The sequence below is a fragment of the Bos taurus genome, chromosome 26 (genome assembly GCF_002263795.3).
Source record: "Bos taurus isolate L1 Dominette 01449 registration number 42190680 breed Hereford chromosome 26, ARS-UCD2.0, whole genome shotgun sequence".
Taxonomy (NCBI): domain Eukaryota; kingdom Metazoa; phylum Chordata; class Mammalia; order Artiodactyla; family Bovidae; genus Bos; species Bos taurus.
Genome location: NC_037353.1, coordinates 38,899,760 through 39,043,938, shown reverse-complemented (window position 1 = coordinate 39,043,938; position 144,179 = coordinate 38,899,760). Strand labels below are relative to the sequence as shown.

General features: G+C 42.8%; 1 protein-coding gene across 2 annotated transcripts; it reads left to right on the top strand.

The window, feature by feature from the left end:
* The first annotated feature begins 26,759 nt into the window (after positions 1-26,759).
* On the top strand, positions 26,760-99,233 carry CACUL1 (CDK2 associated cullin domain 1). Of its 2 annotated transcripts, XM_024986065.2 has the most exons (9): positions 26,760-27,375; positions 49,218-49,344; positions 50,448-50,550; positions 73,416-73,511; positions 75,440-75,542; positions 77,995-78,084; positions 81,571-81,709; positions 89,860-89,903; positions 90,336-99,233. In XM_024986065.2, the coding sequence occupies exons 1-9, from the start codon at positions 27,018-27,020 to the stop codon at positions 90,374-90,376; spliced, it is 1,101 nt and encodes a 366-aa protein (XP_024841833.1). In that variant the 5' UTR covers positions 26,760-27,017; the 3' UTR covers positions 90,377-99,233. The 2 variants fall into 2 exon arrangements, with proteins under 2 accessions (XP_024841833.1, XP_024841832.1); XM_024986064.2 differs by lacking the exon at positions 89,860-89,903.
* The last annotated feature ends 44,946 nt before the right edge of the window (positions 99,234-144,179 follow it).

Sequence of the window (144,179 nt, the reverse complement as noted above, 5' to 3'; positions counted from 1 at the left end):
ATCCATTACAATAGTGGGAAGGATGCGTGCGTCAGGTTGAATGGTGACCCTCAGAACCTGCAAATGTGATCTTATTTGGAAATGGGGTCTTTGCAGATGTGATTAAGGGCTTTGAGAGGAGGAGATCACCCCGAACCATCTATCTGGGTAGGCCCCACGTGTGTGCTTGCTCAGTTGCTCAGTCATGTCCAACTCTTTGCCACCCCATGGACTGTAGCACTCCAGACTCCTCTGTCCATGGGACTTTCTCAGCAAGAAAACTGGAGTGGGTTGCCATTTCCTTCTCCAGAGGATCTTCCTAACTCAGGGATCAAATTTACATCTACTGCGGCAGGTAGATTCTTTCTTTACCAATGAGCCACCTGGGAAGCCCCGGGTAGGCCCTACATCCAATGACAAATGTCATTTGTCATTGTAAAAGGACATTTACCAGGGAAGATAAGCACACGAAGGAAACGGTAATGTGAAGACACTGCAGAGTGATGCAAGCTGAGGAATGCTGACAACGCTAGAAGCTGGAGGAGTCAAGGAAGGATTCTCCTGGAGCCTCCAGAGGGATCAGGGCCCTGCCCGCACCCTGGGTTCAGATTCCAAGCCTCTAGAATTATGAGAGAATACGTTTCTCTGGCTTTAAGCCCCCAGGTTTGGGTATAAGGCATTGTTTCAAATCTTAGTATTATGTGTAAAACTTCAAATTTGTCTTTATAAAGCAAATCAGTGGTCTCCAAGTTGGGTACTCAATACAAGTGGGTTGTGGGGAAAAAGTAAAACTTTGGAGTCCCCCAAAGCCCCACAGTTATACTTTCCTAATCTCTTGAGGTTCAGATCAGCACTAGTAGCTTCCTTCAGTGGATATGTCAGGGCGTCTGACGTCACCCATAACATAGTTAGGCCCTTCAGGAGCTCTACAGTGAGGGGGCGATGGGGGTAACCTCACCTATGAATTACTTCCCAGGAGGATTTGGGATATTACGGTTGACATGTGCTTGGATAAGTGATTTACAAATTACACAATCTAGTTTTAGCTAAACTAATCCCTACAAAATGGAGAAATGATTTGAACGAATTACTGTAGAGAGACTGAGAATTAAAGACAATACTAATAAAATAATACAAGACTCAGTAAAAAACAAAAACATTAGCTGATGTGGCTGGTATGAGCTCTGTATTGGCACATGGTGAGGTGAAAACAAGATCAGACAAGAAGTCATTCCCCTTGCCCCCCAAATTAAAAATTATGAAGGAGATTACTTGAAAGATGGATTTACACCCACTGTTGTTGATGATGAAATTCACCCTTAGTATATATTGTGCCTTGGAATATTAGTTATTAATAGTATAGAGTCATCAAAATTAACACTTCAAGTATTACTTTTCACCTTTAACTCATCTGCCTAAATTTCCTATTTAAAAGAATGTGTATACAATGTGTACATAAGCATGCATATATTGGAGAGGCGAAATTTAAAAAATTAGGTATCGCTATGGACTGAATGGTGCCCCCAAATCATATGTTGATGCCCTAACCCCATGGTGACTGAATTTGAAATTAGGCCTTTTAGAAGATGATCAAAGGTTAAATGGGGCTTCCAAGGTGGCTCAGTGGTAAAGAATCTGCCTGTCAATACAAGAGATGCAGGAGATACGGGTTCAATCCCTGGATCAGGAAGATCTCCTGGAGAAAGGAATGGGAACCCACTCCAGTATTCTTGCCTGAGAAATTCCATGGACAGAGGAACCTGGTGGACCACAGTCCATGGGGTTGCAAAGCGTGAAACATGACTGAGCAACTGAGCACGCAAAGTTAAATGAGGTCATGAGGATGGAGTCCTAAACGAATAGGACTGGTGACCTTATAATGGCAGGAGGAGAGCAATCTCTCTGTTTCTTTCCATACACACACACGGAGGAAAGGCCACATGAGCCCACCACATCCAGAAGGTGGTCATCAGCAAGCCAGGACAGGAGTTCTCAGCAGAAACCATTGTGATGGTACCCTGATCTCAGACTTCCAGCCTCCAGAAGGGTGAGCAGTACATTTCTGTCCTTTATGCAGCCCAGTCTGTGGTATTCTGTTATGGCAGCCCCTGAGGGATATGTGATCAAAATACAGGGATATGTGATCAAATACAGAGATATGTGATCAAAAACATTTGTGAATCACTGAAGTACGTAGTGTGTGGTTCCCTTACATTTCTTCTCTGATTCCTATCATCAGGTTCTTTCTCCTCTGGAAGGTGGAAATGGCTTATTGTGTTTGACTGTAGCAGTGACAGCCCCATTTGTTCCCACTTCCCTTGTTCCACGCCTTTGGGTGGTCCCCTCCCGTACAGACTCTGGCCCTGACCATGTGACTTGTTTTGGCCAGGGGAGCGAAGCTAATGTGTCACAGGCAGAGGCTGAGAAAGTGCTGGTGAGTTGGAGCTTGCCTCCTCTCTTACCATGGGGCCCTCTGGCAGCTAGTGAACTAGCCCACCAGCAGCCTCCTGGAGGCTCCGAGACCAAGAGAAATGTAGCTGCCGACCCCCCAGCTGAGGCCTGGGACCTGTGCGTGGGGCCGACCCTGCCCACCCAGGTCTGACCAGGCTGGCCCAGACCAGAAGAACTGCCCAGAGAATCCACAGAGTCACGAGAAAGTAGAAACACTTATTGCTGGAAGTCACTGAGCTTTGGAGCAGTTTGTTACCTGGGGTGGGTGGATCCTAGGGCCTTTTACTCAGTTTAGATGCTCTGCAGTCCAAAAGTGGATGGTCCCAGATGAGATGCCTTTCAACTGTCCTTCCAGCTTTGTTATCTCTCTTTGCATTTCCTGAGCCTAGAACAGAGCCTCACGCATCTTAGATGCTCAGAAACGTTTGTGGAATAAAGAAAATGGGTCAAAACAAACACATGTGGAAGATTTCCTAAAAGTGTTTACATGGATTGTTTTGGTTACTTCTTCCCCTCCAGGGATTACCATGCCCATTTTAAGATGCGGCAACCAAAGTGTAGGGAGGTTAAGTACCTTGCCCAAGATCAGACACCTGGAAACAGCTGAGGAGGACTTGATCTCTCCGTTAGGTCTGCCTTCATAGTACCTGCTTAGGTTCCAAGCAGTCCCTCCAGTTTTGGACTGCCTATCTTTCTGTATTGCATGAAATTCGAAAGCCAGAAAGGGAATTTTCAGAATTCTTCTGTTGCTTCAGTGATCCTCACTGCACACATCTGGCCCCTTCAGAGAACCAGGTTTCTCATGATGATGACAGCCACGGGCCTGGTGGGGTCCCAAGTAATGGAACAGAGGTCACGACGGAGGTCGTTAGCAGTAAACGACACGCAGCTTGGGAGCTGGCGGTTTCTGACGCCGCTACCTGGGAGGGAAGCCAGGGTGCCGCTCCAGCTTGGGCTTGATGAGAACTAATTGATGCCAGTTGCCATCCCTGGGACCCAGGTGGTGCCCATTAGACACGGGGACAAAGCCAGTTCATTGGTGGGTCTGTGCCAGGCAGGGTCTACAGCCAACAGCTTTTCTGCTGGCAGTCTGTGTGAGGCCCTCTGTCTGTCCAGCCCTTCCATCCTTGGATGGACAGAAACAGCACAGATCAGATTACCCTGATAGAGCTGTGCACAAGCTGCAGAGGATGGGGGACTGTCCTTGGGCTTTGTTCATGCCCTGTGTGAGGAGACTGAAAGGTCTAGGCGAGGACTAGAGTAGTAGCTATTGCATGTGTTCAGCGCTTTACATGAAGTGTGTCTTTTAGCCCTCATCGTGGAGGATTTCCTAGCTCCCAGGGCTCCTACACTCTGCTGTTCTGTTACAGTAAACTGTTTACTGTGATTATTTTGTTTGCTTGTTTATTTGCTTTATCATCTCTCCCTCACTGGACTTGTTTATTTCTCCCCTTGTTTATTGTCTGTGGTATCTCCAGTTTAATGTCATGCAGATAGTGGATGTTCAATAAAAATTTGTCAGATGAACTCTTCAAGACAGACTTTATTATTCTTGTTTAATAAAACAGAAGGGACTTCCCTGGTGGTCCAGTGGTTAAGAACCGCCTTCCAACACGGAGGACTCCAGTTCGATTCCTGATCAGGGAATTAAGATCCCACATTCCCCCAGGAAACTAAGCTTGCATGCCACAAATGGAGAGCCCACACCCTGCAACGAAAGATCCTGTGTGCTGCAACTAAGACCCAATGCAGCCAAAAATAAGTAAGTAAAATATATATTTTTAAAAACCCTCTAATAAAACAGAAAACTAAAACTCAGAAATGTTGAGTAAATTGCTCAAGGTTACTACACAGCTGAAGAAATCATAGAAACCAAATTCTAACTTGGGTTTTACCGACTTTGTAACCTGTGAGATTTTCCTAAAGCGTGAGGCAGGCACCACCTGTGGCAGGAGAGAGAACTAAAGTAGCAATATGTTTAAAGAATATCAAGTCATGAGGCAGATTTCCTTTCCATTTGTCTTGCAATCCTGCAAGCAAATAATTTTTCCAATAAAGTGAGGCCTCAAGCTTAGAGCCAGACTATTAGCACGAGTTTAGGCTGTAAGAGGAAGTTTGAAATAGATTGGTTTAACATAGTAAGATATGCTTCTCCCATGTACATAGACCCAAAAGCCTAGGGATGGAAAGGCAACTCCATGATCGTGGGGTCCCCAGACTCCTCCTGCTCTGCTGCTCTGGCACCTTTATCATGTAGTGTCTCCTTTATAGCCCACGATAGTTGTGGTAGCTCCAGCCATCACGTCCATCAGGTCCACCTTCTAGCCATCAGGAAATAGGGAAGATCCTGCCCTTTCCTTTAAGAGCCACTTTCTAGAAGTCAGTTTATATTCCTTCAGCCACTGGAGAATTGAAGAAGGAAGGAAGGGGAGGGAGGAACCAAAATTTGTATTCCTATGGCTCTGTTAGGATCCTGACTTTTACAAGTTTCATGAATTCATTGCGCTTGGCACAGCCTCCAAATCTGGAAGCTTTGATCAGAAGATCAAGAAGTGCTTGACTGTTGGACAGGCTGTGAGCTGGGACTTGTCCCGTGGCTCTTGGCCCAAGACTGATGAGGACAAGGAGTCGCCTGATGGGGCTGTGTGAGGAGGGGCTCACCAGGGGCAGTTTCCTTTCCTCCCCAAGGTGTGCGTGGAGGAGGGGAGCTGCTCCTTTGTGTTTTTACCCTCATTGTGTAACTAAGGGTTGCAAAGTATCCCTTGTGGGCCCTGGGAGCCCCTCTATCCCAATCAGATAGTGCTTAGCCCTGAACATGCTGTTCTCTAGATGAGCCTCACCATGCAGGGGAGAAGAGGGCTGAAGAGAAGCCGTAGGGTAGGGCTGGCACCTATCTAACCATGTGTGCCCTGAACACCCACATGTGTGAGTTTCTCAGACGTCCAGGGGACACAGTGGGAGGTGGCTGCCTGCAGGCAAAAGGACCCCAGTAGCAAGAGGCCGTGGGTGTAACTGCCAGTTTAGGCAGCTTAGGTGTGTGGTGGAGTGGAACAGGATCACTCACTCAGAGAACATCCGGAGGAACCCCACCTGCACCCTACAAGGCATTGGCGTTGAGAAGCTCCCCCAGGAAGAGTCAGGCAGGCCAGCAGCTCTGCTAACCTGGAGAGGATTGCAAAACACTGGCTACATCGGGAGACTTCCCGTTCCTTTCCCACGAGTTGCTGACTCCCAGCCCCCAACCTCTGACAACCTGAGGAAAGAGAGGGTTATCTCAAAGTCACACCAAGTTCCCTTCAGTCCCAGTGGTGGGTGGAGGGAGGTGGGGGGAAGAGGTGGAAAGCAGACTGTCTGTCCCCTTTCAAGTCCCCAGAGCCCCACATCCACTCATGATAGAGAAGGGGTGACCTTGGAATCAGATAAGAGATTAAGTTCTAAACCAAACTGGGCTGAGTTTTAATAAGGAAGGGGACCTGAAAGCTTTGAAATCTGCCCCACATCTTGCTAAGGGATGGGAAAGGGAGATTCAGTAGAGGCTGGTTCATTCTCTTCTTCACGGTATGTGCTAGGCACTGCCACAGGCCTCAAGGGTGGGGAGAGATGGATGATGAGCAGTAAACACACACTCCAGATTGGGTAGTGAAAACTGCTAGGAAGGATGAGGAAAGAGATGGAGGGAGACAGTCACCCCTCTGAGGAGAGGATTTTGACCAGGGTTTGAATGAGGGAGGGAGGAACTCTAGCGACTGCAGGGGGATGACCGCTTTAGGCCGTGATTGGCATTTTCTCCCTATTTCCTACTGAAAGTGGCCTTACCAGCCTGATAGAGTCTCCCTAGGGTGCTGAACCTGGCTGATTATTAGAATCTCAGATTCCTAAGCCCAACCCTGGGATTCTGATCCAGTTGCATGAGGGACGGGAAAGGAGCCTTTCCCAAAGCTCCCTATCTGATTCTGCTCATCTGAAGGTCTGAGGACCAGACCGATAGATGATCACATCTGTTGCTCCCCAAGCACCAGCAAGACTGAGGAGGGAGATGGAACAGTAAAAATTGAGAGCAGTCGCTATGTATCAGGAAACCTACTAAGGAACCCTACTAAGCAATACGCTTGCTTTACCTTATATATACATACATATATATATATATATATATATACAATATTTGCAAGAACTCTAAGGTGGGTTGTATTATTCTACCCATTTTACAGATGAAAAATTAAGGCTCTGAGGTATTCAGTCATTTGCCTGCAATCATAAAATAATGTGTGGGGGCGCCAGGTTCTGGCCCAGGCATGAAACTCTGGCACCCTATTCTCCCTGCAGAGATGAGATAAACAATCACTAGAGAAGAACCAGCCACACAAGGCAGGAATTCTAGGTGACAGATGGGAGTGGGCCCTGGGCCACTTAAGATTTCAGAGGCAAAAATGAAACCAGTGAGGTCTGGATATTCAGGATAAAGGGCTGGACTGCCTCCAGTGGGAAATCAGGCCTGCCTGGGAGAGAAGAAGCAAGCAGGAGACTGCCGTCTGTGAAGCAGAGCCAGGCACAGTTGCCCAGAGGGAAGCAGAGACCAGAGACCACCTGGGCCCTGGGTGGGGAAGTTGAGATGGTACTTTCCTCGGCTCCTAATGGCCATCTGGACCCTCATCCTAGCACAGAGGAAGATCAATGGAGCCTGGGGGCTAGGGTTTGCCTGGAAATGAGTATCAAATATACAGCTGGACTAGAGGCTTCATGGTCAGCATATTTAAAAACAGTAACTCAGTGGAAAAGACCCTGACGCTGGGAAAGATTGAAGGCAGAAGGAAAAGAGGGCAGTCGAGGGTAAGATGGTTGGATGGTATCACCAATTCAATGGACATGAACCTGGGCAAACTCCAGGAGATGGTGAGGGACAAGGAAGTCTGGTCCCCTACTGCAGTCCATGGGCTTGCAAAAAGTCAGACACAATTTGGTGACTCAGCTCAACTTAGTGCAAAACTGAAATTGAAAACGTTCTCTACCTACATTTTTGTGACAACCCTGTGACTGGCACTCAGGGGCCCATTTTCCTTTAGCTGTCTTTGCTTGCTGTGCTTCTGATTGCTTGCATGAGATTTGGGTGTACTTTTTTTCCTGTCTCCAAAGTCCCTGACATCTCAGTAGCCTTATCTCCTCCTCCTAAGTCACTTCAGTCGTGTCCGACTCTGTGCGACCCCATGGATGGCAGCCCACCAGGCTCCCCCGTCCCTGGGATTCTCCAGGCAAGAACACTGGAGTGGGTTGCCACCTCCTCCTCCAAAGCAGGAAAGTGAAAAGTGAAAGTGAAGTCGCTCAGTCATGTCCAACTCTTAGCGACCCCATGGACTGCAGCCTACCAGGCTCCTCCTTCCATGGGATTTTCCAGGCAAGAGTACTGGAGTGGGGTGCCATTGCCTTCTCCGCAGTAGCCTTATAGTAAACTCTTATTTTGCTTCTCTTGGTTTAAGGGGGAAAGTTATGACCAACCTAGATAGCATATTCAAAAGCAGAGACATTACTTTGCCAACAAAGGTCCATCTAGTCAAGGCTATGGTTTTTCCTGTGGTCATGAATGGATGTGAGAGTTGGACTGTGAAGAAGGCTGAGTGCTGAAGAATTGATGCTTTTGAACTGTGGTGTTGGAGAAGACTCTTGAGAGTCCCTTGGACTGCAAGGAGATCCAACCAGTCCATTCTGAAGGAGATCAGCCCTGGGATTTCTTTGGAAGGAATGATGCTAAAGCTGAAACTCCAGTACTTTGGCCACCTCATGTGAAGAGTTGACTCATTGGAAAAGACTCTGATGCTGGGAGGGATTGGGGGCAGGAGGAAAAGGGGATGATAGAGGATGAGATGGCTGGATGGCATCACTGACTCGATGGACGTGAGTCTGGGTGAACTCCGGGAGTTGGTGATGGACAGGGAGGCCTGGCGTGCTGCGATTCATGGGGTCGCAAAGAGTTGGACACGACTGAGCGACTGATCTGATCTGATCTGATCCCTGTAATTGACATATCCCTGCCTAGAGCAGATATGATGAATCCCAGGGACGGGGGAGCCTGGTGGGCTGCTGTCTATGGGGTCGCACAGAGTCGGACACGACTGAAGTGACTTAGCAGCAGCAGTTGAGATTTGAGGGTGGATTATACAGGTTGGACTCTACTAGGAAGCTGGAAATTAAGAGATGGAGCTTGAGTGAGGTATAAGTTAATGCCAGCTGCAGGGACACCCAAACCCCAAAATCTTAGTAGTTTAAAACAACAGATGTTTATTTCTTGTTTATACCATGATGTGCGTGTGTTCCTGGTCAGGCAGCCTTCATCAAGGATTGAGGTTCCTCCATCTTGTGGTTCCTTCCTCCCGTACAACTTGGAGTCCACTGAGGGGGCTGAGACAGAGGAGAGGTACTCTTGCCCAGATGTGATGAAGGTCCCTTCCACCCACTTGTCATTGTAGAGAATTTGTCACGTGATCCACAATAGCCGAAAGGTGGAAATGGCCCAAATGCCCATCAACGACAATGACAACGTGTTAGTCACTCAGTTGTGCCTGACTGATGTGACCCTATGGACTGGGGCCCGCCAGGCTCCTCTGTCCATGGCAAGAATACTGGAGCGGGTTGCCATTTTCTTTTCCAGGAATGCCCATCAACAGATGCATGGATAAGCAATCTGTATTAGAAATAAGCACGAATATAGAAAACAAACTTATGGTTACCAGGGGATAAGTGCGGGGAGGGATAAATTGGGAGATCAGGACTGACATGTACATACTACCATATATATATTTAAAAATATATATATATAATACATAACGAATAAGAACCTGCGAACCTCCTGTATATAGCATGGTGAACTCTACTCAGTACTCTGTATTGGCCTATATGAGAAAAGAATCTAAAGAAAAAGAGTGGATATGTGTATATGTATAACTGATTCACTTTGATGTATACCTGAAATGAACACAACATTGTAAATTGACTATACTGCCATAAAAATTAAAAAAACAACTAAAACAAACAAATGAATAACCCAACTTGTGGTAAATCCATACAATAAAGCATTATTCAGCCACAAACAGGAATGAAGCACTGACATAGGCTACAACATGGATGAACCTGGAAAACACCATGCAAAGTGAAGCAGAAAAGGCCACATGCTGAATGTTTCCTCTTATGAGAAATGTCCAGAATGTCCTAGTACAGTCCAACCTGTGGGACCCCATAGACGGTAAATCTGTAGAGACAGAAGGGCTTCCCTGATGGCCCAGCAGTAAGGAATCTACCTGCAGTCCAGGAGCCACAGGAGAAGTGGGTTCGACCCCTGGGTTGGGAAGATCCCCTGGAGGAGGGCATGGCAACCCACTCCAGTATTCTTGCCTGGAGAATCTCATGGACAGAGGAGCCTGGCAGGCTACAGTCCATGAGATCTTAAAGAGTCGAACCTAACAGAAGCAACTTAGCCCGCATGCACATAGAGACAGAAAGCAGAGTGGTGGTTGCCAGGAGCCAGAAAAAGGGAGGAATAGGGTGTAATTGCTCCTTTTGAGGTGATGAAAATGTTTTGGAACTTGATATAGGGGTTGGCTGCACAACATTGTGAATGGACTAGCTCCTGTTGAATGGTCCATTTTAAAACAGTTAATTGCATGCCATGCGAATTTCACCCCAATTGAAAAAAAAATGCATGCAAGGGGCTGGCAAACATTATCCCTGGCAGGGCAGCTGCTGCTCCCCAGTGACAACTCCCCAGTCCAGAAGGAGGTCACATAGCCTTGGTGACCAGCTAAACATCTGGGCACACTTTTCTTCTTCCTTCCCTAAGAATATACTGGATAGCCCTTGAGTTTGAATGTGGCTTCTCTCGCATTAACAACATATAAACTAAAAGTGCAAGTTATCTCAATTCCCTCAGCTCACACCCTATACATGGAAGTAGAGGCAGACACAACATGACTGCAGTACCAGCCTGTATTCACAAAGGGAAGGCTGGCAGACAGAGCAGCCCCTGGCCCCCAGCCATGATGAGCTCTGCCAGGCACACACTGAGGAGGTGGGCTCTTGAATGGACTGCTGCTGCTGCTGCTAAGTTGCTTCAGTCGTGTCCGACTCTGTGAGACCCCATAGACGGCAGCCCACCAGGCTCCCCTGTCCCTGGGATTCTCCAGACAAGAACACTGGAGTGGGTTGCCATTTCCTTCTCCAATGCATGAAAGTGAAAAAATAAAGTGAAGTCGCTCAGTCGTGTCTGACTCCTAGCAACCCCATGGACCGCAGCCCACCAGGCTCCTCCGTCCATGGGATTTTCCAGGCGAGAGTATTGGAGTGGGGTGCCATCGCCTTCTCCGTTGAATGGACTAGTCCCTTCATTACAGCCTATTCTGATTTCTGAGAGGAGCTCCCTGGTCCATTGTTCTCTATGGCTGACTCCACCCTTTGGGAGATTTCTCCCTGATCACTATCTCCTGGGCCACATTTGAAGTGAATGTCGGGGAGTTTGCTCTACTTAGAGGCTGTCCAGCTTGCATAAGACAACTTCCTGCCTGGGCAATCTTGGGGCCCAGAGGGTGGCTCAATGCTTCAACACTCAAAATCTTTGCTAGTTGGGGCTTGTCATTTCTTTGGCAATAAAACACCCTAAAAATTGTCGTAGGTGTCTTACTAGACAGAAAATTACGTGTCGTCTGATTTCAGTTATATCATGTTCAAGAACAGGCAAAATGAATCAAAGACAGCACTGTGTTTGATTGGAGGAATGTGACAAACAAGGAGACTCAGAGGGTCTCAGGGGCTGACCTAAAGTCACACAGCCAGTTTGAGCAGAGGCAGGATTAGAACCTAGGTCTCCAGATTTACAGCTCAGGGAGCTCTTTCCACACTTGGTTCTCATAGGGAATGAAGAGACACAGCAGTTTCAAAACACAGTGTTTTCTTTTGGTGCTTTTAATTAGCATCTATGAAATACACTGCCAATCTAATTTAATTATAATTAGGTACCTAGAAGGCTGATTATGTTGTAAATTTAGATTAAAGAGCTGTTGTTTTCAATTAGATTTGATTGTAAAGTGCTTTGACACTTTTCCGGCCTATGGAAAGTTTATTATATAATTTCCCACTTGTTCATTTGCATTTTTACCCACAGGTCTGGGGTGCTGGTGATGGGACTAAAATTTCCAGGGCACCCCGAGTTTGGCGCAGATTTGGACATAGTACCCCATCAATGGCAAGGGCCACCAGATGCTAATGGGCTGTTGTATCAGGATGATTTCACCCACATGTGATAGTGGAGCCAACCAAAAAACAGCTAGAATTTCAAAGGGACTTAAAATCGCTCGTGATAGGAACTGTGGAGGTGAGGCAGCTCCAGGCTTAGTTAATTTACTTTTGGAACACTCAGGCTCATTCCATCTTCCTGCTCTTCTAATCAGCGTGTTGGCTTCTGACCTCAGACCTGTAGTTGTGTATCTGGTGCTGTATCTCCAAGCTTTCCCACGTCCCTAGAAAAGGACATGCCTTCCTGGCATCTCGAGCCTCCAGTAGATTAATCATGACTCCTTGGCCAGGATTGCAGCCCAGGGCCATTCCTAAGTCAACCACTGTTCCTAAGGAACCACTATAACGGGCTTGAGCAAATCAAAACTCATTCTGTAGTACCCTGGGTTACCTGTTGCCTGCCAGCCACCTAGTAGACTTGTGGGGACAGGGAGTGACTGTTGGTTAGGCTACCAACTGTCCTTGCCTGAAACCAGCGTGGCCACACTCTAGCAGATTTGGCTGAGCCCAGCTGGGTCTGCAAAACTATGATCAAAGGACTCTAGCTGCAAACCATTGCTTTGTGACTTTCCACTAGATGTCTGCCATCTCTGCATTCCTGAGGACTAAGCTTTAGCTTTGCTTGTAGGTGGGGTTGGCAAGATAAGGCGCAGTGAGGCAGGGAAAAGGGATGGAAATGAGAGGTTAGAGAGAGGACTGTTTAGAGGAGGAGGCAAGCTGACTAGGGGATGAGAGAGAGGTGCATACGGCTATAAGTGGGGCCAAGCTGCCCCAGTTCTTCTGGGGAATATTAAAGCTCTGCCTTGGAAAGAGGGTATCAGAGAGAATGGGACTGGTCCTCAGAACCTCAGGAAATGCTCCCTCTAAGGCAGGATTGGGAGAAGGAAATGGCAACCCACTCCAGTATTCTTGCCTAGAGAATTCCGTGGACAAAGGACCCTGATGGGCTGCTGTCTATGGGGTCAGGCGGACACGACTAAAGTGACTTGGCATGCATGCATGCAATGGAGAAGGAAATGGCAACCCATTCCAGTGTTCTTCCCTGAAGAATCCCAGGGACAGGGGAGCCTGGTGGGCTGCTGTCTATGGGGTTGCACAGAGTCGGACACAACTGAAGAGATGCAGCAGCAGCAGCAGCAGCAGCAAGGTGGATTATCTCTCTGACCCAAACTCTCCTTTCTGTTGGACCAGGCTGCCAGTCTCTCCTGTCAAGCCTCCTGTGTGATGCCTAAGGATCGGAGAGAGGTTTCCGTTTTGAATCTCTGCTGACGGCACAGGCAGCCTCCACTTCCCTACAAAAAAATTCCTCAAGATGTTGGGACAACTGTATATGTGAAGTTGAACAATGGATCCATGTGGTAATAAACGGCTGTTCTATCCTCACAAAGCTGAAAAATATTTAAAATCCTCAATCACAGCTGTCCTTTTAAACCTTCCTTGCTGATGTTTTGTTGCCTTTTGAATTTCATTTTGTTCTTTTATTTTGCAATTAGACATGTGAGTCACTGGCTGAAGTCCAGTGACCGGCCAGTAGAGATTAGACTTCCTGTGGTGCTCCTAATGGTTTCCATCTGTGTCTAAAATGGGGTTAACTTTACAGCTTTCTAAAAATCACTGGTATCAGTCCATCTGACTTCCCAGGTGGGGCAATGGTAAAGAATCCATCTGCTAATGCAGGAGATGCCAGAGATGCGGGTTCCATCCCTGGGTCGGGAAGATTCCCTGGAGGTGGGCATGGCAACCCACTCCAGTATTCTTGCCTGAAAAATACCATGGACATAGGGGCCTGGAGGGCTACAGATCAGTGTCGAAAAAGTTGCACATGACTGAGCGCGCGTGTGCGCACACACACACACCAGTCCATCCAGTATTCCATTTTCTACTCATTTTTATAAAACAATATGGCAAAACCCCTGCAGTTTTCATAAACACATACTGTTGACCAGATATGAGAGGGAGCTGCCCAAACTGACCAGTTGGCTGACAGGAGACACCACTGTGCCAAAGCTGGAAATGTTTGGGTTGAGAGTATGAAAGGCAATTTGGGGTATGATGTATGGAAGTGCTGATTGTGTGCAAAACAGATGGAGCCGAGGCCTGTGGTTGTCTGTCGCTCCTTAAATATGACAAGATGGATGTCAGCTTCTACCAGATGATCAGTGTGGCCTATAAAGGGCTCTGAGCCCCTGCCCAATGCTAATCCACTGAGTGCTGGCCCCAAGATCGTGAAGCATCTTGGTCCAACCGCCTGGAATGATGATGACAATTGCTTGGACTGATTGGCCATGAGGAACCAGGTGTTTTGTGCTCACCACTGCCAACCATGTTTATGCCTGTGGCACCTGCCAGTGCTGGCTGATGGTGGCAGGAGGGGGAGGAGAGGGGGTGGGGGAGTCCTGAATTTCAATCCCAGGAAGACCCTTACTTCCAGGCCACAGCTGAATAATGTTGGGCCCAGGTGTCCCCTTCCTCTGAGAACTCCATTGGGATTGGATGCACTAGACCTTTCAATGCCATTTCCCCCCCATAAGTGTAGGCGATATCGTTTAATAAACTTCTAATTCTCATCTCCAAAGTTCTCTGTAATCTTCTCCCCTGACACAATCTTTCACCCTTTTCCTCCTTCATAATTCCTTTCACTGTGCCTTCTAGAACGTTTGCTCCACGATCAGCAGATTTTCTCATGTATTTTTTCTTCAAATATTCCCTCCACGTCTCAGCTTTAACCCAGACTTAGCCCTCCTCCGAGAGCAGTCTCCCTGTGACTTCCCAAAGGGACACATTTCCCGTCACTTGGATTCCTTGATGGGCAAGTGGTGTTGGTGTCCTTCTCGTCCCATCCATTCCTTCCCCTGCCCCTTGTGAGCTCCACTGAGGCTCACATCATTGGAGTTTCCTACCTGCCCTCCTCATATTGACCACCTCCTGGATATTACCGCCCCCATCACTTTCCTTTCCAGATTCCCCTTATCTCCACATCAGCCCTGCCATCACTCCCATGTGGGAAACACCAACATCTGTGCAGAGAGCCCTTCAAGCCCTCTAGCCTCAACCATTGCTGGCCTCCTCATTAGACCCAATTCTTTTTTATTTTTAAAAAATATTTATTGGGTCACGTTGAGTCTTAGTTGCAGCACTCAGGGTCTTAGATCTTTGTTGCAGCATGTGGGATCTTTAGTTGAGGCATCTGGGATCTAGTTTCCTGACCAGGGATCAAACCCAGGTGCCCTGCATTGGGAGTGTGGAGTCTCAGCCACTGGACCTCCAGGGAAATCCCACCAGGCCTAATTATAATATTTGCTGCAAGAATACAAATGGAGGCTCATCTATATGTCTCTATGTCCAAATATTGACATGTTATTCACCCAGCTAACAGAATGCTAAATAACACATATACTATCCCCTTTTCTTGAAAAATATATCTTTATATGACAGCAACATTACAAAGTGTGTAAAGTTGTGGTAAAATTTCAAGATGATGGATTTATTCATAACTGTTTTTGGTCTTGGCTGGGTGTTCTTTCCATGAGCTTATTATTTGGATAAGTAATAAAATGAACTCATAAAAAATTCATAAATTATATTTACTCTATAAAAGTTAATTTTCTTGCCTCGTTTAAGTAAATTACTAATTATGTTGTTATAATCAAGACTTTCACATAATTTGTGTTCTATCAAGAGTAATGATGAATTAGATAAACTTCTGGGGACATTTCAAAATGAAGAAACTACGTTTGGTTGAGGTTGCAGCAACTGGAATTGTCAATTAAATTCTTAAAACAATACTTAGATTGGAAATGAATCATAAGTCTAACATCATGTGCATATGATCATGATATATTATGAGTTTCATATGTAATATTTTAATGGGGTTAGGCTATATATAATTAGTTACTGTTACAGAAAATAGTACAAAATATTTCAATTTATGAAAATTTCTTTTGCCAATATCTTGAATTTCACTCTCTCTTATAAGAAAGATCAAGATTTATACATTATTTTAAAGGATTTTCCTTTCAAATTCCTCAATGCTGAGATAGAATAAGAAGACTGACAACCACAGTATATTATTTCATTTGTTAAAATCTTTCTTCAGAGTCCATTTTGATCTCTAATGGACAAAAAATCTCCATAGAAACCATTTTTGGGGTAGTTTTGTACAAGGCTTTTTGTAGTCATGCAAACTTTGTTTCCTTTAACATTTTCTTTAAAAATTAAAATATCAATGCTCTAAAAAGTGAAAAACAAACAACTGTGTATGGTTGTGTTTTGTAAGCAACAGTTCACACCAAGTATCTGTGGACAGTGCAAATACAAATACAAAAAAAAAGTAGCTATTTTCTACTGAAGACTGCAATTCACTTCTATTGTTTCACTTTTCAAGTGAACCCCATCTATCTTGTCTAAATTAACACAGCAAGTAGCTCCAAGCCTATGCATTAGAACATGAAAATGGACACCTGGCACAACTGGGCAATGTTACTGTTATGCAAGAATCGATCACATTAACGCCAAGGGGAAAGGGTTTCAGAAGTTAATTAATTTGTCTTCTCTTTCAGTTAAGTGCTGCTGTTGCTCAGCTCCTCCTTGCACTCTGATACGTCACTGTCCACCATTGGTGGTGTCACCACCAACGCACAGAAACCTTCATGGCATTCAGAACTGTTGCTTGTCGTTTTGAGGATGTGGGGTTTGGAGAAGCAATTGTTGTTGTTAGATTACCAAGTTGTGTCCAACTCTTCGTGATGCCAGGGTTCCCTGTCTCTCACCATCTCCCGGAGTTTGCCCAAGTTCATGTCCATTGAATTGGTGATGTCCATTGAATCAGTGAGAAGCAATACTGAATTGCTAATTCAAACACTCTACCTTTTGGTTATCATCTATCCTGCAGGTTTCCTGATTAAGGACAGACCTCCTTGCAGCATGGAGAAGGCAATGGCACCCCACTCCAGTACTCTTGCCTGGAAAATCCCATGGCGGAGGAGCCTGGTAGGCTGAAGTCCATGGGGTCGCTAAGAGTCGGACACGACTGAGCGACTTCACTTTCACTTCCTTGCAGCAACTCTTCAACCTCATGGAGACCTCTCGTCCATAAACAACTCTCCTGGCTCTCTAGCCACCTGCCCCATCTGTCTTTATTTTCTTATGCAGCTTGAAGTTTATGACTGATTCATCTTTTTCATCACTGATCCAACTCTCCTTCCATTGCATGCATCTGACAAAACCCCAGCTTTAGAAGAATATGATCATTTACATCAATCAGTGGCATCATTCTTGAAACCTTTCTTTCCCTCACCTTCAAGCTTTAACCCAAGTCCTGTCCATTCAAGTACCAAAAGAGTCCTGCAGTCTACTACATTTTTCTTCAGCCATTACCATCCCCAAAGTCTAAGTCATCGTTACCTCTTTAAAAAAAATATTTATTATTTGGCTGCATTGGGTCTTAGTTTTGGCACTTGGGATCTTACAGACTCTCTAGTTCTGGCCCAAGGCTCTGGGCTCTGGAGTGTGAGGGCTTAGTACTCGCAGCTCAGAGGCTTAGTTTCTCTGTGGCATGTGGCATCTTAGTTCCCAGATCAGGGATGAAACCCATGTTCCCTGGATTGCAAGGCGGATTCTTAACTGCTGGACCACCAGAGAAGTCCCCCACCATCTTCTCTTGCCTGAAGTATTGCCATAACTCCCTAATTGGTCTCTTTTCCCACTCTTTCCTTCCCTATAAGCCACTTCCCTCAAGGTAGTGAGATGGCCCTATACAATGTAAATTACATCTTACAGCACTTCCTTATGTCTTTTCCATTCACACAGAAATATAGACTCCTCAACAGAGGTACAGAGCACACATGTGGCCATTTCCTTTTGTTGGTGTTGTTTTGTCGCTAAGTCATATCTGACTCTTTTGCGACCCCGGGGACTGTAGCCTGCCATGCTCCTCTGTCCATGGGATTTTCCAGGCAAGAATACTGGCATATTTTCTTGCCTGGAAATTTCCAGGCAAGAGAATATACCAATAGTATATTGGTATTCCAATTCATATATTGGAATACCAATATACTAATACTGGAATATTGGTATTCCTTTTCTAATATTCAAGGAAATGGGTTGCCATTTCCTTCTCTAAGGGAATCTTCCTGACCCAGGTATTGAGCTCCCATCTCCTGCACTGGCAGGCTTTGGTAGGCAGATTCATTACCACTGAGCCACCAGGGAAGCCCTTTCTACCTCTCCTTCATATGCCACGATCCTTCCATTCCTCTTCCCTCCACTAGAGTCTCAGTTTCTTTCTTTTAGTTCCTAGATGATGTCAAACAACTTCTGCCTGGAAAGTTGTCTCCTTAACTTGTTGACTGGCTCACTTCTACCCATCCTTTTGTCTTGGCAGAAATACCCTTTTTCAGGTCGAGTCTCTTTGGTCACCCCAAGTAAAATAACTTTCTCTGTGATGCCCTCTTACAGTGTCTGATGTTTTCCTTTATCCTGCTTGTCAGGCTTTGGTTTCTGTGGTTCATTGTTTAAATCTTGACACTTCAGAGGAAACTCCATGAGGGACAGAAACCCTTCCTGTCTGTTTACACCTGTAGCCCCAGCACAGCGCCTGAGCACAGAGATATTTGTGAATGAGGGAGTAAAAGAAATAGGCTGACAACAGGGAGCTGGTAGGGTAAGCTTTTTTCCTATAGTCTCCTTCAGCCTGGAATCCTTTCCTTCAGCCCCTTAATTCATCAGCTTTACAGAAAGAATCTGCATCATTATTTTTGTTCCCCTGCTAGGATGGAATCCAGCTGAATGCAGATGCTAAAATGTAAAAGGAACAAAATCCAACATGGAAAGAAATATCGAATAGAGAATACTCCCCCGAGTGGCTACACATTTCCACTGTAAGCAGTAATCTCATTGCACAGCTATTGAGGCTTGAGTTATTTACATGCCTTTAATCCTCTTACCTTCTAATCAAGATCATTCCAATAGCTTTGCCTTTAGACTTCCAATTGCATTATGCATTCACAAGTCACTTCTTTGTCAAACGCTGTATTGGTACCATTATAATCTCCTAGGGAGATTACAAGAAAAGTATTCATTCTTCTTTATCCTAATATAGTTTATCTCTATCAAAGTTGTGTTTTCAATTTTTCCATGCTAATGCCTTCATGAAATTAATAGTGAATTTAAAATGAAATAGAAATTAAAAACAATCATCTATAGGTCCATGTGTTATCTATCACAAGCCTATCTAATTCAATTGGTTCTGACTTGACTACTTAGAAGCATGTACAGTTTGGGAGTTTTTTTCATATAAATTTTCATCTCTTCTTTTCTCTTCTTGCTCACCTCTGAGCAATTTTATCTCTTTCTAGAGGCTTCCCTGATGGCTCAGTCAGTAGAGAATCTGCCCGCAGTGCAGGAGACCCAGGTTTGATCTCTGGGTAGGGAAGATTCCCTGGAGATGGCAATCCACTCCAGTATTCTTGCCTGGGAAATCCCATCAACAGAGGAGTCCATGGGGTTGCAAAAGTCAGAGATGACTTAGCAACTAAACCACTCTACCACCAACAATGCAAGAATTAGGAGGGTTAAATAGATGGAAAGATATTAAAAAAATGGTAATAATAAGCTTTGTTTTCTTTTAGGGAAGAATGTTATCTCATCATATGGATGGTATTTTAAGAGTTTATTAAAATGAAAAAGGGCTACCAATCTAAAAATAAGATTTCAAGTAGATTTAAGGTAGTGATGTGTTTATTCATTCAAAAATATTGAACAATCGTAATGAAATACTCTATAGGAAAGGTGACATGATGGTATCAAAGCTGCTGCTGCTGCTGCTGCTAAGTCATTTCAGTCGTGTCTGACTCTGTGCAACCCCATAGACGGCAGCCCACCAGGCTCCCCCGTCCGTGGGATTCTCCAGGCAAGAACACTGGAGTGGGTTGCCATTTCCTTCTCCAATGCATGAAAGTGAAAAGTGAAAGTGAAGTCGCTTAGTCGTGTCCGACTCTTAGCGACCCCATGGATTGCAGCCTAACAGGCTCCTCCGTCCATGGGATTTTCCAAGCAAGAGTACTGGAGTGGGTTGCCATTTCCTTCTCCAGGTATCAAAGCTATGTAAGACTAATTCTTAGTGACAAAACCTCTACACTCCCCTATTTTAACTATTTTAGATAATTAGCTACATATTTATTTTGTAGTTGTCTGTCTTGATTCAAATCAATGCATACTCAATTTTGCGTGTGTGTGCATGCTAAGTCACTTCAGTCACGTCTGACTCTTTGTGACCCTGTGTACTATAGCTCCAGGCTCCTCTGTCCATGGGATTCTCCAGGCAAGAATACTGGAGTGGGTTGCTATGTCCTCCTCCAGGGGATCTTCCCAACCCAGGGGATCAAACCTGCATCTCTCATGTCTTCTGCATTGGCAGGCAGGTTCTTTACCATTAGGATCACCTCGGAAGCCCACTCAATTTTGCCTACATATATTTTTAGGGATGTGTTTACGAGGGGGAGGGAGTGGAGAGGTCGGGATGAAGTTATGTAGTAGATAGGCTCTGGGGATTAGATATCTGGGCCTGTAATGGGTATTGAATCCATTTAAACTTCCCTACTTGACCTCAGATTTTATTCTTGTATCCCACTCTGAGTACCAGGGATGGGCCTCATTTTCCAAGAATAAATCCATACCCTTGCAATAAATGACTCTGGGATTTGGTTTAAATGCTGTGTAGATTGGTTCAAGAATGAGCCAATGGGACATGGAGAAGAAGTATGCTCAGGGCTTCTGGGAAAGAACTTGCTTGCTTACAATCAATGCCTACCAGGAGCCAAAGACCCTCTTCTGGACACTGTTGGTCAAGTATCTGAGGTCTAGGGCTGTGGCAGCCAGTTTGTTGGCAGCCTAAGGATGAAGTTTGCAAATGAGAAAATCAGGTCAAAACTCAAGGCAGATAACAGAGCTGGAGACCTGACTGAAACACACCTCACCTTTGTCCCTCCTAGACTTTCATCAGTATGTTAGTCAATGAACAGCCTTGATTTTTGAGCAATTTTTACTTGAGATTTCTGTTTCTGGAAGCCAAAATAAATGTTTTAACATACAGGATCCCAACTTACACTTTCTTAACGTTGTTTTTATTTTTTAAACTTTGAGGTTAGGAATACTTTTCTGATTATAAAAATAGCATTGATATGTGCTCACTGTAGAGAATATAGGGAAGATTGGAAGATAACAGAGAAGTAGATAAAAACCATCTGTAATCCCATTAGCCCTCAGATCAGATCAGTTGCTCAGTCATGTCCGACTCTTTGCGACCCCATGAATCACAGCACGCCAGGCCTCCCTGTCCGTCACCAACTCCCGGAGTTCACCCAGACTCACGTCCATTGAGTCAGTGATGCCATCCAGCCATCTCATCCTCTGTCGTCCCCTTCTCCTCCTGCCCCCAATCCCTCCCAGCATCAGAGTCTTTTCCAATGAGTCAACTCTTCGCATGAGGTGGCCAAAGTACTGGAGTTTCAGCTTTAGCATCATTCCTTCCAAAGAAATCCCAGGGCTGATCTCCTTCAGAATGGACTGGTTGGATCTCCCTGCAGTCCAAGGGACTCTCGAGAGTCTTCTCCAACACCACAGTTCAAAAGCATCAATTCTTCGGCGCTCAGCCTTCTTCACAGTCCAACTCTCACATCCATACATGACCACAGGAAAAACCATAGCCTTGACTAGATGAACCTTTGTTGGCAAAGTGATGTCTCTGCTTTTGAATATGCTATCTAGGTCAGTCATAACCTTCCTTCCAAGGAGTAAGCGTCTTTTAATTTCATGGCTGCAGTCACCATCTGTAGTGATTTTGGAGCCCAGAAAAATAAAGTCTGACACTGTTTCCACTGTTTCCCCATCTATTTCCCATGAAGTGGTGGGACCAGATGCCATGATCTTAGCTCTCTGAATGCTGAGCTTTAAGCCAACTTTTTCACTCTCCACTTTCACTTTCATCAAGAGGCCTTTGAGTTCCTCTTCACTTTCTGCCATAAGGGTGGTGTCATCTGCATATCTGAGGTTATTGATATTTCTCCCAGCAATCTTTATTCCAGTTTGTGCTTCTTCCAGTCCAGCATTTCTCATGATGTACTCTGCATATAAGTTAAATAAACAGGGTGACAATATACAGCCTTGATGACTCCTTTTCCTATTTGGAACCAGTCTGTTGTTCCGTGTCCAGTTCTAACTGTTGCTTCCTGACCTGCATAGAAATTTCTCAAGAGGCAGATCAGGTGGTCTGGTATTCCCATCTCTTTCAGAATTTTCCACAGTTTATTGTGATCCACACAGTCAAAGGCTTTGGCATAGTCAATAAAGCAGAAATAGATGTTTTTCTGGAACTCTCTTGCTTTTTCCATGATCCAGCGGATGTTGGCGATTTGATCTCTGGTTCCTCTGCCTTTTCTAAAACCAGCTTGAACATCAGGAAGTTCACGGTTCACATATTGCTGAAGCCTGGCTTGGAGAATTTTGAGTATTACTTTCCTAGCGTGTGAGATGAGTGCAATTGTGCGGTAGTTTGAGCATTCTTTGGCATTGCCTTTCTTTGGGACTGGAATGAAAACTGACCTTTTCCAGTCCTGTGGCCACTGCTGAGTTTTCCAAATTTGTGGCATATTGAGTGTAGCACTTTCACAGCATCATCTTTCAGGATTTGGACTAGTTCAACTGGAATTCCATCACCTCCACTAGCTTTGTTCATAGTGATGCTTTCTAAGGCCCACTTGACTTCACATTCCAGGATGTCTGGCTCTAGGTCAGTGATCACACCATAATGATTATCTTGGTGGTGAAGATCTTTTTTGTACTGTTCTTCTGTGTATTCTTACCACCTCTTCTTAATATCTTCTGCTTCTCTTAGGTCCATACCATTTCTGTCCTTTATCGAGCTCATCTTTACATGAAATGTTCCCTTGGTATCTCTAATTTTCTTGAAGAGATCTCTAGTCTTTCCAATTCTGTTGTTTTCCTCTATTTCTTTGCATTGATTGCTGAGGAAGACTTTCTTATCTCTCCTTGCTATTCTTTGGAACTCTGCATTCAGATGCTTATATCTTTCCTTTTCTCCTTTGCTTTTCGCTTCTCTTCTTTTTACAGCTATTTGTAAGGCCTCCCCAGACAGCCATTTTGCTTTTTTGCGTTTCTTTTCCATGGGGATGGTCTTAATCCCTGTCTCCTGTACAATGTCACGAACCTCATTCCATAGTTCATCAGGTACTCTATCAGCTCTAGTCCCTTAAATCTATTTCTCACTTCCACTGTATAATCATAAGGGATTTGATTTAGGTCATACCTGAATGTTCTAGTGGTTTTCCCTACTTTCTTCAATTTAAGTCTGAATTTGGCACTAAGGAGTTCATGATCTGAGCCACAGTCAGCTCCTGGTCTTGTTTTTGCTGACTGTATAGAGCTTCTCCATCTTTGCCTGCAAAGAATATATAATCAATCTGATTTCGCTGTTGACCATCTGGTGATGTCCATGTGTAGAGTCTTCTCTTGTGTTGTTGGAAGAGGGTGTTTGCTATGACCAGTGCATTCTCTTGGCAAAACTGTATTAGCCTTTGCCCCGCTTCATTCCATATTCCAAGGCCAAATTTGCCTGTTACCCCAAAAAATAAAAGACAAATCAAAAATCCAAGAAAATAGATTAATGTCTGAGACTATGGCATGTTGTAGTAATTATTAATTAACCTGTGTTCTATCTGTACAGTGTTGGGTCAATGGTTGCTAGTAATGTTATTCCCCATCTCCACATCCCAGAACAAATCACCAAAGATTTTAAGTTAATACCTATTAAAATATATCAAGCTTTTAGTGAAAGTGTTAGTCACTAAGTTCTGTCCGATACTTTGCCACCCCATGGACTGTAGCCCACAAGTCTCCCCTGTCCATGCAATTCTTCAGACAAGCCTACTGGAGCAGGTAGCCACTCCCTTCTCTAGTGGATTTTCCCGACCTAAGGATTGAATCCAGGGTCTCCTACATTGCAGGCAGATTCTTTATTGTCTCAGCCACCAGGGAAGCCCCAAGTGTAATATAATAATGTCTCATGTCCATAAAATCAATGTTATCAATATGTTCATTTGTTTCCCTTCAGTAGGTGATGCTTCTTATTTGTGGCAAATTGCACCCTGTCAGTAACTGCTTTGGTTCAATCATGGTTAGATTTTCCCCTAATGGTATGTTTAACCAATTACAGCTAAGATGAATGTCTCATATTGATTATTATGGCAAAAGGGTTCTATGTTCACAAGTATGCTCAGTAAGCCTCTCTGTAGTAAGCCTTACTATTAATAGATGAAAGTTATATGCTGTGACAGTTACCATTCCCTTCAGGTCTAAATGTCTTCTTTTCATCATGATTTTCTGACCCATAAGTTGATTGGAAGACTAGAAATATGGGGGTTTACTAGCTGTCTGTTGGTAATTGATTTCTAACTGAACTATACAGTGGTCAGAGAATGTGGCTGCTATGATACCAATCCTGAGACATGTAGAGAGACTTGCTTTATGACCCAGCATGTTCAATTTTCGTAAAGTTTCACATATTCTTAAAATGAGTGTATATTCTGCAGTTGTTATCTGTGTATATTTTAAACCAAAACTTGGTAACTGTTTTCTTCAAATCCTCTAGTCCCTTAAAGATGTTTTGGTCCATTTGATCTATATGTTAGTTCTTGTGGCTGCTGTAACAAATTAGCAGAAATAGGGGCCTTTAAACAACAGAAAGATATTCTTTCACAGTGCTGGAAGCTAGAAGTCTGAAATCATGGTTTTGGCAGGGCTGTCTTCTCTCTGGAGACTCTAGGGGAGAATTCATTCTTTGCTTCCTCCAGCTTTGGGTAGCTGTTGGCATTTGGTGTGAGAGTGTGACTGCATCACTCCAGCCTCTGCCTCTGAGGTCACACTGCCTCCTCCTCGTCTGTTTCTGTCTCAGATCTCTCTCCTTGCTCTAACTATGACACTTGCCTCTGGTTTTATGTTCCACCTGGATAATCCTAGGGCTTCCCTGGTAGCTCAGACTGTAAAGAATCTGCCTGCAAAGCAGGAGATCTGGGTTCAATCCCTGTGTTGGGAAGATCCCCTGGAGAAAGGAATGGCAACCCACTTCCTGGATAATCCAGGAAGCTCTCATCTCAAGATCTTTAATTACCTATGCAAAGAACTTGTTTCCAAATAAAGTAACATTTACAGGTTCAGAGATATCTTTTGGGGGAGCTACTATTCAACCCATTGCAAACTGTTAAATCACCTATTCCGATGGCAGATTTCTCTTTTTTCTTGCACTTCTGTCAACTTTTGCTTTATGTATTTTGTGCCCATATTATTAGACACATATTTATGATTCTCTTATCTTGTGTACTGAGCGTTTTTTTACCTAGCCACACACACCACCTCAAAAGTCTAGTAATGACAAACTATCCTTTGTTGCCTGAAAAAACTATAATTTCTCTTTCCTCTTACATTCTTTTCTTGCTGGGCTTATAATTCTAAGGTTACAATTCCCCCCCCCCACCTGCCCCCCGCCAAGCATTTCACTGTGAAAATTGTCTTTTTTTCTTTTCCATATTCCCCAAATGTCCCAGGGCCAGGGAATCAAAATCCTGTGCTGATTCAAAAAATATATGCCCTTAATGAATATGAGCCAGCATTTTCTGAAATTAAACCATTCTAAGTGCTCACTGGGCCTCCCTGGTGGTACAGTGGTAAAGAACCTGCTTGCCAATGCAGGAGACATGAGTTCAGTCCTTGGGTCAAGAAGATCCCATGGAGAAGGAAATGGCAACCCACTTCAGTAGTCTTGCCTGGGAAATCCCATGGACAGAGGAATCTGATCGGCTACAGTCCATGGGGTTGCCAAAGGGTCAGACATGACTTAATGACTAAAAAAACAACAAGTGGTCAAAATGCTTCATTAAGTATAGTGCAGAATACGCTGGGAAAATACGTGTAGAGAAGCTGAAATAAATGTGGACACAAGTTTATCAGAGACAACTTCTCAGTGGCTGAAGTGATTTACGTAACTTCAAACTAATTACATATCTGTGGAAATAAAGATTCATTATTTGCTAGCTTAAAGTAATTAAGGGTTTTTCTAGACAACTTTTCACCAGCAGCGAGAATGAGCGCCACAATAAACAACTGTAACCACATTCTCACACAATATACTGCTATTACTATAATCTGAAAATGCAGAGGAATCGAAGAAATTATAAGAGTTACATAATGTTTCTTCTTTGTCCCTCAAAACTCTCATAATCTCAAATTTGTAGTTAAGATTTGTGAAACAGCATACGGAAAGTGTCATTTTTAAGTTTAAAGTTTCTGGCCTCAGTGTATGGAGGAATTAGGAACTTAAAAAATCCTTGATTAGCTCAAATACACTTAGTATTTTTAGTCACTGCTGCTTCGCCTGTTATTCACCAGGTTGAGGGTTTGGGACGGGTCTGCTGAGGGTCATGAGCGATTCGGCCAAGGGCCGCCCTTGGGTGGTCCTAACCCGTTTATAATGTTCGACCTGGACCCTCTACTGCCCACCAAGGTTACGTGATCAAGAAAAAGTCGGAAATCCAAGGCCCTCTGTGGTCCGAAGACCCGATAAATCGGGGGAGCGGAAAAAAAACACGGCCGAAAGGGGAAGCCCGGGTCACATCGACCGCCAGGCCAGGCTCTGGACACATCTTCAGTCACAAACTCAGCTGCCCGTCGTCCTGGTAACCAACCTGAGAAAGCGCATGCGCAACTCCTCTCCCTTATCACGTGAGTCCGGGCACGGGGCGGGGCCGGAGCCGGCTACCCGGGAACTGGGTCGCCCAGCGCCTGCCTCTCTGCGCGCGACCAGTCGAGGCGGGGCGAACCTGTTTTCCCGCCTGGTGGTGGCTCACAGCTCCCGCCCCTTTTCGCTCCGCTTTCCGGAGGCTTGGTTCCTCGCACCACGTGCCCTCCTGGCCGCTCCTCCCCCGCTGCCCGCCCTTTCCCCAACTGCCTGTTGGAAGCTGCTGTAAAATGTCGTGAGGGGCGCCCCCGCTTTACGGCTGCCTCTCCCCAGAGTGGAACCCGGGAGCGCCCACCGCCGTCAGCCCTGTCTGCAAACAGGCGTCCCGGCGGAGACTGAGAGACCCGAGGCGCGCCGCTGCCCCTCCCTTCCGCGCCCGCTCCGGCCCTCGGCGATGTGAGGCTCGAGGAGGCTGCGGTGCCCGCCCCCTACCCCGGCCCGGCCCGGCCCGGGGTTGAGACGGGCAGCAGGTGCCTGTGAAGGCGGGCGGGTGCTGGGGGCCTACAGGATGGAGGAAAGCATGGAAGAGGAGGAGGGGGGCAGCTACGAGGCGATGATGGACGACCAGAACCACAACAACTGGGAGGCCGCCGTGGAGGGCTTCCGGCAGCCCCCGCCACCCCCGCCTTCTATCCCAGCCCCTGCCCGAGAGACTCCCGGCGGTCAGCTGCTGGCGATGCCTGCGGTCTCCGTGGACAGGAAAGGCCCCAAGGAGGGGCTTCCAATGGGGCCACCGCCGCCGCCGCCGGAGGCCAATGGGGTGATCATGATGTTGAAGAGCGGCGACGCGGCCTCCGTGGCCAAGGCGGCCCCCGCCCCCACCCCCGGCTCCACCATCAACATCAACACCTCCACCTCCAAGTTCTGTGAGTCCAGCCTTTCACCAGAAGCCTTGGCTTTTCCTCCTCCCCACGCGGACGCCGAATCCGTCCCTCTCGGCCAGCCCTTCTTCCTTTGTTTCAGGCCCGGGTCTCCTCTTCCCCACCTCCTCGCGTCCCTCGCTCCCTCCCTTCCCGGTTTGGTGTCGGTGGGCCGGCGCCGGAGCGGCCCTGGCTTCTTGTATTACCTGGCCTATAAAAGAGCAGCCGGGGTTAAACGCACGCAGCCCCGAGTTCTTCTGCAGACGCGATCCATATCACGACTGGCTCGCTCTCAACGTTAGGAAGCTCTTTTCTTCTCCGTTCCCCCTTAAGTTTTACCCTCAAACGTGAAGGAAAAGTATAAGGTTGCCCGGGTTTCGTTAGGGAGAGGCCTTCAGTCTTTTTTTTTTTTGCAGCCAGAGGAAAAAAAATCTGGCCACTGTGTTTCTGCGCTTTTAGCCAGCCTGCTTTAAGCAAGTCAGGAATTAGAAAGTTGACCTGTATCTGCGCTTCGTTCTTTCCCGTCTCCAGTGCACGCCTTCTGCATCCTCATAGGGAAAATGTATGAGTTGCTTCTTGAGTTAACACCAGTACAGTGGGAGCTACGACATCCGTTTTGAAGCTAATACTGTATAAAATTATTTTTCAAAGCCTACACTCATAAGAATAAGCCATTCGGTATGTGTCCAGGTCCAAGGTTGTGTTGAATGTTGAACTTTATGTTAGTGATCCCCCTTAACGCTCAATTGCAGGGAGAAAGATTTAAAATCAGAATCTTTTCTGTACCTGAAACTGTACCCAGCCAGGGATGTATGCTTCCACAGCTAGAAAAAAAAAAGTGCTTCTGCTTTAAGCGAGTTTTTTGGGGGGCTGGTGGTGGTGGAAATCGATCGCCACAGCCAGATTTTTTCCCCTCCTATTAATAACTACAAGTTTTGAATGGCATCTGGTAAAGCAACTGGAGATTTCATTTCTAGTTGCTAATTTTATCAAGCTGTACGAGTAATTGTCCAAGTAGCTGTGCAGAGAAAGTGCCTTGGTTCAGGTACCTAGTGGTAGCCTTACATATTTTGGGGGAACAAGCACATTACCTTATTTATTTGCCTTCAACATAGAGACATTCATATGTAGTTAGGGTTCATAAGATTTGTCTAGTTTTATTTTTATTGTGAATAGGAGAGAAAAATGTTTATAGTGTATAGTTTCTGTGTTGAAGTCTATGTAGTGAAACCAGATCTGAGACAGAGTGGCAGGGTGACTTATCTAAATGTTGAAGGAAGCTTGCCTTAGTGCTTTTACCAAGTTCATTTCAAGAGTTCAAAAAAAAAAAAAACAAAACAGCCTACAGTTAAGAGCAGAAATCAGTGAAATTAGGAAGGAAAGAAAGATTGGCCAAACTGAAAGAAGATGTTTTGAAGGTAAATAAGCTAAACAGACCTCTGATTTTAAAAAGATGCTGATAAAATAGGTGATAAATGGGAAACGGCTACAAACGTGAGATGTTTAAAAAATAATTTTTAATTTATAATTTATAAATTTGAAAGCCTGGAGGAAATGTATAAATTCTTAGAAAACTATAAGCTATGAAGGTTGGTATCAGAAGAAATAGATAGCTTGAGCTGACTAATAAATATTTAATAAACAATGGCAAAACCTCCCCTTTCAGGAAAACCCTGTATGAAGATAATCTTACCGAGTTGCAATGAATTTTTAAATGAAAATTTCTTTTTAAAGGTTTTTCTGGAATAGGGGGGAAAAAAAAAAGATGCCAAGCTCATTTTATAAAGTTAGTAAAGTCTTGATTTCAAAACTAGTTGAGGTCAATGTGAGAAAGTTATACATATGAGAATACATATACAATATGAGAAAGTGTAAACAAAAAATCCTGCATAGAATACTGGCTCATCAAATCCAACAATGTGTTGAAAGAATCTTGATCCATAGAGTTTGTTTTAAGAATGTAAATATGGTTCAACATCTGTTTAGCTGTTAATGTAATTTGTCTCATTAATAGACTGAAGGAGAAAAGTCATCAATTATTTCTATACTATAAAATCATTTGATAAGATCCAGCACCGATATATGATAAAAAATCTTAACAAGCTTTGAATACAAGATAACTAGATAATGGTCGTTACCAAAAACCTACAGCAAATAATAATAAAGAAATTTCAGATACCCTTACTTTAAGATCAGTAACAAGGTAAGGATGCCGTTGTATCACTGTTGGTATTTAACATAAGGAGGTCTTGACTGACACTACAGAAGGAAAAACAAAAAGTATAAGAACAAGAAGGAAAGCAAGAAAACTCATTATTTGCAGATAATATTACTTATCTAGAATAACCATTAGAATCAAGAGAGAAACTGTTGAAACTAGTAAGAGTTTAGCAGGGTTACTGCTTTTAAAATCAACCTACAGAAATTAGTAGTATTTAGTACACTAGCAATAAGCAATCAGTAAGGTAATCAAAGATAAATATTGTATACAATAATGGGAACAAACTAGTCTCTAGGAATGAACCTAAGAACACATAAGATCTTTAAGGAGAGAACTTGACTAAGGAGCCAGAAATGTGTTCTCAGTTGCACAGTCGAGTTTAACTATTTGCAACCCCATGGACTGTAATGTAGCCTACTGGGCTCCTCTGTCCATGGAATTTCCCAGGCAAGAATACTGGAGTGGGTTGCCATTTCCTACTCTAGAGGATATTATTCCCCACTCAGGGATCAAATCCACATCTCTTACATCTCCTTCATTGTCAGGCAGATTCCCATTTTAATGTGTAAGTTTGATTAAACTGCCGTCAAAATTCCAGTCGTTTTTTCTGACAAACTCCATAACCTAGATCTAAAATTTATATGACAGGTGGGATAAAGTCTGAATAGCTAAATCAGTCTTGAAGATTTGCTTTGGTCGGGGCTTGACTTATCAGAAGTTAAGATTCTGTTTCAAAACTATAGTAATAAAAACTAGTAGGAATGTGAGAACATAGACTGAGGGGGACAAATTAGAGAGCAGAAAGTTAACCTATAAATGTTTAGGAACTTAAGGGTGTTATCATAAATCATCGGAGAAAGTCATGTAGCTCAGAAGAGTGACTCAACTGTATGGGGAAAAAAAACAATATAACACCACAGATGGGATGAATTATAGATAATTAGAGATTTAAGTGTGAAAGGAAAAGTTAGAAAATTAATGGAAGACAATGTTGAAGACACTCTTTCCCTCAGGACAGGGAAGGGCATCTTAAAGCTGCTAAGACTTAAACAGAGGTGAAAAAATGATAACTTTGTAGAAAAAAATGAAAGATTTTTCTTTCAGTGACAGAGAGATGAAAGAATTAGAGAAGATATTTGCAGTGCCTAATATTGCCAAGGGATCTACCTTGGAATTTATTCACCTTTTGCTTGTTCACGGAAGTATTTTTTTACCTTCATTTTCTAAGGATATTTTTGCTGGAGATACAATTCTAGATTGATGGTCTTGTATTGCCTTGTTTTTCCTTTCAGTACTTTAAATATGTCTTTCCTTTGTCTTTCATCCTCCATTATTTCTCATAATAAATCTGTGAATATTCTACTTCCCTCTCTATGTAATGTGTCCTTTTTTTTTTTCTGGCTCTCTTTAAGATTTTCATTTTATCTTTCACTATATCAAATTGAGTTTGATTGTGTGTTCCTTGGGGGTAGAGTTTTCTTTAGGTTTATTCTTTTTAGTGTTCTTTGAGCTTAGGGTTCTGGAATTTGTCCAGTTTGGAACATTATCGTTCAGAATGACTGCGCAGTGCCCCTCAGTCGCACATGTTAGGTACACTAAATCACTGAGTTTCTGTTCATTATCTTTTTCAGCTTTTTCACCCCACTTTGTGCTTCACTTCAGATAGTTTCTATTGCTGTGTTGTCTTTGCTGTTTAATTTGTTGTTAGTTCAAGTCTGCTCTTGATCAGCAGGAGTTCCAACTGTTTTTAACATGGGCTGTCATTGGATCCAGGTTTCAGTCAGTTAACTGAGCGAATTGTTGTAATTATGTCTAGTTTCTTGAGATATTACAATGAATCTTCAGTTAGTGTATTCCTTTTGATAACTTAAGTCTCATCTAAAGTTATATTTCAGTCTTTAGAATTCTTAAAAAGTCTTCCGAAAGTCTACGTAGGCCTATGTAGAGGTATTATGGGTTATGTACCAAACCATTGCAATAAAGTGAACGACGTGAATATTTTAGTTTCCCCATTGCCTATAAAAGTTATATTTACAGTATAGTATAGTCTGTTAAGTGTGCAATAGCATTATGTCTAAGAAACAACAAACATAACAATTAAAAATACTTTATTGCTAAAAAAATGTTAAATATCATCTGAGCCTTTAACAAGTCATAATCTTTTTGCTGGTAGAGAGTTTGCAATATTTTGAGAATTACCACAATGCGACAGAGACGCAAAGTGAGCAAATACTGTTGGAAAAACGGCACCAGTAGACTTGGCTGACTTTTAGAGTTGCCACAAAACTTGAGCTTGTAAGACGTCCAGTATCTGCAAAGTGCAGTAAAACAAAGCACAATAAGATGAGTTACGTTTTAACTACTGTGCGTCTAGTTTTTTTGGAGTGAAAAAAAAACTGGCTCCTGTTTGTTTGGATTTGGTGCTTGTTCCCCTGGGGAAATGTAATTTAGTTGGAGGTGTATTTCCAGGTAGTATTGTGGAAGGGGCTTCTGCCAAGTGAAGATCAGCCTCATGTTGGGGAGAAGGGGTCCTCCTCTCTGTGAGTGCTTTGAGGTCAGAATTCTCAGGTTGATAAAACACCAAACTGACCCCATTTCAGGTCTCAGAGTCCTACCATTTCACAATCAGTGTCCTAACTTTTACTTAAGAGATCTGTCTAGAATTTGAATTTTTATTTGGTAATTCTGTAATTTGCAGAATCATTCTGTTTCTCATTTTTAGCTCTATCAATCCTGTGCCTTTAAGCATTAAAGGGCATTTTTTTTTTTTTGCAATCGTGGATGTTCTTTGGCCCTCGGTTTACTAAGCTAAGTATTTTTTTAAAGCATTCACCTGTCATCAGAGTCAGCCCACTCCAGTTCTCGTCTTTCTTGTTTCCATCCTGACAGCCGCAGCAGCCTGCCATGTGTTTTCTTCAAGAAGACCTTTATCCCAGGTAGCTGCAGGTGATAGGTTTTTCTTTGCCGCTCCATGTCATCTAGTGTTAGCGTTATGTTATCTAATGGTGGCAATGCCCATCATTGCCTTTAAATCCAATTAGATTGGCAAACCAAAGTCAGCTTCCTAACTTGAGTCTGTGTCCTGTAACTCCTCTGGTACCAAATACTTCATCAACCACAGTTCAGTCCAAGAAAACAGTAGGTATCTAAAGCAACAGGAGATTTAATAGCAAAAACCAGGTCCTTTGCAAATTGTCGGATAGGTTGGAGACATGCAGTCAGTGAGGCTCTCCACTGGCCGCACTCCCCAGGGCAGGCTGCTGTTGCTGCCACCACCGGCGTTCTTGAATCATCACAGTTGCCTCCCTCGTCCTTGAAGTTGGTGACCAGATGCTGAAACTCAGAGTTTGGCTGCCACAAACTCTGACATCTCTAACCTTGTTTGCCAGAGCCACCAGCCACAATAATCTGTCCTTTGCCTCACTTTCCCCTTCCAAATCTCATTCGGATGTGTCTGACTGATGGAATGTAATTTGGGAAGTGAAATTATTTACTTCAGTTTTTCATTGCACGTTAGTCAGCTTTCTATAACACTAACCCCCGAATTTTAGAAGCTTGTGGAACAGTAAAGATTTATTTCTTGGTCATGTTATGTTCCTGGCTGACAGCTGGCTGTCACTGTTCACACGTCATCTCATTCTGAGGCACACCTCTCTTCTGGGTCTTGTCACTCTTGGCCGAGGCAAAGGGAAGAGAGTGGACGGCAGTACCCAATGGCTTTGAAAGCCTCTGCTCAGATGTAGCATATGTCACATCTGTTTATATTCCAAATGTACTAAATAGGCTAGAATGGTTCCCTGTCTGAATGGTTTGGGGCTGCGGGCAGGTGGAACTGAGTGTGAGGATAAAAGGCAGTGAAGGGGTAGATGGAAGGAGGTGGCTGGGAGGGATTTTGCATTGACTGATGATCTTGTGTCATGATCTCAGGAGAACTATGAGCACAGTACACCAGAAGCTTCTCCATATAGATGAAATCTTCACAGTATTTTTAATTGAACTTAATGAGATCACTTTTTAAAATTAGTGATTCAGAAGTCTGTTAAAATTGACTTCTGAATTTAGTGAAAGTGTTAACCGATTTTAGTAAATCCTGAGTAAAGTTGCTCTTTATCTGATCAAGTCCTATCTGCCAGTTTCCAGGTTGATTCTTTTCCAAGTGGATCAGCTAATGTATTCAGGCCCTACAGTATGCACTGTTTGTGGCATCGGTGGTGGTGGTTTGGTGTCTTCTCACTGTCTGTCTTAGTGCAGTTGGTGGTGGTTTAGTTGTTCAGTCGTGTCTGACTCTTGCGACCCCCATGAACTATAGCTTGCCAGGCTCCTCTGTCCATGGGATTCTGCAGGCAAGAATACTGGAGTGGGTTGCCATTTCCTTCTCCAGAGCAGCAAACATCACTGTGATATCAACCGATTGTCCACATTTCAGGATCTCATTGGGGATCTTGTCTTGCCTTTATTTATTTATTTGTAGATGCGCAGGGTTCCCATTGCTGCGTGTGGGCGTTCTCTAGTCGCGGTGACCCGGGCTACTCTTCATTGCGGGGTGTGGGTTTCTCACTGTGGCGACTTCTCCTGCTGTGGAGCACGGGCTCTAGGCATGAGAGTTTCAATAGTTGCTGCCCGTGGGCTCAGTAGTTGTGGCTTGTGAATTCGCGAGCACAGGCTCAGTAGTTGTGGCCTGTAGGCTTAGTTTCTCCCGGGCATGTGGGATCCTCCCGTACCAGGGATTGAACCCATGTCTCCTGCATTGGCAGATGGATTCTTAACCACTGGGCCACCAGGGAGGTCCCTTGTCTTGCTATTTTTTGGTGTAAATTGCACAAGTGACATTGATGAAACTGTAAGAGAAATCCATTAATATTTATGTAAGGCTCAGTCCCAAATCCTTCAAGAAAATGAGTATTGTTTAGTTCCTCTTTAAAAACAGTAACTCTGTAAGCTGCAGACCATATATTGATATAATCACATTGTAAACTTAAAAGCTATATAAAAAGTTATTTTGGGTATTCTTTGGTAATATGTCTTGGCAGAGCAAACTGGCCTTTCGTATTTTTTTCATCGTTTGTAGTTATTTGGCTGTTAACCTCCACAGATAGAGGAGGAGTAATTTGTAGTTGCAGGTGTGCTGACTAGGATGGCATTTTATCTAACAGATATTTTTTGTCTTCTGTATGCCAAGGTAATATTTTAGCCTCTCTTGATGAATGAGACAGAATTTAGCATGGAGGTTGATGGACAGATGATTGTGATATGTTATAATTAAATGCTGTAGTAAAGTTATGTATGTCCATGGTAGCACAGAGGGAAAAAGAATCTTTGAAAATGAACATTTTGTTGGGAGGACTGAGGTGGCAGGGTTGGGCTTGAAAAGACTTCCTTTGCAGAGACAGAAGCCTGTGTGGAAGACTCAGTTGAAATTATTGTAGGAAGGCAATGGCACCCCACTCCAGTACTCTTGCTTGGAAAATCCCATGGACAGAGGAGCCTGTTAGGCTGCAATCCATGGGGTCGCTAAGAGTCAGACACGACTGAGCGACTTCACTTTCACTTTTCACTTTCATGCATTGGAGAAGGAATTGGCAACCCACTCCAGTGTTCTTGCCTGGAGAATCCCAGGGACGGGGGAGCCTGGTGGGCTGCCGTCTGTGGGATTGCACAGAGTCGGACATGACTGAAGCGACTTAGCAGCAGCAGCAGCAGCAGCAGCAGCAGGGTGTGAGGAGGGAGTGGCACAAGTTAAACCTAGATAGAAAGGTCTAGATGCAAAGGGCATGCCAGGTTAGGGGTGGAATTCTCTTCTGTGGGAACAGGAGCCACAGGGAGTCACCTTGGTAAAATTTGTCTTAGCATGTTCGATTAGAAAAGAGAGTAAATGGAAACAGAGATTGGTTAGGGGCTTGTAATGACAAGAGATGTGACAGCCTGAGCAAATTAAGGATTGGAACAGAGGCGATTTCAGATTTTGGAAATATCTAGGGACTTGTTCAGTCTCAAAAGTTGTGTCCGACTCTTTGCGACTCTATGAACTGCAGCATGCCAAGCTTCCCTGTCCTTCACTATCTCCCTGAGTTTGCTCAAATTCATGTCCATTGAGTCAGTGATGCTGTCTAACCATCTCATCCTCTGTCATCCCCTTCTCCTTTTGCCTTCAATCTTCCCCAGCATCAGGGTCTTTTTAATGAGTTGGCTCTTCACATCAGGTGGCCAAAGTATTAGAGCTAAAGCAACCGTCCTTCCAGTGAATATTCAGGGTTGATTTTCTTTACGGTGGACTGGTTTGATCTCCTTGCTGTCCAAGGGATTCTTAAGAGTCTTCTCCAGCCCCACAGTTTGAAAGCATTTGGGGACTATCAGATCAGATCAGTTGCTCAGTCATGTCCGACTCTTTGTGACCCCATGAATCGCAGCACGCCAGGCCTCCCTGTCCATCACCAACTCCCGGAGTTCACCCAGACTCATGTCCATCGAGTCAGTGATGCCATCCAGCCATCTCATCCTCTGTCGTCCCCTTCTCCTCCTGCCCCCAATCCCTCCCAGCATCAGAGTCTTTTCCAGTGAGTCAACTCTTCGAATGAGGTGGCCAAAGTACTGGAGTTTCAGCTTTAGCATCATTCCTTCCAAAGAAATCCCAGGGCTGATCTCCTTCAGAATGGAGTGGTCGGATCTCCTTACAATCCAAGGGACTCTCGAGAGTCTTCTCCAACACCTCAGTTCAAAAGCATCAATTCTTTGGCGCTCAGCCTTCTTCACAGTCTAACTCTCACATCCCTACATGACCATAGGAAAAACCATAGCCTTGACTAGACAGACCTTTGTTGGCAAAGTAATGTCTCTGCTTTTCAATATGCTATTTAGGTTGGTCATAACCTTCCTTCCAAGGAGTAAGTGTCTTTTAATTTCATGGCTGCAGTCACCATCTGTAGTGATTTTGGAGCCCAGAAAAATAAAGTCTGACACTGTTTCCACTGTTTCCCCATCTATTTCCCATGAAGTGGTGGGACCGGATGCCATGATCTTCGTTTTCTGAATGTTGAGCTTTAAGCCAACTTTTTCACTCTCCTCTTTCACTTTTCATCAAGAGGCTTTTTAGTTCCTTTTCACTTTCTGCCATAAGGGTGGTGTCATCTGCATATCTGTGGTTATTGATATTTCTCCCAGCAATCTTGATTCCAGCCTGTGCTTCTTCCAGTCCAGCGTTTCTCATGATGTACTCTGCATAGAAGTTAAATAAGCAGGGTGACAATATATAGCCTTAATGTACTCCTTTTCCTATTTGGAACCAGTCTGTTGTTCCATGTCCAGTTCTAACTGTTGCTTCCTGACCTGCATACAGATTTCTCAAGAGGCAGATCAGGTGGTCTGGTATTCTCATCTCTTTCAGAATTTTCCACAGTTTATTGTGACCCACACAGTCAAAGGCTTTGGCATAGTCAATAAAGCAGAAATAGATGTTTTTCTGGAACTCTCTTGCTTTTTCCATGATCCAGCGGATGTTGGCGATTTGATCTCTGGTTCCTCTGCCTTTTCTAAAACCAGCTTGAACATCAGGAAGTTCATGGTTCACATATTGCTGAAGCCTGGCTTGGAGAATTTTGAGCATTACTTTACTAGCGTGTGAGATGAGTGCAGTTGTGCGGTAGTTTGAAAGCATTTGGGGACTATAGTCTATAAAATTTGGGGGTGAAGAAGGGAGGATATGGATAAGGAAGGAGTATAGGTAGGGGTGTATGTGTATGTGTGTCTCTTTTAAGTTATCTGTGGGACATTTGGGTGGAGAGATCCGTTGGCAGTGGGTTAGCTGAGCTTTCTCATTTCTTGTGCTTTAGAATATTGGAAGTACTGAAACAAAAGTTTAATTTCTGTTCAGTTTGGGTGGTTTCTATTGTCATCTTCCCGGATTACCAATCCGTTACTCTGTTTTACCTAATCTACTGTCGATTGCCTCTAGTGCATTTTTAATTTCAGTTACTGTATTCTTAGGGTCTGTTTGATTCTCAGTATTTTCTAACTATTTTAAAACCTTTGGATCAGTCGCTCAGTTGTGTCTGACTCCTCGTGACCCCATGGACTGCAGCACGCCAGGTTTCCCTGTCCATCACCAACTCCCGGAGCTTGCTCAAACTCATGTCCATGAGTTGGTGATGCCATCCAACCATCTCATCCTCTGTCATCCCTTTTTCCTCCTGCCTTCAGTCTTTCCCAGCATCAGGGTCTTTTCAAATGAGTCAGTTCTTTGCATCCGGTGGCCCAAGTATTGGAGCTTCAGGTTCAGCATCAGTCCTTCCAGTGAATATTCAGGACTGATTTCCTTTAGGATGGACTGGTTGGATCTCCTTGCAGTCCAAGGGACTCTCAAGAGTCTTCTTCAACACCACAGTTCTTTTGCCTTCAGCTTTCTTTATGGTCCAACTCTCACATCCATATATGACTACTGGAAAAATCATAGCTTTGATTAGATGGACCTTTGTTGGCCAAGTAATGTTTCTGCTTTTTAATATGCTGTCTAGGTGGTCATAGCTTTTCTTCCAAGGAGTAAGCATCTTTTAAATTTTTGGCACAATCACCGTCTGCAGTGATTTTGGAGCCTAAGAAAATAAAGCCTCTCATTGTTTCCATTGTTTCCCCATCTATTTGCCATGAAGTGATGGGACCAGATGCCATGATATTTGTTTTTTGAACGTTGAGTTTTATTTAAGCCAACTATTTCACTCTCCTCTTTCACTTTCATCAAGAGGCTCTTTAGTTCCTCTTCACTATCTGCCATAAGGGTGGTGTCATCTGCATATCTGAGGTTATTGATATTTCTCCCAGCAATCTGGTGGCCCAGATGGGGAAGTGTCTGCCTACAATGCAGGAGACCCAGGTTCGATCCCTGGGTTGGGAAGATCCTCTGGAGAAGGAAATGGCAACCCATTCCAGTACTCTCGCCCGGAAAATCCCATGGACGGAGGAGCATGGTAGGCTACAGTCCATAGGGTCGTAAAGAGTCGGACACCACTGAGCGACTTCACTTTCACTTTCTTTCCTGGCAGTCTTGATTCCAGCTTGTGCTTCCTCCAGCCCAGCGTTTCTCATGATGTACTCTGCCTGCATAGAAGTTAAATAAGCAGGGTGACAGCATACAGCCTTGAAATCCTCCTTTCCCAGTTTGGAATTTAAAATCTTACCATGTTTATCCATTCTTCTGAGTTAGGAAGCGTCCTTATGATCATTACCCTGAACTCTGTTGAGTAGACTGTGTACCTCCACTTCATCTAGTTCTTTTTCTGAGGTTTTGTCTTGTGTCTTTGGCGCATGTTCCTCTGCTCATTTGTCCAGTTCACCGTGTTAGGTGGGTTGGTTGCATTTCCCTGTCTTGGAGCGATGGCCTCATGTGGGAGACATCCTGTGGGTCCCAGCAGCACACACTTGCTGGTCGCCGAGTCACATGTTCTGGGGCGCCCCTGTAGGTTGCCTGCGCCCTTCTCTTATGGTGGGGCTTCTGTGGTTGGTGCGCTGGTGGGTAGCACTGGCCCCCAGCCTGGCTGTGAAGCCTGCTGGAGGGTGAAGTAGGCTTCTCTGCCTGGCCTTGGGCCTGGGGCTTGCCTGCTGGTGGGCGGGTAAGCCTCAAGCAATGATAAGCTAGGGGAGAATTCCGAAGTGTCACTTGCCAGGGCTGTGTTACCTTGGTAGAAGGGGTGCCCTCAAATGGCTGCTGCCAGCATCTCCAACCCCAGGGGGAGTCCGGTTTGCCTCCTGCCTCTCCAGGGGGCTCTCCAGGATCAGCAAGTGGGTAGGCTCTCCTGGACACAAGCCCTGCTGCTTTTCAAAGCCAGAGGTTCTGGGGCTCGTCTTCCTGGTGCAGGAGCCCTGGGTAGGAGAGCCTGAGGTGGGCTCAGGAGCCTCACTCCTTGGAGAGAACGTCTGTGATTGTGATATTCCTCGCATTTGTGAATCCCTGACCTGGAATTGTGAGTCCTGAGTGTACCGTGTCTCCTCTTACTTGGGTCATTGTGATTCCTTCTTTAGGTATGTAGCTGTGGAGTAGCTTTTCTGCTAGTTTTTGGGCCGTTCTCCTAGATAGCTTCTCTGTAAGGAGCTGTAATTTTGGTGTTTCCATGGCAGAAGGGATGAATTCAGGATTTTTCTACTCTGCTGTCTTGGCCACCCCACTTCATGTCTCCCTTTTTACCGGTATATTCCTGTGTGTGTGTGTGTGTGTGTGTGTGTGTGTGTGTGTAAAACATATTTTCTAGCAAACTTGTGAGAAAAATGTGTATGGCTAATAGTTTCAGGTGTTGAATATATAAAAATGCTCCTTCATATTCAATTAACACTTTGGGTTGAGAATTCTTACGTAAATCATTTTTAAACTGTTGCTTCCTTTACTTATAAGTTTGCACTGTTACAGTGGAGAATTTAGGTACAATTTTTATTCTTGTTATTTTGCATGTGGCTTTTCTCCCTTGAGAAAGTTATCGGGATGCTTTTTTAGGTTAGTGAGTCAGTGTTTTTCTCCCTTTACTGTTCTCTGTTCTCTGGAATTATTTGTAGTCAAATGTTGAATTTCCTGCCTTGATCTTCTAAGTCTGTTAACTATTTTTCAGTATATTCTATTTCTCTTAAACTATTCCTCTATTTCTCTAAACTCAGGGAGAATTTCTTGATGCTTTCTGTTGGATTTTTAACAGTGGCTGTATTTTTAATCTTGAGAGTGTTTGGATTGCTTCCTTTTCATCACCATTTAAAAATTTTGTCTTCTCTGAGCATAGTAATTATAAAGTTTTTTTTTTAAGTTTTATTTTATTCTCTTAATTATCTTTGCTTTTATGTTTTTGCAATTTTTGTTTTTTTGGTCTCTCGTGTCTGAAGTGAAGTGAAGTCTCTCAGTTGTGCCCGACTCTGCGACCCCATGGATGGTAGCCTGCCCCAAGCTCCTCCGTCCATGGGATTTTCAAGGCAAGAGTACTGGAGTGGGTTGCCATTTCCTTCTCCAGTCTCGCGTTTGAAACCTTGCAAATTTTGGTGATCCTTTGCCAGCTATTCATATTTAAAAGTGAAAAGGTAATTGGTAGCTCTTTGTTTGCAAGGGACTTTGCCTCTGTAAGTGTTGGTCTTCGCTGTAGGCTGATTGGATGCAGAACTGCTGTTTTCTTGGGTGAACTGCCAAATAGGAAGTAAAAACATTACTCCTTGCCAGTGGCGGTCTAGAATTAAAGAAAAGGGGCAAGGTTGGATGTTTGAGCATTTCTTGTTTTGACTTTTGACTTCAGTTCAACTCACCAGCCCTGAGCTTCCCACCTACGCACCCACCTACCGTGTATCTCGTCCTGGAGTCCCAAGCTCTTACCTTTCAGTCTCTGTGCAGAATAACCCTTCTCTTTCTCATTGTTTAGTCTACAGATTTGTAACCAGCCTTCACCCTTCCCACTCCACCCACTAATTCTCTGTCTCTAACCTTGCTCAGTGTCCTCCTGTGAACTTCTCAGGGTTCTGCAGGGCAAGATTAGCTCACCTGTTGGTGTTTGCGCCTCAGCGCGTCCTGCCTTCTGCTCTTACTGCAGTTACTTTCCTGGTGTCAGTGCCATGGAGAGTTGACTTTAAATCTTGCAAGAAGTAACGGAATTTTAAAACTGTGGCAGACCTACAGTTAAGTTGGCATGGTTCACACCTGTGGAACCTCAATTGAGCAGATGCTTTCTATTTGAGCATGGGGAGATTTGGGATTAGTTGGAGTTGGAGCCATAAAGGATATATTGATAGCACTTGACCGTTTTCGTATATGTGCTTTCATAAATAACATGTTCATTGTGGAAACTCTCTTACAGGCTCAAGTGTGATATTGTGGAATAATGCGCAGGAATTATTCTAAAGTAATGTCAGTTTCAATCTTGCTGATAGGCCTCAGCGCCTATTTTCTGTTTGTAACATAGTAATGATGAAGGAATTTTCTGCTGTTCTATTTTGCTGTGTGCTCAGTTCTCAGTCATGTCCGACTCCCTGCGATCCCATGGACTGTAGCCCTCCAGGTTCCTCTGTCCATGGGATTCTCCAGGCAAGAATACTGGAGTGGGTTGCCATGCCCTCCTCCAGGGGATCTTCCCAACCCAGGGATCAAACCCATGTCTCCTGCATTGCAGGGAGATTCTTTACTGTCTGAGCCACCAGGGAAGCCCAAGAATACTGGAGTGGGTAGCCTATCCCTTTTCCAGGGGAACTTCACGACCCAGGTATTGAACCACAGTCTCATGCATTGCAGGCGGATTCTTTACCAGCTGAGCTACCAGGGAAGCCCCAACCCTTCTATTACATTTTCTCAAATTAAGTAATAGTGGAATGTATTTCTGTGTAAGTTTTATGGTGTTTGGGAAAAGAAACGTCACTTGAAGCAAGGCAAAGCAGGTTCTATAGTTCCATATGGTTGGTGTTCAGTCACTCAGCCATGTCTGACTCTTTGTGACTCCGTGGACTGCAGCACACCTGGCTTCCCTGTTCTTCACTAACTCCAGGAGTTTGCTCAAACTCGTGTCCATTGAGTGGGTAATGCCATCCAACCATGTCATCCTCTGTCATCACTTCTCCTGCCCTCAGTCTTCCCAGCATCAGGGTCTTTTCCAAAGAGTTGGCTGTTCTCATCATGTGACCAGAGTATTCTGCGTCAGCATCAGTCCTTCCAGTGAATATTCATGGTTGATTTCCTTTAGAATGGACTGGTTGGATCTCCTTGCTGTCCATAGGACTCTGAAGAGTATTTTCCAGCACCACAGTTTGAAAGCATCAGTTCTTCGGTGCTCAACCTTCTTTATGGTCCAACTCTCACATCCATACATGACTACTGGAAAAACCATAGCTTTGACTAGACGGACCTTTGTGGGCAAAGTGATGTCTCTACTTTCTAATACGCATGTCTCTACTTTTTAATATGCATGGTTTCTACTTTTTAATGCTCTAAGTTTGTCATAGCTTTTCTCCAAGGCTCCAGTGTCTTTATCTTATAATTCTTTTCTGGACCAAAATGTTAATCTAGTTATTTGTTTACATAAATGTAACTCAGTGTTTACATGGATATAACAACATTACAAAGAATGACTTCTTAATGATCACAATAGATATTTTATATTGTTCATAGTGTTTAAATTAAGTTATATAAACCATATGCCCTAAAACTTAGAAACTTCCCAGACACATGGAACTTAGAACTTAAAACTTATAAACTCCCCATAGAGCATGTAGCTCTTAAAAAGTTTTAGCTTATTTTAGAAACAATTCCTTTATTAACATTTAACATTAGCTATCATCTTTTAATGGTGAATCAAAATATACCTGAGTAGCTGGTACAGGTTTTGTTTTTTTCCTTCTAATATGGAAAAATATATTTAAAGGATTTGGTAACTTCCTTTACTGTTTTTTCCCGCAACTGGGCAGTTCTCTTGGGAGCAGCTAAACTACTGTTTTCTTTGCTTGGATCAAATTATTTTCCTATTGAGAGAAATAAGTAACAGGGATTTTTTTTTTTTTTTTTTTTTAAGAAAGAGGAAAACTCCATTTATTTGCTAAACTGCACAACCTTATTCTGATTCTAATTCTCTTCCACTGTGACTGTTCTTTTTTTTTTCCAAAGGCTTCTCCCCATTCTACAGGATTTGTTCTCTCGCTCCATTGCTTGAAAGATTTCAGACTTCCCCTTATGTTGGAGGGAGAAGAATATTCTACCAGGGGGTGAAGTTTTAGACCACACAGATTTACAAGATGGTTATTGATAGATGGGCACACTGTGACCACAAGAAATCATACTTTTTCTCTTAAATCATGTACCCTAGCCAGATCTTTTTTCTCCTAGTTGACTTGTCAGATTATCTCATTGTAATTAGTTGTAATTAATCTAAAAAGTCATTATGCTTGAGACATAATTTAGCCTGTTTAATTTGGCTTAATCATTTATTTCATAATTGCCAATACTATATTCTCCTTTAGGAGCCAATTCTTAATGAAGGTGGCTTTTTTGGTGGGGAGAAGGGAATGGAAGACTAGAACTTGAAGGCTCTTTTGACTAGCTGCCCTTTAAATTGTTTTCTTTGTTACACGTGCACCTTTATTTGTTCTGCGGTTGAAGTTGTTCAGACCCAACAACCACATGCTAGCAAGTTGAGAACAGGAGCGCCTGTGACCCCCGGCTGTTCTGAGCGTAGTAGGAGCAGTGGGCAGTGCTTCTCTAAGAGGCAGGCAGAAGAATCATCTGAAGGGCTCAAAGGGATTTCTGCATCATGTGTTACACCCTCCCTCCTTTTCTGACCCCACAGGTCTGGGTTGGGGCCTGGCTGTGTTTTGCATTTACATCAAATGAACAAGTTTCCAGGTGGTGGTGATGCTGCTCCTAGTATCACATTTTCGGAGCCACTGATCGAAGGGAGTGACCAGTCTTTGCAGTAGATCTAGAATGAATTAATAATGCCTGCTATAATTTCTGAATATATCCTCCCCTTACAAACAAATAACAAGAAAAAAAAATACTCAAAAGGAATATCTGGTAGGGTTTGCTTTAGTCTGTGAAACCAAATGCACTTTAATTCCAAAGCTACTGATAAGTAGTATGCCTTGCCTTGAACTGTTTTTATATTAAACATTTATTTTGTCTTCCATTAAATTAATTTACTTCACATGCATTATTGAATACCTATCGTGTGCTAGTTTAGACTTGGGAATCTAGCACTGAATGAATTCCTTCTCCAAAGGGCTTGTGTCTGGTTTGAGGAAGATTGATAATTAACACATAATATGTCAAGTTACTTGGATAACAAAGTATGAAAGTTGAACATAATTATTCTTGCCTGGTATGAATTACATATCCCCAGTAGTTTCTCGTTTATTGGCAAACTGACTGACAGTACTTTCTGAACCTCCGATTCCAGCTATTCCATGTGTTTCAGATTGTATTTCACTTTATTTTAGTAAAGATCAGTTGTGGTACTTTCTCAGTAGGCTATGTGAGCTTGTTAACCTTATGAGGTTCAAAGTTTAAGCCTTGTGGCATGATGTTTTGAGGCTGTAGGGTTTTTAAATTGTTTGAACATGAATGTCTCTTAGAGGGCATTTGCGTTCTCCACTTCATTGAAATGCTCACAGGTCTTTTATTCTTGTGCCAGGTCTGTGTTACTCATCTATGTTACTGGCCTGGGCCTTGTAGGCATTTGAGTTTAGAGTATCTTCTTTAGGCACTTTGAAAAATAGTGCATTTTTTTCAAGCTGGGGAATCTAACCTAGATAAAATTCAGTTAGGTTTTGTTTAGGTTCCGTATTTTATATTTCTTTTGATTAGTCTGAACTTTTTTGTGGGCAGAGTTGAAAGGGATTGCTTACCTTTCTCTAACAAGAGGATCTGTTTTTAGAATTCAAGGCTGTGTGGGTTCAGGCACACACAGTGTTTGAGGCTGTGTGTATCAAGTATTAGATAAACCAAACACATGGCTAATATTATTTGGTTTGTTTTAAATCAGAGATTGGGTTGAGATTAGCAAGGAATTAAGTATTTTAAAAGTTGTCGGGATTGTTGTTTTAAGTGTTGACCGCAGAGTGATATGAAAACCCTTCTTGATCTTTGGCTGAAGGTATGAACACCAGCCGGTGCTCACCCTTCAAACTCCCTGTAGCTGGCAGATGCTGATCTGTGTTCTGCCTTCCTTTCTACTGTGGTGAAGATTGGGTGGCTCCTGAGAAACCACATGCTAGCTAGTGTTCCTGCTGCTGGGCCAGACTGTTGTAGACAGGGTGGCTTATTTATCGCTCCCATTTCTGGAGATGAGAAGTCCAGGATCAAGGCCCTGGCAGACTGGGAGTCTGGTGAGGGAGCCTGCTTCCTGGTTCATAGAAGGCCACCTTCTCCCTGGGTCCTCATATTGTGGAGAGGGTGAGGGGGCTCTCTAGAGTCACTCAGTTCATTCATGAGGATCCACCCCCATGATCTGAAAACCTCCCAAAGGCTCCACCTCCTAATACCATCACCCTGGGGGTTAGGATTTCAACACATGAGTCTTGAGGGGATGTGAACATTCACTCCATAATAGGTAGCAAGTAAGTGAATTGGTTTTCTGTGGTTTTTCAAGCAAAATATATGTGGAAATAGCTATAACTTCTTTTTAGATGTGGAAATAGTAGTTAAAATTTTCTGCTGTGACTTGTGCCTTTTTCATTTTGGTTTGAAAGTCTGTTCTCAAAGATATTTAAAAGCAGAGCTTTTTTTTTTTTTTTCTTTAGTGCCACATGAAAGATATCCGAGAGGCATCAGAAATCTTTGCTTCTGTACTGGGACTTCATCCTGTCCTTACACCTGCGGGACTTCACATCTTAGGTTCTTTTTCCTCCATCAGATCTTTGCCTTGGAGGTTTGTAGAAGTGTGGGACCCGTGCTTGGAAAGCAGGCAGCTCCAGTGCCGGCTCCAGTGCCGGATGGAGTTCATTGAACTGAGCTGTCCAGGAGCCTGTGGGTTGGCCTGTTCGTTCTTGGCTTTTGGAACTTGAAGTTTTCTTTCTGATCTGAACATGTTAGCGTCTTCAGCTCCCAGCTTTGGGCATGGAGCAGGTGTATGGTGTGGTTTAGATGATGAACACTGAGGTTGTATTGTTCTGTCGCTAAGTTGTGTTCAACTCTTTGTGACCCCATGGACTGCAGCATGCCAGGCTCCTCTGTCCTGCAGTCTCCCACACACTGATAGGTTCCGTAACCTAGAATCACAGAGTGAGTTCTTTGGTTTTCAGTTATTTTCTTCAAACTTTAAACTTTTTGTTTTGTATTGGGGTATAGCCGATTAACAACGTTGTTAGACAGCGAAGGGACTTGGCATAAGGGGAGGTGGTATTTTGGAGATAGCGTGTAATCCTTTGCAATATCTGCTGATTCCCTTTTATCGCTGGGAAAGCAAGCTTCACTCAATCTTTCAAGGCAGTAGGACCTCACTAGAATTTAACAACTGTATTTATGTTTATGGGGCATATTGCCAATATGGTACTACTTTTCTGTTTTTGATGGGTTTTGTTTGTTTGTTTTGTTTGAAGAACGGGTAGTTTTATGCCCAAGGGGGTGATTCTAGGAAGCACCTGTCAGAGTGTGGAGATGAGAGACCGAGATGGTAAGGAAGCCAGTAAAGAAGTCAGCACCGTGGCAACTGGAGTGTGTTCCCAGTGGGGGCTTGGGAGTCGGCGCAGCATTCACCCAGAGTAAAGGGAGATGCTGGGGATGTGTGCCCGAGGACTCATTAATCATTACTTGATGGTGGCTCCTGGGGCTGTTAATTCTCTTGAACTTCCAACCTGCCCCTCCCTCAGGCAGAGGAGTGGCAGCCAGATGGCACTTTGGCAAACAGTGGTAGGTGCCCCGCCCCCCCCCCCCCCCTCCATGGCCTTTGTGGGCAGAGTAGGTGGGCGGGGTACCAGCGGTTTCAACTCCTGAACATGTGGCTTCTCCTGCGTCCTCCACATCTTAGTCAATGGCACCCCCATCCTTTGATGCTCAGGCTAAAAACTTTAGAGTCATCCTTGACCCTTCTCTCACATCCCACATCCAAACCATCAGCAAATCCTGTTGGCTTTCCCTTAAAATACATGCGGAATCTGACCTTTCCTCTTGTCCTCACTGCTCTCACATAGTCCAGCCCCCCACCATCTCACAGCTTTCTTACATAAGGCTGCTGGAATGATACATAGAAAATCAAAGATTACATAACTTGACTGCTCAAAACCCTCCTCCTCTTAACTCAGAGTGAAAGGCAGAATCTTTCGACCGCTCATAAGGCCCTCCAGGATCTGACCACCTTCTGCCTTTTGTGTGTGTGCCTATGTGTGCACACACACGTCCAGTTCTTTTTGTCTTTAGCCTTGTATAGAGTCAGAACACTACTTTTGTCTCCATTTCCCCCCGACCGCCCCCCCCCCCTCGCCCGCCAGCCCTTTTTTTTTAGTGGCAGCTATGTGATTCATTTGTAAATTAGATTTATTTGTCACTGTTTACATTCCATCTTTACTACTACATCCTGGTTGAATTTTTTTTTCCCATACAGTGAATCTACTTTTTATAGTGATTAGTTCTCTTGGTTTTGAGAAATGCACGGAGTGGTGTATCCGCCACCACATATCCATACAAAAGAGTCCATTGTCTTAAACATTTCCTCCTGCTTCCCCTTTGTAGACAGTCCCTCTTTCAACCTTCCAGTCTCTGGCAGCTACTGATCCGTTTTCCTCCCTACAGTTTTGCCTTTATAAATAAGAGAGTCTTACCATATATATATAGCTTTTTTGATCTGATTCTTTCACTTAGCAGAACACATTTAAGATTATTCCATGTTGTGTAAATCACTTGTTAAATCCTCAAGTGTCCTTTAAGTATATTAAAGCCCCCCCCCAAAAGTCAATTGATTTAAAGAAAATATTGAACAAACACAATAGATGTGACACAGAGATATGAGAAATAACTTGAACCTTAGTGAACCTAAAATTGGGAAATGGACTGGTGGCTCAGGCGATAAAGAATCTGCCTGCAATGCAGGAGACCCGGGTTTGACCCCTGGATCCGGAAGATCCCCTGGAGGAGGGGATGGCAACCCACTCCAGTATTCTTGCCTGGAGAATTCCACGGACAGAGGATGCTGGTGGGCTACAGTCCATGGGGTCACAGAGTCCGACATGACTGAGCGACTAACACTAATGTGATAGAAAGATGTCAGATCAAGACTTTGCTTTTCCTGGTACCACTGCCAGGGATTAGCTGTGTCCTCTTGGGGAAATCACCCTTCTGCTCCCAAGTTTCTGATAAACTCAATAGTAAAATGGCTGACCTAGTAGTTGTTCGCTCCTATAGAGACTCTACGATGCAAGTTACTTTAGGTGCTTCGGGTAGCCCTTCTCACTATTAGCGTTTCATTGCTGCGAAGTCCCCATCGCCCCTGGATTTCACAGTTAGAACAGGCTGTTATACAAACGCTTTGTTAAACCCATCCTGCAGGAATAAGAGCCAGCCAGCCGTTAGGAATGAGGTAAGCCTTCAATACACGGCTGGAGTTCCTCAACACTTTTCTGTTGGGCTTATCTGAAGGGTGGGATCGCGTGAGCCTGCATCACAGCCATTGTCATGTCCAGGAGCTCCTGGTGGTGCCATAAAATCTTGGCAAGTTTCTAGCACTCTAGCATTTGGAATTTAATCTCCACAGTCATTTCCTTAGGTAGATTTTCCCAGGGGTTTCTGTAAAGATTGATTAGAAGTTAAGTTTCCTAGAACTTTATTGCGATTCCTGAATAGGCCATCTTGTCGCATCATGGACAATGTGTATTTGAAGGTCAGTGCATGTTAGGAATGCTTCAGTCATCACAGAAAACTGCAAAGGGAACCAGAGAGAATTGCTTGTTTTGTTATTTTTAATGATAGGTAGATTTATGGTAATTTTTTTTCTCTTTTGTATAGTAATTTTTAAAATCATAATTAATGGCTGCTTAAATTCCCTGATCAGACTGGGCTTTTTGAAATTGGAAGTGAAATAATAATTGAGTTGTATTTAGGTGATAGATTGTCAATGTAAAATTAGAGGAATTTGAAAAACTGCTATGGTTTGTGTTTATTTTATATGTGGCACATAGTAATATTCATCTTACTTTTTACTTTTAGTAATGAATGTTATAACTATTGAAGATTATAAGAGCACATACTGGCCAAAATTGGATGGTGCCATAGATCAGCTTTTAACTCAGAGTCCTGGTGACTATATCCCCATATCCTATGAACAGATATACAGGTAAGTCAAGATTTTATTTGCTTGGATTTTAGAGGGTATATTGAGGTTCACAGCAAGTTGAATTATGGCAGTATGTATGCATTAATGTATGATACATACAGTGAGGCTCTATAAATTATTTATATTACACACTTGTGGATTGGGGGTTTTATTTGTACTTCTTACTTCAGAATTGGTTTTCAAATCAAGGTATTGTTAACCCTACCTCAGCCTGCCACCCCCACCAACACAATGCAGAAATTATACAGGTCAGTGAAAAAGGCAAAAAAAAAAAAAAAAAATTGTCCTTTCAGTGTCATGAGGAGGTGCTAGCTTGTTCTGTTGATGTTTATGATACACAAGTTTACCTATCTTTGGTGATTTTGTTTCCCAGCTCCTGGTAGGTGAAAGTAGCCACATTAGTGAGGACTGGGGTGGGATGTCAGATCAGCCCAGTCACAAGAGGAGGCAGTGACAGCTGTGCTGTTCTACACAAGTGAATCACAAAGACATTACATTGCAAACATTTTGTGAGTTAGAAACTTCGGCTGTGCATCACTCTCTCTCTTCCTTATTTTAACATTCATTAATGGGACTTCCCTATTAGCTCAGACAGTAAAGCGTCTGGCTACAATTTGGGAGACCCGGGTTAGATCCTTGGATCGGGAAGATCTGCTGGAGAAGGAAATGGCAACCCACTCCAGTATTCATGCCTGGAAGATCCCATGGACCGAGGAGCCTTGTAGGCTGCAGTCCATGGGGTCGCAAAGAGTCGGACACGACTGAGCAACTTCACTTTCACTTTCAGTTTTCAGTGTCAAAGAGAGAAGCTGACTTTTAAGTAGTTCCCATAGTCAAATTCAGATTATTACCCAGTATTAGGTTATCTAGTTCTGATAAAATAGTTAATAGGATCCTCAGAAAGATTCTTTGTAGCTGGCAGTGCTGGCTCTTCCGTCTGAACACTGATTGGGGCAGGGTACATTTTTGTTTAAGAGTTGCAGTTGGTTACTTTGTTAGGCCCGAATTAATTCACCAGTGGTTATATATTGAGGGTATGCCTTTACCTTGGGCTGAGTTAAGTGCGTCATTGTTGATTTTTCTGTCTGCCCTCCTCCCCACAGTTGTGTGTATAAATGCGTGTGCCAGCAGCACTCGGAGCAGATGTACAGTGATCTGATTAAAAAGATAACTAACCACTTAGAACGAGTCTCAAAGGAGCTGCAGGTAAAGAACTGATTGTATCGATTTTTGCTTCTTCAAATTGTCTCGTCTTGGGAATAGATTAATTTGGAAATTTAACATAAACTGTGGACATTTTTAGATTATGTGTATTTCCGACCTTAATTCCATTTATTAACCATGTCAGCATTTCTTTTCTTTAAAACCTTATTTGTTCTGTTAACCTCAGTCTTTGGTGACTTTTGTATTATGAACCTGTGTATTTTAATTTTTTCTGAACTTTGTTTTTATTGTTATCTTTGAAGCGTTATTTGCCTACCAGTTTCTAATATTTGCTAATATTAACAACTGAAGTTAGCATTTTATTGGTCAGCTCTACAGACGAACATCATCCCAGCTGTGAAATCTGGGGCAAGTTGCAGAAATATTTTGTTTAAGGAGGCACTTGGCTTCTTGATGGCTTGCTGGCCCTCCCCGCCTCAGTGAAGTTTCCAGTGCTTGAAGGTCACGTACTATCTTTATTCCAGGGCCAGCTCACATTTTAGTTGCAGTGTAGAAATTGCAGGATGTGTAGAAGAGTCACGCAGCAGTAGATCACCGAGGTCCCCCCTCAGTCAGGATGTGCTTCAGCAATTCTGAAATACCCAGTTTCCAGCAAGTGCTGGGTTGCTATTTGGATACGGTTCCTCGCTTCCCTTGTGGTCTGAGGTGTCTTAGTTTTTGTTTACCCCAAACAGTTGTTGTACTAAGTAAAAGTAGCTTCCAAAAAAAAATTATAGTCAAAGTTGTATTTATCATAGCCAGATATATATTTTTCCTTTTGTCGGTATAAATTGTTTTTGTCATCTTTTTTGCCATTAAATACAAAATCTGTCTTTTTTGTCTTTTTAAACTTTTTATTTTGTATTGGGATATAGTTGATTAGCAAACAGTGTTGTGATAATTTCGGTTGAACAGCGAAGGGCCTCAGCCATACATACACGTGTAAATACAAAATTTTTATCCATTTAACAAATATATTTAGTACTGGGCATTGTATATGAATTACAGGTAAAACTTAAGACCTGTGCATTGTGGCTTTGAATGGTTTGCTTAATAATTCTTGACTCTACCCTCTCTGAATCCCCACGTCCAGTTTATTGCCAAATCCCATTTATGTTCTACTTCTGTCTTGGCTCCTGTCCACTTTCCATCATCCAGTCCAGGCTACGTCTTTTTAGGTGTGTTCTAAAATGCTCCTCTCAGTTGGTGCTTTGCCTCTACTTTTAACACTTCTAACTAGAATCTTGCACTTTAGAGTGACTGTTTCTAAAATACAGCTCTGATAATCATATTCCTGTTAGAATAACATCTAAGCTTCTTAACGGGATTTAGAAAGCCTTTCATTGTCTTGAATCCTGCTTGTTTCTGTAGCCTAATGGCTTTTAGGATGAGATGGTTGGATAGCATCACTGACTCAATGGACATGAGTTTGAGCAAACTCCAGGAGATTGTGAAAGACAGGGAAGCCTGACATGCTGCTGTCCACGGGGTCGCAAAGAGTCATACACGACTTAGCGACTGAACAGCAATAATGGCTTTTCTGTTCCTGAACTTATTTCAGTTCCTTGAACACTTTAGGTACTCTCTCACATCTTGGCTTTTCCCATGTTAAGTTGACTGCCTGAAACATTCTTCCTTTTCCTCTTCCCTCTTATATTTTCAGTCATTGTGAACTTAAGGTTCAAGCTGCAGCTCAGACATCGTTTGTTTTGGAAAACATTCTCTGATACCTTGTTCCCCAAGTCTGGGTTTGGGAACCCCTTATCTGTGCTTCTCTAGCACTGAGTATGTCATGGTAGTTCACTGTGTATTGTAATTTCTAGTTTGGCTGTTCCCTCTCCCCACACCCCCTGCCCCAGTAGTGTGTCCTGAGAGAGCAGAGGTGCATGTCTGTCTTCATTATTGTGCGTTAGTACCTTACCCAGTGTCTGATACGCACTAGCCATCACTTACTGAATAAAATGTATAGTGAATGAATGTTTATGAATATTTATTATCTCTTGGGTAATGAAAATTTTTCTAGTAGAAATCTGAGTTTGATCTTGTTTTTAACCTGAAATCTAGGTGATCTTCTGGGTGTAGGATATACCAGAGATTTCATTAGATCAGCAAAAAACTCATCTCAAAAAGGATCGTGTTATTAATACTCTTTTGCTATTATTGAAATAATATTAAATAGTCTTCTAAACAGAAAGCAAACCTTTCAGTTCAACTTATAAGGATAAAATGTATTACTTGTCTTATAAAAGTCATCTTTGAAATGTGAATTGGAAATTTTATAATACATTTTACACTTATGCTCTGACTTCGCGTGTGTCATTAATTTGACTGATAGAGTTCTGATTTGCCAAAGCTATTTGTCGTATTGCAGTTTCTGCTTGAGTAGATTTTTCTGGTACTTAATTTTGTAAGCACTGTAAGACTTTTCATTCTTACAATTAGAATATTACTGTAAAATATTTTTAAAGGTAGAGGGCCTTGTAGTGTAGTATCATCAAGCTCTATCTAACCGATAGTTTTGGAAGACCACTTGCTACAATCTCTGGCATAAATTTGCTTGATCAGTTATCGGTATCCCAAAGGTAACCTGTTACTTGCCCAGGATGGACTGTACAGGGACCTAATACCTGGGAGTCACTGAGGTTTGGAGAGTGAGTTTCTGTGGTTTTGGAGAGTGATCTCTGACTGTGTGTAGAGCTCCTTTATTCTTTATCACAAATGCACCATAGTTCATTGTCCCTTGCTTTATGGATGTACCTCAGTTTATTTAACCATTTTTTAACCGGTGAATATTTAGGTTGCTTCCAGTCTTTGGCTATTACTAACAGTGGTACAGTGAATAATCGCTCTTGTAAGTTTCATTGTGCTTTGATTTATTGCAGTTAACAGGTGCTACATTTTTTACAAATTGAAGGTGTGTGGCAACCATGAACTGAAGCAAGTCTACTGACGTCATTTTTCCAAGGACATCTGTTTGCGTAGTGTCTCTGTGTCACACTTTGGCAATTGTTGCAGTATTTCAAGCTTTCTGATTATTATTATATTTGTTATGGTGATTTGTGATGAGTGATATTACTTTAGGTTGCTGAAGGTTCAGATGATTAGAATTTTTTAGCAATAAAGCATTTTTTTTAACTAAAGTATGTACATTGATTGGTTTTTTTAAACTAAAGTATGTACATGGATTGGGTTTTTTTAGACATAATGCTATTATACACTTAATAGACTATAGCACTAGAAAACTAAAAATACGTGTGACTCTATTTATTGATAACTGCTTTATTGTGGTGGTCTGCAGTGGAACCTATAGTATCTCTGAGGTCTGCCTGCCATCTCATGTACTTTGTGCATATTTTGTGATTCACAAAAGTTGTGCCAAGTTATGTGCTCCCACTGGTTCGGTGTGTATCAGAATGCCTGTTTTCTCTACCATTACTAATATGGCATGTTAGGTAACTAAAGAATTTTTGCTTTGTATTAATATAGGCATAATTCTTATAAAAATTAAAATGTAGTCAAGGGTGATAGCTCTTGTGAGCTAGTATTAGGTGATAGCTAAAATTTTAAAAGCTATATTGATAAATATGCAGATAGTATACTATGTAAAACCAGGGAACTTAGTTTATTTTTAGAATCAATACATATCCTACTTTGAGTTCAGCGGCATGGGACTATGAAAAATCTTGTTTCGAAATGATCTCTGTTGTAAAATTGTTAAGTCAAACCATTATTAATAGCAGGATGAAGTGGATAAAAATATGGGGACCTGGGCTCTGGTCTCAACTCTTGCCCCTCAGCAGCTATTTGCCTCTTGATTAAGCATGCTGATATCATCTTGCAAATTTTCTCATTCTTAAAATGAAGTGGCTTTACCGAAATATCTGGTTCCTTTACTCTCAGGTCTAAGATATTTTTTCTTTGCTTGCTTCTCGGCCAGTGCTGCTTCATTCTTTTCTCAGGCTTAAACTCATTAGTGTCCACCTGTGTAAAATCTTCCTCACACCCTCGCATTTCCCTCAGACAAACAGAACGCCAGTGGAACTTTTTCTTCTGTGTACCCATAGCATCTTGGCAATAACAACTCTGTATTGTTCCTGCGTCCACGTCTGGACACCTGACAGCTCCTTCCTCCTTAGAAGGCAGGGACTCTGTCTTGTTTGTCTTTTTATCCGTAGTGCCTGGCACAGTTACAGCTCACCAAATGTTTGTCAAGTAAATGTTCGGCATCAGATTTGACCAGTGGGAAGAGTAGCATAATTAGTGACCACTAATCTTTATGTCTCTGGATGCCTGTTGTTGGTCAGTCTCTTAAGTCGTGTCCAGCTCTTTGTGACCTCATGGACTATAGCCTACCAGGCTCCTCTGTCCATGAGCTTTCCCAGGCAAGAACACTGGAGTGGGTTGCCTTTTACTTCTCCAGGGGATCTTCCCAGACCAGAGATCAAACCCACGTCTCCTGCGTTGGCAGGTGGATTCTCTACCACTGAGCCATCTGGAAAGTCCTAACTAGTTGTGTAGGCATTTTATTAATTCAGTTTTCACTTAATCCAGTATATCAATTTATTCAGTGTTGCAGGTGTGTGGCATAATCGTGATGCAATCTCTACTTTATAGAGACCTTAAGGACAGTTTTCATTTGGGACAGAACATGAGTGTATGCTCAGGTCCCTTGAGCCAGAAGAGTTCCGTTTGGGTGGAATGTTTTGTTTGCAGCTGTGAGTGTAGTAATGAAATGCTGTTATGAGCTAAAACAGGAGTGTGATATGAGGTGCATTTGGCAGATAATCAGAAATTTGGTGTTTGGATTAATATAATCAGTGAGTTGGACCTTTAGGGCATCAACCTCTTATCTTTCAAGAGCATCTTAAAATAACTACTGGTGTGTGTATGTTTACACTGTCAGAATGATTTATTTATTTCTATCAAAAGCCATATTGTATTGAAGGGATTGAAGAGTATATGAAATAATGTTTCATGTTCCCCAGTTATTGACTTAAAAACTATAGAATATTGGTTTTAGATATTTTAAAAGATTCTTTTAATTTGTCAAACCTAAATGTTTTAATCACAGCATAATCTGACTTGCTTGTTCTTGAAAAAATGTATTTTTGAACAATGACTTGACCACTTTGGTAAGTTAAAAACTTTTTTGTTGTTAAATTTATTAAATCACTTTCATAGCTAAACCGACTTAGTGTTCTACTTACTATTGTATTTTTCTTATGTATGTATCTATACTTTTTTTTTTTTTTTTACTTAAACTACCAGATTGTTTGAACTGTGACCTATTTTGCATGTTTTTTTTTTTTAAAGTCGTTCTCCCGGACTTGTGCTTCACTCCTCTGTTCTTTAAATATGGGGATGAACATCTCTATTCTGTTTTTTTCCCCTATGTCTCCAAAGCCTCAAAATGTGAATTTACAGTTCTGATTTTTTGATATACCAAAATTGGTTTATTAGTTTAGTAAATGATATTCTTTCTGGTTAGTTTTAGAAAATTCTATTGAAACTTGTGGCAATCATTATACTTTACGTGATGGCTCAAACCAGCTTTTCCAAATGCCCATTAGACATTTTAACTTGTATTTCTCCTTTTGGATACTCCATATTCATGTATAAATTGAAATTCCTCTTCTCTCAAATCAGTTTTACTCTCAGGCTTGTTATTTCATATTCACCTTTGACTCCTTTTTTCTCCCTTACCTCTTATTTCCAGGTGCTAGTCAAGGTTGATAGAATACAATACTTTGATTTGTTTCTGTCCCCTTTTATTCCCACTGCTGTCATCTTTTTCCTTGTCATTGCTGGCTAGTGCCTACTGTAGTGCAGGACTCTCCTAACTGGTCTTCCTTTGTTCAGTCAGTTTTTTTTTTTTTGGACTGACTAATCTTGATACTGAAGCTGAAGCTCCAATACTTTGGCCATCTGATGCAAAGAACTGACTTATTGGAAAAGATGCTGATGCTGGTAAAGATTGAAGGCAGGAGCAGAAGGGGACGACAGAGGATGAGATGGTTGGATAGCATCACCGACTTGATGGACATGAGTTTGAGCAATCTCCAGGAGTTGGTGATGGACAGGGAAACCTGGCATGCTGCAGTCCATGGGGTCACAAAGAGTCGGACACGACTGAGCATCTGAACTGAACTGAATCTTCTAAAAATGCTAATTTTTGATGGGCATACTTTCTTATTCAAAAACATCAAAGATTCCCATTTGCTTTTCTTAATCACTGTTGATTTCTTAGCCAGTATAAAGTAACTGAGCTGGTCGGTGGGTTGTAGGGATCCCTAGTGGGGAACCTACTAGAGCTTGCTCTTTCCTATGCTAGTGTGCAGGGTGCTCTGGCAGGTGCAGCCATAGACGTATGATTGATAAGGCTGAGTCATTTAGACCAACTCTTCAGCTGAGAGCAGGGATGGGGACTTCCCTGGTGTCCAGTGGTTATGACTCCACCCTTCCACTGCAGGGGCACGAGTTCGATCCCTGGTCAGGGAACTAAGATCCCACATGCTTTGTGGCATGGCCAAAAAACAAAAATGTTAAAAAAAAAAAAAAAGTCCAAGGAGCTAATTAAAAAGTGAAGAATTATAGGACCAAGATCTGGGAAAAGAAGGAAATCTGGAGACGGGAGACTAGCATTTGAGCCATTTCTCTGCTAGAGGCGCCTGTTTATTTGGGAAGAGTAGTGTCATATGCTATGCTAAGTCACTTCAGTCGTGTCCGACTCTGTGCGACCCCATAGACAGCAGCCCACCAGGCTCCCCCGTCCCTGGGATTCTCCAGGCAAGAACACTGGAGTGGGTTGCCATTTCCTTCTCCAATGCATGAAAGTGAAGTTGCTCAGTTGTGTCTGACTCTTCTCGACCCCATGGATTGCAGCCTACCAGGCTCCTCCATCCATGGGATTTGCAGGCTGAGAAATTTTATAAAACTTTGATGGGTTTATGAGGGTAGGGTGATAAAAATTGGGGTTCAGGTCCCACCAAACCTAAAGGATCACATCCCAGGTATACTAAGAATGGTCAGTTAGAGCTGTCATGGTAGCTGGCATTTGATTCCTGATGGAATGAAGATGGTGTGGATTTGCTAGCTCCTCTAGTGGCTTACCAGAAGCAAAAGTAAATTCTGTCTGTAGCAAGATAATTATCCTAGGCATCAAATTGTTTGCATAATTTTTCATAAGCAGTGTCTGATGTTCAGTCAGAAATACCTGGTTATATTAGGAGATGTGATCATGAAACGGAGAGAACCGATGGAATACATTTTTAGCCAAGAATTGGGAGAATTCATCACCAGTAGTTTCTCCTTTTGAGGAAATACTGGAGTGTTCTTCAGATAGAAGGAAAATATCCCTAGATGAAAACTTGGAGAGTCAGTAGGAGTGAAGGAAAACTGAGATATGAATTACATATCTCTGAATATATATAGGTCCCCAGTCCCTTGTCTGTAATTCCAAAATACAAAAAAAAAACTTTGAAAATTGATTTTTTCCCCCCTCTTAAATTTGGTGCCAAAACTCATTTGCAGTAAAACTTGGTTAAAACTCATGTAAGGAAGGAACTTAGTGGGAACCTACATATGTTTTCTCCCAGAAATATCAATAGGTTGATATTCCCATTCTCTACCGGATATTTTACAGAGTATATGGTTTATGTACCATCAGTTCAGTTCAGTTCAGTTCAGTTGCTCAGTCGTGTCCAACTCTTTGCGACCCCATGAATCACAGCACTCCAGGCCTCCCTGTCCATCACCAACTCCCGGAGTTCACCCAGACTCATGTCCAATGAGTCAATGATGCGATCCAGCCATCTCATCCTCTGTCGTCCCCTTCTCCCCCTGCCCCCAATCCCTCCCAGCATCAGAGTCTTTTCCAATGAGTCAACTCTTCGCATGAGGTGGCCAAAGTACTGGAGTTTCAGTTTTAACATCATTCCTTCCAAAGAAATCCCAGGGCTGGTCTCCTTCAGAATGGACTGGTTGGATCTCTTTGCAGTCCAAGGGACTCTCGAGAGTCTTCTCCAACACCACAGTTCAAAAGCATCAATTCTTAGGTGCTCAGCCTTCTTCACAGTCCAACTCTCACATCCATACATGACCACAGGAAAAACCATAGCCTTGACTAGACAGACCTTTGTTGGCAAAGTAATGTCTCTGCTTTTGAATATGCTATCTAGGTTGGTCATAACTTTCCTTCCAAGGAGTAAGTGTCTTTTAATTTCATGGCTGCAGTCACCATCTGCAGTAATTTTGGAGCCCAAAAAAATAAAGTCTGACACTGTTTCCACTGTTTCCCCATCTATTTGCCATGAAGTGATGGGACCAGATGCCATGATCTTCATTTTCTGAATGTTGAGCTTTAAGCCAACTTTTTCGCTCTCCACTTTCACTTTCATCAAGAGGCTTTTTCTAAATCTGAAAAGCTCTAAATTGTAGCACACTTCTAGTCCCAGGAATCTTGGGTGAAAAATTGTGAACCTGTTGTCAATCAAAAGGGAGAAAGAGATGTCTGGGGCACATTGCACAGATGAAAGAGGCAGGACAAATAAGACAGTAAGTTGGAAGAGTTGTAGGATGAGAGCATTTGAAGGTCATTTTGGCTTCAGGGGAATTGTTAGAAGTGGGAGTGGGAGGGAAGATGAGAGTGGTTTTTGAATATTTAGCTCAGCTAACATTTAGTGTCCATATGCCAGGCATTGTGCTGGATGTAAAGGATACAGTGATGAGTAAGATGGGTTTATTCTTTGTGATGGTCATTTTAATATACTGGAGTGTGGTGAATAGCATGATAGAGATTTGAAATGAGTCACAAGTCTTACTGATTTTCCTCCCTTGTAAATTGTCTCAGATTTATTCCCTGCCACGTCCCTAGTTTATTTAGGTCTTCATTCATACTTGCTCAAACAATAGAAAAAGATTTCTGGTTCATATCTTGACCTTGCACCCTCCCTCTATCCATTTTGTTTATTTTTTAGACTTAGCATGTCATTCATTTTCTTAACCTTTTGCTTCTTCGTTTGCCCAAAGAACAAACACCATCCTGCTTAAAAAGAATTTCAAGGCTCCTTGCACCTGAACTTAGCAAGATAGTGTAAGAGTATTTTGCCTTTAAAATTTAGATGGTGGTGGTGGTGGGGTCAGGGGTTGTCTTTTTATCTTTGTGTGTTTTCTTAATTCCTTTGGCCGCTGTTTCTTTCCTCCTTCCCTTTCTGCAGAGGGGGCATTCTCCTTGTCCCCTTGTTAGGGTTTGCCGCCCTAGCACTTTGTGTTGCTGCTAGAGTCCTTAGTTTAGCACTTGGCATATATTTAGTTACCAGCAGGAAGTCACCTTTGCAATACTGAGAGCTTCTTAAGGGCAAGGATCCTAACTTACTTTGTTTTCCTTGGCCTGTTGTGGTCTTGAACTAAGTACTCATTAGGTAGGGTTTTCTTGGTGGCTCAGTGGTAAAGAATCTGTCTGTCAATGCAGGAGATGTGGGTTCAGTCCCTGGTCTGGAAGATCCCCTGGAGAAGGAAATGGCAACCCACTCCAGTGTTCTTGCCTGGAAAATTCCATGTAGAGAAGAGCCTGGCGGGCTACAGTCTGTGGGGTCGCACAAGAGTCAGATACAATTTACTGACTAAATAAACAGCAACAACAATTCATTAGGTAAATATGCTGGTCTTGATTCTGTTAACCAAATGTTCCCAATCAAGAGTATACTTCTCAATCCTGTTGAAGTTAGACTTGGCTAAGTGCATTGGCTTGTGAATTGTAAGAGAAAGTGTGTTCAGTGAGGCGTGCACCCGCCAAAGATCTGAAGCCTTTAAGATTGGCAGTGTAATTTTCCATGTTTCCCTTCTCTGCCCAGTGCTCTAGATGGTAAAGCCTCCTGTAACCTGGATCCTTAAGTGAGTATAGTGTGGAGCTATACTCAAGATGGGCATGAAACAAGGGAGAAATAAAAGTATGCTGTATGTACTTTTTTCCTCTTTTAAACACAATAAAAGATTATTATATTTTTATTGAGATACAATTCACATACCCCGACATTCACCTTTTTGAAAGTTATAACTCAGTGGGTTTTCGTGTGGACGCAAAGTTGTGCAACATCACCACTAATGTCAGGACATTTTATTCACCCCAGAAAGAAGCTGGCGCTTATTAGTAGCCAGTCCGGCATCTCCACTCCTCTCAGCCACTGGCAGTAACTAATCTACTTTCTGTCTCTGTGGATTTGCCTATTCTTTATAGAAATGGAATTAGTCAATATGAGGCCTTCGGTATCTGTCTTAAATAACTATGTAGCATGTTTTCAAGGTTTATTTATGATTATAGCATGATGCTTCATTCTTCTTTTTGGCTGGATAGCATTCCATTGTATGGTTATATCACAGTTTGTTTATCTAAGCTCTGTTCTGTTGAGTTACTGAGGTTTGGGGAGTTGTGTTTTGACTGATAAAATCAGCACTTGAATTGATGATATCTAGAAGATTCTGTTTTCTGTTTTGCCCTGCTACCATTTGGATAACTGAACTGCATGGGTTTGACATCCTTTACTCTTAAAACTGCTAACAAATGGAACCTGATTGTCTTTGTGTTTAAAAATCAGAGCAAGAATTGCTTTGCCATTTGTGTTTTGTCCAGTGGATGGCAGCATAATTCAACTAGTTGTCATGAGTGTCGTCCTGTGAAATTTTGTGTATTTTTTGGAGGCTATAATTTCTATAGCTGTTGAACTACAAAGTGTATACATATATTCTACAACTATGCAGAAAGGTTAACAGATTTTTAGATAATAAGAACAATGTCTGTTACCCTTTCTGCATAGATTTCAAGTAAGGTAGCTGTTACTGCCAACTGGTAAGTAACTCTTCCCAAGAAGTCTTTCCGAATAAGTTATTTGGAGATCTATTTTTAAGTACAAATTAGAACTTAAAGTAGTTGTTATAGCAAAGTTTTTCTTATCTCAGGGAATTTGCCAGTGAGACGCCTTAACCCTTGTTCAGTCTATAGGCTTGCGTTCAGACCATAGTTCTAATATGCTTACCACCATCCTTTGAAGGCAAGTCTGTGTTTTCTTTTCATTTGTCCTAATAGGACCACCAGGCCCCAAAGAGATCCAGTAAAAGCGCTTACTAAGTTGATAAAGATAAAAAAAAATGTGCTTGCCTTATAGCTGAGATTTCTAGAACCGTCTGTTACAGTTAAAAGAGTTAACTTGGAAAATGGATTTGTGATGAGCAGGAGAGTCAAATCACTTAATAATTATTTGCAGTTGTTTATTATCAGAGTGTACAGAGTACCTTGATGAGTTATACTCTTTTTAAAGTAAACTTTTTGTTTTAAGACAGAGTTATGTACTTAAATTGGAAAAGATAAGAAAAAAGGTTTACTTCAAAAAATAAGCAAATATGTAGAAGTGATCAGATCATTTTTGTTCATCGTTCAAAGAGATGAGGGATATAGGACATTGAAAAGTCATCCGAGTCCATCTGACTTCTTTGGATATTTTCACTATTATGTAATCCTTGAACCTTTTGTAACTGTTTTTTGTTGTTCCCTGGTAGCTCAGTTGGTAAAAAATCCAGCTGCAACACAGGAGACCGGGGTTTGATCCCTGGCTTTGGAAGATACCCTGGAGAAGGAAAGAGCAACCCACTCCAGTATTCTGGCCTGGGAAGTCCCATGGACAGAGTAGCCTGGTGGGCTACAGTCCATGGGGTCTCAAGAGTCAGACACGACTTATTGACTAAACCACCACCTGTCAGTTAAAAAACTGAGATTAGAACCTAGGTTTATCTCACTGTTGTGTGGGTAAGCTAAAGGAATCCAGGAATACAGAGGCTTGATTTTAATTCTGTTTAGTGTTCAGATCCAAATAGTATTTGAAAAATAAAGACAGTCTTTTTTTTTTTTTTAGAAATAAGTGAGAAAGAAATTTCCATATAATGGTAACAGTAGTAATAGTAGCAGTTGACTTTGAAAGTTAAGAGGCCTAAACAAGAAATGTCTTCCACCGTCTGTTAGACTCAGTTTATTTTTTACTGTTGTTTTTAATTAGAAAATCATCCTTACAATTTGTATTAGGAGCATCTAATATATACATTATAATTCTTAATAGCTCCTGAGACTCATTTACCTTGTACATATCTTACAATTTTTTGCATATTTTACTGTGGAAGCAATATCTGCACGTTGGAAATGGGAATGGATGAGAATATAATACTAGACGGATGTATTGTGTCTGTTTGGAAAGAACTTCCGTTTGTATGTAGCATCTGTCGGTCTCAGGTGTAGCCTTGCTTCTGGGTCCTTGAGAAATCCGGCTGTCGGCAGCATGGAAGTGCTCTGCAAAGTCACGGATTAAGCTAGTTAGACCAAGTATATTACATGCTCTTCTTTTTTGCTAAAGTTATTCATAGAGAGGCAGATTGAAAAGAGAAAAAGGAATTTTTGATTCAGAAAATATTAAGACAGCATTCAGGGCCCTTTGTATGGCATCCAAAATGCTGAAGTCCTGCTTGGTAATAGAAGGGATAAATGTTAAAAGATGAAGGAACTACTTGAAAATTTTTAGCATTTGTTTGACTTTAAAAACCCCATCTTTTTATGCGTGTTGCCAACCTTTTCTTCTAGATCGTCACGTGTATTAATCATAGTTACTTTAAAGTGCGTAAGATAGTTTCAGCTTGTGTGCATCTCTGTGTCTGGGCCTATTGGCCATTTAACTCTTGACAGTGGGTGTGTTTTCTTGCTTTTTTGGGGTGTTTCTAATTGAATGCTGGACAGTGTGTATGGAAACAATAGTAGAGACTGGCATAAATGATTTTATGCTTATTACTAGTGGGCCTGCCGCTCTTCTGTTGGGCTCTTAGTGTGAGGAGTTGAGTCAGTCATGTTAGTAGTTGAGTTGGATTTGAGTTTTATTGTTTCAGTAGATAAGGCCTCAGACTCTCAAACAGTGCACTGTGACTGTTCTTAGTGTGAATCAGGAGGGGTTGGACATTGTAGTTGTAAAACATGGTGACGTCAGGTCTCTGAGCTCAGAAAATTGATTTTGTAGGTTGACCAGCTTTTTCTTATCAGGGCAGGACTGATGTTCTCTGGTGGCTTTTTGCATTCTAAGTGGAGTTAGAGCTTCACTGCTAGACTTTAATAACTTCATAATCACTGAATTCGATAATCAAGAAGCTCTTAAATTAAAAAAAACAATTCACCTATAGTCTTAATGCTAATGTTAAAATGTTAGTGTACCATATTTTTACTGATTTTGGTATAGTTTGCAGCTGCAGTGTCCCTGTGTCATGCAGTAAATGCCTTGTGTCAGTGAGTGCTTACTGTTCCACCCTCCCTTGGATCCCTTAGACTTCCTTCCTGTAGAGCACCTCTCTTTCCTTTGAAGTGGTCGAAGATAGAGTTTTCTAAGTGCTTAACCGCTGCTGGGCCAGCTGTCTAAAGAATCCCCTGAAGTTCTCATTAAAAATACACACTCCTGAAGAGTTTCTGAGTCTGGACTTTGGATTGGAGTGTGGCAAAGGAATCTGCATCATTAATAAACCTTTCAGGTGCTTAGGAGAGCGGTGGCCTGGGGAAATGTGTCGTGATTCCCAAACCTGGACTCTCTTCAAGCTAGGAGTGGTGTGTCTTTTGGTTTAAATGTAAGATTGTATTGTTGCTGAAGACACACAACACATTTGCACCACTGCAGTGCCAGTCTGGAGTAGGAGTACTGTGCATACCTGGATAATACAAATAGCAGAGCTTGGTTTAAGTGTCTAGTGAAGAGGGACTGATGAAGTAGACACTGCTAGGGCCAGATAGTCATTATAATTACATTGTAGAAATGTATTTGATCTGGGAGGTGTTAATGAGTATATATAGCACAGTGATAATACTAGATTACAAAATTCATTCCATAAAAACACATACACACAGAAGAACAGAAGAAAATGTTGATGGTAGTTATCTACCATTCTTGGTAGTGGTTATTTTTCTATAATTGCATTTTTGATTTTTAAAAATTTCAATGAATATGTATTACTTCCAACAAACATTATGTGTTAGTGGCCTTGTTAGGTTTATTACATTCTTCCTTTCCTTCCTTTCTACCTCCCTATTTCATTATAACATATGAAAGCTATTTATTTGAAGACAACTATGTTGTTTATGAACATAAAAGCAGGTACTCTTAGATTTTATTTGTGTGTATCTTTCATTTTGGTGGGATGGGAACAGGGTGTGGATAGAAGAGGAGGGATATAATTATTAAGTTCTGGAACTTGTATTTTACATTTGTAGTATCCAGTTTGGTTGCCACTAGTCACATGTAACTTACTAAATTCATTTCAAGTGCTTAGTAGTCACACGTGGCCAGTGGCTGCCATACTGGACATGACCGATACGGGACATTTCCATCATCAGGAGATTCTTCGGGGCAGTACTGACCTAGATTGTAGTATATTTGTCTGTTGGCGTCTAGTGCTAGTGTTCCCGACTCTGTGTGACCCTTTGGACTGAGGCCTGCCAGGCTTCTCCGTCCATGGCATTCTCCAGGCAGGCACACTGGAGTGGATTGCCATTTTCTCCTCCATGGTATCTTCCCAACCCAGGGATTGAACCCAAGTCTGGTCGCCTGCATTGTAGGGCAGACTCTTTACCTGTTGATCCATAGGGGAAGCCCTCTATTGGCTAGTAAAATTATGAAACAAGTCATGCTGTTCTAAAAATTAATATACATCTAATTAGAGTAACTGACCAGACTTTCCTATCTAGCTTTCAAAATTAAGTTAACTGAGGAATATACTTAGTAAATATATGTGTTTATGTATATTGATATTTAGCAGCTTTGTTCTATAAAACAAAGTGTCAAAATTATTTTGTTTTTTATGATGATATTTGATTATCTAATTCTACCTTTTTTTTAAACTTAATTTTTCTTAAGACTACTCTGCAGAATAGCATCTGTATGAAGTAATTCATTTCAACATTGTGTGGTGATAAAAGATAAACAATAAGCTATCAGTGGGGACTGTTTAAATGAATAGTACATTCAAACACCATATTTACAAGAATAGATTTCTTTAAACAGTGGTTTGAGGACCTCTGAGGGGCGCTGAAATCTTTTCAGGGGGTCTGTAAAATCACCAGTTTTTCTAATTATGCTAAGATCTCATCTTCCCTTTTCACTATGTTATTTGGTCTGGTAGTGCAGAAGCAATGGTGGGTAAAACTGCTGGAGTCTTAGCTTGAATCTTCATTTCTTGACACTCACAGCAGAAGACAAAAGCATTTCACTTAATGTCCAGGATGAAACAGTGATAAGTCTTAATTTTACTAAACTGTGACTTTGAATATACTTAAAGGAATGTTCTTTGTGCAGAAATGGGAAGCTGTGTACACTAAAGTAGCAAAGATTGTTTTGAGAAATAGTACTTGTGGTACTTACATGAGTTTTGAGCTAAACCAGCTGTTTAGGTAGTGTTTTCCCCTTTAAAAGATTATTTGAAAAAATGACAAACTGTGGTTATTTAGTGAAAGTGAAGTAAAGTGTTTGACCCTCAGTCATGTCCAACTCTTTGTGACTCCATGGACCCTAGCCCACCAGGCTTCTCTGTCCATGGAATTCTCCAGGCAATAATACTGCAGTGGGTAGCCATTCCCTTCTCCAGGGGATCTTCTTGCCCCAGGAACTGAACCCTGGTCTCCCACTTTGCAGGCAGATTCTTTACTGTCTGAGCCACCAGGAACGCCTCATGGTTATTTAGACTGCTGTTTAATAGACATTTTCTGAAAAAGGAAAGATGCATGTCATTTAAAGAAAAACAACTGATGCTATTTATTTGCCAATGGTAAAATTCGAGTGTTGAAGTGAAAATCAGAATTTTGGAAAACCTGTATCTGTCACGATGACTTTGATAATATCCCAATCCTTAAAAAGACTTTTCTGATGAGATAGGTGGTGATATTAATTTATTTGATGTTATGTAGTAATACCACTCTTCTTACTAATTTTTTGGGGGAAAATATAGTTATTTACGTATTAGTTTATAAAGTATTCAGCTGTATTTTAACATTAAAATTGTTAAAATGCAATTTTTATTATTATTATGAAAAGTTATGACCAACCTAGATAGCATATTGAGAAGCAGAGACATTACTTTGCCAACAAAGGTCCGTCTAGTCAAGGCTGTGGTTTTTCCAGTGGTCATGTATGGATGTGAGAGTTGGACTGTGAAGAAAGCTGAGTGCTGAAGAATTGATGCTTTTGAACTGTGGCATTGGAGAAGACTCTTGAGAGTCCCTTGGACTGCAATACATCCAACCAGTCCATCCTAAAGGAAATCAGTCCTGGGTGTTCATTGGAAGGACTGATGCTAAAGCTGAAACTCCAATACTTTGGCCACCTCATGCGAAGAGTTGACTCATTGGAAAAGACCCTGATGCTGGGAGGGATTGGGGGCAGGAGAAGGGGACGAAAGAGGATGAGATGGCTGGATGGCATCACCGACTTGATGGACATGAGTTTGGGTAAACTCCAGGACTTGGTGATGGACAGGGATGTCTGGTGTGCTGCAGTTCATGGGGTCACAGAGAGTTGGACACGACTGAGTGACTGAACTGCACTGAATAACCTACATTATAAATACTTTTAGAATATTCAATTACTTTTTAAGAGTATAAAGGATTCCTGACATAATCCAAATGTTTGAGAACCACTAGAAGGAAACAGTCTCCAAGATACATTGTTAAGAAAAGTACAGATCCAGTATGATTGTAAGTTAGCATTTATGTGAAAAAGAATATAAGTGGGATTTTTTAAAATTTATTTTTAATTGGAAGATAAGTGCTTTACAGTGTTGTGTTGGTTTCTGTCTTACATCAGTATGAATCAGTCATAGGTACACACATGTCCCCTCCCTCTTGAACTTCCCTCCCACCCCTCTCACCCCTCTAGGTTGTCACAGAGCACCGGGTTGAGCTCCCTGTGTTATACACTAAGTTCCCACTGGCTAGAAATAGGGCTCTTATTTACTTGTATGTAAGTAAAATTCTTCTGGAAGGTTATAAAGGAATTAAGTGTTGGTTTGTTCAGTAAGGAAGGAATAAAAGGTGAATTCCCTTTAAAACTTTTGAACTTCCTTGAGTTTAAAACCAGTTGAATGCATTACTCAGTTAAAAAAGAAGAAATTAAAATATTCCTACCAGCTATATTACAAATTTCAGGGAATATATAAGTCTGTTACGATAGTTGGAACAAGTTTGGAATAATGGTTATTTTTCTGGCGACTTGCTTTTTCTTATTTTATTAGTGAAGAAAATGAAGCTTGCTTATATTTTAGAGGTAAAAAATTTCACATACTGTCCAATTCAAATACACTTAATGGTGAAATTATATAAATCAAATAGGTAGCAGTTTCCCCAGTGGGGCCCAAAGTATACTGAACTTAAGTTTTAAGGAGAAAAAAATCTGATTAGTTTTTTTACTGGCAGGTATTTTCTAGGTTTCTCATAGAGACTGGATTTATTTTAGAAGACTATTACAATTTGTAGTCTGTTATTTAAGAGGTTTTGAAAAAAGTACTACATGAAATTTGGAAGTATAAAAGCTAAGTGACTGTTTTGACATTTGATTCAGTACAAAAAGTACTTTCTAACACTTATAACCTTTGAGGCTTTGGGAATTCTTTAAAAGAATAGCTAAGGAATTCAATTTTATTTATTCTGTCTGCTGTTAAGCATGACTTTTGATCAGTGTTCATACTTTTAACTTTTGGATAGATTAAATATCCTTTTATGAAAAGAGAAAATTATTTTAATGCAAAAACTCTTCAGATTTTCTTTTTTCATATAATACTTATACATTTTATTTCTTTGAATGCTGAAATATTTCTGGAGTTCTTTGATGCAGTTTGGGGAAAGATATTACATGTGATTCTGTTGATTAGTTATAGTGAAAAGTTTGCCCATAATGTGGAACCGTTTTCCCCAATTTCTTTAGTTGACAGAGAATGCCTTTAATAATGTTAATAAGTTTTTCTGAGGTATTAGACAGTTAATTCAGAAAGGGGTTTACTATTTGCATGTACATGTGTAATAATTGACATTTTTCAGAGCACTTACACATTATTTTCTTTGATTCTCAACACATCTTGGAAGTGGCACATTAGTATTTTTCTTGTTTTTTTTTTTTGTATGTATGGAAATCAAAATTCAAAAGGCTAAATAAGTAAATTGTCATATAACCTTGTTAAATGATAAAATAGCAATTTAGATTTAAACAAGGCTAGATTAGAGTTTTCTTTTTTTTTTTTTTTTTAATTTTTTTATTCCTTTACGACCCAGAGGGATGGTATGGGGAGGGAGGAGGGAGGAGGGTTCAGGATGGGGAACACATGAGAAATAAAGATTAGAGTTTTCTAGAGGAAGAAATGGCAACCTGCTCCCGTATTCTTGCCTGGAATATTCCATTGACAGAGGAGCCTGGTGGGCTACAGTCCGTTGGGTCACAAAGCCTAACATGACCAAGTGAGCGCATAGCACAGATTAGTTTTAAACAAGTTTAGATATAAGCAAGACTGTTCTAAATGCAAAAATAACCACACCAAAAACATTTATCTTTACCTATGATGTTCAGGTTCTGTGGTCTGCAACTGGAGATGTAAAGACAAGACACAGATCTTGCCCTCTAGGGTCTGAAAGTTTAGTGACAGAGACCACCCAGTGGAGAAGGAAGTAAGTGTGGTGGTGCCCAGTTGAAGGGCCATATATCTCAGTTAGTTTTGAGGAAGTGACACAGATCCTGAAGAATGAGTAGGAGGAGTTAGCCATGGTGAGTCTTAGGGCGTGGTGGAAGAGGTAGAACGTGTAGGCAGTTAGGCCTAAGCAGCACATGGATGTTGTTGGGGAGCTGTTAGTAGCTGCATGGGAGGATGTGAAAGCAGGATGTGAAAGGATAGAGGTAAGATAGTGCTTTAAATTGGAATTTTGAATTTTTTTCTCTAAGTTTCGAAGTGCTAAAAATTGATTGTATTAGGTTGGTGCAAGCATAATTGCAGTTTTGGACTGTGAATCTTAAATCATTGTCAGTTCAGTTCAGTCACTCAGTCTTTGTGACCCCATGGGCTGCAGCTCGTCAGGCTTCCTGCCCACCACCAACTCTTGGAGCTTGCTCAAACTCATGTCCATTGAGTCGGTGATGCCATCCCACCATCTGACCCTCTGTCGTCCCCTTCTCCTCCTGCCCTCAGTCTTTCCCATCATCAGGGTCTTTTCCAGTGAGTCAGCTCTTCGCATCAGATGGCCAGAGTATTGGAACTTTAGCTTCAGCATCAGTCCTTCCAATGAATATTCAGGTTGATTTCCTTTAGGATGGATTGGTTGGATCTCCTTGCTGTCCAAGGGACTCTCAAGGGTCTTCTCCAACACCACAGTTCAAAAGCATCAATTCTTCGGCATTCAGCTTTCTTTGTGGTCCAACTCTCACATCCATAGGTGACTACTGGAAAAACCATAGCCTTGACTGCATGGACCTCTGTCGCAAAGTCATGTCTCTGTTTTCTAATATGCTGTCTAGGTTGGTCATAGCTTTTTTTCCAAGGAGCAAGTGTCTTTTAATTTCATGGGTGCAGTCACCATCTGCAGTGATTTTGGAGCCCAAGAAATATAGCTAGGCTCAGACACATCTTTATTCATCAAAATAGGAACCATTACAATCAACACACTTTTGCTAATGAGAAGTAAATTTGTTTATTCCTGTAATATAAAAACCCATGCCTTGGTATTCAGTGAACTCTGGAAAAGCATTTTCTGTGTCCTGCTGGTTGTGGAAGCGTTTTCCATGTTGTCAAGATGTTTGTCAAGAGTTGTCAAGATGTTTGAGGAAGTGGTAGTTGGTTGATGAGAGGTCAAGTGAATACGGAGGAGGAGACAAAGTTTCCTAGCCCAGTTCGTTCAACTTCTGAAGCGTGGGTTGTGTGAAGGGCGTTGTGGTGGTGAAGAGTTGGGCTCTTTTGACCAGTGCTGGCTATAGGTGTTGTAGTTTTCGATGCATCTCATCGATTTGCTGAGCATGCTTCTCAGATGTAATGGTTTTGCTGGGATTCAGAAAGCTGTAGTGGATCAGACCAACAGCAGAGCACCAAACAGTGACCGTGACCTTTTTTTGGTGCAGGTTTGGCTTTGGGAAGTGCTTTGAAGCTTCTCTTCAGTCCAGCCACTGAGCTGGTTGTTGCCTATTGTATAGAACCCACTTTTCATCGCATATCACAATCAGACTGAGAAATGGTTTGTTGTTGCATAGAAGAGAAGATGACACTTCAAAATGACAATTTTTTTGGTTTCAGTCAGCTTATGAGGCATCCACTTATTTAGCTTTTTTACCTTTCCAATTTACTTCAAATGCTGAATGACCGGAGAATAGTCAACGATGAGTTCTTTGGGAACTTCTTGTGTAGTTATAAGAGGATCAGCTTTGATGATGTTCTCAGTTGGTCATTGCCAACTTCCCATGGCTGGCCACTAACACTTCATCTTCAAGGCTCTCATCTCCTTTGCAAAACTTCCTGAACCACCGGTGCACTGTACGTTCTTTAGCAGTTCCTAGACCAAATGCGTTTGTTGTTGATGTTGAGAGTTGTCTCTGCTACTTTACAACCCAGTTTGAACTCTAATAAGAAAATCACTTGAGTTTGCTTTTCGTCTAACATCATTTCCTAGTCTGAAATAAATATGAAATACACACCAAGTAGTAAGTCATTAGCCAAAAAAATCGAGATATGCGCATTAAAATGATGTATAACATAACCACATTTATTTAAGAATGTATTCCAGTATGAAACGGCAAAGTTCAACAATGCTAAACCACAGTTACTTTTGTACCTACCTAATAAATAGATGTAGGACTAAGTTTGAACAGTGTTTGAGTCTTAATTCTTGGGCTTATTAGCAGTAGAACTACAGTCAAATGATTGTTTCTGAGCCTCAGTTACGTCAGAAGTTAAATAGAAAAATGTTGGATGTATTGCAGTAGACTAAGAAAAATAAATGTTAAAACAGTGTGCACCAAACCTCTATGTAAGAACTCAGTAATGGGAGATGACTTAGAAGTAAGTACGGCTCAGATGGTAAAGCGCCTGCCTGCATTGCAGGAGACCCGGGTTCGATCCCTGGGTCAGGAAGATCCCCTGGAGAAGGAAATGGCAACCCACTCCACTACTCTTGCCTGAAAAATTCCATGGATGGAGGAGCCTCGTGGGCTACAGTCCATGGGGCCGCAGAGTCAGACACGACCGAGCGACTTCACTTTCTTTCTTTCTAAGCAGAACTAAAAAAAAGAGTTAAATTTTATTTTAAAATATTATTGGACTGTTTGGAAATTTTCTAAAGCAGCTTAGCTGAAATGGTTTTATAATCTCAGTATTTAATATTTAGGAGTCTTTCAGTGTGGTGTTTCTCTGTAGCCTTGTTTGAAAGCCAGACTTTCTGTGTATGATAATGGTTATCAGCTTATCAGACGGGTACGAGTCAGCCCTTTTGTGGAATCAGCTTTGTGTGATGTTGTGTGCCATGCCTGTTATCCCAGCTCCTTGCCCAAGACTCAATTCAGAACTGGAAGACCCAGATATGTCATCTCCTAACACACTCATTTTTGGCAAATCCTTGCCCATTTGTGTGTTTCTTCAATGTTAAAATGGTACCTAATTAATTTCGCTTCGGAGAACAAAGTGAAATAGAACCTGGGTACACTTGTGTAAAACACAGTCTGTTTGGTCTGCCATGACACAGTACTGCAGACTGAGTGGTTTAAGCAGTGGAGACTGACTTCTCACCATTTTGGAGACTGGGAAGTCCAAGGTTAAGGTGCCAGCTGATTTGATTTCTGGTGAGAGCTCTTTTCCTGGCTTGTAGGCAGCCATCCTCTTGCAGTGCGCTCCTGTGGACTTTCCTCTGAGTATGCTTAGCGGGAGGGAAGGGAGAGGAAGGGTAAGAGAATGAACCCCTTGGTGCCTTTTCTTATAAGGACACTAATTCTTTAGGAGCAGGGCTCTTGTGGCCTCGTTTAGCCTCTGCTTGCAGCTTCACTGGCTAGGACTTGCGTGTGGGTTCACACATAGCTTGCAGGCATGCAGGCAGGCACACTCGACAACACGCACAGAAATTGGAAGTGTTCTCTTTTGATGGGTTTACAACATGATATTTGATAACAGTTAAGTGCCAGTCGTGTATTATATTTATTTTAACTGCTCTCCAGAGCTGCAGATGTATATGGACCCTCTGAGTCCTGCTTTCTGCTTGATGAGGTTTATAGTTGGTTAGCTACGCGAGTGGTTTACAACCTAGTTAGTATAGAACTCAGAATATTACTGTGTCAAAGATAATTACAAAATACCAACAGCCTTTCTTATAGTATATTAAATATACAGTATATAGTACATAAGTATATAATATACTCTAAGTATACTATAAGTATACAAGTATACTATAAGTATATAGTATACCATTTCCTTGAATCCCCCCCCTCCTCTTTTCCAAGCCCAGATATAGTTTGGTTCCCATAGTAAATGTCTATAGTTTAGTGGTAATTTAAAAAATTGTATCATTTATCTTAATTATGAATTTACATTTTTATTTATTAACAGAGCAAATCTTTTAAGGTGGTACAGTTACACAAATTTTAAAGACAACTAAATCAAACCTTAGTTTTATATAACAGATACTGGAATAGAGATAAAACTTTTAACTAAACTTCAGGATATAAGCCTCCTCTTTTCCTAATTTGTGAATCTCAATATGAATTTTGATTGAGTTCTGTTTGCATTTTAGATTGTGCTGGAAGATCTTTATACCTGGTTTCCCAAAATGATCCCATGTATGTGGTTTTTCACAGGCCAGCCCTCCAGACCTCTATATTGAAAGATTTAATATAGCTCTTGGACAATATATGGGAGCATTGCAGAGCATTGTGCCTCTTTTCATATATATGGTAAGTTGGAGCTATTTTCCCTCTCCACATACCTTGGTTTATTGGCCTAAGTGCAAACAGATGCAGAAAATTAAGTATAGTCTATTTTTCTTTTACTATTATGTTAGAAATGCAAATTAATCTCTTTCAGCAATATTTGATAGTGTTGACATAGAAAACTTATTTAGCCTTGTGTACACTGTTTTAAAATTTCATAAATACCATTGCTGAAATAGACAATTAGGCATTACTTAATCTCAGTCACCCAATTAGCATTTATTTTATTTCTACCATATGAAAAATACTGTGCTTAGAAAATAAAGGTAAAGAAATAAAGGTAAGAAAATAAAATCTTTCCTATATACAAATATTTGTTATCTTCAGAAAGTACAGTTAAGACATGTATCTAAAAACATGATGTATAATAAATGCCAAGGAGGTAACTCCATAAAAAGTGGAATAATAAAATTTTCTTTCATTCTAATGATCTCTTTCATTTGGAGGATTATGCCATGGGTATAATTTGTAGTCTCTTGATTTTGCTGACGTGTTCTCCACTCCCACCCCACCCCACCCCACGTTTTAAATATATAAAGTTATAGGATCTTAATGTTTGTGTTCGTACTGAATGGAATAGCCTTTAGAAACCATTGTCCCACTTTCTCGTTAATATTAGGTTGAGTTGTTAGATTGATTCTACATTCTATTGCTTAGAGGTCGCTATGTGTGTGATACCAAACTTCAAAATGATTTGTTGTCCATAAGATATGCTTTACTGGGGAGAAAAAAACCAGGTCATTGGGAGAAATCTGTGTTGTCAGTGGGAGACTACTGTTTAAATAATGGATGAAGGATGTTTACAGTGAAAACTATACAGTCAAAAATAATGACATGTCCCTATGTTATTTTTGAGAGAAATCTTTTCAAGCTACAACATTAGGTGAAAAAGCAAGATGTAAAGCAGTGTGTTGTATTTCTTCATTAGCAAGTGTTTTCTTCTTTATTTTAGGGGAAATAAAACATATCAGAGAGGAAAGAAAACATGTTAAAATTTGAGTGAATCAGTGAGCAACTTGTTAATATTCCTCTTTGTATATTCCACTCCTGTACATGGAGTTAGCATTTTTAAACACGAATGAGTTTAGTCTTTTTGGCTTTCCAGTCATTCTAATTAGGATGCTTTTGGCTGTAAGAAACAGAAAACTTGATTCAAAGTGATGTAGATAAATAAAGAAAAGTATTATCTCTTGCTATAAAATTCTAGAAATGAAGTCGTTTCCAGGGTTGGTTAAATCTGTAGTTGCAGCAGTGTTACCAAAGGCTTAGCTTGTTTTTGTCTCTTTGCTTTACATATCTGTTTCATCTTGTTTTCCACATGGTTGTAAGATGACTGTAAGGTACTCTTCACTCAAGCCTCAGTTTCCCTTGGTCTGCTTGGGTTACCTTGGGTCACTTGTCTGCCTTTGAACCAAAGACTACCCATCCGGGAGGAATGCTGTAAACTGAATGATTCGGACTAATCGTTAAAGTGGAATGTAGGGGAGTCAACCGGTGCATGCCCACTGCCTGCTTTAAGCCTGGATCTTTAAATAGCATACCTATCACTCGTGTTTCCTGGTGTTGCCTTTGGATGATGATGTAGTCATATAAAAGGGCATATTAAGTGCTGGTCATACAGTATGGTCCATTACATCCCTGTCTAGTTAATGTTGAGTATCTTCCATGTTCTTTTATATGATTTATAGCATTTTATCTTTATGTGCTTTAAACTCCCATGTTAGGAAGACTGTAATAGTGGCAGAGCTTTTGTTTTCTGATGTTGGTTTTTTATGTTTTAATTGATGCTTTTATGAATTGTTTCCTAAAATTATTTTTTAGTGCCTGAGTTCATTAGACTAATTATTTCCCTCTAATTGATGCCCTGAAAAATAACTTGTTTTCCATTTCAGAATAAGTTTTACATCGAAACCAAGCTTAACAGAGACTTAAAAGATGACCTTATAAAGCTGTTTACCGAACATGTTGCAGAAAAGCACATTTACAGCCTAATGCGTAAGTGTTCCGTCTTGGAGGGATGACATGACACTAGCAGGTTTTCCTTTTTGACTCAGAGAGCATTGGCATCTGAACCCCAATGTTGACATCTTGCGAATCATATCTCAAGAAGTCTTAAAGCCTCATTCTATAGCGGGACACTGAGGAATTGAAATGTGACTTGAAGGTCACCCAGTGAGCTGGGAGAAGCCAGGCTCTGAACAGTGCCTGCATAGCTGGAGTGATACTTGCCTCTTTTGTTTTCCTCTGACATTGGGGGAAATGATATTAATGTTAAGGAGTTCATTTGCATGTAATTTTGTTACCGGTAATTCTAGAAGGATAATGTTAGTATTTTGAAATAGCACAGTATCCTCTCAGTTTCCTTATTTTTATTAAAAAAGTTAAAGATTATGAGAATTGAACATACATTTGTCCCTTCTCTCATGTATGGCTCCCTCAAATTCCCATTTTGTTTTACTTAAAAGGGGAGTTCAACTAGAAAATTTTAATTAAAGACTTTCTATAAACAATTTTAAGTGGAGAGGATTTTATTGAAATGTTATATCTTTTTGTAACTGAATGTGATTATTTTCAATTAATTTATCCTAAATTTGTATTCATTTTATGTTTAATCTGTGAATTTATCATTTCCTTATGTGGCTATCAAGTTTGACATAGGTGGTTATAGTTATGTAGAGATTATTTGCAAATGTATGTATTTGATGACATAATGACTATATGATTGAACCTGTAGAGTTAGTTGGGAATAACACGATAGCTCAGTTGGTAAAGAATGCACCTTCAATGCAGGAGCTGCTGCTGCTAAGTCACTTTAGTCGTGTCCGACTCTGTGTGACCCCATAGGTGGCAGCACACCAGGCTCTCGCATCCCTGGGATTCTCCAGGCAAAAACACTGGAGTGGGTTGCCACTTCCTTCTCCAATGCATGAAAGTGAAAGGTGAAAGTGAAGTTGCTCAGTCGTGTCCGACTCTTCGTGACCCCGTGGACTGCAGCCTACGATGCAGGAGACCCTGGTATCTTCCTGGGTCGGGAAGATACCTTGGAGAAAGGCTAGGCTACCCACTCCATTATTCTTGGGCTTCCCTTGTGACTCAGCTGGTAAAGAATCTGCCTGCAATGCGGGAGACCTGGGTTTGATCCCTGGATTGGAAGGTCCCTTGGAGAAGGGAAAAGCTACCCACTCCAGTGTTCTGGCCTGGAGAATTCCATGGACTGTATAGTCCATGGGGTCGCAAAGAATCGGACACGACTAAGCGACTTTCACTTTCAAGACTTACTGCAAGCCAGATGATTGGTCCAAAAGTAGGAAGATGAATTAACAGAGACAGAGTCTGGGTTTGGGGTCATGTTGAAATTAGTAGAGTAGAAGAGACTCCAAGAAACTAAAATTTAGAATTTCAGTTTTTAAACATTCCTTTTTAAGACGTGATTTTTCTGCAATGCCTAGCATTTGTTAGCCTTTAAATTTATATATGCCATTCAAAATTATAACTATCTACTGATGATAAAATCAGGAGGAAAAACTTGAACCAGTGACCCTGTGGCCTTTAGTACATGAATTCAAATGTAACACACATTGCATGTTTGAAACTACAGAAATGTTGAACGAGTGAGATGGCATTTCCATTTTTAAAAAGGTGTGAATAGAAAAAACAATAATTTGACAAGCCTGGCTTAGACTAAAATTACCCCAAGTTTCATGAGTATTTGTTAGTTAATATATGGTGATTTGGGGGAAAGGGAAATGATTGAAGGAGTTAGAGATGAGGGAGTTAGAGAACTTTCATTCCCCAAATGTAAGTGTTTTAAATCATGAACTTAATGTGAAGTATTTAAAGCTCACTCAATTAAGTACCTGGAGAAGGCAATGGCAACCCACTCCAGTATTCTTGCCTGGAAAACGCCATGGATGGAGGAGCCTGGTAGGTTGCAGTCCATGGGGTCACTAAGAGTCAGACACGACTGAGCGACTTCACTTTCACTTTTCACTTTCATGCATTGGAGAAGGAAATGGCAACCCACTCCAGTATTCTTGCCTGGAGAATCCCAGGGACAGAGAGGAACCTAGTGGGCTGCTGTCTATGGGGTCGCACAGAGTCGGACACGACTGAAGCGACTTAGCAGCAGCAGCAGCACTTAAGTACCGTGAGTACTGTTGCTTTAATAAAGCTTTGCTTATTTTCAGAACCTCCATCAATCGAATCATTTCCATCAGTGTTTCAACAGACAAGCACATATTTACTTGGTAGATGGAACTCGACTGTGGTGGATTAATTTTTAAAAAGAAGAAATTTAGTGTATAAATACTTGTTTTACCCTCTTAAGCTGTTCTTTTCTTATCCTTGTTTATCCTTCAGTCTTTGGGCGAAATGGTGATAGAAAACGAAACCTTGACAATCAATAAGAGTTGCATCATTTTTGTAACCCGTTTTCTCTTTATTTCAGCTTTACTTTTAGAAGCCCAGTCAACACCATTTCAGGTCACACCTTCAACTATGGCAAATATTGTGAAAGGCCTGTATACTCTCAGACCAGGTAAACATTCACCATTTGTTTAGGGGTTAGATTTGTTTGTTTATGGCAATTCCAGCCTGATTCATGAGAGGATAGTGTTTCTCCATGTTTTCTGAGGCTTAATGGTATTTGGGTTTGTTACAGAAGAAAGTTGAGTAGATACTCATTATTGTGAAATGTAAACTCAGGATCTCACTTGAAAATCTTTCTATACTAGTGAAAAGCAGATAGTTTAGGGAATACAAGAAATAGTTTGTAGGAGACACTTTAGATACAGTTGAATCTTGTGTCTGGCATGAATCTCTTTTTTTGTTAGGTTCTCCTTTACTTCTACCTCATACTGCAAATATGCCCAGGCATACATATTCACAGCTCCATCTTGTAAGGCCTGTTATGTATCTTGCAAGGAATCTAGAAGTTCTGATAAAATTATACAAGGGTATTTTGAGGAGGGAGATAGAATAGCAGAACCAAAAATCAAAGATCACTGTGTTCAAGGCATGGTTTGTAAGTTATCTTAATATATGTCTTATAATAAAAACACTGAATTTAAAGGATTCTCCAGATGCTTTTATACATAGATTTCTGTTTATAACCCAGCACCTCAAATTTATCCCAGTGGTCTAGCCAATTAAAAAATGTCCATAGGACAGAGATTGCCGAAATTCAGGGTAGAAAATTGTTTTCTGACTGCTTGTGGTTTTCAGAGTCTCCTCTCATATTTTCTTGGGAGTGTACTTTCTCTCTGCTACTTAAGAAAGAAAGAGAAAAGAAAAATACTTGCCAGTCTAGAAACTTAAAGGATGCCTTTTGGACAGTAATTATCTTTTTGTGAAATTCTGTCACTTGAGGATTGAATGAAATAAAACAGGATCTAAGGAACTTAGCACAGTACCTGATAATGTAATAAGCATGCTAATATTAGCTGTTGTTACTGTTTTCATTTGGGTCCAGTGGTTATTTTAATGGACTGATATCTGAATATTTTACTTACTTAATTTAAAAGATATAGCAGAATTTAGCTTACCAAATTGGAAACCAAGTAAAAACTGTGATATTAGGGTTAGACTGTGATCTACCAGAAGCACCTTCTTTCTCAGGCTACTTTAAACAATTAATGATTTCTAGAATATTCAAATGTAATGTGACTTAGATTGGAATAAGTTCTTGCTCTAATCTTCATAATTTTTAGACATATTCCTACAGAATAATTATTTATATAAAATTAAAAGTATTGCCTGTGTCCAATAAACTGATGAATTTCTAGTTTCTTAGAATTTTAAATTTCGTTTTGCTAAGTGTGGTGAAAGTAACTCATGAATTTTTCTTTTAGTGCTAGATTATGAATGATTTTTTTCTTTTATTTTGGAAGACATCCAAGTACAGTATGACAGATTTCTAAATTCTGCCTCCATAGTTGAGCAGCTTTATCAGCTCTGGCTTTTATCGTTAGTAACAAAATTATAGAATAAAACTAGTCACTAATGGTAGAAAAACTTGTAGATCCATGTTTATCCAAATGCTATTTTTATCCAGGTTTGAGCTCTTGTAATAGGATCGTACTACTTCTGAGGAGAATTCTGTGTTTGAGACTTGTCCTTTTGGAAAGGTGAATTTTATCACAGACGAACCTTTTGCTCTCCTAGCTATTTTCTGAGATACTCTTAAACTTATTTTGACATTTATTCGTCTTGCCAGTATCCATTGTCTTCCTAGTTTGTTAAAGCAGTTTTATTCACCTGACAGGTTAAGGTTAAAATATTTTAAAAATTGAATTTTAAATGTAAAGGTTCCTTTCATTACAGTAGTGCTGATTTTTATATAATGGATGCATCTGAATCACCCAAAAAGATTTGTTAAACTGTAGATTCCTGGGCCCTAGTCTTTGGAGATTCTGATGACATCTGCTATTTAAAAGTGTTTCCATCTAGTCTTTAGAAGCTCACTAGGAATAGTTCCCATGATCCCATCTTGCTCTTCTTCATTTAATACAAACACTTTTCATTGTTTCTTTATCTTCATTTTAATGATTGCCTGGAGTATGTAAGACTGGTTTGACTCCTTGCCTTCTCTGACATATGGGTTAGTGGTTCCCCAGGGCACTGACCTGAGACTCTTTTTAAAGCCATTTGAACTGAGCTAGAAAAAGAGACACTGTTGAGAACATTTTGATACAAAGGGTGATTGGATCACCTTGAGAGTGTTTGTGGTGCTTGGTTTTTTTGTTGTTTGTTTTTCACCATCTCTAGTTTAACTCTTCTCTTATTAGGCTTTTTTTTTTTTAACTTGCCAGTGATCCAGCATTGCATAGCATTAAATGTGTTTTGCTTTGTTTTTCTGATTTAGAGTTGTTTACTTAGATTACAGTTTTTAAAGTGAGCATGCTGGATTAAATAGAGCATTGAAATTTTATGGGTTTTGATATATACAGCCAGAACACACACACACATGCACACGCGTGCGCACGCTAAGTCATTTCAGTTATGTTCTGCTCTGTGCGACCCTATGAACTGTAGCTCACCAGGCTCTTCTGTCCATGGGATTCTCCAGGCAAGGATACTTGGAGTGGGTTACCATGCTCTCCTCCAGGGGACCTTCCTGACCCAGGGATTGAACACATGTCTCTTAGGTCCCCTCATTGGCAGTTGGGTTCTTTACCACTAGTGCCGCCTGGGAAGCCTATATATATATCCAAAAGGAAAAATTTGAAAGGACTAGATTAATCCAAGAGGACACAGAAGTGGCAGTATTTATATTTCGTGTTCTCTGAGTAAGGGGAAGAGTATCTGATTTGAGAAAATGCTTTACAGTAAAGATACTAATTTATCTTTCTCATGTCTAATGCAGATATTTTCCTTAGACTTCTTTTTGTCTATTTATTTTGATGAATGAATTTTTTTCTATAGATTATTCTCTTGATCTTTTATCTTTTCCTTAATAGTTTGATTACCAGTTAGTTCTCTTTCTTTCACCATTATATATGTTTAATTTGCTGTAATTTAATGTGAGTCAAAGTTGGTTTATATTTTAAAAGTACTTACCCGTCATCTCTCCCACCTCCCTCCCCATTTTTATGGTACTTTAAAAATATGTCTGCTTATTACTTCATGTACTGTTATTCTTAGGCCAGTGTATTTTTTAAATTAATGTTCCACAGGGCTAAGTATTTCCACCAAATCTTTTCCTTCCAAGTCCCTCCTGCTCAGAATTCTTTGCTTATTTCCCTCGTGTTTTCTTCCACATTTAGAATTTTTGAGATGGTTCATTCAAAAATTCTCTAGGGATTTTTTTGTTAAATTTGGTTAAATCAGTAAAATGTATAATATCCTCTTTCGGTAAATTCCATTTAGAAAAGAAACTTAACCTCTTTATCAGAAGGGGCTGCACTAATTTTTTTCCCCATTTTAAGTTTGGTTTAATTTATAATCTTGTTGTTTGGGAAGAAAGTTCTTCCTTTTCTACTTAAATTGTATGATTTCCTTAATGAATCTTTTCCTTCCCTCACAGAGTGGGTTCAGATGGCTCCGACTCTGTTTTCTAAATTTATTCCAAACATTCTTCCTCGTGCGGTGGAGTCTGAACTGTCTGAATATGCTGCTCAAGATCAGAAGCTTCAAAGAGAACTTATACAGAATGGTTTCATGAGGCAAGTTTTCCTTTCCTTTCATGATAAAATGTGTCCATTTCCTTAGGCCAGTTTGGCTTGGTGGGGGAGGGACGCCAGGTTCTTAGAATGGGAGACATCTACCTGCTGATAGGGCCGGTGCTGAGGTGGTGAGCTCCTTGTCTGTGAAAGTGTTGAAGCTGGGTTTTGACTTTATGAGAGCTGCTCTTAAGTAGATTTTGAAGAAGGAATTTCTCATCGGGTGGGCAGTTAGTCTGGGCAGCCTCCGAAGAGCTCTTCCAGCTTTGATCCTCTTATACTCGTTTTGAATATTTGGAAAAACTTTGTCAAAATTTTATGATCAGTTATAAGGTACATTTATGACTAAACTAGCAAAGGATTAGTTTTATGACTAAACTGGTAAGCAGGCTTTAGATTGTGTTTTTCATATTTCCATTTTTTTCCACTAAATTCTAGTCATTTCTTCTTAAAAAGTAGGATATCACTTGTATGTGTCCACAAAATTCACCTCCCTTGATTTTGATATAAACTCTTTGCTAATGTTTCTGAAAGTTGCAATTCAGTATCCTGGCTTTATCCCAGAAAATCTTTCAAAGTGTGTATTTTCAGCAAAAATTGTGTGATTTCTCATGGGAAAGCACCCTGTTCTGTAATCAGATCGTTGGGGGGTATAGTAGAACTTTATAATTTTCATAATCCTTGCCCTCTCCTTAGCATGGTTGCATGTCTTTTCTTATTTGAATCCCTCACATTAAAGGGAGAAAGTTGTGGCAAGAAAGACACCTGGGTTCCTCCCTGAGGCATAGTTGTGACCACAAACAGTGGTTGAGTATTGACTCACTTCTCTGGCTTGGGCAGGGGATGGCCACGCTCTTTCACAGTTTCTGAGGCCACATTCAGTCTCAGAACACCAGCCTTGATCAAGATCACTGTTTCTAAGTTTCTCATTTCAGCACCAGTAAGAAAAGAAAGCAGGTCCTTTGTTCTTTGCTGGCCCATGGATTGGCATTTATTCCCTTTGTGTCCTGGCATTGGAAGGCATCTGTATTCATGTGGTAGAGGGGCCACTGAGTAACCCACCGATCATTATCCACCTCGTGGGCAGCTGACGCTGGAAGGGCTCGGTCAGATGTCAGAAGGAAGCTATGTAGACAGGCTCATGAGCCCGCCTTCTCTGTGGCAAGTGAGAGAGGAACAAAAGGCCGTGGGAGAGGAACAAAAGGCCTTGGGAGAGTCTGCATGCCAACAGCTGGCTTTTCTCCCTCATGTCCAGTGGTTGGGTGTCTTCTGACATCAACTGTAGTATTTCTAACAGTGATACTATTTTCATACACAGAATGAGGCCATTTAATGCTATAGTAATTTTACTTACTCAGTTTTGAAGAGCTAATATAGGTTTGTTTTTTTTTTTAAATAAAGATATTAAAAAGCATACACTGAGAAGTTTTACTCCCGCCTGTCTCCCTGTCTGCTCTTAGACATTAGGTAACCATTTTTTATTAGTTTCTTATGAGCCCCTCCAGCATTTATATCATATACAAACAAGCACAATATATATTCTTAGTTTTATTCCTTTCTTACACATTCTGTTGTGTAATTGTACTATAACTTATTTAACCAGTCCCCTATAGATGGCAAATTGAATCATTTCCAGTCTTTTTGCTGTTACAGAGAATGCTGCATGCATAATTTTCATACTGGTTGTCAGTATGTTTGCAGAGTAAATTCCCTTAAGTTAGATTGCTGAGTCAAGAGCAAATGCAGTGGTAATTTTGATTAATGTTGCCTGTAGCCCTCCATAGGGGACCGTGCCGGTTTGCGCGTTCACTAGGCAGAGCGTCTGTTCTTCACGTCCTTGCCTGTGGAGTGTGTTGTTACACTGCCAGTCTGGAAGGTGAAAATAATTACTCAGAGTTAGTTTCATTTGTGTTTCTCTTATTATGAGTGAGGCTGAGCATATTTTCCTGTGTTTTTATTTCTTTTCCTATAAATGGTTTCTGCTTTTTTGCTCATTTTTCTATTTGATTGTTAGTCTTTTTTTCTTGGTTTCTAGGAGCTCTTTCTATAGTGAAGAGGTTGTTTGCCCAAAATGACAGTTGTTTTCTATTTCTTTTGACTTTGCTTATGATGGGTTTTTTTTGTTTATTTGAAGTCATGTGCAAGTTTTTTTTATTTTATGTAACTAACTTGATCAAGTTTTTTCTTTATGGCTTATGCATTCTGAATTATAGTTAAAAGTTTTTTCTTGAAATGTTTTAAAAATTAATGCAGAATGAACTGAGTATAGCTCTTACGTTTTTTTCCTAGGCTCACCATAATTTTGAATTATTTTATGCTTTTTTCCCATATATATATATATATTTGAATGTTTGCTTTTAATTTTAGAGATGAGCTTATCGATGCTTTTAACAAACAGCCCTTAAAAGGCTTTTATTTCTGTGAAGCAGTGTAGGAAGATAGCTCTTGTAGATTTCTCTGAACACCTGAATTCACCTTACAGAAGAGTGTGGAACATATCCAGAGACATTTTCCTAATCCTGATTTTTGAGCTGGAGTAGAACAGGGCGCAGGACTGTTTGGTGTGTGGCCAGCCGCTCTTAGATAACATTTGGGACCTGGAATGAGAGAGCAGGGCGCAGGACTGTTTGGTGTGTCCTCGCTCTTAGGTAAAATCTGCTTGTGATGAGTTGAGGCACTGACTCGATAAATAATCTCAGGTAACATTGCCTTTGAACATGAAGGACTAGCCTGCTGCTGCTGCTGCTGCTGCTGCTAAGTCGCCTCAGTCGTGTCCGACTCTGTGCGATCCCATAGACGGCAGCCCACCAGGCTCCCCCATCCCTGGGATTCTCCAGGCAAGAACACTGGAGTGGGTTGCCATTTCCCCTGGCACTGTTCTGATAAGGTCAGGATGGTCAGGTGCTTTCATTCATATGAAATTTAAACTCTTGTATTCCAAAAAATGATAAAAATGTTTTATTTTACAAACTGAGTTGAGCTATTTCTGTTAACAAATTATTATACATTTATTCTGAAGATTAAAGGCTGCCTCGTGACTTACTCTGTTGGGTGATATGCACAGAGTAGAACCTCCTTTCAGCAAACATTCTGAACTGCTGGGCTGGCTCAGACCAGTCAGAAAGGGTGTGCACACACCATATACTTAGCAGCTGACGGCAGTCACCTGTGCTTCCAGCACTTGTGTCTGGACCTTCCATACTCTGCTCTTGCCAAACTTGGTGCTGCCTTTGATCATTATTTGGCTAGAATTGCTTTGAAGAAATGGTGTCCACTGATGCAAAAAATATCATATAAGCTGTCTAACAAAAATTCTGTTACTGGCTGCCTTCATATGAGCAATTGTTTCATGGTTTGTGTCTAGCCAGTCACATGATTCCTGTTTAGCTTTGCAAGCTATTTTTTCATTTAAGGCTGTATTCCATTTACATGATGTAGGGTATGACAGTGCATTGCTTTTAATGTGGATGGCACAGTCTTTGAAGTGTTTTAAAATAGTAAGTGAATATTGTCAAATATATTGGCTTTGTAGTTAATGGACAGATTCTTATTTGAGTTGGAGTTTATGTGAAGCATCTTTAGGTGTAAAGAAATACAGTGTGGACTTATTTCAAAGCTAGAAGTAACGTACCAGCTAAAAGCAGGGTTTTTTTGTTGTTGTTGTTTTTGTTTTTAGCATGTTACCTGCATAGTTGAATTGCTTATTGGGGGAAGGGCAGGTTGTTGTCTGCTGTTGTCAAAGATTACATTATGGAAGATAAGCTCACTAGGGAATTTCTAACACGCAGGCCCTCAGATGGAGCATCCTCATTCAAACCCATCTATGGGCCTCTTCAAAGCATGTGCCAAGTAGCTTTTAAAGGCAAGTAAACCATTCTTGCTGAGTGATTGTTACCTGGATTTCTAGAACAAAGTAGAACCTTGTTAGGGGTATTGTTCTTTTAGCTGAGACGGTCACTCCAGGATCAGGGCTTTTTCAGTAGTAGCCTGGGTCTGGTGTTGTGGGCAGCTGACTTAATAGTGTTATCAGATAGTGGTTTAACAGCCTTACATACATCACACTGACATTCTTTGTGCCTCCTGTTGTTTTCATATCCGTATTTTTCTCCTGTTATTTTAACATGTTTCATTTTTTAAAAAATTTTGCAGGGGTGGGAGTGAAGTTTGTTTATAGAAGTCTAAGTTCCAAATTCAAGATCCATGCTGTGTCTTCCTTTTTGATCAGCATTAATTTACTTGTTTCAGAGTATTTGGTGAATGCTGCTGTGATGATGTTATGTACCTCTCTTCATAGTTCTTCAGGCACTCTGTCTACCAGCTCTAATCCCTTGAATCTATTTTGTCACCTCCACTGTATTATCATAAGGGATTAGATTTAGGTCATACCTGAATGGCCTAGTGATTTCCCCTATTTTCTTCAATTTAAGCCTGAATTTTCTTATCAGGAGCTCATGATCCGATTTCATTTCAGTCCCAAAGAAGGGCAGTGCCAAAGAATGTTCACACTACTGTACAATTGCGTTCATTTCACATGCTAGCAAAGTAATGCTCAAAATCCTTCAAGCTAGGTTTCAGCCATACATGAACTGAGAACTTCCAGATGTACAAGCTGGGTTTAGAAGAGGCAGAGGAACCAGAGATCAAATTGCCAACATGTGTTGATCATAGAGAAAGCGAGGGCTTGCCTGGTAGCTCAGCTGGTAAAGAATCCACCTGCAATGCAGGAGACTTGGGTCTGATCCCTGGGTTGGGAAGATCCCCTGGAGGAGGGCATGGCGACCCACTCCAGTATTGCCTGGAGAATCCCCATGGACAGAGGAGCCTGAGAGTCGGACATGACTGAGAGACCAAGCACAGAACAGAAAAAGCAAGGGAATTCCAGGGAAACATCTACTTCTGCTTCACTGATTACACTAAAGGCTTTGATTGTGTGGATCACAACAAACTGGAAAATTCTTAAAAAGATGGGAATACCAGACCACCTTACTTATCATCTGAGAAACCTGTATGCAGGTCAAGAAGCAACAGTTAGAACCAGACATGGAACAACGGACTGTTTCAAAATTGGCAAAGGAGTACATCTAGGTTATATATTATCACTCTGCTTATGCAGAGTACATCATGTGAAATGCCAGGCTGGATGAATCACAAGCTGTAATCACAATTGCTGGAAGAAATGTCAATAACCTCAAATATGCCAATGATACCACTCTAATGGCAAAAATTGAAGAAGAACTAAAAAGCTTCTTGATGAAGGTGAAAGGGGAGAGTGAAAAAGCTGGCTTAAAAAACTCAGCCTTCAAAAAACTAAGATCATGGCATACAGTCCTATCACTTCATGGCAAATAGAACGGGAAAAAGTGAAAACAGTGACAGATTTTTTTGTCTTGGGCTCCTAAATCATGGTGACTGCAGCCGTGAAATTAAAAGATGCTTACTCCTTGGAAGGAAAGCTGTGACAAACCAGAACAGCATAATAAAAAGCAGAGACGTCACTTTGCCAACAAAGATCTGTATAGTTAAACCTATGGTTTTTGCAGTAATCATATGTGGATGTGAGAGTTGAACCATAAAGAGGGTTGAGCACCAAAGAATGGATGCTTTTGAAATTGTGGTGCTGGAGAAGACTCTTGAGAGTCCCTTGGAGAGCAAGGAGACCCAACCAGTGCATCTTAAAGGAAATCAGTCCTGAATATTCATTGGAAGGACTGATGCTGAAACTCCAATACTTTGGCCACCTGATACAAAGGGCTGACTCTTTGGAAAATACCCTGATACTGGGAAAGATTGAAGGCAAAAGGAGAAAGGGGGCAACAGAGGATGAGATGGTAATATAGCATCACCATTTCAGTGGACAATAAATTTGAACACACTTTGGGAAAGATTGAAGGACAGGGAGGCCTGCTGTGCTGCAGTCCATGGGGTCGCAAAGAGTCGGACGCGACTTAGTGACTGGACAGCAACAAAACTGTGATGATACTACTGTAAGATTCTCAGCCGGCTTTGGCCAAATAGTGTATTAACAATAGAGGTGTTCAAAAGCAGCAGTGGGGTGGATCTGTTTAGAATTTGTTAGGCTGTCTAAACCTGGTTCACGCTAAGTTTTTCTCTTAAATGCTCGGCCGAGAGAAAAACCCTTCAGAGACCGTTTGGTGTGTTCTCTTTCTTCTGGTCCTTGAGACCCCTCATCCAGCTTAGCGAGAGGTTTCTGTCCTGGTCTTGATCGAAACCAGAGAAAGTGGGAAACATTGGCAATCTGGAACATTGCACAAAGGCATGAAATAAATACTTGGGCTAGCATTTTAATCCATCTGTGGAGGCTGTTTATCAGTTATGCACTAATTTGTTAATTCAGCAAATATTTCGTTTTTCTACTCTGCGCTTAGATACTGCTTCTAGATACTGGGTGAACAAGACAGGCAGAGTTCCTATTTTTATTGAGCTTATACTCTGCTGTTGGGAGATAAATAGCAAACGTGTAAACAAATTATTTCGAATAATAATGAGTGCTACACAGAAAATGAGACGGAGCATAGGATGGAGAGTAGCTGACTAGGGCATGCACGAGGGGCTGTCCCCTCACTTAGTGATGTAATGCCCCCGAGGAGAATCCCAGCTAAACAGTAAGGAGATAGCCATGCGGCTAACTTGGGAGGAGAGTGTTGCAGGTACAGAAAAAAGTGCAGAAGTGCTAACATGTCCAAGGGACAGAAAGAAAGCCAGAGTGACTGAAGTATAGTGAACAGAGAGAGAAAATGGGTGTGGAGAGGCAGATAAAAGCTATAATTCACAGGGCTGGGAAAATAAATTTGAATTAGAGTTGTTTTTTTTTTTTTTTTAACTGTCATAGAAAGCCACCGAAGGGCTTTTAATCAGAGACATGAAGTCATCTTATACATGCTTTTAACATAAGGTAGCTCTGGCTCTTGCCTGGACTAATTCTAAGATCTTGCAGTGGAGTAGGGGAGAGGTAATAGTGGATTGGGATTGGCATTGTAGCTGTGGGATCGAGCAGTGGTTGATTTGGGGTTATGTGTTGAGACAGAATGCTCCAGAGTAGGGCAAAGAGAGGAATCAAGGATGAGCTAGGATTTGGGGCCTGAGTAGTTGGGCGGATGGTGGTGCAATTTACTGAGGAAGCCGTGGGGGTGGAATGCATTCTGGCCGTGGTAAATTTGCAGAACGTGGAAGTCATCCAGGTGACAGTGGCGATGAGAAATCTGGACCTTACAAGACCGAAAGGTCAGGAGGGAATCAGAGCTGGAGATAGAAATCTGGGAGCCATTGGCATAAGGATCATATTTTAAGTCACAGGACTGGTATGACCACTCTCCTAGACTAAGGAGAACATACGTGGAGGAGAAGAGAAAGTGGCCAAGGACAGAGCATTGGGCAGAACTTGGAGTGTTTCAGGAAGGAGGAGGTCAACCGAGGAAATGCTGCTGAGACTGAGGAAAAAGCTAGTGGACTGGTTATTATTACTCATTATTTAGGCATTTTAGTCGTTTGTCTGGACTGTTGTCTAAGAAATCTCAGAGACTAACGGAGGATTTACAAATAGCATAGAATTCTTATTTTCCTATCTCTTAAGTGGAACTCGAACTTCTGTAGGTATTTAGGTGTTACTGTAAGTATTTAAGGTGAACTGGTTACTGTATGTAAAGGTTCATGTTCTGTCTGCAAGAAGGGTATTCATTAAGATTTCTGAGATTTTCTTCAAAAGCTTTAAGCAGTTTTCAATCCCATAATAGGGCTGTTAGGGGAAGATTTTGGTATATTCTATTTCATAGTTGAAATTTGCCCTGTTATATGCAGTTTACCAGGGATGTTGTTAATAGAGCCTAGATTTGTCTTCAAAGACAGTTTAGTCTGAACCAGTTTCTAGGACCCATCTTTATAGATAATCCTTCCTTCATTTAATGGCTTTCTATATTTAAAAGGTAGCACCTTTTAGCTAAGAATATTCAGGTTATAAGTGACTCAGCTGCTGTTTACAAGTTTAATGTCAATTTTAAAGTCAGTTTTAAAATAGGTTGTTAAAATTGAAAGACTTACTCCACTTCCATCATCAGTGATGTCAATTCATTTCTCCTCTACTTTGGTGTGTGACGATGTCAGTCAGTTCTGTTGACTCCTCCTTTTCTTATCCCCAGAGGTGACCAGTCCCGGAAGAGAGCTGGGGATGAGTTGACTTATAGTAAGTAATGATGCTCCTTACCATTTTTGATGGTTTTGTGATATAAAGCAGCCACTGGCCATAATGATGTCCACAGAGTTCCTGATGGTGGTCTCCAAGGGCACTGTATATGGGCAGGGTCAGACTGTTCTGTAAGCCGTGGCAGCTCTGAAGCCCAGTTGCTGGTGGTAGTGCTCAGGCAGTTGTCAAGAGGCTGCCAGTTCTTTTGTCTCCACTAGAATGAGATAAGTGTCCAGACTCAGTGCCAGGTGATATGGTCCCCTTTCTCGTCATTCACAGCCACGGGGTTTTGAGGTTTTTTTTTTTCCTGATCTACTTTTGGGAGAAGGATGAGAAATATGTGTCACATAAGCAGATTTCTACCATTATCAGATAGATGTTGGCTGCTGTTGATACTTCTTCCCCTTCCAATTTTTTTTTTTTTTTTTGCAGACAGCTCATCAGCCTGTGCAAGTTCCAGAGGGTACAGATAGTGAATGTATTGAATGTACTTTACTTCCTGAAAAGAGGACACTGGAGCTGCAGAGACTGTGTTCAGAGCACAGCGGGGGTCCCGCAGACACTCAGGAGCCGTGTCACCAAGCTGTTCTTGGAAGAGGATGCTGGACTTCTTGCTTTGGTTTGTAATTTAAAAAAAAAAACAAAACAAAACTAACAAAAACAAAACAGTTGCTGCTAGACTTGGGGATGGTTTTGAAATGGGACAATCTTTTAACGAGTTTATCTACAGATTCCGTGAGGAACACACATCATGAAGAGTGACCATTGCTAAGTGAGATCCGGCAGCCAAAATCAGCAGCTTCCTCCAAAAAATATAAGAGCAGAAGGATTTTTTTAAAGCACTTGTTTTGTTCATTTGTGGACTTAGCACTTTGGCAGATTGGATTCACACATCAAGATGTCTTTTGCTTTAAAATCAAGCAGATCATTACAAAATACAGTATTTTTCACCCGTAACCAAAACGACCCCCTTTAAAAACAAAAAAAGAGTTGGTCTTTGTTTAGCATTAGAAAGTCTCGTTACAGGAAAATGCTAACTCTGCTTTCAATATAACTTCTCCCCTCCCCCCACCCCCATCAGTTCATAACTCTTTTCTACTCTGTGCCTTGAGCTTTGTGCACTTTGCAGCTCTGTGACCATGTTGTCAAACTCACAAATGCTTCCCGAAAAAGCTGATAGCATTACAGTCTGACCGCCAAGATGTCGGGTATGACCTCATAGCAGGAGGCTGAAATCAGTGGGGAAAGAGGGACATGCTGCACACGGGTCAGATTTCCCCCTGCCTCGCAGTGGTGTTTTCTTGTTAAATGTTGGGGACCAACTCTTTAGAACATTTCCATTCCTCTGTCATTTAACAGGCTCTCCCCAGCTGCTGTAGTGTTGGAATTATGCTAGTTTAGGGTTGGGCAGTACTTTAGCACTAAAGCTACCTTTTTAATACTGTTGAGAATTGCCCAGTGGTCAAAGCTGGTTTCTGTGATGCTCTAGGAAGCAGATACGGTTATTAAATCCAAACATAATCAATAGTGTGGTTTTCCTGATCAGTCTCATTTTAAATGGGTGAGATAAGTACTTAAAAAAGTCTGCAGTCTATATCTTTTAAAAGATATTCAAGTGTCATAGAGAAGAAGTAGCACTGCTGTTTTAAGGCTCCCTTCTGGCTCTGGCCAAGCTAGATTTTCTGTTTCCATACACTCACAGTGCTCTTTAGTTCCTTAGTGCTCTTTAGTCCTATAAAAGACTCTGAAGCTTACCCTATTGATTTTGAAAGGCAAAGGAAAATAGATGCAACAAGGGAAAAATGATTTTCTTCTCAGTTTTGCTTAAATCTAAATCGAGCATATGCTTGACTCTTTTTGGCTTTGTTGGCTGTGTCAGACTAATTTGTCTCTTCAGAGGACTAGAGGCAAAAAAAGAAGACATACCAGGGATACTGACTGTCACACTTGCGATTTCCAGGTTGTTCATAGAATTGCCTCTGCCGGTTCACTTGGTGCTTTTGCAGAGAGCAGGCTCGGGGTGAGTTCGAAGTGGAGTGTTAGGAGCAAGTCAAGTCATTGCATAGAAATCCTCTTATTTGTAAAATTAGTATTCAGAGAAGCAAAAGTTAAAGGTTGTCAGATTTATTTTTTTAAGTACTTATCAACCAGAGTTGGTAGATTTTGAGGAGGACTTTCACATGTGCTCCTTTAATGCCGTGAGCATCTTGGATTGTATTGATAAACACTGAATTACTGTTAAGACTATTAACAGGCCCTCATTGTGCCCTGTACGATTTGATTTGCCACATCATAACATTCTAATGTCAAGGAAGAATTCTCTTTTATCATGAAGTTCAAATTTTATTTTACTCAGTGGAATGCTTGCTGCAGGCTTATAACACCTGCAACCAAATTCTCTCAAGTAGTTTTAATAATAATATTTCTGAAAAGGAATGAAGTTGGAATGTTTCATTAAATGTGGATGAACTCTTCATTATCCTAGTAATGTACCCAAATGCTTTTTCTGGGAAGGAAGTATTCTTCGGCCAACAATGGAACCTTCCCTATAAAAGCATCACATTAGGATATGAATTGGCATTAAAATCTTTGGATGCTTTTTGCATTGTTTAGTTAATGGGGGAATATTTTGTATTGTCTTCTTTTTATTATTATGTGTGTGTTAACAAAGTGGGCAGAGTAAAGTTTGCAGAATTTAGTCTCTCTGTAAATTTTTGCACAGTGGCTGCAGCTCGCTATGGGTGAGGGCTTAGTGGTGCAAAGCTTTGATTGGAAGGCACTGGAGGAACACCTCCCAGTACATTCAGCCTGGTTCTTACTCATCTTAGCCTTGTGAGGTATACTGCAGTATGAAGAATTTATTTCTTTAACTCAATAGTGACCTTGTTTATTTAATTGGGATTCTTAACAAAATTCTTAGTCTGCAGTGAAGAAGTAAGAAATGCCTCCATTTTGTGTTGACTAACACTGTCTGCCTAAAAGTATTTCCTTCACGTGTTCACTTGTGTTCTTGCCAGTACAGTATGTAGTTTACACACCATAGTTAAACACTGGCTTTTTATGGGGCCCAAATCATCAAAGGCAGAAAATTGTAAAGCAGGTTGATCGTCTCATGAGTCAACACAAGTAGTTGGTTTGCCAAATGGACTAGTGTATACATACATGCAGCCTGAAACTGGACCCTCCAGAGAAAGCCATTTCACTCACTTTGGAATGGTGACACTTAACATCAATAGATGATCGTTGTTTGGAGAGATGGTACTTATTTTAAAGCTGGCATTAGGCTTCAGTATGTGTTGTCTCATATCCTTCTCTAGTCACAGCTGCACCCTAACCTGACTGCTGTGCTTTCTGTGGGGCAGAGAGCAAAACCTGGTGTTGTGACTCTTCACATACTACGTCTTAGATAAGAGTTAGTGAAAAGAGACGAGACTAATACCTGGGCACATGAGTTGTGCGTTATTAAATTTTGTGGAGAAGTGACTTTTTTCCCTGTCCCTTTTATGAGTTGGAGGCGGTTCCCCTCCCCGCCTTCGGGGTGCGGGATGAAAGTCACCGTGTGAGTAAGTGAGCTTGCAGAAGAGTGGGCTGTGGCAGTAACGCTGCACGCACATGTATCCCAGTGCCACAGCCCGTGACACTGTCACGCCTCTTGCTGCACGCCATGCTTTCTGTCAGGTTGCAAATTTGCACACACAAAGAATTCCTCAGGAAGAGTTTGCACACGCATCACCTCGCTATAATATTCTGTACCGGCCAGACGAGGGGTTTGAAAGTTTTTCAGCACAAAAGGAGAACTTCAGAGTGGTGGTCTGTGCACACGTACAAACAAAGGTAATGGTGATCTCGCAAACACAGTTGGTTTCCGGAGCTAAGTGAGCAGGAGCGCTTGTGTCGTAGTATTGAAGAAGCTGTTTACTCTCCCAGGGTCACCCTTCAGATCTCGTCTTCTCACTGAGACTGGCTCTGTTTTCTTCTCTGTGTTTTTTATTGCAGTTTATTATTTCCATGATTATTACACAAGGCATTACCCTTGAGCTAAAATTCAATTTTCCAATAAGCAGCTAGAATTAGATAACATTGTTCTATGAATATACACTAATCTGGGTTATTAAAAAACTTCACAATTAAAAAACAAAATAGAACCCTTGCATTAGTTATCCAGTCATTGTTTGGATGTTTGGGTTTTTTTTTTTTTTTTTTTAATGGTATCTCATTGAGCTTCAGAGTATTACTTTGACTTTAATTCACTTTAGACCACTTAACGGGACTTTAAAATTTAAGATCAGAGTATGAATCCCTTGACATACACCCAGAAGAGATTTATAAGGACCTTTTTAGTTGTGATTACTCTTTTCAATAAGATTGCACAAGGTGAAATTTATGTTTATCAGAAGTTAAAACAGAGGTCATAGTTATTCATAGAGAAATGGCTTTCCTGTTATTTTCCTTACCAAGTTGAAATTTGTCCCAGTTTTTGGCCACCAGGATCTATGAAAGGACCTATGTTCTTTTCAAGGGAAATGATTCCTCTTCTATTCCCACTGTTGATTAAATAAATCATTGACACTTTCCCATGTCCACTGGCCAAGACCTCATTTCGAACCTCTTTCCAGAGCCAAGTGGTACACGTACCTATACTATTTCTGCTTATGTTGGTGGAGTGGCTGTGGGAGCATTAAAGAAAATGCTAATCAGAGGTACATTCTTATAGGACCGTAGGGTATATTGTACCCCTGCTGACTGGAAATTATCTTCATTTCTAGTTGGATTGCATTGTTCAGAAATGCAGTGTGTTATTGGCTTATAATTCTGGGAAATTGATAGTGTGGCTCCGAGGTGAATTCTGTGGTTTGAAAAAAATAAATATTTTGTATTCTCAGATGTCATTTCAATGTTGTGACTATGTACTAAATGCAATAAGACTATGGCTGTTCTCTTCAAAGGGTATGTCTTGTTCAACAGTTGGCAATTTCATTGCCCTCATTGGCCCTGTTTGTCAATATTACAGCCATGCAATTCAGGAGTTGTTGTTCAGATGTGATGTTGTGGGGAGCTATGACTGGAGACAGGAATGCTTGCGAGTAAATGGGAGGCCAAATGCAGACAAAACGCTTCTGCCACCCACCAGCATAGCCAGAGCAAGGGTGAAGCGGTGAGTCTAGTTCCTGGTGGTCCTTTTCTGTCAGAAAGCGTGGTGGGGCTTAGAACAGGGTGTTCTGTACATTAGCTCTTTTATGAATCCAAGAAGAACAAAATGGTCGATGAAGCTCTTATTGACTGGGGATTCAGAGCCACTGACTTTGGCTCTGACCTTTAACTCTTGCTGGATTTTGAATCACTCCTTCTGTATTAGGGTGTATACCATCACTCTAAAACATTGTGGTTAATGAAATAAATCTTGTACAGATGTCCTTGGCCTTGTTATGTTAATACCTGGTTTACTGGAAGTTTGTTTTAATACAGAATATATGGTTTTGCTTATAGTACATTCATGATGCTTCCTTTAAATGATAATGACACTCCGTATTCTACCACATTCATTAGCCTGCAGCATGAGTGGCCATCCTGACCTCTACAACCAATGTGAGTGTGTGTGTGTGTGATGATGGTGATCAGTGATGACCAAATTGGATTTATCTCAGGAATGCAAATTGGTTAATGTTAGGAAATCAATTAATGTGACAGACCCATCTATCAACAGATTAACATGTGATCAGATTGTCTGTGAAAATCCAAAATATCTACAAGGCAGATTAGTAGCCTTGTGAGTTTATCAGGGTTGCTAGAACACAATCCATATGCAAATTACCATATGCATTACCTTTAAATGCAGCAACCACAAGCAGTAATGTCTGTAAATTTTTAAAATATTGTTAAGAAATAGAATTTATACTAGGAACAGAAAAGTCATAAAGTACCTAAAAATCTTAATAAAAGATACATAAGCCTTTTAATGAGAAATTGAGAATTTTTAAAAAGCACCTTTGTTGACATAAATAGACAGTGGTTGGTAAGATCATCTCAGTCTCAACTCTTTCTCCGAATCTGTTAGTAGATAAAAGAAATTCCAACAAAAAATCCCAGCTGATCCTAATATCTAAATGGAAAAACAAAGGACCATGGATATCCAAGATACTTGTAAAAGAAGGTGAGGTGTGAGGAGAGCTAGGATTACCAGAGTATGACCCTTACTGTGAAATACAGTGAGTGCTTAAAACACTGTGGAGTTGGCACAGAGATGATAAGTAGATGAATGGACAGGAATAAAGAGCTCAGAAACTGACCCACTCATGTTCCAGAACCAAATTTTGTTAAAAGATAGTCACTGCAGATCAGTGAGGAGGAGGAGGACGGATTATTTCTTAAATGAGGCTTCAGTAATTTTTCAAAAAGGAAAAAAAGTGAATTGGACTTCAACCTTGCACCAGACACAAAAGTCAGTCCCAAGTGGATTAAAGATTTACTGGATTAAAGTTAAAACTGTAAAACTTATAAGATGGTATAGAAGAATATTTTTTATGACTTTAGGGGGAAGGGGAAAAGGTACAAACCATTAGTTAAGAGAGAAATAATTTGGCTGCACTAATAGTAACTACTTTTGTTTACCAAACATGCCACAGAATGAAAAAGTAAGGCCAAACTGGAACAAGATACAGATAATCATGATATATACATAATTGTTAAAAAGCACCTGAATGTATATCAGTAAGAAAGCAACAACTCAGGAGAGAATTGGGCAAAAAGCACAAGTAGGCATTTTACAGAAGAAAGAAATGGCCCATAGGCATGAAAAAATGTCCAGCCTTATCAGTAATCAGGAAACACACCTGAAACCATAAATAGCAGTTTCTAGTCCCCATATTCAATTCAGTTCAGTCGCTCAGTCGTGTCTGACTCTTGGCGACCCCGTGAATCGCAGCACGCCAGGCCTCCCTGTCCATCACCAACTCCCGGAGTTCACTCACACTCATGTCCATCGAGTTGGTGATGCCATCCAGCTGTCTCATCCTCTGTCGTCCCCTTCTCCTCCTGCCCCCAATCCCTCCCAGCATCAGGGTCTTTTCCAGTGAGTCAACTCTTCTCATGAGGTGGCCAAAGTATTGGAGTTTCAGCTTTCTCATCAGTCCTTCCAATGAACACCCAGGAGTAGTCTCCTTTAGAATGGACTGGTTGGATTTCCTTGCAGTTCAAGGGACTTTCAAGAGTCTTCTCCAGCGCCACAGTTCAAAAGCATCAATTCCCATATTGGCAACAATTAAAAAGTCAGGAAGCAGGGGAGGGATAAATTAGAAGCTTGGGATTAGCAAATGCAAGCTACATATAAAATAGATAAACAACAAGGCACTACTGTGTAGCACATGGAACTTTATTCAGTGTCCTGGGGTTAACCGTAGTGGAAACGTATGTATGTATAACTGAGTCACTTTGCTGCACAGCAGAAATTAATGCAACATTGTAAGTCAACTGCAATTTTAAAAGGGGGGGATGGGTCAGAAAATACTAAAAATTGCAGAGGTCGTGACAACAGGAACTTCATCTGCTACTCTGCGTGTAAGTCAGTACTACCACTTTGGAAAATAGTATTAGCTAGTGAAGTTGAACGTCAGGTATATCTTCCAGTTTTAGAGAAAATCACGTCATATGTGAATACCCAGGACCCATGTACAGGAATGGTCACAACAGCAGTGTTTGTAGTAACCAAAAAGGAAAAGAGCCAGCGACCCATCTACAGGGAAATGAAGAGATGAAATGTGTGTGTGCATGGCATCTGTGTCGAGTCCTGAGTGCAGCGCACAGCTTTGTGTGTCAACCTGGGTAAGTCTCAGAAACCACATTGAGTTAAAAAGAAGCAAATCAGAAAAGTATAGTCAGCCTAATTAGCCTTATATAAAGTTCATAACCAGGAAAAACAGTATATTGTATAGGGATTCATAAGTAGTAAAACTGTAAAGAGATTTATTAACATTTAAGACCATGGGGCTTCCCTGATAGCTCCTGGTTCAATTCCTGGGTTGGGAAAATGTGCCAAAGAAAGGGATAGGCTACCCACTCCAGTATCTTGGGCTTCCCTGGTGGCTCAGCTGGTAAAGAATCCGCCTGCAATGTGGGAGACCTGGGTTTGATCCCTGGGTTGGAAAGATCCCCTGGAGAAGGGAAATGCTACCCACTCCAGTATTGGAGCCTGGAGAATTCCATGGATTGTATAGTCCATGGGGTCTCAAAGAGTCGGACACAACTGAATGACTTTCACTTTTCAAGACCATGGTCTCCTTGAAGGTGGGGTAAAGGGGAAGTGAGAACAGAGAGAAACACCGGCTTATAAGCAGTTGAGAATTAGGAACATTCTGATATTAGTAAACATGTCAGTTCTTGAATTAACATCTAAATTCAGTGCAAAGCCAATCCAAACACCAAAAAGTATTGTAAGTATAAATAAAAAATTTGTGTGAAAGTATGAACAGATGAAAATAAAATCTTCATCAAAAGGGGGAAAAGAAGAGGAACTTGCTGTACCAAAAAATACTTTTTTTTACAATGGTAAATTTTTACACTGTTGTCAAAAGACAAGTTAATGGAAGATGGTTTAAAATAGACTCAAATGCTTTTAAGCGTGGTAAAGGTGGGTATTTTAAGTGGTTCTGATCATGACATATTATTCAGTGGAAGGTGCTGATACAGCTGGCAAAAATTCAGTCATACGGTACACCAAAAACAAATTCCAGATGGACTAAAAGTGAACAAGGTTAAAGTTATAAAAACTAGAAGACAATACCATTTATATTTTCTTGAGGTGGGAGACGTTTGTTCTATGAATGTAAGCAATGGTCTGAAAACAGAGCCCTGTGTAAATCAATCACCCGCCTCACTATGTAGAGCTCTGACCCAGCATTTGTACATACATACATATTTTTAAATTGTCTGTGTACTATACTAATACACGTAAGACAAAAAATAGATGAGAAAAAAAGATGAGGTAAAAATGTTTTAAAATACTTTTTGTGTGTATTGTGGTTAAAAAAAAAACCCTTTACTCTTTCTGAAAAGTTTAGTAAGAGCCATATTATTAAAAATGCTTCATTATTTTTGAAACTTCTAGTTTTAACACTTCACAATAAAAGCAATGTGTGATTCTAAGGTAAGTTTATTTTAATGCTAAGTTCTTATGGCTATTGTAGCTGGAAAAAAAAAAAAAAAAAACCCCACTTCATTAAGACGCGGGTCCAGATGACTTGGCTTTCTGAGAAACAATACTGTCTTCAGTTCCATCTCCTAGTCTTAAAGTGTTTGTTGAAATCTTTGTAATAAAATTCCATCTGTCTCACTGTTCCTAACTTGTTCTTGCTCAATAATTGAGTGTGGTATTTTTATTATTAACAAATGGGTTCAAGACCTACTGAAACTCACTTTTGAATTTTAGTTCCCAAGTTTGAGTGTGCTCTTACAAGAGGTTTTATAGGTGACCGATTTTGGACAACACATTTTTGTAAAGCTGGAATCATGTCTATCCATTTTTGAGATGCTCTTAACATGAATTTCTTCAGAAAATAGCAACTTTCTTTCTCATTATTAGTATAGCATCTTTACTTTGAAGAGTTGGATAAAGTCTGTCTTTTTTGTTTTTAAAGTACCTTCATGATTGCATTATTGACAGGCACTTGTCACCACAAAAAAGGTGGCAAATTGCAAACGTGTTTTTATCACTAAAAAATAAAGAACATATTTAATACCGACAATACTTTATCAAATGTTACTGTGAGATAACCAACAAACCTCTTCTGGGATTTAAATTTCTCCATCTCAGAAAATGGGGCTACTCAGGTGGCTCAGTGGTAAAGCATCAGCCTGCCAATCCAGGAGCCGCAGGATGGCTTAGATTCCTGGGTCCGGAAGATCCTCTGGAGAAGGAAATGGCAGCCCACTCCAGTATTCTTGCTGCAATAGCGATAATCCCATGGACAGAGGAGCCTGGCAGGCTACAGTCCATGGGGTCGCAAAGAGTCAGACACAACTAAAGAGTCAGACACAACTGGGCATGCACGCGCACACACACACATCTCGTAAAACATTGTAAAAATGCTCTCATGTAAGATCACGTCTAAGTCCGGTTGCCTTGTGGGGGCGCTCAGACCACAGTTTTCAAGAAGAGAACGATGGTGGTGTCCCCACACTGTGGAATCCCACTGCTCCTTTCAGAATACATCCCTTTTAACCAGTACTGGGGGAGTGAGGCCTCGCAGGTGCTGCAGTGGCTAAGAACTCACCTGCCAATGCAGGAAATGCAGGCTTTGCAGATTCAGTCCCTGGATCAGGAAGATCCCCCGGACAAGGAAATGCCAGCCCACTCCAGTGTTTTTGACTGAAAAGTTTCATGGACAGAGGAGCCTGGCAGGCTATAGTCACAAAGTCGGACACTACTGAGCTGAGCATGCATGCACGTGTGCATGGGGAAATAGAAAACCATTAGAAAACCACAGTAATAATTGCTGTAGACAAGATCTACTGATGAATGCTAAATTGGTATGTGGAAGTTGTTGAAGGAGAAATAGGATAGTTGGATAAACTCAAAAGTTGTCTCTCCAAATATTAGTGTGGTTTATGTATAGAAATTCTTTGATATTTCTGCCTTCAGGAAGTGGAGCTTAATTACGCTCCCCCTGGATATGGGCTGTACTCAGTGACTGGCTTCTGAGTATGGAAAAGGTTTCATCACAGAGAAACCTACGGTAGCCCCTTAACCAAGTGGTCACGGTTCACAGTCCAACCATGAGTCACGTGGTATCCTACCCCTGAGGAGGACACTTCACCTCTGTGGTGTCAGACAAGAGGGAGACTTTCTCCAGGACACCCGACTGCCCCTCTTAAAGGTCAGGGAAAACCAAAAACCTGTGACATGTGAAGGTAAGTACAGAGTCATAGTGGCAAAATGGCATTTGGCATCCTGGGATTGAAAAAAGATACAAGTGGAGTAACTGGAGAAATCTGGATAAAATCCCAGGCATAGCGCTGCTCTTGGTGACTTCTTTGTTTCGAGAAATGTCACGGTTGTCAAATCAAATTGTGTGCTTAGTTTGTGTCCAACCCTTTGTGACCCTGTGGACTAGTCCACCAGGCTCCTCTTGCTTGGGATTTTCAGACAAGAATCCTGGAATGGGTTGCCATTTCCTCTTCCAGGGATCAAACCCATGTCTCCTATATTTCCTGCATTCCTTTACCTGCTGAGCCATTGGGGAAGCTCGTACCATGGTTACCTGGAGTTTAAACCCTAGGGGGAACTGGGGGAAGGATTTATAGAAACACTGTCCTGTCTTTGCAACTCTTGGTATGTAAATCTAAAACTGTTTCCCCAAGAAAGCTGCTTTTTTAAATCCCATGGGTTTCTCAGAATTATAAGGGGATATGATTCCTCTGTAGAGAACCACAGTGATTCCAGTGAACACATAGCTATTTGGGGCTGGTGGCTCCTCAAAAGTCTGTTTTGAGATGGATAAAAATGTCCATCCTCAAATTGGAGGGTCTGAGCTTAACAAACTCTCATGTGAATCACATGTTTCATTCATAGCTCCTCTTGCTGTAGTTGATTGTACATGTTGGCTTCCAATCAGGGTTAGAGAATTGGATTGACATTTGGAGAAAATGTCATTGCAACCCATCAGAGGAAGCTTTGGTGGAGGAGCAGTTAAAGTCCTTGGCATGCAGTCAACCAGTGGGGTTGTTCCTGGGCACTAAAGGAGCCCTCTCTTCTGGGTTCTGCACTCTCTGCTCTCAGGCTTTCCTAAGGATAACCTGGTTAGTCAGACCCTCCCAAGTTACACAGACCTGGAGTTCTCCAGTCTACTGAAAGTCATGCTAAATCAAGCTATTCCAAGGCGGCAGTGTGAAGGGGGGAACCGTGTCAGAGCTACAAGGACAGCAAGAAAATTAAAGGTACCAGACCCATCTCCTAGTACAGGAAAGGTCAAAGAGAAGAAGCAGGCATGGATGGGCTTTCTGACTATGGGGTGTCATCTTAGCAGCGGTGTAAGGGGGTCTTGGGAGGAGAAGTGGGAAATTTCAGGTGCAAGGCAGAGCTCGGGGGTGGGTTGATGTGAAAGCACTTGTAAGAGCCAAGACTTGCCAGTCTCAACAGGCCATCTGAGGCCAGGGCCCAGGGTGAGCCCTCACAGGCAGCAGACATGGGGACCTGCAGACCCAGAGGCTAGCGGGCAAGTACAGATGTGGACCAGGCCTTCTGAGAGGCCATGTGGGGCCATACAGATAACATAAGCTCTTCACTCAGATGCATTTGGGGTCAGTAACTCCTGGTCCTACGTGTCATGTGTCCCCATTCAGGTCACTTCAGCTCTCTGAGCCTCGGTTTGCTCTGCTATAAAACCCATCTCCTGCACATGATTTAGAGAATTTGCTCTTCCCTATTCAACAACAGTTTGGACAGGGCTGGTGAAACTGTCCTGCCTTCCTCAGCCTTTGTTTGGTTGGGCGTGTTACCTGAGCCAATCTGCTTTCTCCCCTGGAAATGGAGTTTTGAGCAGAGCCGTTTGAAGCCTGAAAGAGGCCCCAGGGACTGGGCTGGGATCTGCCTGCTGAAATCCTGATGCCACCAGGCTCTCGTTCCCACAAAGGCTAGCTCTGCCGTCCACTTGGTGACCACACTTCCTTCACCGTAAGGGGTGAAGGTCAGTGCTTGCTGTTTGCAGCCCAAGTGTCCTAAGGCCCCCAGGAGATCTGGGTGATCTGTGCGATCCCTTTTCAATAAACGGGGTCTTTGTTATCCACTTTGGAGCTTTTCTGAAACAAAGTGGTGAACAAATAATATGAAATGGAGCAGGACCCTGTGGTCCTTGTCCTGCCCCCTACCATGTCGTCAGTCTGCCTTTTGTGGAAAATGTTAGTCAAGGAATAATCAGAGAAGTGAGAAATGCAGAACCGAAAACAGTCAAAGGAGACCAAAAATAATGATGTAGTCATTAAGCACAGTCAAGGACCTTTAGTTCCTTCTCAAGTTAGTTCAGTCGCTCAGTCATGTCTGACTCTTTGCAACCCTGTGGACTGCAGCATGCCAGGCCTCCCTGTCCATCACCAACTTCTGGAGTTCACTCAAACTCATGTCCATTGAGTCAGTGATGCCATCCAACCATCTCATCCTCTGTCATCCCCTTCTCCTCCCACCTTCCATCTTTCCCAGCATCAGGGTCTTTTCCAACGAGTCAGTTCTTCGCATCAGGTAGCCAAAGTATTGGAATTGCAGCTTCAGCATCAGTCCTTCCAATAAATATTCAGGACTGATTTCCTTTAGGATGGACTGGTTGGATCTGGACTATAGAAAATATTCTGAACCATATCCTGTGAGCTGTCTTATAGATACTGAAACCCCAGGTGGGAGAAGTTAACTACACGGTGACCAGACTGTACCCACGGCCTAAGCTGCTACAATTCCAAAAACAAGCCTCAAAGAAATGGGAATGAATGGACGCTGGAACTGAAGGTTAACTGTACCTAAGACAACCGGGATAGTGCTGGTCAGACCACTGATGACCAATCTGAAGATGACTGTCAGAGTAGACTGAGCTGTTTCTTCATGTAGCCCCTTCTGTCTGTAAAAGCTCTTGTCCTACTGGTGCCAGTGCGGTGGTAGAGTGGGGTGGGCGTGGGGGTGTGGAGTGGGGTGGGGGAGGCGGCCTTTGAACAGATGTCCACCATCCCACCACCACCCCTTCCGTTGCAGGCACCTAAAATAAAGCGAACTTCCCTTTCCACCAACCTGCCCTGTTTATTGGCTTTTGAACGGCACTCACCGAACCCCCCACACGCTTTCAGTACCAAATACATTTAAAAGATGGAGTCTACGATTTCTTCGTCCTCTGCATTTTCTCTCTGGGTAGAAATGGGGGGTGCTCAGTTGATCCCAAAGCCAAGGTCCCCAGCATGGAGTAACCAGGCACGCCGTTCCTAAGAGCCCACATCCTTGGTCACCCCCCTGCAGAGAAACCCAGTTGCACGCTCACCCCAGCCCTGTCCGGGCACTGCATGTCTTGTAGCCCTGGTCAGCACTGTTTGATAAACCACCAAACACTTCCAGCCGCAGCTCTCCTGCGGCTGACCATTTGTAAATTGCTTTTGCCCTACTGCCTGATAGCGTGAAAAACACATTTTCAATCTCCAGGTAGCAGTAGGTGTATTTCTATCACAGCATTTCTGAGCTCCCAGGGACAACCTGACATGCTGTGCTGGGGTGGCATCTGGGCCTGGAGAGGACAGGTGATGTTCTGGGCCGGTGGGAGCCAGATTGGTGGGGGCGGGAGGAGACAGGCGACGGGCACGTGTCCCCACACACAGCGGCTCTAAGGCCCTCTCATTCTGTGCCTGGAGGGATCTGGAGGGGGCCCCCAAAGGCCCCCCAACCTCACCGTGTCCTGAGCAGGACGGACGGTGAATTGAAGACCTCAGTGTCTGTTTTCGAAATGAGGCCATTTAAGAATAAGCCTTCCTTAGTGAGCCTTGCTTTGAGCCAAGCACTGTGTCAGGCACTTGCACACTTTGTGCCACGTGTCCTCACCCTGCTACTGTACCCCTGCCGTCAGCCTGAGGCCCAGACATCATCCGGACCAGGGCTGTCTGGCTCCAGAGCTGCTTCTGTTAGGCAGCGGCCCAGGGGAACCAGCTGGTGATAAACCCAGGTTCCCTCGTCTTTAGCCCAGGGCCATCCCCTCCTGACACTGCACACCCCCACAGCTGGACTCAGCTGGCACCTGGCATGGCAGTACTGTGGCGTCCGCTCCCTGGGCAGGTGACATTGGGGGGCTGCTTGGGGCCACATCATCTGTCCCTTTTCCCACAGAGCTGCAAGAACTGGTGCTGTGTCAGCTGCCACTGAGTTTTCCTGCTGATGCTCAGAACATCCTGCTGATGTTAGGAAGGAGCCTGGTTCCAGGGAGGCAGACAGTTCAACTCAGCCCCTTAGAGATGTGACTGTCGTTTCCCCATCTACAGGTACACTGGGCTTGTATTAGAAGTGGGGCTAGTAATCCTATTGGGAAAATGGATAGCAGCTACAATTGTAGTCAATTTAAATGACTTTTTTCCTTTAAGGGAAAGCAGTTACCATGTAGTAAATGCTGGAAACATCATCAGTTACTATCAAGCTGTCTAGCCAGAGCCCATTACTCTAGTTGTCATATAGCTTTCTCTTCTTTGGGCTAAAATTAGATTCCTATTTTCTTTTAACTCAATAAACAGCCACAGAGCAGCCTCTACAGATTAGATTAGACAACCTCCATGGTAGTCTGAGACGTCTCCATCTTATTAGCTTTGTGCCTCGGCGTCCAAGGCTGCGGGTGAGGGAAGGAAGGCCTTGGGCAGAATCAGTAGCTTTCAATTATTGAACTTGAGCATTGTCAGGCCGTGGGTGAAAAATGTTATATACACTGGCATTTAATCCCCAAGACTCTTCAGGAGGGAGCTATGAGCATTTTCAGCCCCATTTTACAGATGGGGTAAGTGGTGTTCAGAGATAACCAGTAACTTATTTAAAGTCCCTCAGCTACTAGGGCTTCCCTGGTGGCCCAGACAGTAAAGAATCCACCTGCAGTGCAGGAGACCAGGGTTCGATCCTAGAGTTGGGAAGATCCCCTGGAGGAGGGCATGGCAACCCACTCCAGTACTCTTGCCTGGAGAATCCCCATGGACAGAGGAGCCTGGCGGGCTACAGACCATGGGGTCACAAAGAGTTGACACGACTGAGGGACTAAGCACGACTAAGCACAACAGCTACTAGGGGATAGAGCTGTGGTCCGATCTGGGTCTGTCCCCAAGGGCTGTGATTTCAGTCCCAGGTCATGCTGTAGACCCCAGCTCGAGAATGAGGCTCTGAGCCACCTCAGCATTTTAGGACCCTCACTAGAAACCGATCATTTACCTCTGAAATGCTGTTCAGATTGGGTTATTTGGTAGCTGGAAAGCTATTAACTCTCCATGACCACTTTGGCAGTTTCATTCTGGCCTAACCGGTCCTGATGGGCAGTTAAAGATGTAATGAATAACACAGGGGGTGAGTTAACCATATGGTGGGCAGGCAGCCTCTTTCCAAGCAAGGAGTCTGGTGGGGCCAGGAGTAGGGGAGGAAGTGAACTGCGCTCTGCCCCTAGGAGGGAGAGTTGGGAGGCTTAGGGCGGGAGCAGAGTTGGGGTTCTCGTTTCCCCCTCCGTCTGCTCAGAAACACGGAGAGATGAGGGTGGGCGTTGGGGAAGCAGGAAGAACTGAGAGGCAAGTGCAATTGAGCTGCTGCACCATGTCTCACCACCCCACCCTGTCCCCCCACCCCAACTTACCCAGGGAGCAGGAACCCTGGTTAGTCCCAATTTTCAGATGAGCTGAGACCCAGAGAAGTGCCCAGGGTCACACAGCCATTGGGTGGCAGGGCCGAGGTGGTCAGACGCAGAGCAGACCCCCCCGAACCATTCCCTGCACTGTCCACTCTGCTGGTTGGTGGCTGCCACAGGAGTGGACCCTGGCCCAGTGGATTTGCTCCCTCCTGAAGACCCCACCCTGGGCTGAGACTCCACCTGCCAGGCTGAAATAGCCGCCAAAGCCCAAATCCCCTTAAGTCCAGAAGCTTCCATCTACCTGCCTCCCAACCAATCGAGGCCTGGCTACCACCCCTCTCCATGTCAGCAAAGATGGCATTTCTGTGAATTGTTCCCAGGCCTCTTCCTGACCTTACCTTGCTGGGGGCTCCTGGCCAACAGGCTGCCTGTCTTCTTCTCACTGGTGAAAAGAGGGGGATTCCTGAACTTTGGCCTGCAGAGCCAGTGGGGATCGTTACCCCTCTCCAACCTGCTGAGATTCTGATTCTCTAGGTCCCGAGCAGGGCCCAGAAACATGCACTTCATCCTCATGCCCCAGGTGACTTACATACACCTGGGGCCCACCCCGAGTGGGGACACAGGCTGGACCAAGTCTAAGATTCTCACGTCTGTGGAGTCTGTGCGTGCTAAGTTTCCTCAGTCGTGTCCAACTCTGTGACCCTATGGACTGTAGCTTTCCAGGCTCCTCTGTCCATGGGATTCTCAGGGCGAAAATGCTGGAGTGGGTTGCCATGCCCTCCTCCAGGGGATCTTCCTGACCCCGGGGATTGAACCCATGTCTCTTATGTCTCCTGCATTGGCAGGTGGAGTCTTGACCACTAGCACCACCTGGGAAGCCCTCTATGGAGGGTCTGAATTGAAGACTAATTCTTAAATCATCTTTCAATTTTTATCATCTGGGGCTGAAATTAGAATCCCCAATTCGGTGGATGTTTTTATGCAGTTCTGTCACCGTGCCCTGGGGCTGATGGGGCACCTCCTGCTGTAGGTTCACACCCAGAGCCCTTGGTGGCAGCTGGGAGGAGCCCAGCAACCGCTTCAGTGGGGGCCCAGCATGCGGGGCACATTTTCTGGAATTCACGACGGCTTTCTCCCTGAGCAAAGCTTTCAGCCTCCGCGGATGGAGGTCCTGAGAGAGACCTGGCTGAAGCTTCTCTCTCGAGCAAGCCCCCTGAGCCCTGCTGCAGCCCAGCCCCGGGGAGCCCATTGTCTGCTGGCCCAGTTAGGGTGGCGTGATTACCCCGGCAGCTGGGGCGGATTGAGAGGGAGCGTGAGGAAGCTTTGATTTGGAACCCCTCCTCCAGAGCCCTCTGCAGTCAAAGATTTTATTAATATTGATTAATGGGCATAAACAGGATTCTTGATTTCCTTAAATAAATGGATTTTGAATGGTTACTCTGGCAACCAGGCCTGACTCCATTCATTATCCAGGGGCAGGAGAGAGGGCCTGGCAGGATCTCTGTTCTTGCTCTCAGACTTTGCAGTCAGTGAGTTTGGGGTGGCAGAGCCTTCAGACCAGCCTGGATGAGGTAATACATAATCATGTAACCACTAAACGTGTTAAGATCAAGAAACACAGTGCGTTCTCTCTGCGATGCCTGAGACAGCCAGGAGACTGCTCCCTCCCCTGCCAGGGACAAAGGACGTGCCTCTTGGATGTGGCAGATCCAAAGCCATTAACCAGGGGATGTTTAAATTCTCATCCCTGGATGACACACACATGGCCTTGGTGAATAAATATTGGGGTGGCGAGAGGAGGGTTGTTGTTTAAGGGTCTCCATCGGCCTCTCGGGGTGAGGCCAGGCCCTGAGGGGGAAATAGGCAGGTCTGGTGTGGCTCTCTGGCCTCCAAGTTCTGGTCCAGTGGGCTTATCACCAGAGGCCTTGAATGCCAGCAGCAGTGGTTCTGATATGTGAAGGTAACATGGGGACTGACCCTGTAGCACTGACGCAGAACGCATCCTGCCAAGAGGATTTGAGGTCACCTGGGGCAGGGGGTTCACCTGGAGCAGGGGGTGTGCCTGGACAGAGCCTCCTCCTGCTGCCTTCCACCCCTGGGGGCCCCTGTAGTGAAGCCCTCTAGAGGTACTTAGAGACAGCATCTGAGGACAAGCCAGGCAGGACCCCTGGAGCACTGGGAAGGGGACCTCTGGCAAGTGGAGCCTGGATGGGCGCCAAGCCACAGTACCAGCTGCTAGAATTCTCTCTGCGGACACACTGCTGACCCAACATGGACCAGGAGACCAGACTGAAGTCAAGGGCCCATCAGGTAGAAACTGGTCTCCAGGGGCCAGTGGACTTTCACTCTCATTGCAGCTGCCAACATTTCTTGAGCACCTTGTTACACCAGCTCTCTGCCTATGTGATCTCAGCATATCTCCCCAGTAGCTCTGTGAGGCTCAGACAGGTTAGGCACTGGTCCTAGGTGGCACAGCCAGCAAGCCGGGTGCAAACCCAGGTGGTCTAACCTGAAACCTGTACCCATCAATTTAGTTGCTCATTAGCAATTCTTTGGTGAGTGTCTATTTTGTGCCATGTGCTATCCTTGAAACCTCGAAGCTCAGAGCTTCTGAGCTGGGTCTGGGACTCAGCATCAGTCCCATCCCGCACTCTCACCCCAGTCCCCGGGAAAGTTAGCAGTGTCTGCCTTAGGCCTGCATCACTCACGCACTGCACAGAGAGGCAAATGACCCCGCTGTGGTTTATGGAACACCGCTGAGGAATGGTCTTCAAAGGCCTCCTGTCAGGCTCAGATAGAGAAATTTCTGGGGAAGAGCTAACTGCCAACCCCAGCTGCCCTCTGACCCAGGGTGCCAGACAGGGACAAAAGCCAGCAGAGAGGGCTCTAGCCCCTGCAGAGGTCAGTGGATCTCTGTTTTGGTGGAGATTCCAAGTCTCCCCCCGGCAGTATTTGGACTCTTGCTAGTGTGGCTGTTAAGACTCTCATTGTCTTTGACTCTTATTTAACCTTCCCCAGAAATGGGCTCCTGCTCGCCTGTCTCAAGAGGAGACACAGAAAGACATGATCTGCAGGTTTCATGGGGAGACAGGTGACCTCCAGAGTGATTACTTAAGTTAATTCATGCCTCTCCCCTTCTCTACGCCTCCCTCCCTACCCCTTCCACCCCTCTCTTCCTTCCTTCCTCCCTCTTTTTCTCTTTTTATTTAGAAAACAATACAGGAAAGTACAGAGAATAAGTGTATCAAAGTTCTAGAGAAACACTGGCCAATAGAACTTTATGTGGAGGTGGGAAAGTTCTAGATCTACGCTGCCCAGTAGAGTAGCCACTAATCATGGGTGGCTACTGAGTCTTTGAAATGCGGTGAGCGCAAATGAAGAACTGAAGTTTTTAATTTTATTTAATTTTAATGAATCTAACGTCAAATGTCAGTAGCCCAGTGTGGCTAGCGGGTACTGTATTGAACAGCACAGCTCTAGAAGCAAAGAAACTGTGGATAACTGGAGGGTCCTGTGTTCCAGGAGATTCTGAACCACCCTGTTGGATACAAGTTGTGTGTACCCAGCATGGCTGCACAGGCTGAAGTCACATCAGTTCAGTGCCTTTAAATAAAAGATAGGAGGGCAAGGGAGTCAGTAGCCAGGGTTCAAATACAGACCCCGCTACTTCTTAGCTGTATAAACTTGGACTCATTCCTTGGACTCGCTGAGCAGATTTTTCTCATCTGTAAATTGAGGGCTCAGGGAGGGTAATACGAGCATCTGTTCCCAAGTGTTGTTTTGAAGATGGAAAGAGATAATTTGGTAAAGTACACTTGAACCCCGGAAGGAGCCCAGCCCATAGGAGGTATGCGCAGGCTTCTCCAGACACATCCTGGCCACAGTTCAGGTAAGGAGTGCTAAGAGGTACCGGTACTCCAGACATCTCGCAGGTATTCCTTCTCTTACTCGTCCCCACAGCCCTAAGGCATAGTTACTGTCCTTGCCTCCTCTTGCAAATGGGCATAAGGGAAAAATAGGCACAGAGAGGTTAAGTAACTTGCCCTAGGTCACACAGCGGGGAATTGGTAGAGCTGGGCTTCCAACTCAGGTGTGGTTGCCCCCTGAGACTGCTCCACTAACCATAATGCTGAGCATCCTGTGACCGAGGGGTTGCTTCAAAGTATAGTCTCAAAGGCATTTGGTTCTCAAAGTGTGGTTCCTGGACCAGCAGCATCAGCAGCATCTCAGAATTTTGTGTCTGAGATGCAACCTCTTGGCCTTTCCCTAGAACAACAGGATCAGAGACTCTGGGGGTGAGGCCAGCCTTCCAGGTGAAGCTGGGGTGCTAGAGCTTGAAAAAGGTAGTAGCTCAAGGAGCCTTCAACATCTTGGCTTTGAACTCCACCATAACTCACAGCTCTGGCTCCCTCCCCTGGCCCCACACAACTCCCTCTCCCAGCCCAGCAGTCTCCCTCTGGCCCTGGTGGCTCCCTGATCTATGTCCTTTCCAAACGTATTCATGGGCTTGAGAGCAGGCCAGGAAGTTAGTGGTCAGTGAGCGCTGGCGTCCTGCCTCTGTCCCCACCGCTGCTGGCCTTGCTCCTGGTTGGGTCTCATTGATCTGCAGTCTGCAGGGCTGCTTGCATCTTGCACTGTCATCCTGCCAGAAATTAGTCCCATGGAAGGCGTGGATGGGGAGGCTGCTCACGGCTTGTTCTGCAAGGGACGCATCTCCCTGGCTGATGGCTTGTTGTGACTGTCAGCTACAGATGATAGAAATCAGGTTCCCCGCTGAGCGTGTCAGAACCAGCTTGGAGCTCCCAGGTCCCCAGGAGGATGAGAGGGGAGGGAGGAGACAGAGAAAAGTAGGCACCAGGCACCTATGGAGCTTGAAAACAGGGAGCCCAGACCACACCCTTGGCCAGAGAAATCAGACCCTCTGGGTCTGGGACCTGGGCACTGACAGGTTTCAAAAGCTCCTCACATGATTCTTTTTTCCCCGCTTAGCTTTATTTAGACATGATTGACATATGATATTGCATAAGTTTAAGGTGTACAGTGTGATGGCTTGATGCATGTATATATTGCAAAGTAATTACCATGATAAGGATAGTTAACACGTCCATCATCACACACTTGCTAGTTTTTGTTGTGGTGGTGAGAACATTTAAGATCTCCTTTCTTAGCCCCTCAAGGGTTCACTGCAGCACTGTCAACTGCTACTGCTAAGTCGCTTCAGTCGTGTCCGACTCTGTGCGACCCCATAGACGGCAGCCCACCAGGCTCCCCCGTCCCTGGGATTCTCCAGGCAAGAACACTGGAGTGGGTTGCCATTTCCTTCTCCAATGCATGAAAGTGAAAAGTGAAAGTGAAGTTGCTCAGTCGTGTCCGACTCTTAGCGACCCCATGGACTGCAGCCTACCAGGCTCCTCCGTCCATGGGGTTTTCCAGGCAAGAGTACTGGAGTGAGGTGCCATCGCCTTCTCCGCTGTCAACTGTAGCCACCATCTGTACCCCAGATCCCCAGAACATATTCATCTTACAACTCGAAGTTTGTACCTTTGATCGACATCTATTCTCCACCTCCTGACCCTTGGTATCTACCAATATATACTCTCAGTTTCTAGAGTTCACCTTTTTAAGATTCCACATATAAATGTCATATAGTATTTGTCACACTCTGGCTGGCTTATCTGACTTATTTTACTTAGCAAAATGCCCAACAGTGTTGTTACAAATGGTTGAAATTCCTGCCTTTTTATGGCAGAATATATTACGTACATTATATAGGTATACGCATATATCTCACATTTTCTTTATCTGTTCATCTGTCGATGATGGAGACCTAAGTTGTTTCCATGTCTTGGCTATTGTGAATAATGCTGCAGTGAACAGGCAGATGCAGGTATTTCTTCAAGAGTGTGATTTCCTGTTTCTAATGTGAAACCAAGGCTAAAATATCACTACTCTAAATTAGCATTTCTCAAACTTGAAAAGCAGTCGAACTATCTGGAGACCTTGTTTAAAATGCAGACCCTGATTCCGAGAGTCTGCATCAGGGTCCAAGAATCTGCCTTCTAGGAAAACTCACCAATCAATTTGCCAAATAACCAGTTTGTCTACTTCATCAGATTTCCTGTTTGATTTGGTAAAGTCAATATTTAGTAGCTTATTAAAGGAGAGTTTCGTTTTGCTTAAGATATTTCATCGGGTTTCCCTGGTGGCTCAGACAGTAGAGTCCACCTGCAATGCAGGAGACTGGGGTTTGATCCTTGGGTCAGAAAGATCCTCCTAGAGAAGGGAATGGCAACCCACTCCAGTATTCTTGCCTGGAGAATGCCACGGACAGAGGAGCCTGGCAGGCTATAGCCCATAGGGTCACAAAGAGATGGACACGAATAAGTGACTAACACACACACACACACATACACACACACACACACACACACACACACAAGATATTTCATCAACAGAAAGACTATCACCAGCATTGCATTTGAGAATTTTAGCATTTATGTAAGAAAGGGAGTATTTCCTGCCATATCAACACACAAGGATATGTCTTATCAACATACATATCATACAACAACATCAGTTCAGTTCAGTTCAGTCACCCAGTCATGTCCGACTCTTTGCGACCCCATGAACCACAGCACGCCAGGCCTCCCTGTCCATCACCAATTCCCGGAGTCCACCCAAACCCATGTCCATTTCGGTGATGCCATCCAACCATCTCATCCTATGTCATCCCCTTCTCCTCCTGCCCTCAATCTTTCCCAGCATCAGGGGCTTTTCCAATGAGTCAGCTCTTCGCATCAGGTGGCCAAAGTACTGGAGTTTCAGCTTTAGCATTATTCCTTCCAAAGAAATTCCAGGGCTGATCTCCTTTAGGATGGACTGGTTGGATCTCCTTGCAGTCCAAGGGACTCTCAAGAATCTTCTCCAACACCACAGTTCAAAAGCATCAATTCTTCGGTGCTCAGCCTTCTTCATAGTTCAACTCTTACATCCATACATGACCACTGGAAAAACCATAGCCTTGACTAGACAGATCTTTGTTGGCAAAGTAATGTCTCTGCTTTTGAATATGCTGTCTAGGTTGGTTATAACTTTCCTTCCAAGGAGTAAGTGTCTTTTAATTTTATGGCTGCAATCACCATCTGCAGTGATTTTGGAGCCCAGAAAAATAAAATCAGCCACTGTTTCCACTGTTTCCCCATCTATTTATCATGAAGTGATGGGACCAGATGCCATGATCTTAGTTTTCTGAATGTTGAGCTTTAAGCCAACTTTTTCACTCTCCTCTTTCACTTTCATCAAGAGGCTCTTTAGTTCTTCTTCACTTTCTGCCATAAGGGTGGTGTCATCTGCATATCTGAGGTTGTTGATATTTCTCCCAGCAATCTTGATTCCAGCTTGTACTTCCTCCGGCCCAGCGTTTCTCATGATGTACTCTGCATATAAGTTAAATACAACAACATAACACACAACGACATAGCAGACAAGGATCCAAATGTGAGTTTCTGAGCCCTGAGGGAGCCCAGGAAGGAGGCCAATACCTGCTATCTGGCAGCCACCTAATTGCAGCCATTCCCGACAGTGAGCTCTGAGGAGCTGGAGAAGGTGGATGTGAAAGAAACATAAGCTATTGCCCCAGATAGCTGAGATACATATGAAAGGAATGATTTTAGTGAACCCAGACTCTTGCATCTTCCCATACATAGAAAAGTGCTAAATTCTTCAACTTGAGATATCTGGTTTTCCTTAATTAACAATAATTAAGGTGTTTTCGATGTTCAGACTACCTGCCCCTTGTGGCAAGCTTCTCTATAACCTGACTCTTCCCCCGCACTCCAACCCCCCACCCCTCCAGAACAGTTCTCTCAGGGTTACTTGAGATGCTGTCTCCTGGGCTTTAAATCCTAAAAATTTCTGCAGAATAAAACACAACTTTCCACTTTTTGGTTGTGACTATATTTAAGTTGACATATGCTAATTTTTCATGTAAGATATTTTCTTTGGTATTTAGCAAAATGGTTCTTGGTGAATAGGGTGCTTTTAGTGTCCATGGAGAAGTCACTAAGCCAGCCTTGGGGGGAGGAACCACACAGATACGGTCTTAGGGGTGAGCTCCCCGACTGTTCCAAACCCCCCAAATTTATCAAGCTCTGCCTTTGCTTCTTGCGTGTTTGAGGGCTCTGCTGCTGAAGGTTTTTGGAAACAAAATCTTTTTAATCTGAAAGCTGCATTTGACAGTTGAGAAGTATGAGGCTCAGAGAAATTAGGCAACTTTGCCTGAGGTTGCACAGTCAAGGCCATCAGACCACAGAGAGGCTGAAGGCCATATATTGTCAACTCAGGGGCAGAGCCTGGTCCATGGCTGAGTAGAGACTGCCCAGACAGAAGATGGGGGCTGCAAGGAGTTTGGATACATCACCCTCACTTACCCCTCTCTCCTCGTGGCATTGACTGCCTCTGAGGGTTCCCTTGCTCCATCTCCCTCTGTGGCAGTGGCAAAAAAGGGGAATCAAAGGCTTTTTCTTAAATTTGGCCCCAACAAGGCCTTTGGAGGCTCTCAGCATCTTCTTTCCATCATCCCTGGAGGAGGAGAGCCTTAGGACATGCCACACTTCGAGCTAAACGGGGCATTAAGTGAGACGATCTGTGTAAAAGACTCAGGAGGATGCCTGGTGCACAGTAGCTGTTCAGGGAGTTGTTCTTTGTCTTCATCTTTGGGAAGGAGGTGGAAGGGGTGACCTTAGAGGCAGCCCCAGGGTGGAGGGGGCTGTCATCTCAGCCACATCACAAGGACTAAGGGATTCAGCTAGAGGGGGGCCTGCATCCCATTTTTCCAAGCCTGCCCTTCTTCCCCCCCACCCCGCCCCAACCTCCTGGCCTCAGGCACCCCCTTGGAGGCTGCAGGGTCCCTGTTCCCAGCCAGGCCACCTGTAGGCATCAGGGCTTTACGAGCAGGTGGCCTGGGAACTCAGCATCCGGCAGATTGTTGTCAACAGCACTAGCGGACGATGCGGACGAGGCTGAGCATTTCATGCCCTCTAACTGGCGGGAGGAGGCAAGGAGGGGTGGGGTGGGGTGGCACTCCACACTGCCAGCCTGGGTGGTGTTGGGAGTGCTCTCGCAGCCCTAATTTGAAAAACTGAGCTGAAAAACAGTCAGACGGCTCGTGTGACTCAGCACCATTATCCCTAATCATGCTGAGAACCCGTACCAGCCTCTGCCTGGTGAGTTCCTGTGGCAGCAACTTCAGAGTTATGCCGGTGTGTTGAGGGAGGCGGGATGGGGGCCACAGAGCAACCGGACAGGAAGCCCCTCCCCGGCCGCCGGAAGGAGGCCGCGCCGGGATGGCGGTCTTGTCCAGGCGCATGACCGACGCCATCACTTCTCTGCCCAAGGCTGGTCCTGGCCCTTCCTGGGTCTCCCCTCAGCCAGGCTTGGGATCCTGCCCTCAGGGAGTCCCTGCCCCAAGACGTCAACAGCCAGGATTTCAGAAACGTTTAGGAGAAGCTGCATGTGGGTGTTAAAAAAATGAGGAGGGAGCCCTTAGGAGGAATGAGCCCACCAGATGTCTACGATGCACCATTAAGTGAAAAAAGCAGTTTATAAAATTGTGTGCGGTATGACTCAGTCTGCTCAGACTGCCATAACAGAACCACAGGCTGGTTGACCTCTACACCCGATGTTTATTTTCTCAGTTCTGGAGGCTGCAAGTCCACAGTCAAGGAGCTGGCCCATCTGGTTGCTTTGAGGACTCTTTTCCTGGCTTAAGGACTCTTTACTGGACTTACCGATGGCAGTCTTGTCACGTGATCCTCACATGGTCACGCTTGTGGGGTGTGGGGAGGAGAAGGGAGGGACAGACAGTCCTCTCTGGTGTCTCTTCCTAGAAGGACACTGATCCTACCAGAGCAGACCCCCTCCCATGACCTCATTCAACCTTAATTATTTCTCTGGAGGCCCCACCTTCAATACAGCCACACTGGGGGCTAAGGTTGCAACATATGAAGTTGGGGGAGGCTCAGACATTGGGTTCACAACAAGGAGCAAATCCTGGGCTCCATCCAGCTCCTGTTTGCCTGTAGGGGTCTCTTGGGTGTAGTGATGTGACTTCTTTAAGGGCCTCAGTTTCCCCTCTTGTACTCTGTGGGGGACTGTACCTCTGTCTCTCTCCTTATCTGGGACTGTTACAAAGATGAAGAAGATGACCATGAGATCATCCAAAGCTCTGAGAGAGCTGGAAATGATGAGGTGGTCTGGAATGAGAGGTGAGGAGAGCTGGGAATGTTGTTAGGGAACCTGTAACCCTCAGGACCACCTTGGGTTGGGACAGGGTGGTTTACAAAGAAACCCAGAGCTCCAGGTATCAGCTATAGCATCAGTATCAAACAGAACACATCCTCAAACACTTGCAGATGGGGCTGGTCCCATCACTCAGGGAAGTGGTAGTGAGCGTGGGCAGGATGGAGGGTTTCCATGGTGACCAGGCACCTGGAGCCCCCTCCACTTACCACCTTGCTAAGCCAGGAAAGTCAGATGTTTTCTTTTGCTTTTTGAATTCTCAGGAAGAGATAGAAATTTGACTTCTTCTGCCAGTAGGTAGCAGATTGAAGCATTAAACTCTAGCAAACCAAACAAAATCGAACCTATTTGGCCCGCAACTCAGCAATCTCTGACCTAGGTTACAAGAGTTGCTGGCAGGACCAGGCTTGGGAAGGATAAAGGAGCTGGAGAGAGGCAGGGGTGGGGAGCTAATGGTATCTAGTGGGTGGAGACCTGAGATGCGGCTGCACATCCTCCAATGCACAGGACAGTCCCCTACCATCTGCAACAAAGAATTAACCAGTCCCTTGGTGCAGTGGCTAAGACTCTACACTCCCAATGCAGGGGGCCTGGGTTCAATCCCTGGTTGGGGAACTAGATTCCTACATGCTGCACCTGTAGAGTTCATGGGCTGAAATGAAAATGGAAGATCCTATGTGCCAGTGCTATCCAATAAATAAGTAAATAAATATTTTTTAAAAAGAAAATAATTAACCAGTCACAAATGGCTTAGTGGTGAACTTTTGTTGTGTATTGGGCTGGATGATTCTTGTTCGAAGATGTCCTGTGTTATAAAACACACGCATACACAACATACTCTTAACTGGAGCCAGGCAGTAGTGGATGGTCTCTTAACATTCAGCTGATGCCAGTTCTTCATCAGAAAAACATTCAGGCCTGTGCCAAGCTGCTCGCTCTGTGTTCAGAAGGCAGTTCTCCAATGGAAGATGTTTCTGCAAATGTGTAGCCCACCCCTGCTTATTACCAGCTTCTCTGGGAGAAAAGCACAGCCTAAATGTTGGTTATTATCATGTTGGCAGGATTGTATCTAAAATGTTTTATGCTGGATATGATCAATTGGGCTCTTCAGGTTATGAGCAAACTAGCTCATTTCATTTATGCCTAAAGCTTCGCATTTGGAACCCAATTTCTTTCTCCCTCCCTGCTCCCCATCAGGACGACGGAACCTCTTCATTGAGAGAGGGGTCGGCAGGCTGAAGGGCCAGACCACAGGCCAGCTGGCTCAGCTGTCTCGGGCCCCGAGTCCCTAACAGCTTCCAGGGCTACTTCTCCATGAACCTGTGCTCTCAGAGTGTGTCTGCTATTTATTATCTGATTAGCCTCTCCAAGGGCATCTTAATTTGTCCCTTCCAGTCACGTACTCCAGCCAGATGGTCTGAGAAATTGCATCTCTGGGCCTGCTATAATAAGACAATTATTCCAGCAGCATCCCACATCACAGCAATAAGTCCTGAGCTTGGTCACGGCCTTAATTCCCATCTGGGGTGAGAATGCACAGACGTTTTGAGAAGCTGTAGCTTTCAGATGGCTGGGGTATGGCAGTGAAACTCAGGTATGGCCTCGACTCCAGGGGTGATACTTGTTTGCTTCGAACCCCCTGTAGTCTCTGGAATCATGGAAACAGTGTGGGGAGCCATGGACTTTGGAGCCCAAAGAATGGAACTGGAACCTTAGTTCAGCTCTAAATGTGTGAGCCTGGGAAAAGGATTTAACGCCTGAGTCTCAGTCTCCTCATCTGTAAATTGGGTGTGTTTACAATAAAAATCAGCTGTTTATTGGCTGCTCAACATTTATTTTCTTTCCTTTGCTAACAGTTCCTTGATTTCCTTTGGGGAATTACCTCCCAACCATGTGCGATCTCAGATGGATATGTCAAGGTGTCCTCCCCTCCCCTGGCCAGAGTGATCACGTGACTAAGTCCAGCGAAGTGATTCTAGGTGGAGTCACCCTCAGGACTGTCTGGCAGCTTAGCCCTGACAAGACTCCCACAAGAGCTGCTTCCTAGACCGCTGGATCTGCTCAGCTTCCAGGTCCTCCTCGGATCCCTTTTTTGCAGCCTTCCTGTCACTTCAGTGAGCTCACCAATCTCCTTCCATTAGATGCCTTTTGGCTGCACTCTTCAGGGTTAATTTTTCTTGTCACCCTCAGGCTTGCTGGGAGATGAGAGAGCTGATCTTTTGCATAATTAAGTGCCTACCTCTGAGCCTGGCGATGGTGGGTGCTCAGCCATGATGCTCTTGGTCTCTGCCCAGGAGAGCAGAGTTTCTTGAAGTGGAGCAGACAGCCTGAGATGTGAGGTGGGCACAGCCCTAGAGGGTGAGGCTCTGTATGCTTCAAGGGCGGTTCTGCTGCCTTGGTGCCCCTGTTCTCCTTGGGTCCTTTTCTGACTCCCTTGGACTGCTCAGGATGAGGGGCTAGCTCAGGGAGAGGTTGGGGAGGGTCCACGGATCCTGAGGTGTCCCTCCCTCTAGCTCTGGAAGGGGTGGGCAGCTCCAGATGGGCTGGGGTTCCTGCCCGCCTTCCCCCAGGCTGCTGAGCCTGCTCACTGACCCCCCCCCAACCCACACCCCTGCACCAGGTGGGGAGAGATGCACCAACAGTAGCAGAAGCTGTGATGATTTTAAATTGCATCTTTGTATGTGGAGATGAGTTGCCTGAAGCCCCATCAATTTCTCCTAAACCTCAGGAGAAGCAGGATTTGCTGGGCCCCTCTGAACAGCCACCACCGGATCCGAACGTGTTGGTGAGAAACAAATGTTCATTGAGTTGCATTAAATGTACAGAACCATTTCAGAATCACCCACCTCCTTTTCTTAAAAAAAAAAAAAAAAAATGAAATCTATTTTTTGAGTTTTAAATTGCCCTGGAAAGTAAGTACAGAAAGAACACACCAATGACCGTATTGTCACCACTTAAATGAACAGCTCTTAATATCTTGTCTATTTTCTTCCAGGCTTTTATAAAAAATACTAAACTTTATCAACGGTGCTCTCTTGCGGGGTCCCGTCTCTCCCATTCCACTCCTCACACCCTTTGTCATCTCAAGCGAGTTGCTGTGCGCCCTTGTGCCCTGCAGCGAGCACACACCTGTGTGTCTATAAGCCAGGTCAGTGCTTTGTGTGTGTTCGTCTTAAAAAGGAAATAAGTGGTATTGTTCTGCATGTGTCATTTGTCTTCTTGCTCCTCTCATCCAACATTTTGTTTTTGAAACCTGTGTGGGTGTGACAGAGGTAATAGACAGGCTTTCTTTTCACCTCTGTATTCACCGAATAGACAGAGAGCTCTGTGCTGCCCCACAGACGGTTCACTCAGGTGTCATTTTCCCTAGTCCCATGTCCCTGTGCCTGTACTCGTCTCTCTGAGCCTGTGTGTGAATTTCCCCGGAAGGGTTCAGGGCTTGCTTTTCCAGCTTCATGTGAAAGTGAAAGTCATTCAGTCGTGTCCAAGTCTTTGCGACCCTATGAACTGTAGAGTCTTCTCTTGTGTTGTTGGAAGAGGGTGTTTGCTGTGACCAGTGTGTTCTCTTGGCAAAACTCTATTAGCCTTTGCCCTGCTTCATTCTGTACTCCAAAGCCAAATTTGCCTGTTATTCCAGGTGTTTCTTGACTTCCTACTTTTTCATTCCAGTCTCCTATAATGAAAAGGACATCTTTTTTAGGTGCTAGTTCTAGAAGATCTTGTTGGTCTTCATATAACCGTTCAGCTTCTTCAGTGTTACTGGTTGGGACATAGATATGTGTTACCGTGATATTGAATGGTTTGCCTTGGAAATGAACAGAGATCATTCTGTCGTTTTTGAGATTGCATCCAAGTACTGCATTTCGGACTGTTTTGTTGACTATGATGGCTACTCCATTTCTTCTAAGGGATTCCTGCCCACAGTAGTAGATATAATGGTCATCTGAGTTAAATTCACCCATTCCAGTCCATTTTAGTTTGCTGATTCCTAGAATGTTGACGTTCACTCTTGCCATCTCCTGTTTGACCACTTCCAATTTGCCTTGATTCATGGACCTGACATTCCAGGTTCCTATGCAATATTGCTCTTTACAGCATCGGACCTTGCTTCTATCACCAGTCACATCCACAACTGGGTGTTGTTTTTGCTTTGGCTCCGTCTCTTCATTCTTTCTGGAGTTATTTCTCTACTGATCTCCAATAGCATACTGGGCATCTACCGACCTGGGGAGTTCATCTTTCAGTGTCCTATCTTTTTGCCTTTTCATACTGTTCATGGGATTCTCAAGGCAAGAATACTGAAGTGGTTTGCCATTCCCTTCTCCAGTGGACCACATTCTGTCAGACCTCTCCACCATGACCCGTCCGTCTTGGGTGGCCCCACGGCATGGCTTAGTTTCATTGAGTTAGATAAGGCTGTGGTCTGGCTGTGTGGATCACCATAACTGTGGAAAATTCTGAAAGAGATGGGAATACCAGACCACCTGACCTGCCTCTTGAGAAACCTGTGCAGATCAGGAAGCAACAGTTAGAACTGGACATGCAACAGCACACTGGTTCCAAATAGGAAAAGGAGTATGTCAAGGCTGTATATTTAACTTATATGCAGAGTACATCATGAGAAACGCTGGGCCGGAGGAAGTACAAGCTGGAATCAAGATTGCTGAGAGAAATATCAATAACCTCAGATATGCAGATGACACCACCCTTATGGCAGAAAGTGAAGAAGAACTAAAGAGCCTCTTGATGAAAGTGAAAGAGGAGAGTGAAAAAGTTGGTTTAAAGCTCAACACTCAGAAAACTAAGGCCATGGCATCTGGCCCCATCACTTCATGGCAAATAGACAGGGAAACAGTGGAAACAGTGGTTGATTTTATTTTTCTGGGCTCCAAAATCACTGCAGATGGTGACTGCAGCCATGAAATTAAAAGACACTTACTCCTTGGAAGGAAAGTTATGACCAACCTAGACAGCATATTCAAAAGCAGAGACATTACTTTGTCAACAAAGGTGCATCTAGTCGAGGCTATGGTTTTTCCAGTGGTCATGTATGGATGTGAGAGTTGGACTATAAAGAAAGCTGAGCACTGAAGAATTGATGCTTTTGAACTGTGGTGTTGGAGAAGACTCTTGAGAATCCATTGGACTTCAAGGAGATCCAACCAGCTCATCCTAAAGGAGATCAGTCCTGGGTGTTCATTGGAAGGACTGATGTTGAAGCTGAAACTCCAGTACTTTGGCCACCTGATGCAAAGAGCTGACTCATTTGAAAAGCCCCTGATGCTGGGAAAGATTGAGGGCAGGAGGAGAAGGGGATGACATAGGATGAGATGGTTGGATGGCATCACCAACTCAATGGACATGAGTTTGGGTAAACTCCAGGAGTTAGTGATGGACAGGGAGGCCTGGCATACTGCGGTTCATGGGGTTGCAAAGAGTTGGACACGACTGAACGACTGAAATGAACTGAACTGAAATGTAGAGTCCATGGAATTCTCCAGGCCAGAATTTTGGAGTGGTAGCCTTTCCCTTCTCCAGGAGATCTCAACCCAGGGATTGAACCCAGATCTCCTGCATTGCGGGCAGATTCTTTATCATCTGAGCCACCAGGGAATCTCAAGAATACTGGAGTGGGTAGCCTATCTGTTCTCCAGTGGATCTTCCCAACCCAAGGAATCGAACCAGGGTCTCCTGCATTGCAGGTGAATTCTTTACTAGCTGGGCTATAGCCAGTTTCACGAGATCCTGCCAAATGGTCCCCACTGTGTTATTCCCTTCCTCCCAGCTCCCCGCTGCTGCTCCCTCCTCCAATCTCAGCCACCTCCTCTCTGATCACCAACTGCACTAACCTTCCTTGTTTCTCTCCCCCACATGCCTGCTCTTGCTTTTCCTGCTTCTTTTCTTAAAATTAATTTTTATTGAAGTGGAGTTGCTTTAAAACATTGTGTTAGTTTCTACTGTACAGCAAGATGAATCAGATATATATATATCTTCTCCCTTTTGGATTTCTGTTCCATCTAGGCCACCGCAGAGCATTAAGTAGAGTTCCCTGTGCTACACAATATGTTCTCATTTGTTATCAATTTTCTGCCTGCAATACCGGAGATCTGAGTTCAATCCCTGGGTTGGGAAGATCCCCTGGAGAAGGGCATGGCAACTCACTCCAGTATTCTTGCCTGGAGAATCCCATGGACAGAGGAGCCTGGTGGGCTATAGTCCGTGGGGTCGCAAAGAGTCAGACACGACTGAGGGACCTTATACATAATAGTGTATATGTGTTGACCCGAATCTCCCAATTCCTCCCACCCTTTTTTTCCCCTTTGATATCCATACACTTGTTTCCTACCTCTGTGACTATTTCTGCTTTGCAAGTAGAATCATCTGTACCATTTTTCTAGATTTCACAAAACGGCGTCATTTGTAGAGACATGGAGAGACCTAGAGACTGTCATACAGAGTGAAATAAGTCAGAAGGAGAAAAACAAATCTCATATATTAACACATATACGTGGAATCCTGCTTTCTGTACTGACTTTCCTCTCCCCTCTCCCTGGCCCAGGCTCTGCCCAGCCTCTGCAATCTTTTTTCTACCAGGACTCTCATGCTTGCAAGAGACGCAGGTGTGGCTGAGATGTGTCTTGTCTGGTTAGCACACTTTTCTTGAAAAGTTTAGAATCTGAACCCCCAGCATTCTGTTGCAACCTCCTTCTGGGATAACTTCCTTCATGGCAGAAACTGGATAGTTTGGAAAGATCTGCACTTCTCAAACTCCCTGCAGGTGTGGCACCAGAGGTGATTCAGATCGACTCTCAGATGCCCTTGCTGGGACTTGCACTCAGAAGTGAGCTAAGTGTCTGTTTGCTGCCGTGGATTCCAGCAGCACAGTGGGGCTGTGGAGTCAGCAGTGCTAGGGGCCACATCTGGCCCCCGACCACGGGTCATGTAGACCTCCAGCCAGCCATTGCCTCCTGGATCTGCAGCTTCCTGACTGTAGCAGAAGTTACAGTTCCTGTCCCTTGGTGGACCAGTTCCATGCATTTGAGGGAATCTCTTCTCAGACTAGAGATCATTCATTCTTTTGTCCCATCCAATGACTCTGTAAACACTCAATTCCTGAAATTAAATTCATTGCTGTTTAGCTACAGTGGTTACTGTTATTTGCAACTGAATCCTGATTAATAAAGCCCTAAAGGAGCTGGGATTTTGACCCCTGATTTATTCCTTTGCTTTCCTTGAGAGCACATTCTGACTTCAGTTTCACTCTTTTATTAATTGAATCACCCCCAAAATATGTATTATGCATTTGCGTGCTAGGTTGCTTCAGTCGTGCCTGACTCTTTGTGACCCCATGGACCATAGGCCCCCAGGCTCCTCCGTCCACGGGATTCTCCAGGCGAGAATAGTGGAGTGGGTTGTCATGCCCTTCTCCAGGGTATCTTTCCGATCCAGGAATCAAACCAGCATCTCTTACATCTCCTGCTTTGGCAGGCGGGCTCTTTACCACTAGTGCCACCTGGGAAGCCCATGTTATGCATCTACTAGGCGTTTATCACTGTGATGAACTCGGAAGACACAAAATGAAAATAGTACAGTACTCACCAGCATCTGTTCCAGTCTTTGGGGTCACTGTTCCCTCATTTTTTAAACTGGAAACTACCTGTGACTTCTCTTTTACTACTCTCACACCCCCATGGCCCCTCTGTAAATTGGGGGTTTGTGGTTCATGTCCTTAAACCATTGATTTTATTCCACATGACCTGAAGCTCTACCTCATCCAGGAATATCTCCATGCCGATGAAATGAGAGACAAGCCACTGGGAAAGAGGTTGTTAGCTGAGAAGGTCACCTATGTTCTTGAGGTTTTCAAAGAGCAGAATTAGCATCTGCCACCCCCCACCCCCACCCCCAAAGCCCAGTGATTTAGATCCAAGAGAACTGATAAATTTCCGGTTTTTTTCCCCAAGACAAAAAGCCTTATCAGCCCGTCTGACATAAACAGCTGCTTTCCCTGCAGCTGAATTGGAATCACATCTGGGAAGGTTTAAACCAAACAGACCATTTCTTTTAGAATAAATTTGGATGCTCTGAATGTTGTGCTCTGTCCCCAAGATTCCAAGAGGGAGTGAAAAAAACACGGACTATCTTTGACTTTAAATGAGTCAGGGCTGCGGCAGAGTCACACACACACACTTCCTTGTCTTTTTCCTTTTCTGAGTTGGAAGGGAGCTTATGAATTATTTAACCTAGACTTCAAGATAAGGAATATTGCCAGAGGTAAAGAGGGGCCTTTCATAATGATACAAAGGTCAGTTCTCAGTAGATATAGCCATCCTAAATGTATATGTACCTAATAATAGAGCTTCAAAATACAAGTAAGAATCCTGACAGAACTAAAAGGAGAAACAAATGAATCTTCTAGTCTACTTGGAAATTTTATTACCTTCTTCTCAGTAAATGAGCTTCCCTGGTGGCTCAGACAGTAAAGAATCTGCCTGCAATGAAGCATACCTGAGTTTGATCCCTGGGTCAGGAAGATCACCTGAAGAAGGGAATGGCAACCCACTCCAGTATTCTTGCCTGGAGAATCCCACAAACAGAGGAGCCTGGTGGGTGACAGTCCATGGTGTTGCAAAGAGTTGGACATGACTGAACAACTCACACACACAAAGGATATGGAAGAGCTAAACAAAACTATCAACCAACTTGACCTAGTCGATATTGCTAGAACTTGCTACCCAACAAGCAGAATACATATTCTTTTCTCCTGCAAATGGAACATTCACCCAGTTAGACCATATGCTGGGCTATAAAGCAAGTGTCAATAAATTTGGAAAGGTTAAAATCATATAGAGATTGCTCCCTAACCAAATGAAATTATACTTGAAATTAAAAAAACAAGATACTAGAAAATTTTCAAATATTGGGAAATGAAGCAACACATCTTTAAACAATACATTGGTCAAGGAAGAAATCATAAGGAGAACCAGAAAGTATCACAAGTTGAATGAAGAGTCATGTTCATTTTCATTTTCAAAAGTAAAATGACCAAGTGTCCTACGTCCTGAGAAACTCCTGAAAATGAAAGTCACTCTTTCACTCCGTCCTGAGAAACTCCTGAAAGTGAAAGTCCGACTCTTTGCGACTCCATGGACTATATAGTTCATGTAATTCTCCAGGCCAGAATACTGGAGTGGGTAGCCTTTCCCTTCTCCAGCGGATCTTCCCACCCCAGGGATTGAACCCAGGTCTCCCTCATTGCAGGCGGATTCTTTACCAACTGAGCTATCAGGGAAGCCCTAGTCCCAGGCCCACCAGGACATTTGGTCATCCACAGAAATATTTGGGTTCAAACTCTAAGTTATGTGTCACCTTAGATATGTGGCTTTTCTCTGTCTTTTTTTCTTCTTCTCAGCATTATTGAGATATAATTAACAAGTAAAAATTTTTATATTTAAGGTATATGGACTGATGCATTCATATATGAATACATTGTGAACTAATTACCACAATCAATCTACTTAACATACCCATCACCTCAAATAGTTACCTTTACTGGGGAGTGGGTGAGAACTCAAGATTTATCTAGCAAACTTTAGATATATGATACAGTATTGTTAATTACAGTCACATTGCTGTACATTAGATTCCCAGAACTTACTCATCCTATAACTGAAAGTTGGTATTCTTTGACCAACATCTCTCCATTTCTTCTATTGCCCCCGCCAACTCTTAGTAACCATCTTTCTGCTCTCAGCTTCTATGAGTTTGACTATTTTAAATTCCACATATAAATGAAATCATTCAGCGTTTGTATTTCTGCATTTGGCTTATTTCAATTAGCATAATGTCTTCCAGGTTTATCCATGTTGTCACAAATGGCAGGATTTCTTTCTTTTTTTGGCTTAATAATATTCCATATGTTATATAATATTCCATACTCTCCCTATATATCTCTCTCACATTTTCTTCATCCATTCATCTGTTGGTGAACATTCAGGTTGCTTCCATATCCTGGCTATCATGAATCACGCTACAATGAACAAAGGGGTACAGATAGCTCTTTGAGATCCCGATTTCATTTCCTTGGGATATATACCCAGAGGTGGGATTGCTTGATCATATGGTACTTCTATTTTTAATTCTTTGAGGAACCTCCATACTGTTTTTCATAACTACTGTTGCAATTCAGTTCCCACCAACAGATGAGGATCCCCTTTTCTCCACATCCTCCCCGACACTTATCTTTTTTGCCTTTTTGAAGATAGCCATTCTAACAGGTATAGAATGATATCTCATTGTGATTTTGATTTGCATTTCCTTGATGATTAGTTATGCTGAACACATTTTCATATACCTGTTGGCCATTTGTATGACTTCTTTAGAGAAATGTCTATTCAATTATCTTTTACTTTTTTTTTTTTTTTGCTGTGGAAGTGTTTAGATCACTTATGTATTTTGTACATTAACTCCGTATTAGGTATGGTTTGCAAGTGTCTTCTCCCAGTCCATAGGCTGCCTTTTCGTTCTATTGAACACTTCTTTCTCTGTGCTTTTTGCCTTGACACATCCCATTTGTGTTAGTCTCATGTGTACAGCAAAGTGATTCAGTTATATATACATATATGTCTATTTTTTCAGATTATTTTCCATATAGTTTACTACAAAATATTGAGTATAGCTTCAAATGCTATTTATTGTTTGTTATCTATTTTCTTTTTTCTTTTTATTTTTGTACACAGCTTTATTGATATCTACTTCACATATCTTACAATTCAACCATTTAAAGTGTGCAGTTCAGTGGTTTTTGGTACAAACATGGTTCTTAATTGCAAAGTGAGAAGAAAATGCATACTTTTATTTTAAGACACAAAAGAACTGCCAACCTTAAAAAACTGTAGAATTTGTACTTCTGCAATGTCCACGATCTTTCACGTTCCTCCTGTCTTAAAAAAATTCATGTTATCATCCTTAACAAAATCTTAGATAACAGTCATCCTTGCTGCTGTTGCTAAGTCACTTCAGTCATGTCCAACTCTGTGTGACCCCACAGTCATCCTTAGGGAGTTCTAAACAGCAAAGAACTAACATTGCTTGTCCCCCCTGCCCTCCCCACTCCTATATTTCCTGCATTGGTAAGTACTAGAGAGTGAACCTAAGTTGGTCCTCTAGGCCAGGACCTTGCAGAAGCTCATAGTCCTTCATGATGAGCATTAGTTTTCAGTTTACTTGGGATGGACTTCTATAAAGTTTAGGAGCTGAGTTGAATCACATCCTGAGATATGTAGTTTAGATTTAAAAGTCCTATATCACTTCATTTTCTTGTTATTTTCCTCTTTTCATAAACTAGTCAAGAATGAGAAGTTGTATTATCTCCTGGGAGGTAGATTGAGGCTGCTTTTTACACAAAATGATTAGTTTTGAATGGAAGAAGAGAATCAACATGTGTTGATGACTTACTATGTGATCATCACATGCAATCTTCAGAACAAACCTGTAAGACTCTTGAAAGTGAAAGAGTTAGTTGCTCAGTTGTGTCTGACTCTTTGGGACCCCATGGACTGTATCCCGCCGGGCTCCTCTGTCCATTGAATTCTTCAGGCAAAAATGGAGCAGAAGTGGGTAGCCATTTCTCCTCCAGGGATCTTCCCAACCCAGGGATTGAACCCAGGTCTCCTGTGTTGCAGGCGGATTGTTTACCATCTGAGCCACCAGAATATATTTAAATTATATGTGAGGAAATCACGTTTCCCTTCCCCCCTCACCTCAAGAGATAGTAGCAGAAATTAAATGTTAATTTAGGCATGTCAGATTCCAAAGTTCAGCCTCTTCTCTTTTTATTATATTGCTTTCCAACCAAAGGCTGCAAACAGTTTCTAAAGAGATAATCCAGCACCTTCATTCACCTCTTTATTTTGTGAAATAAAGGTTCATTGGAATTCAACTTTAAAAATACTTTCACCATATCTACACTTTTACATAATATATGCAAGATTAAGGATGTCTATGTCTTCAAGTACCAAAATAATATAGTAGTTAAACAAAGACGAACATAATATATATGTTTGATTTTTTAAGTCAAATATCAAGAGGCCTATGCCGGAGAATATCAAGGCCAATCTCTCTGCAGTTCTCCTAGATTTCCCTCATGTTTTTTGTCTTCAGGTTTACAGAACGGCTATGGTCATTTCATGCATCACTTCTCACTCAAAGCAGATGAAAGCAATGGTGGAGAGAGGGTGGAATGAGAGATGTTAGTGCAAATGATACACATTTGATACCCACCCCTTCTATCAGCAAAAGCAAAAATCTTTATGGAGTCCACAGTAGACACCTGTTTCATTTTCTGTGTCTGGAACTGTGTTGTGTGACCAGACCAGAGTCGGAAAGTAGGACTTGACCTTGGCAGGCAAATGGCACTGTTATCCGAGCACAATCAAGGTTTTGATAGAAGGAAGCAAGAATAGATACTGGGCAGGTCACAGATGTGTCTGCTGCAGTATGCCACGTGCTGCCTTATCAGTTTCAGTCCCCATTTCTGCTTCACTTTTATTAACCTTATTAACTGCTTGTGATGAGTCAGCCTTCACTACTTCAAGGTTTATAGAGATGGGTTACTTCCAAATATAATAGGAAGGTAGGGTTTTTTCTTTAATACAACCTTTAAAGATAATTCTAAATACAGATAACATTTAAATTGCATTATGTTTTATGTTCTAAGAATGTGAAATGTCCTGGATATATGCTCAGGAAGTGTCAACACTTTCTTACCAAAAAAAAAAAAAAAACCCACAAAATGTGGGAAATAGCACTTTGTTCTGGGTGAGATCTTTGAGGTGATACTAGAGGCTGGGGACTTATCTTCAGAAGACAATCTGAAAATACCGTTAAAACTTAACATGCACATTCTCTTTTCTTGTTTGTTTTCTCATTATTTTTTACATGCTATCCCCATATATGTCATTCACTTCAGTTCAGTCGCTCAGTTGTGTCCAACTCTTTGCAACCCCATGGACTGCAGCATGCCAGCCTTCCCTGTCCATCACCAACTCCCTGAGTTTACTCAAACTCGTGTCCATTGAGTCGGTGATGCCATCCAACCATCTCATCCTCTGTCACCCCCTTCTCCTCCTGCCTTCCATCTTTCCCAGCATCAGGGTCTTTTCCAATGAGTCAGTTCTTCACATCAGGTGGCCAAAGTATTGGAGTTTTAGCTTCAACATCAGTCCTTCCAATGAATATTCAGGACTGATTTCCTTTAGGATGAACTGGTTGGATTTCCTTGCAGTTCAAGGGACTATGAAGAGTCTTCTCCAATACCACAGTTCAAAAGCATCAATTCTCCAGAGGTCAGTTTTCTTTATAGTCCAACTCTCACATCTGTACATGACTACTGGAAAAACCATAGCTTTGACTAGAAGGACCTTCGTTAGCAAATAATGTCTCTGCTTTTAAATATGCTGTCTAGGTTGGTCATAGCTTTTCTTCCAAGGAGCAAGCATCTTTTAATTTCATGGCTGCAGTCAGCATCTGCAGTGATTTTGGAGCCCAATAAATTAAAGCCTGTCACTGTTTCCATTTCCCCCCATCTATTTGCCATCATTAGAGAGTACTAAACAGAGTTCTCTGTGCTATTCACTAGGTTCTCGTTACTTATCTATTCTGTGTGTAGTATCAGTTGTAGTTGTTGCTAAGTCATGTCCAACTCTTTGCAACCCTAGTGTATATATGTAAACCCCAATCTCCGAATTTATCATCCCTCCTTCTCCTGGTAACCACAAGTTTTTCTACATCTGTGACTCAGGTTCTTGTTTTTTTTTTTAATTAATTAATTTTTTATTGAAGGATATTTGCTTTACAGAATTTTGCTGTTTTCGGTCAAACCTCAACATGAATCAGTCATTGGTATACATATATCCCCTCCCTTTTGAACCTTCCTCCTATCTCCCTCCCCATCCCACCTGCTAGGTTGATACAGAGCTCTTATTTGAGTTTCCTGAGTCATACAGCAAATTCCTGTTGGCTATCTATTTTACATATGGTAATGTAAGTTTCCGTGTTACTCCTTCCATATATCTCACCCTCTCCTCCCCTTGCCCCATGTCCATATGTCTATTCTCTATGTCTGTTTCTCCACTGCTAGGCTGTAAATAAATTCTTCAGTACCATTTTTCTAGATTCCATATATATATGTGTTAGAATATGGTATTTATCTTTTTCTCTCTGACTCACTTCAGTCTGTATAATAGGTTCTAAGTCCATCCACCTCATTAGAACTGACTCAAAGGGATTCCTTGTTATGGTGAGTAATATTATATTGTGTATATGTACCACAACTTCTTTATCCATTCATCTGTTGATGGACATCCTGGTTCCATGTTCCAGCTATTGTAAGTAGTGCTGCAATGAACCATGGGGTACATGTGTCTCTTTCAATTTTGGTTCCTTCAGGGGATATGCCTAGGAGTGGGACTGCTGGGTCATATGGTGGTTTTATTCCTATTTTTTAAGGAATCTCCATACCATCTTCCATAGTGGCTGTATCAATTTATATTCCCCCCAACAGCGTGAGAGCGTTTCCTTTTCTCCACACCCTCTTCAGTATTTATTGTTTGTAGGCTTCTTGATGAGGGCCATTCTGCCTGGTGTAAGGTGATACCTCACTGTAGTTTTGATTTGCAGTTCTCTAATAATGAGTGATACTGAACATCTTTTCATGTGTTTGTTATCAGGTTCTGTTTTGTACATAGGTTCATTTGTTCCATTTTTTTAGATTCCACATATAAACGATATCATATGATATTTGTCTTTGTCTGGCTTACTTCACTCAGTACGACAATCTCTAGGTCCATCCATGTTGAATGGCATTATTTTGTTCTTTTTTATTGCTGAGTAATATTCTAGTGTATATATGTACCACATATTCTTTATCTGTTCTTCTGTCGATGTACATGTAGGCTGCTTCCGCGTCTTGGCTATTGTTAATAGTGCTGCAATGAACACTGGGGTGCATGTATCTTTTCAAATTATGGTTTTCTCAGGTTATAAGCCCAGGAGTTGGGATTGCTGGATCCTGTGGTAGCTCTATTTTTAGTTTAAAAAAATTTTTCATTTTAGTTTTTTAAGGAATCTCCCATAGTGGCCGTACCAATTTACATTCCCATCAACATTGTAGGAGGGTTCCCATTTCTCCACACCCTATCCGACATTTATTACTTGTAAACTTTTTGGTGATGATCACTCTGACCCATGTGAGGTGATACCTCATTGTAGTTTTGATTTCCACTTCTCAGGTAATTAGCAATGTTGAGCATCTTTTCATGTGCCTTTGGCCCTCTGTATGTCTTCTTTGGAGAAATGTCTGTTTGTGCAACCATTTCTGTCACAACCAGCCAAAGCCTGGGTGTGCTCAGGAATGACAGGGTGTGCACTGGTCACAGGAGTTGCTGTCACCAGCAGGAAACTCTTTTCTGCTTCCTGACTCAGTGCAGCTGATTTGTAAGCCAGCTCTGAGCCGCCTGCTCCCCTCTGAGCAGTGGCCCTATTGCTGAGAGCCTCCTTCTCGCTAGATGGAGGGCAGAGGGCACAGGGCCTGTTGAGCTGCAGCTGGCTCTATTGTGACCTCCCTGTGTTTTCTTGCATCAGAGGCTTTCCATAGGGTTTCCATGCAGGCTGTGTGAAGGCAATTATGCTTCCATCCTTGTGGTGAAGGAGAAAAAGAAACCTGAGTGAGGCTAGTCTGACCTGGCAGTGGGGAGGTGGGGCCTCTGATTTTCTGCTAGTATTTCCTCCCTGAAAAGAGCAGCAGGGTGAGATGCAGAGCTTGTTTCCCTGATGAAAACACGAGGACTGCCTTCCTGCTTGGCTGGATGGCAGAAAGCTCCTTCGTTTCCTTTCTTTCCCGGGAACTGGCTGATCCCCAAGACTCAGAAGTTCTAATTGCTCCCAGGGTATAAGAAGCCCCTCTAGCAGTATGGCTGGCAGATGGTCCATGCCCATGGCTTTATCTTTCATCTGCATAGGCGAGAGCTCAGCAAACCCGTTCGTAAATTGAAGTGACATCTTCACCTGGTTGGATGACACCACCTCAGACACAGCATGTCCCAAAGTGAAGCAGGCATCTTCCCCTAAGCACATTTCTCTTTCTATGATGCAAGCCAGAGTCCCTGGAATCTGCTTCCAGTCCTTCCCCTTCCCTTGGTCATGATCTATTTTCACAATATGACTGAGTACATATTATGTACCTGATAGGTACCAAGTAGGTATCAAGCATATGATTGTGATATAGCTGTTGATCAGGAAGATAAAGGACACTAGAAAGGCACTGACATCATCTAGTAGAAATAGGAGCTCAGCTGATAAATTCAGGAGAAATTAGGTGATCCAGCAGATCCTGAGGAGAGAAGGACCTGGGGGAGGAGAGGGAAAAGAGAAAGGATGTTTGGAAGTGGGGGTGGCAAGAAAATTGGCTGACTGGACCTCAGCCCTGAGATGCATTAGAATCTAATGTGCTCATGTTTCTGGAAATGTTTGGGTGGGTGCCACTGAGACACAACCCACTCCAGTGTTCTTGCCTTGAGAATCCCAGGGACGGGGGAGCCTGGTGGGCTGCTGTCTATGGGGTCACACAGAGTCGGACATGACTGAAGCGACTTAGCAGCAGCAGCACTGAGACAGAGTCCAGCAATTAAGAACAAACTGTTGAGCTGCCAGGTGTCAATATGGTCAGTCAGGACAATGAACCAAACTGAAAGTAACCATTAGCGTTCATTCACGGACTGTGACAACGCAAGCCAGAATGGTGCTGGGTGAGTGTAGACTTACCACTGAGGAGTCTCTATGAGGAGTGTGGTAGAAGGCATATAAGATATGGAGGTTGTTTTGTAAACTTTCTGGTTGGAAGTTTTAAAATTATTTTAGTAGGCACATGAAGTAGACCAATACGAAAAAAAAAAAAAAAGAGAAAGAGAGAGAAACCCTCAACCTCAATTACTTAATACAGCAAAATTTCATTTCTTGCTCATATTATGATCCAATGAGGTTTTGTTCCAGTTAATGGGAAGTGGGCAGAGGGTCTTAGACTGTTCTATGTATTAGGGACTAAAGTTTCTTCCATGATGTGGGTGTTTCATCTTCTAAGGTCTTATCTTCTTTGCATTCAGCTGGCAGAAAGGAAATGAATGATTGTGAAGGAGGATTTTTAGAGCTCAAACTTGGAAGTGGTATTCAACAATTCCTCCTGCATTCCATTGACCATCACTTAGTATATTTATTTTGGTCTTCCTCCAGGGTTACTGGCACATAACCCTGAAAACCCTTGTGATTTCCTAAGTGATAAGAGCTATAAGGGCATCTTTTGTTATAATATTTCATTTTTGTTCCCAGTTCCTGAAATAGTTTCAGAGTGATGAAGATAAAAATGGGTGACTGTTGTTATTCATCACAATCCTCTTTCAACCACATGAGTTCATATTAATGAGATTACTTTTGGAAAGCCCTAAAAATGAAAGCTTGTTGCCGGCGGAAACAACCGTGAATTAGAGTGTTGAAATTTTCAGTCTCACCTTTGGGAGGGGGGGGAAAGGGGCTGGAGATCAACTTAATCACCAGTAGTCAATGATTTTATCAACTGAGCCTTCAAAATGAAGTCTCCATAAAAATCCTGGGTTGGTGATGTCGACTGAAAATAGATGTACAACTTGAGAGTTGTGAGTTAAATTTTATTTGGGGCAAAATGAGGACTGCAGCCGGGAGGCAGCATCCCAGGTAGCTCTGAGCGACTGCTCCAAAGCGGCAGTGGGGGAAAGACAATACATAAGGTTTTGGTGAAGGGGGAGTTCAATACCATGAAGCATTCATTTCACAAAAGGCTTTTTGTTAGTCATGAGGATCTGATAGCACCATGAAACGATTCAGTGCTTCTCTAGATATGAGGAGATACAAGGATTGAGATCATAAAATCTGTTCCTAAAAACATCCACCATCTAAAGACCTGTCCCACCAGATTCCCTGGAGCACAGAGTGCCTCACTTCACCCTGAACTCCCTCAGGGGTTGTTGAAGGTCAACAGCTACGGCAGCATGGGGTTCAGTCTCCACAGGGGCAGAGGGCAAAGGCCTTTGTTGTTCAGTCGTTGGCAATGCTCTTGATAAGTGCCAACTTGTAGTTGACACTGAGTATGTGAAGGTGCTATGGGGATGTGTGCCTGGAGAGGGCGTGAAAGCTCCAAGCCTCCTCACTACCCCATGCCTTGCCATACTCATCTCTTTCACCTGGCTGCTCCTGAGTATAATTATTGTTGTTATTCAGTTGCTCAGTCACGTCCAACTCTTTGCGACCCCATGGACTGCAGCACGCCAGGCTCCTCTGTTCTCCACTGTCTCCTGGAGTTGGCTCAAATTCAGGTTCATTGAGTTGGTGATGCTATCTAACCATCTCATCCTCTGCTGCCATAATTTAGTAAGTAAACAGCTACCCTGAGTTTTGTGAGCTTCTCTGGTAAATTATCAAACCCAAAGTGGGGGTCTTGGGGACTTATAACCAGTCAGTCTGAAGCACAGGTGATAACCTGGACTTATGATTGGCATCTGAAGTATAGGGGGCAGTCTTTTGGAACTGAGCTCCACAGAACCTGTGGAGTCTGAGGCTAACTTCAGGTAGACAGTATTAGAATGGCATTAAATTGTGGGACTAAGTAGCTGGTGTCGCAGAATTGCTTGGAGAGGGAAAATGCCCACATATCTGATCACAGAAGCAGCATATGAGAGTAAGGGAGACATAGAATTTTTCCCTGTTCAAAAACAAACTCATGTATGAAACTCCAGTAGCAAAAATTAGAGAAGGATTTAAAACAACCCTTAGGAGCTAATATTTCCTGTTGTTCTCTCCTTTCATTTTTATCGATTTCTTAAAAAGTGTATAAAAATATTTTTTAAAAATGACACTGGGTACTCTGTACCCTAGGGCTGTTTGGTATTTCCCTAGACAGAGGCTTGGCTTCCTCTATTCAGATCCACTGTTGGATTTCAAGTGATGCTCAAAGCGAGGTCACAGCCACACCTAAACACTCTGAAGTCAATTCTAGGAAGCTGAGCCAATGGTCAAAATTAAACAAAGAAATGAAAACTCATAAACCCTGTGGGAAATGCAGTTATTTCAGCACATATTCTATTTGTTTAGCTAGGAGACTAACAGTACTTACGGGGAACGTGGATTGTTTTTGACAGAGTGGTAAAAACGTAGAAAGATGCACGAAAAAGAGGAGGGTCCTTGGGAACCTTTCTGGCGCTTGCTGTGAGCTTCTTGGTGGACAGTGTTGGTGGCTGGCTCTGAGGCTGGCGATGCTGCAGGAGGTCATCAGGTACATGGGTCCCCACCAGTCATCCTTGGGGACTGTCCTGGGAGAGCTGGACCACAGTGGCTGTGGGGCTGAGTCCTGCCCGGCTCTGAGCGCGCTGTAAGGACAGTCATGTCCTACATCCCTTCTGGAGAGCTAGAAGCTCATCTCACTTTTCCACTGGGAGCTGAGGCAGCAGCCTCTGGAGACAGGTCTCAAGTCCCTTATTGAGAGCACTGCAGGCACATCTCCTTGATGCTGCATGGAAACCCCTTGTTCTGGAAGGTTGGCTGGCTTGGGTTCTTTGGCCATGTCCCTCAGCACTCCCACCTGGGGGATTCCTGGAGGGCCCCAGTGGAAGGACACCAAGCACAGAGAAGAGTTTTCTGTAGAGGAGCTGATTCAGAGTCAGAGTGTCCCCACGGTTGGCTGTCTCTGTTCCAACCCAAGGAACAGGTGCTCCTAAGAATAGTCCTTCTGACATCTCAGAAGGCCCTGAAGTGCAGTGGCAAAAAGGGAATCTGCCTGTCTTGTCATAGAAGAAACTTGCTTTTACAATGGGCAACACAGCACTTAACCATTGCAAAAATCAGCAGGGCTTACCAGCAGGACAGAACAAAAGGACAAAGAAGCAGGTGAAAGCCGTTCAGTGGCAGTGGGAGAAAAAGGCTCCTGGATGCAGCAATCAGGCTGGAATAGGAGGATGGTGTCCCTTTGCAGATGAAGAGGCCTAGGAATTGTTTGAAGCACAGGCTGGAATCCAGATTGCCAGGAGAAATATCAATAACCTCAGATACGCAGATGACACCACCCTTATGGCAGAAAGCGAAGAAGAATTGAAGAGCCTCTTGATGAAAGTGAGAGAGTGAGAAAGCTGGCTTAAAATTCAACATTCAAAAAACTAAGAAGTCCAATCACTTCATGGCAGATAGATGGGGAAACAATGGAAACAGTGAGAGACTTTATTTTCTTGGGCTCCAAAATCACCGCAGATGGTGACTGCAGCCATGAAATTAAAAGATACTTGCTCCTTGGAAGAGAAGCTATGACCAACCTAGACAGCATATTATAAAGCAGAGACATTACTTTGCCAACAAAGCCTGTCTAGTCAAAGCTATGGTTTTTCCAGTATGTATGGATGTGAGAGTTGGAGTATAAAGAAAGCTGAGGACTGAAGACTTGACGCTTTTGAACTGTGTGGTGTTGGAGAAGACGAGAGTCCCTTGGACTGCAAGGAGATCCAACCAGTCAATCCTAAAGGAAATCAGTCCTGAATATTTGTTCAAAGGACTGATGCTGAAGCTGAAACTCCAACACTTTGGCCACCTGATGCGAAGAACTGACTCATTGGAAAAGACCCTGATGCTGGGAAAGATTGAAGGCAGAAGCAGAAGGGGACGACAGAGGTGAGATGGTTGGATGGCCTCACCGACTCGATGGGCATGAGTTTGAGCAAGCTCCGGGAGTTGGTGATGGACAGGGAGGCCTGGCATGCTACTTCGGGTCACAAAGCATGGGGTCGCAAAGAGTTGGATATGACTGAGGAACTAAACTGAACTGAGGAACTGGTAATATAGCATAATAAGGGGAATTACAGTAATGTGGAAGTCATTAAGTTATTGGTGTTATGTTTTCATGTAGAGCAACATGAGGGCAAAATGAAACAGAAAAGACAGATGGGAGAAAATTACCTCTGAGCCCCTCCTCCCTTTTTGGCTGCACCACCTGGCAATGTGGGATCTTGGTTCCCCAATCTGGGATCAAACTCACACTGCCTGTAGTGAAAGCACAGAGTCTTAATCCCTGGACTACCAGGGAAGTCCCCCTAAGCACCCTTTTTTGAAAAGAAAGTTTAGAATGCCTCTTATCAAAAGGGAGGGAGTGCTGAGTGGAACATGCAGCTCTGGGTTATGAGGAGGAGTCAAGGTTTGCCGGTTGATACAGGAGCAGAATTAGCAAATGCAGGAGAAATGCATCGGTCTAAGATCTTGAGGAGAAGGACAGAGGGAATCTGGAGGAAGAAGGGGTGCAGTGAGAGGAGACGGTCCTGTGGGACCGTGGCAGTAGTTTGTATCCTGCTGAAGGCCAAGGCCATGGTGAAAATCAGAGTGAGTCCCAGAGTAAATGGGTCCAGTCAAGACTGCCCTGGGCACACGCCAAGCTCTGTTGTCCTGACAAAAGTTCTCTTGTTATCATCTGGCAGCAAAATGAGGATAAACAAAGTTCAGGAAAGTGAACTGCATTTGGGGGCAGGGGCCCATATGGGGTGGGTCCCACTTTGGGAGGACTGCCTGGATGCATGAATTTTGGATGGTTTGTGATGTAGACAAAGAGTCATCAAGGGGATTAATAGGTAGGAGCCCATGTGTCCAGAAGAGAGAGCACACCCTCTTGGGAGCTGCTGGTTTTCAGTGGATGCTGATAGAGGCCGTAGAATGAACATCGGATCATGCAGCCTCTGTGTATTTGGAAGGAAATCTAGCATCTGAGGAACCCAGGATGGGCCGAGTGTGGGCGTGTGTGCTCTGGGTGCCTGGGGTAACAGGTGGAACAATCCAGAAGGCTGCCACATGTTCCCTTTCACTCTGACTCCCCCTCCCCTCACCTCCAGCCACAACCAGCGGTGGGAAAAGCTGAAGGGCTGGTACTGGGAGTTAGCGGCACCCCCACCCTGTTTGGGCTCTCCTCCCCTTTCACCTGCACCTCTGCAGCAACCTCCCATGGACACCCCAGCTCCTACCTGTCAGCACTTCAATCTTCTCTCCATACTCCCATGGGAGTGAACTTCATTCCCCTACTTAAGACCCATCGGTGAGTCTCAGGGCCTAGAGAATAAAGCTCCAACTCCTTACCTGGCTTACAGGTGCTGGTTCTTTTGGATCTGGTCCTGCCTCCCCAGCCTGCCTTCTCATTCCAACTCTGCTCAGCCACCTGCACTGCTGGCACTTCTGGGCTGGGCAGCTCTGATCTTCCAGGTCTCTGTGTTTCTTCCTTTCTCAGTGTCTCTCATCTTCCAGGTCTTCCCCCAAGCATCTCCTGATCCATCCCTTCAGGATGGAACTAGCCACCTCCTTCTGTGGGCAGAACCAGAGTGTGGCAGGGCTTCAGGAAGAGTGGGATCTGGGTGCTTGGACACTGTCAAGACCCTCTTGCTCCATGTTCCTTTCTACTCTTGGTCACTCAGCTCCACTCAGTGGGGGGCTTATTTCACTTAGTGAGAAACAAGCCTGTGCAGGATTGTCTGTGCTGGAGTTCATTCAGGACACACCACCCCAAGATACACCTCCTGGGCATATTAAATATCTGAAGCTGAAGGAATTAAAAAATGACATACGCAGGAAGGTTACTCTGACTCCTTCCCATCTTGTTCTTCTTCCCTGAAACAAATAAGTCTTCCATGTGGAAGGTACTCTCCCTGCACAAGGAGAAAAGAAGATATTCTCATCACCAGAGAAGGGAATTTGGGGCCAAGAAATCCATACAAACCTTGTTAAACCAACCTTTATCTTCCTAGTTAAACCAACCCTTGTCTTCCTCATTGCTTCATTGCCATTGATTACCCCTGAGGTGTTTGTATGTTAGTTGCTCAGTCGTATCCAACTCTTTGTGACCCCCATGGACTGTAGCCCACCATGTTCCTCTGTCCGTGGGACTTCCCAGGCCAGAATACAGGAGAGAGTTGCCATTCCCTTCTCCAGTGGATCTTCCCAATGCTGGATTGAACCTGGGTCTCCTGCGTTGCAGGCAGACTCTGCCATCTGAGCCTTTATTACCCCTGCTTGTGGTCATGCCAAGTCGCTTCAGTTGTGTCGGACTCTGCGAACCTATGGACCAGAGCCCACCAGGCTCCTCTGTCCATGGGATTCTCTAGGCAAGAATACTGGAGTTGGGTTGCCATGCCCTCTTCCAGGGGATCTTCCCAACCCAGGGACTGAACTCCAATCTCTTGTTTCCTGCACTGGCTGGCAGGTTCTTCTACCACTAGCACCACCTGGGAAGCCCTTATCACCCTAGCTCAAGCCTTTTGTCTTGTCAATCCTTCAAAAATTCATTGCTTGTCTCAAAGTATACAAGCTTCCTGCTTTGGACACTTCTTTGGGTCTTCATTCTCTTGTGAAGGCTCCCATGTACATGTAAAAATTCAATAAGATGTGTACACTTTTCTCCTGTTAATCTTTGTCACTTTAATTTTTTGACCCAATCAGGGATCCTGAAAAAGTTGAAGAAAATTTTTCTTCTTCTTGTCACTTCTTAAGGGCTCAGTCTTTTTTTTTTTTTTTTTAATATTTTATGTATTTGGCCACCCTGGCTCTTAGTTGCACATGCAGAATCTCTAGCTGCCACATGCAAACTCTTAGTTGTGACACGTGGGATCTATTCCCCCAACCAGGAATTAAACCCAGGCCCCCCGCATTGGAAGTACAGTCTTAACCACTGGTCCACCAGGGAAGTCTCAAGCGCTCAGTCTTAAGAGGGCTCATTCTCTTTCTCAATTTCTTTTTTTTTTTAGATATATTTTTAATTGAATGATAACTGCTTTACAGTATTGTGTTGGTCTCTGCCATACAACAATGTGAGTCATCCCTAAGTATACATATGTCCCCTCCCTCTTGAACCTCCTTCCCAACCCCTTTACTCAATTTCAATTTGAAAAATCCTAGGAAAGAATTCTGACTGCCCTTGCTTGGGTCAGCCGTCCACCTCTGACTCAATCAACCGTGGTCAATGGAAAGGGTCGTTATTATTATTCATAACATTGTACAAATATATGTAGCTTTTTAATTAGTCAACTACTAGCTTATTTCTAATGACACTGATGCCAGATAACACAGTCCATGGTGAGCTTGGCTAGAACTCCTCACGTCTCTATCTTTTCACATGACCGTCAGTCTGCTGAATGGGCACTGTCGATCCACCACACTGACTGAAAATTTACAAAGCTAATACCGAGTAGTTTTAATTGACTGATTTTCTTTCTGTCTTCACAAAAGTATTTTAAGGAATATTCAGTTTGTTTTTGCCTTCACTGCCTGTTATTGAAGCCAGAGCCTGAAGAAGAGAAGCTAATGATGAGGGCAGAAAGAGGGTAAAAAAGACGGGAAAATGAGCAACCATGCATGTATTTATAAGAACATATTCCTAAGGCTATAGCCTGAAAATGATCTATTCATTGAATGAAATGAACTAATTCAAAAATATATTTAAGAAAAACACATGCATAAAGAATATCCTCAAATATAAAGAATTCTGCTTTCTGTATTCTTATGAATAAACATATTAATGTCAAGTGGGTATTTGTCGGGATCTTTATATCCAAGATAACCTTATTAGTACATTTTCTTGGATCCCTTAGTCTCTCCCCTTCTCTGTCCCTAAGCTTACTTAATTGCTAATTTGTTTCTTTTCCTTTTTTTGATGTGGACCATTTTTTAAAGGGCTTCCCCTGTGGCTCAGTGGTAAAGAACTTTCCTGCCAATATAGGCAATGTGGGTTCCAGCCCTGGGTCAGGAAGATCTCCCGAGAAGGAAATGCCAACCCACTCCAATGTTCTTGCCTGGGAAATCCCGTTGACAGAGGAACCTGGAGGGTTACAGTCCACAGTGTTGCAGAGTCGCACGTGACTAAACAACAATTAAAAAAAAAAAAAAGCTTTATGGGATTTGTTACAATGTTGCTTTATATTTTAATTTCTTTTGGTTACAAGGCATGGGGGATCTTAGCTTCCTGACCAGGGATTGAACCTAAACCTCCTGCTTTGGATGTCGAAGTCTTAACCACTGGACCACCATCGAAGTCCCACTACTTTGCTTCTTTAAGCTAAATCTCAGAGCCATCAACTTTTTCCTTAGATGTACCTTCTTCTTTCAAATATACTACTTTTCCTACTGTTTTCCTGCCAGATTGGCTCCAGCTTGCTGTGCTGTGCTTAGTCACTCAGTCGTGTCTGACCCTTTGCAACCCCATGGACTGTAGCCTGCCAGGCTCCTCTATCCATGGGGATTCTCCAGGCAAGAATGCTGAAGCAGGTAGCCTATCTCTTCTCCAGGGGATTTTCCTGACCCAGGGACCACACCAGGGTCTCTTGCATTGCAGGCAGATTCTTTACCAGCTGGGCTACCAGGGAAGCCTGCTCCAGCTTAGACTGTTAAATAAATAAGACAGAGCATGAGACAACTATCTCCTTAAATTCACACCCTATTCTTCCACTAATCATCATCATAATTATTATTAATATTGTCTAATAGGAGTTCATTTTCTTGACAACGACCCCCTTACAGTGAGTTCAGGCTGGACTTGCAGCCAGATAAACCCCTCCCACCGCTTCCTCTGAAATTGCCACTAGCCTGGGGAAAAGATGTTTTCCCTAGAACCGGGGCCCTTGAAAACTAAAAATACCACTCCACGTTTGTGTTCCCTTTTCTTTGAGTGGGAAGAAAAAACACCTGAGATCTGACCTCATTTGAAAATGAGAGTTTGTACTACAGGTATTTTTAAATTGTTTACGAAGCTTTGGGTCCTTCTGCATAGTTAGGCAATAGTCCTCAAATTTGCAGAATGTGCTGTGTACAGTTTTATATTAATCCCAGCAACACGGTGTCTTGATGGCTTGAATCTGCGTGAGCTCACTGTACTCACACATTTTCTTCTTTATTGAATCACATCACGGCATCACTGGAGCTCCCCAGGGCAGATTCCGTGACTTAATTAGATTTTTATTTAACCACAGAAAAGCAAAACATATCATGTTGCCAGACAGTGTTTTCACCTAAACTCAAGAGCATTTCCCATCGTGTTCTAGAATCAGTGTGTTTTCACCCACGCTCTCAACCTGCCTATATTATTTTGATTTCTATTGCTCAAGGCACACATCAAAATTAGCCTTTAAATACTGATTTAATCTTTGTTATAATTACATTGCTCCTCATCCCCGAGGCTTTAATTCTTTTTTTAACCCCCTGTTTTCACTTTAAACTTTTTTTATTCTGTATTGGGGAGTAGCCAATTAACAATGCTGTGGTAGCTTCAGGTGAACAGTGAAGGGACTCAGCTGTACATACACACGTATCCATTCGCCTCCAAATGGGCTTCCCTGATAGCTCAGTTGGTAAAGAATCCACCTGTAGTGCAGGAGACCCTGGTTTGATTCCTGGGTTAGGAAGATCCGCTGGAGAAAGGGAGGGATAGGCTACCCGTTCCAGTGTTCTGGCTTGGAGAATTCCACGGGCTGCATAGTCCATGGGGTCACAAAGAGTCGGACACAACTGAGCAACTTCCACATTCTCCTCCAAAGCCCCCTTTAACTCTTGATTGTGTGCTAAAAAGCAACAAAGCTTCAGGATATAAAAAAAAATACAACTGAGTAAATATATTTAAAAGAATCCCATAATAGTAGGAGGAATTATGGGTGGATGGAGACAGAAGTGGCTGACTGGGCAGCTGGCTGACACTGGCACTGAGACTTTCCAGCTGAGTGGATCTGGCCTCGAGCACATGGGCCAGGCTCTTAAGGGATGATGGGGAGAGTTCTAGAAACCGAGCTTCGAGTTTCTGCACCCCTCACACTCTACATCTGTAAAATGTGGAAGGTTGCAGCTAATATTTACTGAGCACTTACTCTATGCCAGGTGCTCTTCAATGCACTTTAGTCATTGAGGCTTCTGAGTTGGGTACACAAATTACTCTAGCTGCTTTAGAGACAGGAAAACTGAGGCCGCCTAGAGATTAAGTAACAGCCCACAGTCATGTATCTGGTCTGTTGAATCCAACAGTCTGTTTCCATAATTTACACTCTTAACCCCAAATTGTATAGCATGAGGGCAGTTACCCTCTCATTCTATGAAAATGAATGAGAAAGGAGTACATCAAGGCTGTATATTGTCACCCTGCTTATTTAACTTCTAGGCAGAATACATCATGAGAAATTCTGGGCTGGAGGAAGCACAAACTGGACTCAAGATTGCTGGGAGAAATATCAATAACCTCAGATCACAGATGACACCACCCTTATGGCAGAAAGTGAAGAAGATCTAAAGAGCCTCTTAATGCAAGTGAAAGAGGAGAGTGAAAAAGTTGGCTTAAAACTCAACATTCAAAAAGCTAAGATCATGGCATCCAGTCCCATCACTTCATGGTGGACAGATGGGGAAACAATGGAAACAGTGAGAGACTTTATTTTCTTGGGCTCCAACATCACTGCAGATGTTGACTTTAGCCATGAAATGAAAAGACACTTGCTCCTTGGAAGAAAAGCTATGACCAACCTAGACAGCATATTAAAAAGCAGAGACATTACTTTGCTGACAAAGGTCCATCTAGTCAAAG

Excerpts from the sequence above, each read along its gene's own strand:
- CACUL1 (XM_024986064.2), top strand. The coding sequence starts at position 27,018 with ATGGAGGAAAGCATGGAAGAGGAGGAGGGGGGCAGCTACGAGGCGATG. Across the intron at positions 50,551-73,415 it reads GAGTCTCAAAGGAGCTGCAG|GCCAGCCCTCCAGACCTCTA; the intron begins GTAAAGAACTGA and ends GGTTTTTCACAG. Across the intron at positions 78,085-81,570 it reads CCTGTATACTCTCAGACCAG|AGTGGGTTCAGATGGCTCCG; the intron begins GTAAACATTCAC and ends CTTCCCTCACAG.